Genomic DNA, 144,179 nt, shown 5'->3' on the forward strand with positions numbered 1-144,179 from the left:
TTTGTCAATGAAGTTATTCACATTGTAATGCCACATAGTGTTGCTTTGTCGTGCATTGTGTCGTATTCCGAAGATATGCAATGCCTAACATTCACACAAGTTTCTGTACATTGGCTGTAATTTAAGCACTAGCACACAATTGGTTATTAAGAAGCATGAAAGGATAAACATGTAATTTCAGTTTAGGTCTGATGTACTTAAAGTAAGGCTTTTGACATGACTTTTCATAAGATTTGTTAGTGAACAATCCGACAGGTCCCGATGGTTCAATCTGCCGCTTATTGTCAGACTACCACAGGAAATTAATTGCCTTAATTCATTATTTGGTCGTCCTAAATGTTTAATCCTGTAAAAAAACAATTTACTAATGCAGAAGTTGGAACTCGTTTTGATTGATGATATTCATGACAAGATAAAAGGTCGCCGTGTGAAGAACGGAATTAATTACTCAGTACTGTACATCTGCATCACATGTGTATAAGTCAAGCAATATACACTCCTGGAAATGGAAAAAAGAACACATTGACACCGGTGCGTCAGACCCACCATACTTGCTCCAGACACTGCGAGAGGGCTGTACAAGCAATGATCACACGCACGGCACAGCGGACACACCAGGAACCGCGGTGTTGGCCGTCGAATGGCGCTAGCTGCGCAGCATTTGTGCACCGCCGCCGTCAGTGTCAGCCAGTTTGCCGTGGCATACGGAACTCCATCGCAGTCTTTAACACTGGTAGCATGCCGCGACAGCGTGGACGTGAACCGTATGTGCAGTTGACGGACTTTGAGCGAGGGCGTATAGTGGGCATACGGGAGGCCGGGTGGACGTACCGCCGAATTGCTCAACACGTGGGACGTGAGGTCTCCACAGTACATCGATGTTGTCGCCAGTGGTCGGCGGAAGGGGCACGTGCCCGTCGACCTGGGACCGGACCGCAGCGACGCACGGATGCACGCCAAGACCGTAGGATCCTACGCAGTGCCGTAGGGGACCGCACCGCCACTTCCCAGCAAATTAGGGACACTGTTGCTCCTGGGGTATCGGCGAGGACCATTCGCAACCGTGTCCATGAAGCTGGGCTACGGTCCCGCACACCGTTAGGCCGTCTTCCGCTCACGCCCCAACATCGTGCAGCCTGCCTCCAGTGGTGTCGCGACAGGCGTGAATGGAGGGACGAATGGAGACGTGTCGTCTTCAGCGATGAGAGTCGCTTCTGCCTTGGTGCCAGTGATTGTCGTATGCGTGTTTGGCGCCGTGCAGGTGAGCGCCACAATCAGGACTGCATACGACCGAGGCACACAGGGCCAACACCCGGCATCATGGTGTGGGGAGCGATCTCCTACACTGGCCGTACACCACTGGTGATCGTCGAGGGGACACTGAATAGTGCACGGTACATCCAAACCGTCATCGAACCCATCGTTCTACCATTCGTAGACCGGCAAGGGAACTTGCTGTTCCAACAGGACAATGCACGTCCGCATGTATCCCGTGCCACCCAACGTGCTCTAGAATGTGTAAGTCAACTACCCTGGCCAGCAAGATCTCCGGATCTGTCCCCCATTGAGCATGTTTGGGACTGGATGAAGCGTCGTCTCACGCGGTCTGCACGTCCAGCACGAACGCTGGTCCAACTGAGGCGCCAGGTGGAAATGGCATGGCAAGCCGTTCCACAGGACTACATGCAGCATCTCTGCGATCGTCTCCATGGGAGAATAGCAGCCTGCATTGCTGCGAAAGGTGGATATACACTGTACTAGTGCCGACATTGTGCATGCTCTGTTGCCTGTGTCTATGTGCCTGTGGTTCTGTCAGTGTGATCATGTGATGTATCTGACCCCAGGAATGTGTCAATAAAGTTTCCCCTTCCTGAGACAATGAATTCACGCTGTTCTTATTTCAATTTCCAGGAGTGTAGTTGTATGCATCATTGTGCAACCTCCCTATAGACGCCACCTGTTATGCAAAATGGTAACAGATTCGTGGACAGCAGTGAGAGTATGTATATACTGTAGAAATTTGGTCAACATTACGGAAAAATAAACTACAGTTTCTCTGTCTGAACACGTTCCTGGTCATGCAGCTGCATACTGTCAAAATTCTCAAAAAATTTGAAGTAACGTAACCCAGGTTAGAAACCTCTTTTAATCCATTAAAAACATTGGGGGTCATTAGTTTTCCATCTCACTACACTACACTAAACGTCGTACCAAGCGTAACCATAACTTCCAACTTTTAGTTCTGGTGTACTGTCACACATCCGCAAATATATCGCCTTAGCATTTACCTACTGTTGTGGATTGGCAAGACAGCCAACCCACTATGAGGAAGCCGAAAGGCACGCGTTTAAGCTCACGCAGGCTGGCGTGAGGTCTGGAACAGGACAAGGAAATGAGACTAGCCAAAAAAAGGAGGTAACTGGTAGACTTCTTAACCTTAATCCATAATTGGTGAACATCGCTCTTGACGGTACATGTTTTACAGCATCCATAGTAACTGGTAATGGCGCCTTGCTAGGTCGTAGCAAATGATGTAGCTGAAGGCTAAACTATCGTCTCGGCAAATGAGAGCGTAATTTGTCAGTGAACCATCGCTAGCAAAGTCGGCTTTACAACTGGGGCGAGTGCTAGGAAGTCTCTCTAGACCTTCCGTTTGGCGGCGCTCGGTCTGCAATCACTGATAGTGGCGACACGCGGGTCCGACATATATACTAACGGATCGCGGCCGATTTAAAGGCTACCACCTAGCAAGTGTGGTGTCTGGTGGTAAGACCACATTCCTCCCCCGCAAATCGGCGAACGGAAGTGGCATAAGGCTTCCGCCCGCCGTGGAGAAGACCCCTTGCTGGCGTATGCGACGAAGTGGGGAGCCTAACAACAGGCGAGGCTGTGCCACCCGCACCCTGCCATTCGGTCCAATGGGAGCCAGGAAACGCCTGAAAACCTTCTTCAGGGTGCACGCCAACATACGGTGTATGCGCCCGTAGAGAGACAGGAGGGGCCGAAGGGTCGACCTCCATCGGGCCGGGGCACCCGACGGGCGAAGACGACATATGGTCCGGAGCGGGCAAGAGTTCCATGTCGGTGGACAACTGGTCACGGGAAGCGATCGGCGGCGCGTGACCCAGGGAGGCGCCCGGCGGTTGCAGCGACGCGTCCACTGCGGGCGGCGCCGGCGGGAGAACAGGCGGCGGTGGCGGCGGCGGCGGCGGAGCGTCGCCATGGGGCAAAATGGAAGGCAGCGTCGGTAACACCTTGGGATGAGGCAAGCCAGTAGATGGGTCCCCAGGGCGCTGACCGGACGGCACCGTCGCTGAAAGCAGACGGGGAGTGGCAGATCCCGTGCGACGACAGAGGCGCAGCTGATTGAGATGCCGACGCACCTCACCAGAGGCCCGCAAATCCAGATACATAGCGCGGCCGAGGCAGCGAAGATTGCGCCCTTCGAGCCAACGCCGTGAACCGCGATAGTTGCGATAGTATACAACGTCGCCTGGGGCAAAAGCAGGTGTCTGCTGCTGCACAGGAACCTGATGCGGCGGATGTAGCAAAGACATCAAGGTGCGATGAGGGCGACCGTGAAGCAACTCAGCCGGCGGGCGACCATCTCGAGGCTGAGAGCGATACGAGGACAAAAAGAGCAATAACGCGTCCTCCCGAGAATGTGACTCTTTCAACTTCAACATCTGTGACTTGAAAGTCCTGACCAAACGTTCAGCGGCACCGTTTGACAGTGGCGAAAACGGCGCGGACGTCAGATGTTGAATACCATTGGCCGTGCAGAACGACTGAAATTCTGCGGACATGAATTGTGGGCCATTGTCGGAAACAATAGTCTGTGGAATACCTTCAATGCAAAAGATAGCGGATAACGCTTGGATGGTGGCAGAAGACGTCGTGGAACACCTCCGGACAACAAAAGGAAAATTACTGAATGAATCTACAACAACCAACCATGGAGCATTCCAGAATGGACCAGCAAAATCGATGTGTAAGCGTTGCCAAGGGGAAGTGGCTTTTGGCCATGCAAAGAATTTCCGCAGTGGTGCTGATTGTTGTTCGGCACACAAAATACAAGAAGAGCACATACTCGTAATCGCGGCATCGATTCCGAACCAAGTACAGTGCTGACGAGCAAGTTGTTTCGTTCTCACTATACCCCAATGTCCTTGGTGGAGATGCTTTAAGACAGAGGACTGTAACGAACGTGGGACCACGACCCTGGACTGATCATTATCAGAACGCAACAGCAAAACACCACGTCGTACAAAAAGTCTCTCCTTGTGAACAAAAAACCGGCGAATCATCGGATCCTCGATCCGTGACTTTGACAAGGGCCATTGCGTAGCAACAAAACGCTGAACGGTAGCAAGGACAAAGTCGGCAGCTGTGGCTGTAGCTACACGACGAAAATCAATCGGAAACGGTTCGACCACGTCATCGGTTTCCGAATCAAGGAACAAGCAAGCAAGTTTGGAGGAATCGAATGCTCTATCCTCAGCAACAGGCAAACGGGACAACGCATCGGCGTTTCCGTGCTTAGCAGTGGACCGATGCAAGGTATCGTAGCGGTACTGCGAGAGGAAAATAGACCATCGAATGAATTTCTGCCCTGTACGTGGAGGTACAGGCTTGTTCGGATGAAAAAGCGATTTCAAAGGTTTGTGGCCAGTGATGATGGTAAAGTGACGACCATACAAGAAATCATGAAACTTTGTAACACCAAATAGGAGAGCCAATGCTTCTTTCTCGATCTGTGAATAATTTCGTTGCGCAGACGAGAGCAATTTGGACGCAAAGGCAATAGGGCGATCGCGCGATCCATCTTTGTGCGCAAGCACAGCACCGATCCCGAAATCCGATGCATCCACCATCAACAAAAGGGGCTTCCGGGGATCGAATGGCGTAAGGCAAGTATTGGAAGGCAACGCCGATTTCAACTGGCGAAAGGCGCGTTCGCATTCCGTAGTCCAGACGAACGGAACACCCTTACGGCGTAAGCGATGAAGCGGAGCTCAAATGGAAGAGGCGTGGCGCACATATTTATGGTAATAGTTGATTTTTCCCAGCACATTCCGTAGCTGCTTCAAATTCTACGGCGAAGGCAAGTCTTGTATGGCACGGAGGTGCTCTGGATTGGGATGCATGCCTTGGGCATTGAGTACATGTCCCAGATAGGGTAAGTAACGAGCAAAAAAACACACATTTGTCATTCCGCAAGCAAAGACCATTTTGTCGCAAGATCTGAAATAATGGTCTGAGATTGGCTAAATGTTCTCCTTCCGTCTTTCCGGAGATCACAATATCGTCCAGATAGTTTGCTGCAGTAGGGACCGACGCACAAACAGTTTGTAGATATTGCTGAAACAATGCAGGGGCGGATGCACACCCAAATGGCGGTCGTGTGAATCGATACAAACCAAGATGCGTGTTAACCACCAAAAGGCGCTGGGATTCTTCATCCACCAGTATTTGCAAGTACGCATCTGCCAGGTCCAACTTCGAAAAATATTTACCCGGGCAGATCTTCCGGGTAAAGGAAAAGTTGCAGTCACTAGTTGTGGATTCGCTGTTGCCTTGAAGCCCACACAAATTCTCAATTTTCCGGAAGGTTTTGGCAGAATTACAAAGGGTGATGCCCAGAGTGAAGCCTGCAAATGTTCTATCACACCTTGTGATTCCAAATCGTGTAATGTTTTTGCGACTTCATCACGCGATGCGTGGGGAACATTGCGCGTTTTGAAAAATTTCGGTTGCGCGTTTACTTTCAGTTCCAAATGTGCTTTATAGGTCTTAGCACGACCAAAGCCCGGTGCAAAAATGTCTGCAAATTCTTCACAGAAACGAGAAACACTGTCCGAAGGCACAGTCTGGTTCACTGATAGGACCTGATTGACTAGAGACAAGTTAAACAACTGAAATAAATCGCAACCAAACAAGTTCACTGCAGCAGAAGAACGAAGGACGTAAAATGACACAAGTTTTGTGAGACCCTTGTATGTTGCAAGAAGCCTGCACTGTCCTAACACAGGGATCGCTTGTCCTGAATAACTACTTAACTTAACATTTGCGGCACGCAACGGAGTTGTGCCCAGCTGTTTGTACGTGTCGTGATTGATCAGTGAGACTGCAGCTCCGGTATCGAGCTGGAACGGTATCACTTTGCCGTTAATGTCCAAGTCTACAAAAAGCTTATTGTCCTGCTGACGACAAGAGCGACTGTCTCGTGCATCGTGAAGCGACACCGGTACAAAATCACTTGCGACTTGACGGGATTTCCGGCCATGTCGACGCACACTATATGTGGGACGAACACAGTCACTGTTAGAGAGAGTAGCACTGTGCGGAATGGAATCAACGACATGAATTTCCATAGGCGAGCATGAGTATCCTTGGTTCGATTCCGATTCCGGCACGAAGCAAAGGGCCTGGAAAGGTTGGGAGTGGCCGATCTGAGCTTTTTCTGGCAAACACTCTGAACATGTCCTTTTTTATTACAGAAAAAGCAAATAGCCTGGCGTGATGGGCAATTCTCACGCGAATGTCTAGTAGCACACTGCGGGCATTACTTCACTGCTGAGAGCCAGGCGGCTTTTGCGCGGCCAGGCACGAGGACTGTTTACTGTTCTGTGCAGCCCGCCCGGCGGGCTGGTTAACCTGACACACGGATGGCGAAGTTTCAAATGATTCCTGAGCAAAGTCAAGTGTGTCCTGCCAGTCCAATATGTCGATCACTTGTTGAAGGGAGGGATTGACTAGTTTCAAAATCTGTTCCTGTATACGAACATCAGAAACGTTCTGTGCAATTGCATACACACCATAGTATCTGAATACGGGAGTCCACATTGACACCCAAAAGCACAATCCATAGTAAGGCCTTGCAAGGTGGCAACCCAATCCCGATTAGTCTGACCTGCCGTAAGTCTTGTACGAAAGAACGTATACCGTTTGGCAATTACATTGACTGATTCTTTGAAATATGCATCTAATGCAGACAAAATTTCTTCGTAGGACAGAGTTGCTACATCGCGGCGGGGAAATAATTTTACTATCACACGTTATGTTTGGACGCCGACGGATGCTAACAAAAAAGGCTGCCGCTCGTTACCTTGAATTCTGTAGGCAGCGAGATGGAATCTAAATTGGCGTGACCTCTCCGTCCAGCTTTCCAGTGCTGCATCAAAAGGATGAAAAGGTGGTGCAACTGTGTGTTGTGGCTGCATCAGCGGTGGAGCGGCGGCTGCCGCATCGTTTTGCAGTGCACGTTGACCCTGGACGAGCTGTCCAAAGGCATCCAGTAAGGCCTGCGTCTGCTGGTTCTGTAAGCGATAGAATTCGGACAGTACATCTGGAGATCGTGGCGAAGCCATTACACAAGTAAATCAGGGCAGTATAGGTACGAACGCGGTGTGGCCTCATCGCCAATTGTTGTGGATTAGCAAGACAGCCAACCCACTATAAGGAAGCCGAAAGGCACACGTTTAAGCTCACGCAGGCTGGCGTGAGGTCTGGAACAGGACAAGGAAATGAGACTAGCCAAAAAAGGAGGTAACTGGTAGAATACTTAACTTTAATCCATAATTGGTGAACATCGCTCTTGATGGTACATGTTTTACAGCATCCATAGCAACTGGTAGTAGCGCCTTGCTAGGTCATAGCAAATGATGTAGCTGAAGGTTATGCTAACTATCGTCTCGGCAAATGAGAGCGTAATTTGTCAGTGAACCATCGCTAGCAAAGTCGGATTTACAACTGGGGCGAGTGCTAGGAAGTCTCTCTAGACCGGCCGTGTGGCGGCGCTCGGTCTGCAATCACTGATAGTGGCGACACGCGGGTCCGACGTATACTAACGGACCGCGGCCGATTTAAAGGCTACCACCTAGCAAGTGTGGTGTCTGGCGGTGACACCACACCTACACACCTACGTTTCCTTAGTCTAACACTTCAATCGGTCCTTATGGCTACCCTTCCAATCACAAAGGATTTTCTTCTCCCATTCTACCCTTCTCACATTCGTCCTACTCATCATGACTCCTTCTTCTGCTGCATAAACTAGATGCTAGTTACTCCAATGACATAATCTTGTTCCTTCACGCTGCATGATTTTCCAGCTCAAAGCACTCTTCAACACAATACCTTACAACTCTTAGCTAACTCTCAAGCCATCCACATTTCCACATGTCCAAGCAGGAGGATGGTGTGTATAGTGTATTGAACCAGGCACCCTCAATGGTTCACAATCCCACAACAGGCCACAGCCAATAACCCAGGGGTTCGGCCGCCAGTGGACCTCCCACATGGCAATGTTTTATACCATACCAGACGAATGTAGGCACAAATGTTTGCGTGGTAGAGTAATTATGGTGTACGTGTATGTGGAGACAGTGTTTGCACAGTCATCACCGGGATAGTGTATATGAGGCGGAATAGGGGGAACCCGCCCGAATTCGCAGAGGCAGATGGGGAACCGCCTTAAAAACCACCCAGAGGCAGGCCGGCACTCCAGACCTCAACACTAATCCACCAGGTGGATTCGTGCCGCGGACCAGCACGCCTTCCCGCTAGGGAAACAGCGCGTTAGACGGCGCGGCTAGCCGGGTGAGCTCAGCAAGAGGATAATTACTCTTTTTCTGGATCTGACTTCATTATTTTGTTACATTTTAACAAATCAACGTATTTTCATCTAATGAATTCATTGGCATCACCAGTACAATCAACAAAACAATAAATCATGATCTCACTTGGTTTAGAAAATAAACATTTATTTACTAGAGATATGGGTTGCTATACGAACGAATCCTGCTCCAACGAAAAGGACCTCTAGACAATGTGGCAATTAAGGCTAATCGAAACACAAAAATGTTTTGGGAATGTTGTGAGTGAGTGGTGTGAATATCCCTGACTATATTATGTGATAATTCATGAAAACATAGTGGTAAGTAACTATAGCAAGGATGTAGTGTTATGTACCTTAGTCAGCACTCTACCCTTCAGGTATAGAGAGTGGAGCTCAAAGAGACAGTGCTGCGTAGGCGAGAATGTTGTGGATTGGCAAGAGAGCCAACGCGGTTTTCAGAGGAAGCCGAAAGGCACGCGTTTTAGCTCATGCAGGCTGGCGTGAGGTCTGGAACAGGACAAGGAAATTAGACTAGCAAAAAACGTACGTTGCTACTGGAATACTTAACTTTAATCCATAAATGGTGAACATAGCTCTTGATGGTACATTATTGATAATCTCAATAGTAACTGGCAATGGCGCCTTGCTCGGTCGTAGCAAATGACGTAGCTGAAGGCTATGCTAACTATCGTCTCGGCAAATGAGAGCGTAATTTGTCAGTGAACCATCGCTAGCAAAGTCGGTTGTACCACTGGTGCGAGTGCTAGGAAGTCTCTCTAGACCGGCTGTGTGGCGGCGCTCGGTCTGCAATCACTGATAGTGGCGACACGCGGGTCCAACGTATACTAACGGACCGCGGCCGATTTAAAGGCTACCACCTAGCAAGTGTGGTGTCTGGCAGTGACACCACAAGAATGACGGAGTTATCAGTGGACGTAACATATCATTAATTTCCCACACTACTCATGGATCTATGCCTAGTGCACCGCCCACCATACTGTCCGTCCTCATGTTACCGACTTAGTCCCAATGAGTGCATGTGGACAAGGTGATTCGTAGAAACAGGGGTACTGAGATGTTGCTTGAAGTCCCACAGACCAGCGAGACAATCATGTGATAATCGTCTGTTACAAGACAGTAACTTGTTAAATGTCAGCAACAACGTGATAATTAACCATAACAAGTCCGACTCAACTTATTATACTGAAAATAGTTTAACTTGCTCATGGAAATTCAATATTTTAATTATTCCGAAGATGTATTTTTCCAGAGCGGAATGTTTCTGCAAGGAATGATAATGATTATTCTAACTGTGGATAATTTAAAAACATGACAAGAGTTACTTAGACAGAAGAAAATGGATACAGCGTTAATAACAGAGAGAAAAAGGAATACTTCGTAATTTGTTTTGGAGTCCCGCAGTAAACAAGAACATCATCAGGAGTAGCAGTTTTTACAAACAACATGTGGAAAGAGGGGTAATACTCATGAAAGAATGAGAGGATCGTAAGAATTCGATGTAAGGTGGAAAAAGGATCTTTAAGTTCGTATGTACATACTGACACGAAGATGGAAGAAAGAAGCATTCAGAAAATATCTGTGAGTTCTTGGAATAGACATAAAACACCCCAACTAAATTGACTGTTTCATTCTAGAGTTGGTAACAACCCAGTATTATGTCAAATAAAGAAGAGAATGTGTTAAATACGAATAACAAATTACTAAACAACTTGTCATGATTTAATGACTTCCGTATAGTGAAAATATTTTTTCCGGCTCACCAGAATAACCTTTGCTGAGAGAGGACAACAGTAGAACATAAGACTATTTTTCGGAATTGAATGCAGCCCATTATGGGCTAATGGTGAAACGAGTAGGATTGTGCAACAACAAAGCTTGTCAAAAGTCATTATTAATTTGCTTTACTTTAAGAACAGCACAATTCACCTGAATTTAATATATATAAGCAGTCACGTCTCTTGATAACTGTTAATACACGTTAGCTTCCCAATTACAGCAAAAGTACAGAAACCTGAGTGAACTGTGCACACTGTACAACTTTCCAATCTGACGTAATATAAGACAAAGGCACATTATGTGAAACAACATTATAAAGAATATCTTTAACAGAAAACACGTTCAAAAAAGTACCTACCAGTACATGAACAAATAATGCCCTTAGTGCTTTTAATGAATAATGTTTTCATAACTGCTTGTTAAAAGAACAGTTAGATGATCAAAAGTCGAGCTATCGATTTTACTTTTCATGCTTCTAAAAATATATAAAAAAGTTCTGTGTTATTGCAAGGAGATCGAATGAATTTCTTAGACAAATCAAACTTTCTGTCCTCATCTGAGGACGACTTCTTCGGACGGTGTTGAAGTTTCTATGAAGCTGCTATTCATCCCATGGCCTGATTAATAGGTCAAATAAAATTTCGTTTCTTCACGATCCCTCGATGAGGCGCGATGTCACATAATTTCAAAACTCGAGTGCAATGCATTGAAGTTGTGTGCTATCACCTGTTATTACTATTCGTTAGCCGATGCATCGTAGCCTCTAATCTCTACGTAGCACAGACTTGTGTATGTCTATTCTGAAGAAGACTGATTATTTTGTATGTCGCCCTCTGCTTGCGACACAGCTATCACATCTAAGTATTTGGACTTGTCTTCTTGTAATAAAACTCATTAATGCGACTTGTTTCGTAGTCTGGCGAATCGAGTATGCATGTTTCCTAGACACAACAGTGGAAAACTTAAATTAATCGATTAAACAATGCAGGATCAATTGTAAAGACAATAGACAAGAATAGAAGACGACAGAATACCAAAATTAATGATGAATTATTACCCAGTGGGCAGGGGATTATTGGAAAGAGCGGTGATAAGGTGGCAAGATCAGTAATTTCAACCAAGAGCCCGTAACAGGTAAATGCCTAAGACATGCAGAAAGAGGAATCACATGTCATAAGTCAGTCTTACGTCCACCACGTTATCCAAAGATTGGGTAGTGTCTTCACCAATCAATAACAGCTGAGTTATGTAACCGCTGTAGCAAAACTTCTTCATTTCACTCATTTCGTTTGGGTGCCAAATTTAGTTACTTCCTATTTAATCTTGTGGGTTTTATCAAAAATTCTTTCATTTTTTCGCTTTGTCTCTTTCTCTCAAATTATCTCGCAAAAGTCCATTCTTTCTAAGCAGTTCTTCCTTATTTCTCAAGACACTTGGCTGGTGCAGCCTACCTAAGTTTCTCTCTCTCAAAACTGGCCATACTAGTAAATTTCACATTTTACACCTATAATCGCATTCAGCATCTGACTACTTTCGTTATTGGCTGTAGCCGACATATTCATCTTCACAGATTCAGCAACTGCGTTGATATTTAAGGCAATCCTGATTTATTGTTCCGTATGAGTTGCACATTTTTAATTAGGTTACAAGTTTCTATCACTATGGATCATACAGTATGTACTCTGATACGTGGTTCTGAATAGACAAGACGGGCTACTGACGCAACTACTCAAAGCTGAAGATGATCCTGAGCAATCGAAACGTCTAACATAACTATAAATGTGCAACGGAGACAGAACAATAAATGAATATTTTCGTACACTCAACCTATTATTGTTATCATTATTATTACAATTACGACTTTGGCAGTTACTGTTATAATTATTATTATAAGCTGCAGCGATTCTGTTTGTAGCACTACCAGTATTATCCCTCCTAATATTTAATTATCTGAGGTATTTACACAGTCAGTACACGGCTTCAAATCACTTTTCAATCGATTTTCATTTATATTAATACCATTTAGTTAGTAGTCATCATATGGTGAAGAGATGCTGGGGCTGGACTTCAGTCAAATAGTTTTACTTCGACGTGGTACCACGGTACTATAGGATTTAATTTTAATGTTGACTGTGCCTTACTCTGGCATGTTATAGGAATTTTATGCTTCTGATGAAGGCTAGATTAATTTAGCTGAAACCTGGTAAAGACCGGAAAATTTGCACAACTGAGGCTGACTCTTCAAAATATTAATTTTTTTTCTAGTTATCACAGAATCCACCCTTTACATCCATATTTCAAACTCTTGCAAACAATTTTTTAATACATTTCTTTCTCGTTCTGAGTTAAGGTGGTTGTTCATTAACAAACTGTTCTCACTTCAGAAAGGTTGTTTAGCCACTGCAGCGGGTTTATTGTTCCGTACCTTACTCGGTAAAAACAGAACCCTTACAGGATTACTTTATTGTCCGTCTGTCTGTCTGCCAGTCTGTTCGACCAATAAAGACCACTTTTCTCAGGAATGGATTGACGTAGCAAGTATAAATGTATGTCACAAACTAAGATGTACAGTCCACGTGGCGGTGTAAGCAACTGAAGATCCTACATCGATGCAGTCAAACGATACGGCCACTTATGTCCATACTTTGACACTCGCAAACCCACTTATTGAAACCCACAGGATACTTAACTTGGTCTAGAATCATAAAATTAGGCAAGAAGCAGGGTTTTACAGTACAAGTGAACGGAAAAATCAAAAAATTGGGTTAGATAGAGCAGCAATCAGTCGTGGAATTACGTTCCTTTAATATGACATTTATAGTCACAACGCAGATCAGATTTCGACCTGTGTCAGGTGGACTATAAATGTCATATTAAAGCAACTTAATTCCACGACTGATTGCTGCTCTACCTAACCCAATATAACCACCGTCGTTGCGTGCACCCACACCATGGAGGGCAACCAGATGAATTCCAAAATTGTTAATTTGAAAAACATTTTAATTTTGTTATTTGTTATCTGAAGTCGAATTTTAAATTAAAATATTCTGGAAATATTTGGAAGCCCTGGGATCGATATCTTTCCAGTATCAATGACAATAACAAGATAAGGTGGGTGAACAGATGAACTGTTTATCCACATAATTTTGTATGAAAACCTTAGTGTGCGATACCTAAACCTGGCTGTTTTTTAACGTACATTGTATTCCTGTTGTCACTGTTACCTCTTATGAAAATAAATAAGCACATGGCACCCCGGCAACATTTGTGAGTGTACGTTATGCACAACAATCGCGGGAAAAGCGAACTACATGAGTGTTCGCTCCCGTTGTCTGTTTGTAAACGTGCTCGCCTTACTTGCCACAGTGCTGTGCGCAACTGTGCATATCCACTTGTCCCCAGGGCGCGCAGCTGACGCTGGGACAGGGGGTGAGGGATATCCCGTTTCGGCCCGAAGAGACAGCTGCCCAGCTGCCTGCCGAGGCGCGCCTCGCACCTGTCGCCCCCTCTCCGTCCCCCGCCCCCACAGCGTTGCCGGTCCACTGGCCATGGGCACGCCGGCCACGTGCGAAACGTGAGCGGCGGCCTAATGCGGCGCAAACAAGCTAATATCCCGGGTAATGGCCGCCCGTGTCATTACCGAGCGATACTCGACCGCCCCAAACGACTGCGCCCTGCCGTGGCCCGATAAATCCAACGCGCCACAACGCTCTGCGCTTCCAACACTTGCAGCCACGACCTTCAGCGTCCTCTGTCCTTTCAAGAACAGAATTGCCCTTACCCCGAGGCATCGTTAACGAAAGTTTACCGTATATATCTACCGCACCGTCATATCGTTTTGCAGTCCAACGTTTCATCCATATTATATTCTTATTGGTCTGCTGTGCATTATAAGCCTCTTAAGGACGTTGTATAATAATTACGGCACGGATTTTAATTACCTAAAAAAACAGTGAAATATGCTAACATTTATGACTTAAAACGTACATAAATATTACCTTAAAATTAAAATATGACTTAACAGAAATTTATTTAAAGCATTCTTGTTTGCTTACTTAATTTTTTATTCACAAGAAGTAATACAAAATTCACTTCTCAAAATATTCTAAGTATAGTTCTTTCTTTCTGTAGGGTTTGTGGCTAATTTGCACATATTTTTGAACGTCTCAATGTTTTATTTTTTAAACACAGCATCATCTGTCGAAACAGTAAAACAATGTTTTTATTTCTGCATAGTATTTAAAGCATTTCACATTATTTAATACCGTATGTCAATCTTCAGTATCTGCAAAGTTGCACTGGATCACAAAATGCATTTTCAGGTTTTCCATTGTGAAATATCCAAGGTTGTCAGTGTTGATTGTTTTGTACCTGTAAAAGCTCTTCTCCACTTCACAAGACGTTAACGGAGCGTATTTGAAGGCAGCCAGGTCACTAGAGTTCACCTTTGTTTCAGTATCTTCAGATGTTGCGGCATTCCCTGAAAGACTAATTTTGGACAGTGTAGAATATCCATGATTCCGATAGAGAACACTTTGCTATTTGGTTTTCACTTTGTCAGCCACATGACCACGAGCTCGATCCAACTAACTCTGCAGATGTTGCACAGTACTCAGGGTCTCACATAGCTGAGTGCCAACAGCTTCCAGTCGTTTGATGGCTTTTTATATGACTGAAAAATTGGCGTTGACGTTTCGAGACAATTTATCTGTAAAAACTTTTTTCGCAATTTTGATAGAACTTGGTTCATCGCTGTCAAGCTCACAGAAGATTGTCTTTATTTGGGTGTAGTTGGTGCAGTAATATTCAGCAGCATTAAGCCAAGAACCCCATCGTGTAAGAACAGATTTAGGTGGGAGGGGCATTGAAGGTGCTTGCTCCTTGAATTTCTGCATCCGTAGCGGAGCCTTCACATTCATTTTCTTGCCACAGGGAATTTATTTGTCCACGTCAGGGTAATTTGATCGCACCTCTTCGGCAACTCCGTGCAACGCATGTGCAAGGCAAGTGGCGTACACCACACTGTGGTACAGAATCTCAAGCCCTTTGGCTGCTTTAGCCATATATGGAGCACCATCTGTTACAAGCAGCAAAACTCTTTTCACACCATCCAGCCACAGTAGCTTCAGAGAGTTGTCAAACAAAGTAGCAATCGTCGAATTGTTAACTCTATCGAGAGCTTCACATGTTAGTAAGAACATATCACCTTTTAGAACACCAACAACAACATCTGCAATATACCACCCACTAGTATCCGTAGTTTCATCTATCGACAGCCAGATCTTTTGTTCAGCAATAGTAATTCGTATTCTGTTAAGCACATCATTGTAGCATAAGGATAAATAGTTCTATCTCAGTGTAGATTCATCTAGAACTGGATGTGTTGTGTACTTCTCCGAGAACCGTCTGAAGCGTGGATTCTTCAGCTTTTCCAATGGTATGTTGCAGGACACCATCATCTCACACAAATCCTTGCAGAATGATAGCACAGTTGACGATTGACTTGTCTGTTCAAGCAACAGCGTTTGTCTGCTGTTATTTTCAGCACGTCGTTTCACACAGCTGCTGTGTTTAGCGGTATTACAGTGTTGTTGCACATTAAAGCGCTTTTCTGCACAAACTTTAACTTCACACAGTTTACAAAATACAATTTTCCCATCAGTACTAAAGAATTTCTCTCCAAATTGGCGAACGTATCCTCGCAGCTTCACGCTGTCGGAGCACTTTGCTTTATAGGCATGTTGAACAAGGCAAAGGCTGTATTCGAACTGGTTACTGGCAACACCTGTGCGACTGCGATGATTATTACGGCACAAGACGCCTTTGTTGGCTCTGAGAGCGGATTGTCGACTCTACGCAACAATGTTTTATGTTCGAGAAACGACTGTTGTGGTACACCGATTTTCTGCTACAGTCCTGAGAAATAAAGCTGTGTACTAATTTATTTGTTTATCTTTCATAGTAGCACGTGAAATATTGTCTCGTAAGTAACATATTCATTTTCTTATTCGTGTTCCCGTAAGATACGAGAAAAACGGCATATGCATTTTTGGCAAAAGTTGACGGAAATATGACCTATTATATTAATAGTTAACCGCAGTATGACCTATAACTAAAATTTGTTGAAATATGACTTTATACGCACAATCAAAATACATTTTTCGACATTAAAATGCCTAGATTTGTGTATAAATTGTTCTAAAATTCACCCTATAGTTCAGAAAAACATATGACTTGTCATCAAAATCCGGGACTTAATAATAACACACTGAAAAAGCACATACAAATGGCGGTAGTATCGCGTACACAAGGTATAAAAGGGCAGTACATCGCTGGAGCTCTCATTTATACTCAGGTGAGTCGCGTGAAAAAGTTTCGGACCCGATTATAGGGCCACAACGGGAACCGACAAACTTTCAACGCGGAAATGTACTTGGAGCAAGACGTGTAGGACATCCCATGTCGGAAATCGTTAGGAAATCCTGTATTCCGAGATCCACAGTGTGACAACTGTGTAGAGAATTCTAAATTTCAGGCATTATCTCTTCTCACCACAGACAACGCAGTGGCCGCCGTTCTTCACTTGAGCTGGCCGGGTGGATGAGAAGTTCTAGACGCTAGAGTCTGGAACCGCGAGACCTCTATGGTCGCAGGTTCGAATCCTGCCTGGGGCATGGATGTGTGTGATGTCTTTAGGTTAGTTAGGTTTAAGTAGTTCTAAGTTCTAGGGGACTGATGACCTCAGAGGTTAAGTCCCATAGTGCTCAGAGCCATTTGAACCATTATGAACCTTCACTTGACGGCCGAGAGCAGCGGCTTATGGTTAGAGCTGTCAGCGCTAACAGACAGGCAAGAATTCGTGAAATAACCACACAAATCAAAGTGGGACATATGATCAAACGTATCCTTTAGGACAGAGCGTTGAAATCTGGCTTTAATGAGCAATCGCAGCAGACGACCGACGTGAGGGCCTTTTCTAAGAATACGACGCCAACTGAAGTGCCTCTCCTGGACTCTAGACGACTGGAAAACCGTGGTGTGGTCAGATGAGGTCCGACTTCAGTTGGTAAGAGCTGATGGTAGGGCTCGAGTGTAGCGCAGAGTCCACGACGCCATGGACTCAAGTTGCCAAAAAGGCACTGTGCAAGCTGGTTGAAGCTCCATAATGGTGTGATATGTGTTTCCATACACTGACGTAGGGTGTCTGGTGCAACTACACCGATCACTGACTGGAAACTGATACCGGCTACCTGGGGACTATTTGCACCCGCTCATGCATTGCATGTTTCTACTGGCTTTCTTATGGATGAAAATGCGCCAAGTCATTGTACCATAATTTTTCGCGATGGTTTAAAGAACATTCTGGTCAGTTCGAGGGAGTGAGCTGCTACCCAGATCGTCCGACATGATTTCTATCGAAAATTTATGGAAATTCATTGAGATCTCAGTTTGTGGGCAAACACCTGCACCGGCAACACTTCCGGAATTCTGGACAGCTACAGCGGCAGCATAGCTCAGTATTTCTGGAGGGGACTTGCAACTACATCGAGCTTCTACACAATACTGGGAAAAAGCACGTCCGATACGAAATTAGGAGGTATCCCGTGACTTACGTCACCTCAGTGCAACTCCAGGTACGCTGCTACGTTCGATTGCTTTAAGTTTTACAGTTCTCCTATTTTGGTTGAATTACCATCATCAGTTTATTTGTAACTAATGGTACATAACTATTGTACATCAGTTTCAAATTTATATGCAGTTATTAAATAGATTTCATTTCCATAGATTTTTACACACGTATCACTTTTCTTTGACATCCATGTGATATCGATGGTTTTGTCACTGCCTATTTGCTTCTTAGTTAAGTACCATTGAGGTCAGTGGAGTAACAATGATTGGTCATCACCTTAGCAGACTTATTACTTTATATACTGTAGTTGTCAGATTAGCCCTATAATCTTCATATCAGTGTTTTCGTGACTGCTCTTTGACAGATAATCCAGCGATATTGTATGGTTACAGACAGCTCAGCTCATCGTTGGTGATGTGTGGATGTAGCTACCGTTACACTTCTTCTCTGTATTATATTATAGCTATACATTTTCATTTTTATTACTGTACTTCTTTTTAACTTTTTGTATTATTTACAATTTTTTAGTCATATTTTCTTAGTTACAACATGAATTACTTATTATTTGCGTGGTGAGATGACGTCTATTGAAAATTACCTATAAAATTACAAATAATGTACTTAAATTATGTATCATTATTTACAGATAACCTAATGATGACGATTCAGCCGAAATTAGCCAACCGTAAACATAAAACCAATCAAACTTATATTGTACATGAAATTACAATTATACAATGTTTCATGCATTATTGCTTGTGATCTTTGTCAGGGTGGTTTTACATTCTTATTCGCGATGACGACTGAATCATAATCCTTTGCTTTCCCGGAGGAATTACGGCATGAGGTGAAAGTAAAGCGGGAAACCAATCTTTTGTTCATTGTTTAAAATTTAATACCGAGAGGTTTCGAAAATATAAGAATGTTACCAGTGGAATGTACGGCGTCAATTGCTGCCGCTGTATTCTCAGATTCAGTTTCAGTTTGAGAATAAGAGATTCTTCACGAGACAAGCCCGAAGTCACACTTTATGCTGATTTTCTTGTACAAAGCTTTATCTTAATATACTCACCTTTAAAATTTATATAATTTGGTATATACTCAAATTAGTAATTTTTCCACTCTGATCGTGGTACCTCAATAATATTTTGAAAGGATTCAATATCATCTTTACGGAATGAAAATCACTGCGTAATCATATTTTTGTTTGAATCAAGGGAAAACAAAAAGTCGTTGGGTGATGAATGCGATGAATACCGATAATAATGTGACATTAGTTCGATGTCTTTCTCTCTTAAATAACCGATTATTGTTTAACGTAAGTTCACACAAATGACATTGACATGATAAAGAATAATGTGACGTTTCTCGCAGATTCAACGATAGGTTGGGGCAAACACATTATTGTGTACCAACCAGTATTACCTGTTCCTCGCTCTTTTAAGGTAATGGTCGTCAAGTGTTCCGTATAACCAAACAAACGCAACTGTTCGGGAAACCCCTATATTACATTAATATATCTAATCGTTTATGGTTGCTTTGAACACTGAGGAGCCAAAGAAACTGGTACACCTACCTGTATCGTATAGGGCCCCCGCAAGCATGCCGAAGGGCCGCAACACGACACGGCATGGACCTGACTAACGTCTAAAGTAGTGCTGGAGGGAATTGATACCACAACGTCTGAAGTAGTGCTGGAGGGAATTGATACCATACGCCGTAAGAGTACGGAGGGTATGGAGATCTCTTCTGAATGGCATCTTCTGAGACATTACAGATATGCTCAATAATTTTCATGTCTGGGGAGTTTGGTGGCCACCGGAAGTATTTAAATCCAGAAGAGTGTTCCTGAAGCATTCTCCTGCTGGAATTGCTCAAGATCTTTGGAATGCACAATGCACATGAATGGATACAGGTGATCAGATTGTATCTTACGTACGTTTCACATGTCAGAGTCGTAATTAGACGTACCAGAGGTTCGATATCATTCCAACTTCACACGCCCCACACCATTACTGAATCTCCACCACCTTGAAGAGTTTCTTGCTCATAGGTTCATGGATTCATGAGGTTGTCTCCATACCCCTTCGCGTCCATCCTCTAGATACAATTTGAAAGGAGAATCGTCTGACCAGGCAATGTGTTTCCCGTCATCAGGAGTCCTATGTCGGTGTTGACCGGCCCAGGCCACCGGGCTTTACGCTTTGTGTCGTGCAGTCATCAAGAGCACACGAGTTGGCCTTCGGCTCCGAAAGCCCATATCGATTATGGGCATTAATATTTTCAGCGTCCATTGTTAGTCTTTATACTGCTTGTATTCTGCAGGGGAAAACTTTAGTGAGGTGTGTGAGTGTGTCTCGAGGAACGGCAGTTCGTTCTACAACAGCTGCTGAAATCAGAGAAGGGAGAGATGTTAGACACTAGCGTCTGGAGCGAAACCGACGTTCTGACCCATCCTGAAGATGCTCCATTGTGTTCAGGCCGGGGCTCTTGACGGGTCAGTCCATTTCAGGAACGTTACTTTCCACAAACCATTGCCTCCCAGATGCTGCTTTATGAGTGGATACATTGTCATGCTGATACAATAATCCTCCTCGATCTGTACCTCTGCTGTACTCAGTACACAATGCTGAAAAATGTGTTCATCGTCATCAGCATTTAGCGTTTCCTTACAACAATAAGAGGAACACACTCTAACCCGAAAAAGACTGCCATACCGTTCACCACATCCTCAGTATTTCACTGTTGACACTAAATACTGTGGGAGGCATTCGCCAATTCCAAACATCTCCACCGGATATGACACAGGTCATTGGTCACAACAAAGCACTCGTTCCCAATCATGCACTGTCACGTGACGTCCCTCATGACTCCCCTCTATCTATCTATCTGTCTGTATCCGGATCCCACTCCAGCTACTGCCGGGTCTGGATGCTGTCGAATCCTCTCCATTTGACTCAGTCTTCCCATCACATTTCTTCCTCCATTTGCTGCCACGTTTCACCTCTCCTGTCCACAGATATTCTCACTCCCATTTTCCACCGTGTTCTTGGGTGCCCTCTAGGACTTTTCCCATCCATCTTTCTTCCATAATTTTGGGGAGTCTCTGCCCATGCAACCTCTTAATATGCCCACACAATCTTAATCTCTTTTTTTTTCAATTTCTTCTCTCATACTTTCTTGTTTAAGGTCCTTTCTAATCTCTACATTCCTTACTCTGTTCATTAAAGTTTTTCCCTTAACTGCTCTGAGAAATTTCATTTTCCCTGCTTACAGTCTGCTCCAGTCCCTTTCTGTCATTGTCCATGTTTCTCCACCATAGGTGACAGTAGGGAAGTAATAATTCTTATACATAAAAAGTTTTGCTTTTTCTGAAACATTCATATTCCAAATCAGGTGTTTTATTTTGTGGTAGAAATTGTCTCCCTTCTGTAACCTCCTAGATATTTCACTCGCTAAATAAGAGAAACTTTCTACCACTTTGAGGAGTTCTCCATTCAAGGTAATATTTTCCTTGATCCTTTTCTCTCTTTCAAGTACCATTACTTCACTCTTATCCTTATTTATTTTAAATCCATACCTTTTCATTATTTCCTTCCAAGCATCAAGTTGTAACTGTGCATCTACCTCTTTATCACCCCATATTACCATATCATCTGCAAAAATCATCTTTTTGTCTTTTTATTTTGCTATATCTTTATCTGTCCTTTTCATTCCCTCCACACAACATTAAAAATGGCAGTAAATAGAATACATCCTTCCTTATTGCCTTGTTTTATTTCGAAGTATTCAGAGTTCCCCAATGGTGTGCTACTTCTACAATTATGTCCTCTGTACACTGTCTTTATTACATTAATGTATCCATCTTCTATATCTATCTTCTTCATTTCTTCCCAGAGTCTTTCCCAGTTAACTGAGTCACATGCCTTTCCTATGTCTATGAAAACCATTATCACCCTTTTGTTATACTCCCAACTTTCTTCCATCGGTTGACGTATAGAAAATATGACGTGGCTCGTGCTTCTTCCTTTCCTAAACCCATGCTGTTCATCACTCAGCATCTTTTCTCTCTTTTCACTTATTCGATTTAGTAAAATTCTTTCAAAAATCTTGGCTGTTTAACTCATAAGGGCTATTCCTCTGTAGTTTTTACAAAGTCTTTTATTGCCTTTTTTGAAGATGGGAACAATGTCTCCTGTAACGCGGCTTAATACTGATTACTGAAATGCCTGGACTATGAGATGGCCCTCGACCATCCTGGCTGGATTGCGGGTAGCACTTTCTAACTCACGACTGACCCTCCTCCTGATTTCCTGTAACTTTATATAGCACTTTCCGCAATGTTCTGTTGTCCACGTCCTTAAGTATTTGAGGTCTGTCTGGTCTTGGTTCCTGGTCCACTTCACAATCACATCACCAACAATCGACGTGGGCAACATTAGGCAGGATGTAATGTCCCTTATGGAGTTGTTAGCCAGTTGGTATCCAATGGTTAGTCCCTGTTCGAAGTCACAATTTTCCAATCATCCCATTCTGCATTTGCTGTTTTTTCTACTGACAAAACAGTACTCCCCGCCACCTTTTACACTGGGGGGTCCGGGTTTCGTGATATCTAGTGTTCAGTTCAACATTAGACTGGACAGGCCGGATACTTTTCATCACATAGTGTAAATGATTGAACTCTTCTACAGTGTCCCTGGATGAATTTGTAGTAGGCGATGAGGGCGTTAGTACAGCTCCGACTATGACAGATGAAGATTTGGACTCGTATTCTGGTGGACGACGGCTCAAACACGCATCCGGCCATCCCGATTTAGGTTTTCCGTGATTTCCCGAAATCGCTTCAAGCAAATGCGGGATGGTTCCTCTGAAAGGGCAAGGTCGATTTGCTACCCCATTCTTCCGTAATCCGAGCTTGTGCTCCGTCTCTAATGATCTCTCTGTCGACGTGACGTTAAACACTATCCTCCACCTCCTCTTCCTCCTCCTCCGCCTCCTCCTCCTTGACGATTTAGAGGTAGGTCAGGCGTCGAAAGATCTCATCGATAACGGCGAAGAAGGTGAATTTAGCAATGAATCCAACGTTGCAGTTCCTCTCGCCATGATATTAGTTCCTCGTTAAACAATTTTCACTTCGTAAACAAGATTCTGCCATTAAGACACAAAATTTTTATTGTTTTCTCGGCTTAAGTTTTGGCATAAACATGGCTAATGACACCAGTGTATTAGCAACATTGTAAAACACTATGACCTCTTCAATAAAAATATTTCATCATATTCAGTCATGTGCTGTCTGGAAAAGTAAACAAGACAAAACTGTCTGTGTAGTCTGAAGTTATGAAAAATGTCAGACTGAGGCATGAAATATATCACCAGTTTGCAAGCGTAACATATTCGTCAGACTCAAATGAGCTTGCTTTTCTGAAATTTTTTCGTCTGCAATCCACAGGCATGCTACTGATATACATCTGTTATTTTATTTTGCACGTCTAGTTACACACAGGAATCAGCTTAATTTGTATCTTATGGTAGCTTATTGAGATTGGATGCAACTTTATACTGCACACCTTTCTGTACAAGAGACAAGGAAGTGCGATCCAAATGCATACTGGATTTCCCCCGAGTATTAAATGAATGAAAGCTGCTAATTCTTGGAAATAAGCTGATACTGTTAAGAAGAAACGATACTAAAGAATATATACACTCCCGGAAATTGAAATAAGAACACCATGAATTCATTGTCCCAGGAAGGGGAAACTTTATTGACACATTCCTGGGGTCAGATACATCACATGATCACACTGACAGAACCACAGGCACATAGACACAGGCAACAGAGCATGCACAATGTCGGCACTAGTACAGTGTATATCCACCTTTCGCAGCAATGCAGGCTGCTATTCTCCCATGGAGACGATGGTAGAGATGCTGGATGTAGTCCTGTGGAACGGCTTGCCATGCCATTTCCACCTGGTGCCTCAGTTGGACCAGCGTTCGTTCTGGACGTGCAGACCGCGTGAGACGACGCTTCATCCAGTCCCAAACATGCTCAATGGGGGACAGATCCGGAGATCTTGCTGGCCAGGGTGGTTGACTTACACTTTCTAGACCACGTTGGGTAGCACGGGATACATGCGGACGTGCATTGTCCTGTTGGAACAGCAAGTTCCCTTGCCGGTCTAGGAATGGTAGAACGATGGGTTCGATGACGGTTTGGATGTACCGTGCACTATTCAGTGTCCCCTCAACGATCACCAGTGGTGTACGGCCAGTGTAGGAGATCGCTCCCCACACCATGATGCCGGGTGTTGGCCCTGTGTGCCTCGTTCGTATGCAGTCCTGATTGTGGCGCTCACCTGCACGGCGCCAAACACGCATACGACCATCATTGGCACCAAGGCAGAAGCGACTCTCATCGCTGAAGACGACACGTCTCCATTCGTCCCTCCATTCACGCCTGTCGCGACACCACTGGAGGCGGGCTGCACGATGTTGGGGCGTGAGCGGAAGACGGCCTAACGGTGTGCGGGACCGTAGCCCAGCTTCATGGAGACGGTTGCTAATGGTCCTCGCCGATACCCCAGGAGCAACAGTGTCCCTAATTTGCTGGGAAGTGGCGGTGCGGTCCCCTACGGCACTGCGTAGGATCCTTCGGTCTTGGCGTGCATCCGTGCGTCGCTGCGGTCCGGTCCCAGGTCGACGGGCACGTGCACCTTCCGCCGACCACTGGCGACAACATCGATGTACTGTGGAGACCTCACGCCCCACGTGTTGAGCAATTCGGCGGTACGTCCACCCGGCCTCCCGCATGCCCACTATACGCCCTCGCTCAAAGTCCGTCAACTGCACATACGGTTCACGTCCACGCTGTCGCGGCATGCTACCAGTGTTAAAGACTGCGATGGAGCTCCGTATGCCACGGCAAACTGGCTGACACTGACGGCGGCGGTGCACAAATGCTGCGCAGCTAGCGCCATTCGACGGCCAACACCGCGGTTCCTGGTGTGTCCGCTGTGCATTTCCAGGAGTATATATATATATATATATATATATATATATATATATATATATATATATATATATATATATATATATTGACAGGCCAATTTCAAAAACCTGGACTAATGAACACGGGTCGACAAGACGTTCGCGAACTTATTACCCGAATATCCCGTTTCTGAGCCAAGAATATATTTCGAAAGAGGGAAGAGTTACCCCAAAATACAACACCATACGTCAAAAGCGAATGAAAATAAGTAAAGTAGACAACTTTTCGTTTCGAACCATCACTCACTTCAGGCACAGCTCGAATAGGAAAATTTCAGCATGAGGTCTTTGAATAACATCCTGAACATAGGCTTTCCACGACAGTTCACTATACTCATTCTGCGAAGTTAAAACGTCGGGTTTCGTTGAACTGTGTGTTGGAAACTGTAAAAACTGAGTCTTATTGTGGTTTAGTGATAGTTTACAATCTACAAACTATGTACTTACGTCATGGACTGCACTATTTGAAACAGTGCCGATGTTGCAGACAACGTTCTTTGTTACTAAGTTAGTGTCATCAGCAAACAGAAATATTTTCGAATCAGATGTAATACTAGAGGGCATATCATTTACATAAATAAGGAATAGGAGCGGCCCCAGCACTGATCCCTGCTGAATCCCCCATTTGACCATGCCCCAATCAGACTCCACATAACAGCCATTCTCAGCACTGTGCATAATGACCTTTTGCTGTATGTTGTTAAAAGAGGTGAACCAACTGTGAGCTACTCCCCTATTCCATAATGGTCCTGTTTCTGGAGCAATATTTTGTGATCAACACAATGAAACGCCTTGGTTAAATCAAAAATGATGCCTAACGTTCGAAACCTTTTGTTTAATCCATCCAGTCCCTCACAGAGAAAAGAAAATACAGCATTTTCAGTTTTTAAACCACTTCTAAAATGAACTCTACATTTGACAGCAAATTATGTAAAAGAAATTATCGGTTATCCTTACATACACAGCCTTCTCAGTAACTTTAACAAACTCTGATGGAATAGAAATAGGTCTAAAGTTGTCTACATATCCCTTTCTCCCTTACTATAAAAGCTGCTTTACTACTGAGTACTTTAATGGTTCAGGAAACTGACCATTCTTGAAGGAAAAATTACAAATATGGCTAAGTACTGGCCTTACATATGCAGCACAGTACGTTAATATTCTGCTAGGTACTCCATAATAGCACTCCATCATACCCATGAGAGTCCTTTGTCTTCAGTTATTTCGTTATTGACTCAATCTCCCCCACGTCAATATCGCAGAGGAGTATTTCAGACATCAATCTCGAAAGGAATTTTTGAAGAGAGTTATACGATTTCCTCTGGAAACTAAGTTTTTATTTCGTTCGCCAGCAATACTCAGAAAGTGACTGTTAAATACTGTGCATATGTCTGACTTATCAGAAACAGAACAATTTTTACTACGAACACACTTAACATCGTCCACCTTGAGCTACTGATCAAACACTTTCTTCACGACTGACCATACGGTTTTAATTTATCCTGTGAATCAGCTATTTTATTTGCGTACCACAACCACTTTGCCTTCCTAATAACATTATCAAGCACGTTACTGTACTGCTTCTAGTGGGATAGCGTAGCTTGATTGTCACTACTTCTGACATTTTGATATAATTCCTGCTTTGTTATATGTGCTATCCTTATCCCACTAGTCAGCCACCCAGGCTGCCTTTTACTGCTAGTACCCTGTTTAGAACGTTCTAGTGGAAAACAACTTCCTAAGAGCTTGACAAATGTGTTTGGGAAAGCATGTATTAGTCATTTATGTAATTGGCACTACGAACATTCTGCTACTCTTGTTCCTTAACAAGATTTAAAACACACTCTATTACTGTCAGAATACCTTTTTTACATAGTTTGAAATCATATACAACATTAGTTTCAGTACAAAAAACTCTTAGTGTTAAAATTTGTGCATTATGGATTCAAGGACAATTCATCCTTTTGCTAACAGAATGCCCATTTAGTAATGAAGAATGAATAAAAATATTTCCTATCTGCTACTGTTTTCCTGCACCCTGGCTGGAAAAAACACAGTCTGCATCAGATCAAAAGATTTTATATCTTACTTTTTCTTGCACAGTCACATATAAAATTAATATTGAAGTCACCACATATAACCAATTTTTGGCACTTCCTATAAACTGAACCAAGAACCTTCTCTACCTTGAGCAGAATTGCTCTGAAGTCAGAGTTAAGGGACCCATAAACGACAACAATTAGAAGTTTAGTTCCACTAAATTCAGCTGTTCCAGCACAACATTCAAATACCTGTTCAGTGTTATACCGTGGTACATCTACGGACTCAAATGGAATATTGTTTTTTACATAAACGGCCACTCCCCCAATCCACAAAGAACTCCTCGAGAAACAGCCAGCTAATCTGTATCCTAGTAAACGAAGCTTCTGAGTTGTCAAATTATTTAAGTTGTGCTCTGGTATATCAATAATGTCAGAGTAAACATATATAAGCTGTTCACTAACGTTATCTCTAATGCCTCTTATATTTTGATGAAATATGCTAATTCCTACTCTACTTCGGTCCTGATCTCCTCTGAATTTGATTTCTTTGTTAGAGAGACTTCCTTCAAGCAGGCATGCCTATCAGGTGACTTCAATCTAAAAAATGTCCAGCTCTAACACCAAAGACTACAAGAATTTTTCAATGAATGGTCACACCACCGCCCACTACGCTGTCACATGTAAGCTTTGCCAGGCCACTCTTCCCATACCTATTGAGGGAGAGGCCATGTCTAGTGAAACCCGATCTATTGACAGACTCAGCCGCCAACCATGCAATGTGAACCATGCCCTCCGCTATTAGTGCCCTCTCCAGCCCTATGTTAACATGCCTAACAGCAGCATTAAGGTGAGGTCGATCAAGACGCTGAAACAACTGCACGAATTGCACATTAGTGCCACCAGTTTAATTAGCTATCTTTTCCAGATCACCACCTACATCATACTCCCCGTCCCTATCAAGACCATTCCAGCCTCCACCTACAGTCACAACATGATCCTCTTTCGGAAAATTCCTACATAACTCCCCTACGTGAACATTCACTTGAGCCAACCCAGCACTAGGCTTCACAATGCTGGTGGCCTGGTACTCAATGCCCAACACTCGCTACAACTGCTTGTCCACCCCTCTGCCATGGGAAGTACCTAGCAGCAGAACCCTTTCCTTTCTGTTATAATTTTCACGTTACTTAGGCTCCCTAACAGCTGAGGGCGGTCGCATGTTTCCTGCACCAACAGGTAGAAGAGGGTCCTCTCTACTGAATTGTGACAGTTGGTCAGATCCCTTGGTTTTAAGCAAAGTACAACTATATGAATATCTCCTCCTTCTAGCTGCCTTCTACAAACCACCAATTCCCATTTCCCAGCACCCTTCATCCCCGTCAACCTACCTAATTCCTCCCTTGCGTCTTTTAACTGCACCCTTGAGTTCCTCTATCAACTTATTCTGCTACAAATTCTGAGTTTCCAGTAGAGGATCTCGCTAAAATGCTCACTGTCATCCCCAATGCATTCGCCCCCCCCCCCCCCCCCGCCCCTTAAATAAAGATGAGACTTCTCTCTCATGGTAAAATTTTAACAGTTACTGAAAAAACTAAGCGTCTACGTTACCTAAGTTCAGTTACAACAATAGAACTATGTAAAGAACTAACATAATGATCTAGAATTTAAATCTCTACTAAGAAAGCAACCTCTTTTGTTAATACTTCTAAACCACAATTGATACCAGTACCACAAAAACCTCACACAATTTCTTATATAAATCCAAAATTTCAAGCGACCACTGGAACATCAACGACATTAATTAAACCCAGTGAACGGAAGTTTTACTGAAATATTTTGCTATAAACAATAAGAAACGTCAGCTGAAAACTACCATACTAAGTTGAATAAATAACTTCAACGCATCAGATACTGTAAAAATTGCAGTGGGCGAAGGTTTCCGAAAGTTTATTAAACCGCTTTTCCGTCAGAAACAGAACGAGACTCCGTTGAAAATTACTAAATTTAATGAGTGAATAACAGTGAGCAAACAACTTTGTCAGGAACTAACTTTAGAGCCGCTACTGCTGTAACCGGACGCCGCGAAATTTAAACACACGGCTAATATTTGGCTAAACGGTTGAAAACTACTAAATTTAATATTCGAATAGAGCACATGTGTTATACACACATTTAAGAGTCTTATAAGTTAAAAATGACTATTAGGTTAATTTTACCATTGTTTTCCAATTAATAACGAAGGTTCTTGGCATACAATTGCAGCTTACGTAAATCAGAACCGGTCTTTTTGGCATTTCGCAACGGAAGTGTGTAATTTTTATGCGTTTCATTAATATTTTTTCCTTCCAAATATTTCCGGAAATCGAGCAAGGCTTTGGTGAATGTGAAGCCCCACAGAGAGAAATCTGTGAAATAAGTTTCAGTTGAAATGGAAAAAGGGATGGATCCTCAAACATGTTATGATCGTTAACATCAATACAGCTCTATGTTTGTAGTTCCTCTTTCTCTGAAGCGATTGATACTTTAGAAAAGAACTGAAAGAATGAATATTTGTGAATACTTATTCTGCTAATCTGACTGAGACCTGGTACCAAGGATGTCAGGACGGGGTTACGATTGTGTATGGGGCGGTAATCAGTTGCTGTTGATTAGTTTATTTTTCAGTCACGTACACTTCATTTGGAAACAACAACAAATAAAAGGTGACAGTAAATTAAAAAGAAGGCCTTAATGACAACAAATTGAAAACTATATCTCGGCTGAAGGCCACAACATAGATAATTTAAAACTGTTTCACGGCTAAAGGTCCCGCATCTCGTGGTCGTGCGGTAGCGTTCTCGCTTCCCACGCCCGGGTTCCCGGGTTCGATTCCCGACGGGGTCAGGGATTTTCTCTGCCTCGTGATGGCTGGGTGTTGTGTGCTGTCCTTAGGTTAGTTGGGATTAAGTAGTTCTAAGTTCTAGGGGACTGATGACCATAGATGTAAAGTCCCATAGTGCTCAGAGCCACTTGAACGGCTAAAGGCTTGACTAGCAATCCTTTAAGAACCAGTTAAACATCTACAAACTTGGAATTACAGTTATTAAATTTTTTTTATAAAATACAGTCATTAAATCTGACCAACCAAGGAGCGATGAAGGGGGGGGAGGGGGCTCAGACGTTGCTCCAAGGATAGACCTGGGAATATCCCTCAAAACTTAGCAAGTGATGAGATACGCACCCAACAGTTGCATTCACTTCACGAGATGGTGACTCAGGCTAGTGGCGGTTAAAACGCATGGCCAATAATCATTTGCCAAATCGACCTAACGTCCGACGAACAATGCAACGATGGAATAATACAGCCAAGCCGGAAGGGCGGTCAGCACTACGTCTTCAGTCTCCGGTGTTCACAGTATCCAGTGGCAGAAAGGAACCACTACTACCAGAGAAGAGAAAAAACACACACACATCACCGGGACCACCAATCAAGGAAGCTGTCGAACTACATTCCTTACCGGACAGCAGTGGCAACGTGATGAAATGCCCACTACCGTAACATACAGAAGCTCCAGGGCAGGTAACTGGGGCGTTAGCGGCCACTAGGCGGGATAAATACCACTGGTCGAACTTCACCGATAGTAACGTATAGAATGCAACAATTAATAATAAGAAGTGGAGGAAGGCTAATTAGGTTCGCCTTCTCCAAACGCTCCATTTCTGCTCTTTGTCTCGGCGACACTGCGAGCAGCAACACACAAGTAAATGGCGAGATCTTACAATGGTGGAGGTTTCACTACTTGAACTAAGGTCCACTCAACTTAAATTTCTAGTGTCCGATTGACTACGAGGTCCCGGGGTAGATTCCCGACGGGGTCAGGGATTTTCTCTGCCTCGTGATGACTGGGTGTTGTGTGATGTCCTTGGTTAGTTAGGTTTAAGTAGTTCTAAGTTCTAGGGGACTGATGACCATAGATGTTAAGTCCCATAGTGCTCAGCGCCATTTTTTTTTTTTTTTTTTTTGGGCTAAGAGGTTGTACCCCATGCGACTGCAGTCCTTCCATCTGGCAGTGCACGCATGCCGCCAGTGGTCCCGGGGTGTTCTGGCACTGCACAGTCCTTGCTGCTCATCCGTCCCCAACCGAACTGCCGATTCAGACCACACGGAAACACCACAACGCCGCTCTGAATGTAGTACCACCGTTACTAGATATCGATAACCGCCGCTGCTGCCACTAGCGGCCAGACAACGCTTGCAAATGGAGAGGCGCCAATGAACACAAGAAGAAGAAGAAATCCGTAACTGTACCAACTAAACGATGCCAACACCCCCCCCTCCCTCCCCTGGCCACACTCAAATACACACCCGGGGCAACACAACTAGAAGTCTGGAAAATTTGATTAAGATGGACCGTGTATTGCTTACTGGTATTGCTGCCCTGAATCAGAAGATTGATTGGGCCTTAAACACGCATAATTATACACATACACAGAAAACGGGTAGTGAAGTTACCGAGGTTGCCAACACGCACCTCCCTCCCGGGAAAACTATGTACATACACCTGATATCCCGCCTCACCTCTGAAGGTTCTTCGATTGGAGTTATAACGATCAGCTTGTCTGTTGTGGGCCCTGAGAATATTGCGCTTCGCGTGATTCTAATTTTTCTTGACGGCCTGAGGAGTAATGTACACAGGAATAAGGCGTTGTAGTCCAATTAAAACCCGTGGTCTAGGAGTAGCGTCTTTGATTCATAATGAAAACGTCTTCGGTCCCGGATTCGCTCCCCGCCACTGCCTAAATTTTGATAAATAATCAGCATTGGCGGCCGAAGACTTCCGGCATAAGAAGTCAGCCTCATTCTGCCAGCGGCCTTGTCAAAGAGGGCGGAGGAGCGGATAGAGATTCAGGGCACTCTCTTGTCCTAGGGGTGGGAAATTGCCCCTAAAGGCGGAAGAATCGCAATGATCAACGACATGAGGATGCGGAAGGCAATGGAAACCACTGCATTAAAGACACGTAACGTGTATCCACAGGACATGTGGCCTGTAATTGAAGAAGTGTCATGATGATCTCTCCATTGGCAAAAGATTCCGGAATAGTCCCCCATTCGGATCTCCGGGAGGGGACTGCCAAGGGGGAGGATACCATGAGAAAAAGATTGAATAATCTACGAATGGATAACGTTGTACGAGTCGGGGCGTGGAATGTCAGAAGCTTGAACGTGGTAGGGAAACTAGAAAATCTGAAAAGGGAAATGCAAAGGCTCAATCTAGATATAGTAGGGGTCAGTGGTTCAAATGGTTCTGAGCACTATGGGACTTAACTGCTGTGGTCATCAGTCCCCTAGAACTTAGAACTACTTAAACCTAACTAACCTAAGGACATCACACACATCCATGCCCGAGGCAGGATTCGAAACTGCGACCGTAGCGGTCACGCGGTTCCAGACTGTAGCGCTTAGAAACGCACGGCCACTCCGGCCGGCTATGGGTCAGTGAAGTGAAGTGGAAGGAAGGATTTCTGGTCAGATGAGTATCGGGTAATATCAACAGCAGCAGAAAATGGTATAACAGGTGTAGGATTCGTTATGAATAGGAAGGTAGGGCAGAGGGTGTGTAACTGTGAACAGTTCAGTGACCGGGTTGTTCTAATCAGAATCGACAGCAGACCAACACCGACAACGATAGTTCAGGTATAGATGCCGACGTCGCAAGCTGAAGATGAACAGATTGAGAAAGTGTATGAGGATATTGAAGGGGTAATGCAGTATGTAAAGGGGGACGAAAATCTAATAGTCACGGGCGACTTGAATGCAGTTGTAGGGGAAGGAGTAGAAGAAAAGGTCACAGGAGAATATGGGCTTGGGACAAGGAATGAAAGAGGAGAAAGACTAATTGAGTTCTGTAACATGTTTCAGCTAGTAATAGCGAATAGCCTGTTCAACAATCACAAGAGGAGGAGGTATACTTGGAAAAGGCCGGGAGATACGGGAAGATTTCAATTAGATTACATCATGGTCAGACAGAGATTCCGAAATCAGATACTGGATTGTAAGGCGCAGCAAGGAGCAGACATAGACTCGGATCACAATATAGTAGTGATGAAGAGTAGGCTGAAGTTCAAGACATTAGTCAGGAAGAATCAATACGCAAAGAAGCGGGATACGGAAGTACTAAAGAATGACGAGATACGTTTGAAGTTCTCCAACGCTATAGATACAGCAATAAGGAATAGTAGGCAGTACAGTTGAAGAGGAATGGACATCTCTAAAAAGGGCCATCACAAAAGTTGGGAAGGAAAACATAGGTACAAAGAAGATAGCTGGAAGAAACCATGGGTAACAGAAGAGATACTTCAGTTGATTGATGAAAGGAGGAAGTACAAAAATGTTCCGGGAAAATCAGGAATACAGAAATACAAGTCGCTGAGGAATGAAATAAATAGGAAGTGCAGGGAAGCTACACACGTTGGTGTGTACAATATATGAGTCTGGCGATATACCATCTGACTTTCGGAAAAGCATCATCCACACAATTCCGAAGACGGCAAGAGCTGACAAGTGCGAGAATTATCGCACAATCAGCTTAACAGCTCATGCATCGAAGCTGCTTACAAGAATAATATACAGAAGAATGGAAAAGAAAATTGAGAATGCGCTAGGTGACAATCAGTGTGGCTTTAGGAAAAGTAAAGGGGCGAGAGAGGCAATTCTGACGTTACGTCCAATAATGGAAGCAAGGCTAAAGAGAAATCAAAACACTTTCAAAGGATTTGTCAAGAAAATGGTTCAAATGGCTCTGAGCACTATGGAACTTAACATCTGAGGTAATCAGTCCCCTAGAACTTAGAACTACTTAAACCTAACTAACCTAAGGACATCACACACATCCATGCCCGAGGCAGGATTCGAACCTGCGACCGTAGCAGTCGCGCGGTTCCGGACTGAGCGCCTAGAACCGCACGACCACCGCGGCCGGCTAGGATTTGTCGACCTGAAAAAAGCGTGCAAGCTGTTCGAGATTCTGAAAAAAGTAGGGGTAAGCTATAGGGAGAGACGGGTCATATAGAATATGTACAACAACCAAGAGGGAATAATAAGAGTCGACGATCAAGTACGGAGTGCTCGTATTAAGAAGGGTGTAAGACACGGCTGTAGCCTTTCGCCCCTACTCTTCAATCTGTACATCGAGGAAGCAATGATGGGAATAAAAGAAAGGTTCAGGAGTGGAATTAAAATACAAGATGAAAGGATATCAATGATACGATCCCCTGATGACATTGCTATCCTGAGTGAAAGTGATCTGCTGAACGGAATGAACAGTCTAATGAGTACACAGTATGGTTTGAGAGTAAATCGGAGAAAGACGAAGGTAATGAGAAGTAGTAGAAATGAGAACAGCGAGAAACTTAACATCAGGATTGATGGTCACGAAGTCAATGAAGTTAAGGAATTCTGCTACCTAGGCAGTAAAATAACCTATGAGGGACGGAGCAAGGAGGACATCAAAAGCAGACTCGCTATGGCAAAAAAGGCATTTCTGGCCAAGAGAAGTCTACTAATATCAAATACCGGCCTTAATTTGAGGAAGAAATTTCTGAGGATGTACGTCTGGAGTACAGCATTGTATGGTAGTGAAATATGGACTGTGGGAAAACCGGAACAGAAGAGAATCGAAGCATTTGAGATGTGGTGCTATAGGCGAATGTTGAAAATTAGGTGGACTGATAAGGTAAGGAATGAGGAGGTTCTACGCAAAATCTGAAAGGAATACGTGGAAAACACTGATAAGGAGAAGGGACAGGATGATAGGACATCTGCGAAGACATGAGGGAATGACTTCGATGGTACTAGAGGCAGCTGTAGAGGGCAAAAACTGTAGAGGAAGACAGAGATTGGAATACGTCAAGCAAATAATTGAGGACGTAGGTTGCAAGTGCTACTCTGAGATGAAGAGGTTAGCACAGGAAAGGAATTCGTGGCGGGCCGCATCAAACCAGTCAGTAGGCTGATGAAAAAAAAAAAAAAAAAAAAAAAATAAGTTCGAAAGGAGGACTGAATATGATAAGCAAAGAACTGGAAAGCTGGGATAGCTTTCAAAGCTTCATGGCTGGTGTTATTAAAGGCCAAGCTAAGCCGAGGGAGAATAGAATCCCACTTACTGAGAGACTTCTGATGAAAGACAATCAAATCGGATTTAAGGTTAGCTGGCCGCAGTGGCTGAGCGGTAGCAGGCGCTACACTCTGGAACCGCGCGACCGCTACTGTTGCAGGTTCGAATCCTGCCTCGGGCATGGATGTGTGTGACGTCCTTAGGTTAGTTGGGTTTAAGTAGTTCTAAGTTCTAGGGGACTGATGACCTCAGCAGTAAAGTCCCATAGTGCTCAGAGCCATTTGAACCGTTTAAGGTTACGACTGACCCTTTCCGCGAAGGAGCTCTGCGGACAATACGGAGTGTTAGTCCCGTGCTTCACACTGATTTGAAAACGGAAGACGTTGAAGGGGGCCGAAATAAAGGAAGGTGCATTATCACAAACGATTTTCTTAGTGGGTCCAAAAACACTAATTACGTTAGTAAAATGCGCAATGGTGGTAGCAGCAGTGACATTACGACTCGGAAGAAGCCAGGCAAACCTCGACAACGAGTCAATAATAATTAATATGTACCGATGGTCGGCTTTGGTTCGAGGTAATGGCCCCACATAATCAATTTGGAGCTTGTCCATGGGGCAGGATTCGCTCTAAGAACTCAGGAGCCCCTGTTGAAGAGGATTCATCAGTTTGGCCACATGAGACAACTGAGACCGAGAAACCATATCTCTAGCGTCCCGGTCCATAGACGGTCACGTCAGATGCTCCTCAATCATCTACAATGTCTTATAGGTTCCTAAATGCCCGACAATCAAATAGTTGCGAAAGTATTGGAAAACCGGACGTACTAGGATGGCTAGTAGGCAGATCCTAATATCCCTGGCACGTCCCAACCTTTTTCACAAAATGCCTTTGTTGATAACGTATTCATCCAAACGGTCTTCCGCCGAAAGCCGTTTCTTAACGGGTCCCCAAGTGGGGTCCTGATCCTGATGGTCGGCAGTGTCACTAAGCAAATGAGAAATACCGCCTAACACGACACAACTAAGATTGCCCCCCTGAGCTTCTTGTGCACCCTCACTACATGGATGTTATACCTACGGCTGAGGACGTCCGCGAGCCCATTCTCAGTGCCCCTAATGTGTTTAACCTCGAACTAAAACGGCGAAATGTGCACCGTCCACCTCACGATACGGCCGGTTTTACGTGGTCTGGCTAGCAGCAAGCTTAATGCTTGATTGTCAGTCTCTAGCTGAAATACTCTTTGCTCGAGATAAAACCGGTACTTCTCCAGCGTGAACAAGATGGCCAATGACTCACATTCGTAAACAGAATATTTTAGGTCGGCGTTGGTTAACCGACGAGACGCATACGCTAATGGCTACCTTCTATCATCGAACTATTGGAGGAGGACTGCCGAAAGTCCCTCATTAAATGCGTCGGTTTGGACAATAAATTTCTTATTAAAATCGGGCACTCTCAGAACCGGAGGATTGGCCACAGCTGCCTTAATGTGCTCAAAAGCGGCCTCTTGAGCAGGTCCTCATTCAAAACGCACCCCCTTTCGGCGCACTTCATTTAAAGGAGCCACTAGCTGAGCAAAATTAGGGACAAAACGCCTAAAATAATTCGCCACACCTATAAACGTGGCAATCCCACGTAAATCAGTAGGCAGCGGCAGAGCCCTTCAGTGCCTTAGTCGGCTCCTGGTCAATGCTAATGCTCTCACCTGATACTAGATGACCTAAGAAGGATACCTGCTGTCTGGCTAATGTCACCTTACTCGCTTAAGAGTCAAACCGGCCCCCTGAAACGTAGAACAAACTTGCTGGATATGTTGCTCTTGAAACGAACAACTGTAAATTACCAAATCGTCCAGATAATTGTAAACACAGACTAATTTCTAGTCTCCAAGAATATTATCCAGCAAACGAGAAAGGATGGGTGAGCCAGTAGCCAAACCAAAGGGACCGTGTTAAACTCAAACAGATTCCAGGCACTACAAAATGCCGTAACCTGTTAAAATTCTTCGGCTAAGGGAACCTTAAATTCACGGCATCTATCGTCCGAGTGCGGCAACGGGGATATCGCTACAACAGCGGCACGAAGTTCCTCCCAAATGAACGGACGACCACGAAAAACAAAGTGTGACTTATCCGCTGCTCGCCTCCCCTTCAGAACAATAGAAAGTAACTCCTTTTCTTTCAAGTCAACTAACAAGGAAAACAGGCCGTCCTGACTCTTTCCACATATTGATGAAACTCCTGTTTTCCTTGCTGCATCTGCCAAATATACTGACAGTCGAGCTGCTTTGCGAACTCCCATGGTCAACCTCTCGCTAACTACAAGCTCCCTCAACTGCTGCAAGGAAAACACTTCGGCCATGGCCCTGGATACTAGGGTCCTCAATTCGCCTCTAGTTAGATACAATAAAGACAAAACTACTTGATGCGAAACACCAAACGCATCAGCATGTTGCTCAAAGCGAACCAACAACCATAACAGCCTTCCAATTTGCTCGAGTCGGTCGACAACTAATTCCGTGATGTCTCGAAAGAAATGCACGAGGGGATTAGGCAATTTAGCAAACGCCCCACCTAACCTATCAGGAGACATAAGGGCGTTATTGCTGGGCTCGCTTGCGCACCGCCCGGACGATAACAGATCATGCCCCTCCCGCCTCCCCCCCCCCCCCCCGGTCCTCTTCCCATCAAGTTCTAAGCATGTGACATTAAATTGCAATTTACTAACCAAGGACCCTAATCAAGTTGCTGATTCCTTATCACGATTGTGTAACTTTAATCGCCTTAAATCAGATATCCGGTTGGTCAAATGTATCAACTGCGCCCGTACCCTGTCTAACTGACTGCTACTAGGTTGAGTGCCGTCTAAGAAACCGATGTTATCCTCCAGACTACTAAAGCCTGTAATAGGAAGTCAATATCTGCCTTTGTCTCATGCACAACCTCCGGCATGACGTCAACCAGCTGAAGTGTGGTAGCACGTAATCGGGCTGCTACGACCGTAACACTACCCTCGATAGCCTGACGTCTTATCGCCAGCTCATAAGTAAGGTGGTCCTTCCTCAACAGGCCAATCCCGGGGTACTGCCTGACCACCATTAGAATTGGTCACCTAAAACAGAACACAGTACCAAAGACTAATATCGCATAACACTAGTAGAGCTACATCTCAGACCAACAGTAACTGAAATGGTAGTATTACAATCGTAATCACGCTCTGCTGCCACTTGAGAACTGGTACCAAGGAAGGCAGGATTGGGTTACGATTGTGGACAGGACCGTAATCAGTTGCTGTTGGTTAGTTTATTTTTCAGTGACGTACACTATTTGGAAACAACAACAAATAAAAGGTGACAGTAAATTAAGAAGTGTTCCATGGCTAAAGGCCTTAATTCAAACTTGGAATTACAGTAATTCAATTTTTTTAGAAAAACAAACATCAATTTTGACCAACCAAAAAGAGCGGGGGGGGGGGGGGGGGGGAGGGAGGGAGCGGAGACGTTGCTCCAGACTAGTAGCAGTTTAAGCGCATGACCAATAATCATTTACCAAATTTACCTAACGATGGAATAACACACCCAAGCCGGAACCATCGGTCAGCACTACGTCTTCAGACTCCAGTGTTTAGGGAGTCCAGAAGCAGAGAGGAACCACTACTATCAGAGTAGGGAAAAAACACACACACACACATCACCCAGCCCACCAATCAGGGAATCTGTCGAACTACACGCCTTACCGGGCAGCTGCGGCTAGGCGAGGAAAAGTACAATGCAGTAACGTAAAATAGGTTCCATGGCAGGTAACTGGGGCGTTAGCGGCCACTAGGCGGGAAAATACCACTGGTTGAACTTCACCAATAGTAACATATAGCATGCAACAATTAATAATAAGAAGTGGAGGGTAACTAGTTAGGTTCACCTTCCCCAAACTCTCCATTCACTGCTCTTGGGCTTGGTGACACTGCCAGTAGCAACGATCAAGCGAATGGCGAGATCTCATAATCGTGAAGCTTTCACTATTTAAATTAAGTTCCATTAAATTTATACTTCCTGTGTCAAGTTGACAAGGAGATTGTACCCTTTGTCACTAGAGCCCTTCCATCCTGCAGTTCATGCGTGACACCAGTGGTCCTAGCGTGTTCTAGCGCAGTGCGGACCTGGCTGCTCGCGGGTCCAGAACCGAACTGCCGACTTACACACCACACGGAAACACCACAACGTCGCCCCAAAGATAGTACCACCGTTACTAGATATCGATAACCGCCGCTACTGCCACTAGTGGACAGACAACGCTTGCAAACGGAATCGTGCCAATGAACACAAGAAGCATACGACAACCGTAACTATACCAACTAAACGGTGCCAACCTAACAATGGCATCAACGCGAGCCGCAGCACAGCTCACTGACTGCTTGTGTAAAACAATCACCGAAACATTTAAGTCTCATAGAGGAGCAGAATATGTAGCAGTAGTATCACCGAATTATTCACGAATTTCGTTGAAACCATGACGTATATAAGGTAATGTTTTGCTACCAATAAGCAATTTTACGGTCTATATATATATATATATATATATATATATATATATATATATATATATATATAAATTTTAATTCCGTCGTTAAATTGTAATGTGTCTCACAAGTAGTGTGACAATTACGAGTTTTTATGGGTTAATTTAAGCATGAATACAGTTGGAACTAGATGTTAAATTTTAGCCATTATAATAGTTAGTAACGTTTTTTGAAACTATGTTATTCACGCAAACGACTGCGGACATAAATTTGATAATTAAGCCAGTTTATCTTATATTACTACACCTTTCATTCAAACCTCTTCATGACTCACAATTCGAGGCAAGACTCGGGACTCCAGCCGCGAAGTGACCGCGTGGTTAGAGGTGCGATGTCACGGATTGCGCGGCCCCTCCCGCCGGAGGTTCGAGTCCTCCCTAGGGCAGGGATGTGTGCCTACTTCTTAGAATAAGTTAGTTTAAGATAGTTTGAGTAGCGTGTAAATCTAGGGATCGATGACCTCAGTGGTTTGGTCCCTTAAGAATTCACAACACATTTTTTCAGAACTCTCACACGCAGCTTCAGTATATCTCCTCTACTTTTCAAACTTCACAAATAAGCTACTGCATATTTTGTTGGACCAGCACTTTTACTCAACACATGAGTGTGCTATGTTTTCAAACATCACAAAGCTTAAAACTATGTTGCACCGAGGCTCGATACTGGAATTGCTTTTCTGGAGCTTCAGCCTCGACTTCTCTAAAATCAGTACTGAGTCAATAATAGTGAATATCACTTAATATCTGTCGCTTGAAAAAATCCACGGGAGTCACTATCAGCATTCACTATTGAAGTACATTGACTTCCATCCTTTTCTCGTGTTCTGACGACTTTATCTTTGTATTTAGAGCACAGGCGAGTACATTTTAGCAAAATAATCTGCTGCCCAAGCGTTTTCAGACCCAAGTTCATTGCGTATTTGATAATCAGCGTACTTGTAGCACCCAAGCTGTCTAATACACGGTTAGGTAATTTCCGTCGCCCATATCTCGTTCCCAGTGCAGCAGTGCTGTTAGTGTTCGATGATGTAACAGCTTACCTGTCAAACATTAGCCGCACTGTCAAGCAACGCCCACGCCAGAACAACCTGTATGTACACGCAGCCAAAGGCGTCGTATATGCTTGTTAACTCACAGCTCAATAGGTGAGCCTGGTTCCGATGACTGGTCAACGGTATTCAATGAAACACTATTATTAGATCTCTGTGTTGTGTGCATGTTGACTTAGACAGCATGTGTAGGCGAAATCGCTGTCCAGTAAAGTCACTAGATCTCTGGTTTTCTGGGAGTTTTCTGAGTGACCTGAGATCGATCGCTGGATCTAGAGCCCAGAAAGATACGTGCACTAGGCTGGGAAGAACCAAAACACTATGACCACTTGCTTAATAGCTTTCTGGGCCATCTTTGTAAAGCAATATGACACCGCTTCTGCGTATCATCGATTCTGCAGTTCGTTGGTAGATTTGTGGAGCTATGTGGCACGAGGTGTATAAGCACAAGTCATGTAATTTCCGAAAGTATCTGGCCACTGATTTGTGTATGTGGTGAAGGCTCTCGATAGCGACGAGGTGGGAACCATCGGGTTCACATCAGGCAAATTTCGTGGCCAGGAAATTAATGTGATTTCACTGTCATGCAGCTCCAACTATTGAGCGCGATTCTTTGTTCGAGACACGGAAACTCATACTGCTGAAAGATGACTTCGTCTTCAGGGAGGAAATCAAGTATGAAGGGACGCAGGTGGTCCACAGCTGGTGTCTTTGTTTACTATTAGAAGCCCCATGCTAGCGCAGGATAATGTTTATCATAGCATAACACTGCTCCCACGGGCCTCCGTCTGTGGCGTGGTGCATATTTCGAGCAGCCTGCATGACGGCATTTGTGGAGACGACCTGGTGTAGCAAAAACGAGCCGAGACACTTCAAGTGAACATGGCCCTGTGTCGATGATCAGGAGCCGACTACAACCGTAACTAACATTGTCGTTGGCCCAATATCTGAACACGCAGGGGTCGATTGCTGCGAAACCCCATGTCCAACAATGTGCTCTTAATGGTGCGCTCCGAAACTCATGTGCGTCCACCAATATTATGTTCTTTCGCCAGAGGTGGCACAGATTGCCAGCTGTCCTTTTTTAAAGAGGAGAGAAGCCTCTAAACCGCGCGTTCTCTGAAGAGTCGTGAATCTCCAACGACTCAGCGCGTAGTAGTACACTACTGGACATTAAAATTGCTACACCACGAAGGTGACGTGCTGCAGACGCGAAATTTAACCGACAGGAAGAAGATGCTGTGATATGCAAATGATTAGCTTTTCAGAGCATTCACACAAGGTTGGCACCGGTGGCGACACCTACAACGTGCTGACATGAGGAAAGTTTCCAGCCGATTTCTCACACACAAACAGCAGTCGACCGGCGTTGCCTGGTGAAATGTTGTTGTGATGCCTCGTGTAAGGAGGAGAAATGCGTACCATCACGTTGCCGACTTCGATAAAGGTCGGATTGTGGCCTATCGCGATTGCGGTTTATCGTATCGCGACATTGCTGCTCGCGTTGGTCGAGATCCAATGACTGTTAGCAGAATAAGGAATCGGTGGGTTCAGGAGGGTAATACGGAACGCCGTGCTGGATCCCAACGGCCTCGTATCACCAGCAGTCGAGATGAAGGACATCTTTTCCGCATCGCTGTAACGGATCGTGCAGCCACGTCTCGATCCCTGAGTCAACAGATGGAGACGTTTGTAAGACAACAACCATCAGCACGAACAGTTCGACGAGCATGGACTATCAGCTCCGAGACCATGGCGGCGGTTACCCTTGACGCTGCATCGCAGACAGGACCGCCTGCGAGGGTGTCCTCAACGACGAACCTGGGTGCACGACTGGCAAGACGTCGTTTTTTCGGATGAATCCAGGTTCTGTTTTCAGCATCATGATGGTCGCATCCGTGTTTAGCGACATCGCGGCGAACACATACTGGAAGCGTATAGTAGTCATCGGCATACTGGCGTATCACCCGGCGTGATGGTATGGAGTGACATTGGTTACACGTCTCGGTCACCTCTTGTTCGCATTGACGGCACTTTGAACATTGGACGTTACATTTCAGATGCGTTTACGATCCGTGGCTTTACCCTTCGGTCGATCCCTGCGAAACCCTACATTTCAGCAGGATAATGCACGACCGCATGTTGCAGGTCCTGTACGGGACTTTCTAGATACAGAAAGTGTTCAACTGCTGCCCTGGCCAGCACATTCTCCAGATCTCTCACCAATTGAAAACGTCTGGTCAATGGTGGCCGAGCAACTGGCTCGTCACAATACACCAGTTACTATTATTGATGAACTGTGGTATTGTGTTGAAACTGGATGGGCAGCTTTACCTGTCACGCAATGCAAGCTCTGTTTGACTCAATTCCCAGGTGTATGAAGGCCGTTATTACGGCCAGAGGTGTTTTTTCTGGGTACTGAATTCTGAGGATCTATGCACCCAACTTGCCTGGAAATGTAATCACATGTCAGTTCTAGTATAATATATTTGTCCAATGAATATCCGTTTATAATCTGCATTTCTTCTTGGTGTAGCAATTTTAATGGCCAGTAGCGTAGTTTGACAGCCCTTCTATCACATATCGAAGATGTTCACGACAGTAGTACGTCAATATACGACTAGCTTCTCCTTTTTCGAGATACTCGTTTTCAAGTTCTTCGTAATAATATTTGAACGTGACCGATCTCAGTGGATTTCTCCATTTGCAGCGTATGTCTTCGCTGGGGTAATCCCCCATCCGTCTTTGCTCGACTTACACACTTTCCTTACTGCATCACGTTTCCGTAACGCCATCAGGAAGCACCAAACCAAGCAGTGAGGAGTAGTAATAATGTTTTGGCTTGTCACTGTATATACTACATATGCATCCGAGGAAGGGGCATGAAGCCCCGAAATCGAGCAAGACAATGAAAAGGAACTGAAGATCATTTCTCCAGGCAGTATCAATTTATTCGTATCTGAACTAATGACAAGACTTCATTCCAACGTCCTGGCAATGGTGGAAAGTTTAAATAAATCACCGGTTCTTTTCGTACATCAAATTTGTTGATGTTGATTGACAACTCCCAGTTTTTGCAACAAGTATAGACCAGAATGAAGCTATTATCTGGTGACCCTCCCTTGTCTGCTGAGACGCTGAGGACACTATGAGGCATTGATTGTCTGACAGGTCGTTTATGAATATCATCAACAGTAACGTTTCTATCACACTTACAGACGTATGCCGGACGCTAATATTTACGCTTTTGACGTTCTATATTCCTTCATAATGGTTCAAATGGCTCTGAGCGCTATGCGACTTAACTTCTGAGGCCGTCAGACGCCTATAACTTAGAACTAATTAAACCTAACCAACCTAAAGACTTCACACACATCCATGCCCGAGGCAGGATTCGAACCTGCGACCGTAGCGTCCTTCATAATGCAGTGGCATCAGATTACTTGGAATTCTTCAGACCAACAGCAAACGTCCTCCGGTACACCATAATCTCACATTTTCTATACCAAATGACACAACAGAAACGCACCGTACGCTTTCTGTAAGCCGAAAATCACGACCCCAACCTGGGTACCGTACTCTCCAACGTCTTGGAATCTGTGAGTGAACATTCCACACTGTGTTTCAGACGATTGGTACTAGAGCAACCCGAGTTTATTCCAAAATATGAACTATCACTACATAAGAGCACAAAGTACGTACCATAACTGAATAGTGAAGGATGTGTTGAAGTAGGTATGTTGTTAGACGTATTTATCCTTCAAACATCATCAAAAACAGAATCACTCACGATTTCAGCGAATCCCAACGACTTCAATTGCATCGAACCACAAGACCGTCAAATCGTCAAGTGTGTCCCCATTGAGAGAGGAGATACTGGAAAAGGTGCTGTTACAAGAACAATGGCCATCAGTGAAGAAAAGGTCACAAAGAAATTTATGAAAGAGATTCTTCTTGGGTGAAATGGTAGTATCAACAAACTGATAACATTTAATTTAGACCTGGCAAACGCACTACAGTCATATTTAAAGCTGAAACGGTATAAACCGCAGTCTAAAGAAGTAAATTTTAATGGTGTACTGGCAATCCAAGCAGCATCTACGAACTTTAAAGCGACACAGACACATCACACTACTATGCAACATAGTCACCACCGTATTTGTAAATAGTGGTCGGAACATTCTACCAGTACTTCAAATCCTCGGCGTCAGAAGGCCGCTTCTTGATAACGGAGCTATTCGAGAACCGCTGTGAGAACGTCTTGAGAAAATTCGCTGCCTCCAGATCATCTTTCAGCTTCACGATCGCCTGTAAAGTGTCGCCTATATCTGGAGTATGTGGCTTTCCTTCCAGACCTTCATCACCACCTTCACTGAGGACTTGGTAAACTTTTGGCACTGTTACATTATGGCCACGCACGATAACCTAAGGAAAAAAAGAGAAGATCGGTAAATGCGACGCACATATAAAAATAAGAAAATGATTACAGTTTACGAACAACTGGATGATTTATTCAAGAGATAAAGCTTCAGAAATTGAGAGAGTAACTGACTCGTTGTTCTACCTCTGGGCCTTGTACAGCCATTTACTCATCCTGGCATTTATTGATAGTGTTTGGATGTCTTCCTGAGCGATATCTTGCCAAATTATGTCGAACTGACGTTAGGTCGTCAAAATCCCGGGAAGGCTGTAGCGCCCTGCCCATAATGTTCCAAAGTTCTCCATTCGGGAGACATCCGGCGCCTTTGCTGGCCAAGGTACGATATTGAAAACAGGAAGAGGAATTGTAGAAATTCTCTTTATGTGTGTGGTCATTATCTTGCTGAAATGTAAGCGCAGGATGGCTTTGACACGAAGTGCAACAGATCTGGGCGCAGAGTATCGTCGTTGTACACGTATGCTTTAAGAGTTCTGTGAATGTTTTCCAATAGTATCACTCCTGGTTGTCGGTTCGTACGGCGGGCAACAGGCATGATGGTATCCCATAGCTGTCCGGATTGTCTGAGTAGAGATGTCTTCAGTGTAGAGTCCTGCTTCTAAATGAGCACGATGTCCAGCGAAGGAGACCCGTTATCTTCGTCACACTTACAGTACAGCGCTTCGTCGAAAGTACTCTACGCTCCGTTTTGGTGCTCTTCACGGCAAGCCATCATGGGCTTACCTTTCAGCAGGGTGAAGTCCGCCTTTCTTCTGCGTGTCTTCCCGTTTAGCTAATCCCACCTTGACCAGCAAGGTCTCCGGATGTCTCCGCGGTCGGGAATGTTTGGAACGTTATGGGCTGGGCCCTCCGACCCACACGGGATTTGGCGATCTGACGCGTCAATTGGAAAGAATATGGCGCTGATCAGCCAGAATGACCATCGAACTGCTATCGATACATTCCCGCCCTGGGTGTAGAAGTGTAGGCTGCCGAGGAATGACTGGTAGTCAGACGCACACACATGGTGTATGCAGTATCAGTGATAACGCTATCCATATGTAGAATGGGGAAGGAGCGCGATCTATCTGAGTTTGACAGAGAGCAGATTGTGATGGCGCAGAGGCTTGGCACGAGCATCGTCGATTGTTCGAGGAGTGCTGTGATAAATGTCTTCAACACGTAGTGAAGACAATGTGAAGACACGTCGTGGGGTTCGGCGGCCACCCCTCATTTCAGAACGTAGTAGTCTGGGTCTACTGGTAAAAAAGGACAGTAGGCGAACTGTGGCGGAACCAACATCAGAATTTAATGCTGGACAGTACCAGTGTGTCTGAACAAACAGTGCACCGAAAACTCGTAACAAGGGGCTTCTGCAGCCAACTACCCAAGCATATTCCGTGTTTCACACCACGACATTGGTAATTACAAATGAAATTGGCACGTGACCATCGGCACTGTTCATTGGCACTGTGCCGAACTTTACATAGTCTGATGAATTCCGACACCTTTTTCATAATGCCTATGGGAGGGTGCGAATCCTTCGTCTTCCAGGGGAACAGCCCCTTGACACCTCTACTGCGGGACAGAGCAGGAACATTCATGTGAGCATCCATGGGTCCAGTGAAGCTTGTGCAAGACACCCTGTCGGTCAAGGGGTGTCGTCCACTGGTTGCAGACAACCCCTTCATGACGATCATGTTTCCAGATGGCAGTGGCATTTTTCAGCAAGATAATGCGCTTCATCACAAGGCTAGGAGTGATGGAGTGATTCGAGGAGCACAGTGGCGAGTTCCAGTTGATATGCTGGCCCCCTAAATAGCTAGGTCTGAACCTGACCGAACACATCTGGCTTGTGGTTCAACGTGGCCTCAGAGCTCATCGCCTCATCCCCGAAATTTACGGGAATTTGGTGACTGTGTGCAGATGAGTTGTCAACTCCTACTCCAGTGACCTACCAAGGTATCATTGCTTCCATGCCACGACCCGTCGCCTCTGTTATCCTTGCCAGATATGGACATACTGGTTATTAGGGAGTTCTGGGTGAGCAGTGTACATCCGCCGGCCACGGAGGCCTCGCGGTCCTACGCGCTTCAGTCCGGAACAGCGCGACTGCTGCGATCGCAGGTTCGAATCCTGTCTCAGGCTCAGATGTGAGTGATGTACTTAGGTTAGTTAGGTTTAAGTAGTTCTAAGTCCTAGGGAACTGAAGACCTTAGATGTTAAGTCCCATAGTACTCAGAGCCATTTGAACCATTTTCAACTGTATATCCCCCCCCCCCCCCCCCCCTCCGAGGAGGATATCAGTCCATACCAGGGTGAATAACTGCTTGCAGCAGGGCCAGAGGCAGATCAAGGCGTTATTGACTTCCTCATTTCGTATAGTCGCTTCTCATGAATAAAGCGCCCATTTTTTTCTGAAATTGTAATCATTTGTTTGTCTATACATGCACGTCAGATCTACCTGTCTCCGTCCCATTCCGATGATTCGCTTATGGTGCGCGTTTTTATATGTCTTGGAATGTATACCAACATCTGTTCCGCGAGCCACCGTATGGTGTGTGACGGAGGGTAGCTTTGATGCACGTACCTCCAAGATTTCTTGGTGGATCGATGTGCTGTTAAGATGATTTGCCCACAAGAATGAGAATGACGTGCCATTTCACTGTCACATTGTGATGCAACTGTACCCCAGCAGAACTGGGACTGCAAGAAACACGGAACATGCTCTCTCCTCTCAAAATGCGCTATCCTTTTTCCACAATGGTGTTAGCATGGGACGACATGTGTAACCTACTTTCTGAAGTCTCTACGTACATATGAAGGAAAATAATAAAATATAGCAATTTCCAAACAGTGTTTATTGGTACCCCTTGGAGAATATTGCGAACTCAGAGAAGGCTACACTTCCGCTATATAAGATAGTGCAATTAAAGTAATAGAGCAAATCTTACAGGAACTTGTGCATTCGTGACAAGGACCACACGAGAATCTTAGAGAAGCTTCAACAGTCAGGTCCTGGTGAAAGATCTTTCAGAAAATCTGAGGAATTTCTGGTCATACGTGACATCAATGACAGGATCGAAACCATCGAATCAATATCGTGTGGATTCGTCTGATTTTGAAATAACAGACAAGCAGCAGGCGAAAAGAAGAAATGTTAAAATTCACATTATAAATGTTACTGTGTGGAGACAAAGGTACTGAAGATTAACTGCGGCATACTTTCGCATGTGAGACATGATATTAGCTCCTTCTATATCGAAACAGCAATTAACGCTGTTTAAAATGAACTACGCCTCGAGCTTTGACAAAATAGATGTTGTGTTCTGCATTTAATATGCCCCGGAAATTATTCCTTTTTAAATCATAGTTAGAGCAGAAAGAGAGTCTCATGATACTGCAAAAGAGTGCAGGTTATCCATGTTTACAAGGAAAAAGGTAAAATATCGGATCCACAAAAGTACAAGACAGTATCGTCTGTTACAGCATTCTAAGGGGTAAGTCTAGTTCGAGCATTATGAACATCTAGGAGGACATCATGCTTTTCTCGAAGAAAAGCGTGGGTTCATGAAAAACATTTCGTATGAAACACAAGCTTGATTTATAGTCATACACTACTTTTCACACAAATCTGGTTGATGTGTAGAGATATAATCCAACTTTCCAGATTTAGGAAAAACGTTTGACACTGTACCACATCATTCTGCAGTTGACAAAGATAAAATCATACGCAGTGTCTTCAAATTTTGTGTTTGGTTTGATGGCTAATAGGGTCGTGCATCTCACATTGGCATCGAATGTTTCTCTGAAAATACAGTATCATCGGCCATGCCCTAAAGAAGAACTCCTATGATTTCAGCATACATAAACTGTTTCTCAGACATGACAGATGCGTGAGAAGATTGTCCGCTGACGCTTCTGTGGGCTACACGAAAGTATTGTACTTGTATGCATATAATAAATATTAAGGAATCAATAATTTAGTAGACCAATCTTTTGAGCCAAAAGTTGGTCAGAAAACAGCGAATAATTTTTCGTTATCTCTGCCAAGAACTTTTCCATTATAATAAAACAAATGCTATGGAAACATTACTAGAACACTCTCTCTGAAGACAAAGACACTCCTAGTATAATAACAATATATTGCTTTTACTGGACAAACTTTCATCTGCAGTTGCAAAAGCTGTATGTCTTAATCTGAAGTAAAACTGAAAAGCATCAGGCTACGTCAGCATGTCAACGGTAACTTAAAGACAAATTGACAGCAAGTAAAAGTAAATTGCAAAACCAATCATATAATTTACACAACTTAGTAAAAATATGATACATAGATCTTTTGTTTTTATTGCCTGTTTCTGCTGAGTGTGGCGTGACCACAATTTTTGTTTCTGTCTGAAGGATGGAACCACTAGGGACACTTCAAAATCATAAAAATTAATCTGAACGTGAACCAAACCTGAAATGGGGCTTTATCCTTTTATACCCCTCATTTTTCGTGCTTCACTTGCGTGAGACTGGGGAACGTGGAGGGGGGTGGGGAACAGGGTGCGCAACATAACACACACGTGAATATTAAACGTCAAAGTGTCCCTGCACGATCCCCCAGTTCAGCAACTCCCTCGGTGCTAGCCACATCCAATTGTTTGGCGTTTTGAAATGATCACCATCCGTAGATTCCCTGGCGCTGGCAGGATAACTAATCCTTTAGACACTAGCGCCTGCTGGTCAATTGCGAAATCTGAAAGACGATAGTAGTGTGGGTGTGTGTGTGTGGGGAGGGGGGGGGTTCTTAGAGGGACACGTTGACATTGTATTCATGTGCGTCAATGTCGGACCCCCACCGTGACACTCCATAGGTGGGTGCGGTAAAGGAGGAATAAAATGATTAATCACCAGAATAATTGCTGGTGCTGTAATCAGAATAATTGCTGGAGCTCATACAAGATCATCCTGCAGACACATACGTAAAGAGCTAGAAATCTTCACTGTAGCCTCACAATATTTATATTCACCTATAAAATTTGTTTTTAACAATCCGAACGAATTCAAAAGTAATAGCAGTGTACATGGCTACAACACTAGGAGAAAGGATCATCTTCAATACTCAAGGTTAAATCTAACTTTGGCTCATAAGGGGATAAATTATGCTGCCACAAAAGTCTTTGGTCACCTACCTAATTGCATTTGAAAGGAAATTAACAGAATTTCTTAATGGCATCTCCTTCTACTCATTAGATGAATTTTTTGATATATTAAGTGTGTAATTTTCCAACCTCCACACACACAAAAAAAATAATAATTATTGAGTGTCATGTAATATTTTGTCTAATGTAGTATCTTGTATAGACACCTTTTATTAACCTGACACGTTCCACGTCATTACGAAGTGTCGTATTCATGATTTATGGAACAAGTACTAATCTAATCTAATCTACCATTTTCTGTTTAGGACCAGGTTCAGTTTTCGTCGAATGGTTGGGTTCCGTTTTGGATATCAGAGTAAAGGTTGGGGTCACGCTACACTCCAAATGGGTTAGACCACGTTGAAACGGGTTGCAGCCCCACAATTTACTTAGAGAAGGGTTAAATAGTGTGGGGAGCTGTCAAGGGTTGTCGAGAACGTTATCTTGTTACATATCCCACTGCAAATTTTCATTTTCAGCAGCGAAATGTGTGAAATGAATGACCCAACGAAAAGGGCTGGTTTCACTCATTCACTTTAATACACGTCCCGATTCCTTTTAAAGTCGATTATGAGCAGCAGCAAGTTCTAAACCTTTTTATCACTCATCGGTAGGAAAGTCTCGAAATTTCCGTAATGTCACGGGTCTGACTCCATCAGATAGGCGACGAGAGGTTTGAGATGTATCTAAGAGGGAGTGTGACGATATCCCATAGAGTGGAACGTCCTCATTCACGTTGTTGAGAACTGCAGAAGAATGTGGTGCCACTGTGACGCCATCAACCCCCTTACACCTCATACGAAAGAACTCTTCTTTTTTTCACATGTCGACATGTTTCTCTTCGAAGGGTTTTCGAGTCTGAGGGTGTCGACACAGGGTCATGATTTTCTACCACGAAATTGGAAGGCTTTTAGGCACCTTCGATCCTATTTCCAAACTCCTTTGTCTCAGTAGGCGGAAATGACGGGGTTGTAAACAAGTGATGCATTAATTTTGTCGTACTGTATACAAAAGCATAGAGTAAGATACATAGTCGATTCAAGCTAGGCTGCATCCTTGCTGACCAAGAAGAACTGAGGAGAAACATAACAGTTTAAGTCATGCAGGAAACATGCGACGAATTTGTAACCGTCCTGACTGTCCCACTGTATTTGCTTCTGTCTGAAGTTTAGCCCAACTTTACCTCACACTCTATTAAAAGTCTACGTATTACCAAAAGTGTTATCCAGCTTAAGCTCGTATGCTAACTTTTCACTGAACAGAAATTAATTTGATTTGAACTGTAATTATTCTTAATACAACTTGCCTTTATATAGAATGCGCAACTAAATTAAAACAACTGTCTGACCGTAACCAAAATTTCCACTTACCTCACGTCTTGACAACATTGTTGGAGATTTCTCGAAAGCACAACAGCAAACAGCAAGCAGGCAGCGGCTAAGCTGGATTTCTGTTTCTAAATAGATTTCTAAGTCTTGCATACCACATGTGGGAAAGTGTAATGGTAAACAGTGGAGTGGGGAGAGTTAACTATTCCTGTGAAACGATATTCAAAGACAACGATCTTAGTATGAATTATGTATTAAAAAAGGCGGACTAAAACTGCGCTTGTCGTCATACATAACTCAGCTTTGAACAGTACTATACAGTACAAAGTGGACAATGATTTAAAGATGGTACAGTGTTAACAGACAATTTCTATAGAAACCCAAGCTAAGTTAGTTAATGTGTTAACCCATGACTCAGGGAAGTGGGATGGACTTTCTCTCATCTATGAGCACGTGAAGAATATTAACTAGCTTCTGATAATCATTTCTAAAAATGAGATGCGCACTGCTGCAGTCTTACCTCAAACTTCTTCTCTACAAATAATAATAACGTTATTCAAAATTTATATTCTCTTTGCTTTCTGATATATGCATCTTATTCATCCTTGTTGTCTTTTACAATCAATCTTTCTTCAACTAAGAGTATATCAGAGTACGCAGAGGCAAGGACTATGCCACAACAAGACCAAAGATTGTTTAAAAGTAACGTAATGTGATCTCACTCTGAAATACATATCGATAAAATACAAAAATCAATATGACATGAGCACCTTGTATATCCTCCTCCCTCCACGAGTAGGTTTTTGTACAAGTGTCATTTCAGATAGGAATGGGACGAGGACCAAGTTCTAAACATTATGATATGTATATTACAATACAGAGTTAAAGATTAATATTTGTATAGTTTACCTCATTCCTTTAAATGGCACAAAATGCATGTACAATATTCATAAATTTATTTATTCCTATTTAAGAATTCATCTATGGTATAGAAGGAGTTGTCAAGGATATATGATTTAAATTTATTTTTTAAGCTATTATTGCTGTCTGTCAGACACCTTATTTCATCTGGTAATATCCCGAAAATTCTTATAGCAACATATTTTACCCTTTTCTGTGCCAAAGATAGGTTGAGCAAAGGATAGTGTAAATCTTTCTTCTTTCTGGTATCATGATCATGAACATCACTGTTGCCTTTAAACTGGACCATGTTGTTGAAAACGAATTTCATTAGTGAGTAGATGTATTGTGAGGCTGTTGTAAGAATTCCCAATCTTTTAAAAAGATGCCTACAAGAAGTGCGACTATGAACCCCACACATTATTTGAACCACTTTCTTATGAGCAGTGAATAGTTTTGGTCTAAATGTTGAGTTACCCCAGAATATTATTCTGTATGACATCAGAGAGTGAAAGTATGCAATGTATGTTAGCTTACAAATTTCTATACCCTCAAAATTCGCAATTATTCTGATCGCAAAAGTTGCTGAACCTAATCGCTTTAGGAGATCCAAAATATGAATTTTCCAATTAAGATTCTCATCTATACATACATCCAAAAACTTAGTATGCTCTACCCTGTCTACTGACTTCTGTTGATGTGATATATTTATTGAAGGAACTGTACTTTTTGCAGCAGAAAATTGGCTGTACTGTGTTTTTTCAAAGTTTAGAGCAAGCCCATTTGCAGAGAACCAATTAATGACTTTTCCAAATACCTTATTTGTATCATTTTCAATTGGACTTTCCTTAACTGGATTAATAATGATGCTCGTACCAACAGCAAACAGTGTCAGTTCAGCTTCCTGTTTCAGATGGAAGGGAGGTCGTTCAAATATGTCAAGAACAGAAAAGGACCAATGATTGAACCCTGTGGAACACCTAATGTAATTTGAACCCAGTTAGATGAAGTGGCAAACTTATTTAATTCACTTGACCCATATAAGGAAACTTTTTGCTTCCTGTTCTGTAGGTATGATTTAAACCACTCATATGCTATTTGATTTATACCATAGAATTGTAATTTCTGTAACATAATGTCATGGTTCACACAATCAAATGCTTTGGACAAGTCACAGAAAATTCCTATTGGTGAAATTTTACTATTTACAAACTCTATTACGTGGACAGTGAAATTGTATATTGCTGTCACAGTGGAACAGCATTTTTGAAATCCGAACTGTGATTTACTAATTATCCCATTAGTGTTGAGATGACTAACCACTCTTGAGTACTTCACTTTCTCAAAGATTTTTGAGAATGCTATAAGCAAGGATACTGGCTGATAATTATTGACATCTGTGGCGTTCGCGTTTTTGTAGAGAGGCCTGGCAATGGCATATTTTAACCTGTCTGGGAAAATACCTTGAGTTAGTGATTCATTACATATGTGACTCAGAACATCAGCTGTAATAGCTCCACATTGTTTTAATATCTTATTAGAGACGTCATCTACTTCTACAGAACATTTATTTCCCAGAGATTTAACAATTTTATGGATTTCACAAGAGGTTGTTTGGTGAAACTTATTGTGACTATTTTTTTCTTCAAAACAGAATCTTCCATGTACTACCTACCTCTTTCTTTTGAACTGTCCTCAACAATTTTTTCTCCTACACTTAAGAAATGGTTGTTAAATGCATTAGCTACTTGTGTACTGTTGGTTAGGATGGTCTCTCTTTCTTTAACAGTAACACTACCTACCCCAATTATTACTATTCCTGTCTCCCTTCTAACAATTTTCCATAATGATGTTATTTTATTGCCAGAGCTGTTAATTTCTTCTCTAACACACATATTTCTTAATTTCCCTACAAATTTTCTCAGTATGTTACAATAATTTTTATAGTGTAAAACTACTTCTCGATCTTTAGTAGTTCGTGCTGTCTCATACAGTTTTCTTTTTCTTTCTGAAGACATTTTAATATCTCCAGTAATCCAAGGTTCCTTTGAAAAGTGTGTGGTGTTACACTTAGTAATTTTCTTTTGGAAACAATGTTCAAAGAGGGATATAAATTTATCAAGAAATACTTTGCAGTTATCCCTAGCATTTGGCTCATTATATACATCTCCGCAATTAACATTTCTTAAGCTTTCTCTGAAGTGCTGTATAGATACCGGGTTGAGCGACCTCAAATATTTACTTAATGGTTTCTGCACTGTACACCCTGTTAGGTTTTGTAAGTTAATCAGTTGTGCATCATGGTCTGACAATCCATTTACCACAAGGAAAGCAAGTGTTTGTTTTACATCCTCTTTCTGTACTAATACATTATCCATTAGCATGCTACTCTCCTGAGCTATATGTGTAGGGAAATTCTAAGTTATATGTTGTTAATAACATTTCTAGTTCACTTTTCCTATCAGAATTACTTACAAAGTTTACATTGAAATCACCACAGATTAATAACTTCTTCTTTTTGTCTGGCAGACAGCATAATAGTCAAACTTTTTTATAAACAACGCCCAGTCTCCTAATGGGGACTTGTACAATGTTGCTAATATCAATACTACATTATGTAGCTGAAGTTCACATGCACAAATCTCAAAGTGTTGCATACTTCTACAGTTTTGCTTTTATACCCTTGTTTTATGAAAATGGCAACTCCTCCTTTATCCATCCTAGATCTGCAAGTGTAAGATGCTAAATTATACCCACCTATATTGACACTATCCATGTCCACAGTTACATGGTGTTCAAAGAGACAGATTATATCAATCTCATTCTTAATTTTGAGATCATCTCAGCACACTGATAGCTCATCTACCTTATTTTTTATTCCCCTGATATTTTGTTGAAGTATGTTGATACTGCTTTACCCCAATTAACTGTACATGAAGTCTTTTACTGTATTTATCATAATTGTCACCTGTCTGGACTTTGGCTTTAAACTTAAAAACCTGTCTGCCTGGTCCCATTAACCACAGGAATCACGCCTTGTGTGATATGGGACACCCTTACAGCTTCTGCTAATAGAGAAGCTAACTTACTTTTCCCCATCCTATTCAGGTGCAGGCTATGTGTAGTGTATTCCCACCTACCAATAGCATTTACAGGAACAACATTTATGTGAGATTTTTCCGGTGCCTGGAGCATCCCATTCAGCTCATTGTTAAGATCCCTTACAGCAGCGTTACCCATCGCTGGACATGGTGCTGAAAGACCTCCAGCTTGCAGCTTGTATCAGTGAAGTATTCCAACATTCGTCAGAGAATATTCCAGTATACTATTAGTAGACATATTTCTTCTGCCCTGGCATTTCTCAAGCATTTGTGGTGAATGGCCAATTAATTACAATTTGCAACATACAATTACCTACACTATTACATGGATAAGATGACCTTATTACTATATCTACAAAAAAGTAATATAGAATACCATCATAGTTGTACAACAATGAATTACAGGAACATCAGACAAGTAAATCACGTGAAACAATTCATTGTAATAGGCATGATAAGAAACAATTGTGATATGTACAAAATGACCTACAGAGGATTCTAAATTTATTCAAACAAACATGTATTCCTGTAAAAGTAGTGAAAACACACACAAGAAATAAACAGGTTAGGGTACTGGTCATACACACATGTAAGGAGAAATGAAATATGTAATTAGGAGAAACGTGGATTAGGCAGTAACGGAATTTCACATCAAAGAATACTTTATGCAGTCAGTTAAACATCAGTCTGTTATTACACCTAATAAGGTCAGTCTAATACACCTAATATGGTCTAGCTATATTTCATCCTTTGTGCACCTATAATTAATTTTTCTCATAATTTCCACAAACGTCCATAAAATACCTCTGTTTCTTTAGCTGTTTGTTTCTTTCTGTCATATATTTCATGCGTTCTCGTAAGTGCATATTATTTATCTCAACTTCCCTACATAACCATATGCTACCTGTGCTCTATCTAACCAACTGTCATCTTTGCCCTATCTAAGCATCTCTCGTATTTGTAACACCCGTATCATATTTCATCTGATATTAACCCTATCTAATCGCGTCATCTCAAATACGTCTTTGAAAACTTTTCTTTACACATATACATACTGCACAACTTCCGTTCCTACCCTTTTCTTTTTTATGCCTACTTACACACCTTTCATGACTTCTTAGACATACTTGGTGGCTTATGGGTGCTCGTTGCAGTACTATACTTAACATAATTACTATAATAATGGGGTTGCATCCTATAGTAACAATTTATTCACAAAATATGGGTTATAAAGAAACTAAATGCATGATATAAGTGTAAGAGGCAAATTCAACTTGAAGATTCCTTAAGCTAAGGCAGTGCACGTCTGTTTAGCGTACGCGTCGTGGCAGCAAATCGCTCGAATTGTCGCATTATAAATGAAGTTTGTGGCACCATGATGGTCCCCCGATTATTGCGAAAAATTGCCTGAAACGCAACGGGGGTCATTCTGGCATACGGTACAATAGCATTGTTTATCGCTAACTGTTGCTCTGCGATGTAGTGAAAGAAATATTTTCGAATAGGCGCTATGTGGTTCTATCGTCTGGGTACAACTGCAGCCAACAGGATTATTCTACATATGATATGATATGCTTTTGCAAGAAAAAGAATGAGATTTAACAAGAATTTTCTGTCCAACTCTTAGATTTTTTATTTTTACTTATCCCTGTTGAGATTCTTTATTCTTTATATACCCTTTTTGATGTAGTTTTCTGCTATACCTACTACTTCCTTACGACGTAACTTTTTCGAAGTTTAAAATGATATTAACTTCCTGATACGATCTGGAGATTGTTGATTTTGGAGTACACGTAATGGAGATTACGGTGTATAGTCGATTGGTAACTCATTGACGATCTCTTGGAATATGTGAATGTGTTTGTCCTAAGTCTGGTGTTGATGATGGCAATACATTCTTGTATATTTCTCACATATCGCGTTCTGAACGTCTGGATTGAGGCGAATAGAACGAAATAAAAACAGATCTTATTTTGTGACGCCTTAAAGTGCTCAAGCAATTATTTGAGCGAAATTGTGGACTGTTGTCGAAAATGACTTCATCAATGCTTCTCGTAGATAATTACTGACTAAGGCTTTGGATAGTTTTGGTAGTAGCTTTACGTAAAGGTGTAAATTAAACGAATTTTGGAGTTCATACCAAAGCAATAAAAATGTATGATAATAAATTGAGTGACCTGACAAGAGGTCCTAACACGTCTTCTACAGCCAACTGCTTCAGTTTAGAAGGAATTATAGGACATAATGGTGGCCGATGTATCATGGTTGACGGTTTGGCCTTCTGACACAATTTGCATATTGCTAATACTCTCTGCATTCTTTGCTGCATATTATTAAAGTAAAAAGTTGTTCGAAGTTTGTGAAAGCATTTTCTTGGACCAAAGTGAGCATAGCTAAGATGTATTTACCCATTAAGCGCATTTACAAAATCATCAGGTATCCACACAACCAAAAGTGAGCCACGTACTGTACATTTTTCAAAAGAATGTTATTACATGCAAAATATAATTGTCTTACTGCACTGTTTGTTTTGTCATACCATTCATTTTTCACATCTTTTCAGGTAGGGTCCTCATCCTCTTCATGCACTACGTCTCGTAAAGGAGAGGAGGAAAAGTTTTCAGAGGCTGCTTTTCGTATATGCAACTAGTTGAAGTTTTTCTCCAAATCCTTTTCAGAAGTGTTCTTGACAAAACTATTAGGTGCACGTGATAAAGTATCCCCTACATCATTTTGATTGGCAGAATGTGAACAACATTAATGTTAAACTATTGTAAATACAAAGCCATCCTTTTGCAGCTATCATGGTTTACTTTAGATATCATTAAAAATTGAATTCCTCGACGATCAGTGTACAGCTTAGTATGTTTCCCAGAAAAAAAAAAATGTAAATGCCTTGTAGCTAGAGCCTCCCGTCGGGTAGACCGTTCGCCTGGTGCAGGTCTTTCGAGTTGACGCTACTTCAGCGACTTGCGTGTCGATGGGGATGAAATGATCATGATTAGAACAAAACAACACCCAGTCTCTGAGCGGAGAAAATCTCCCACCCAGCTTGCAATCGATCCCGGGCCATTATGTATGACATTCCGTCGCGCTGACCACTCAGCTACCAGGGGCAGACGTTTCCCACATAAGAAATGTGTTCAAATGCATTTGAGTTCCTAACAAACCAACTGCTTAGGTCATCGGTCTCTAGACTTACACACTGCATAAATTAATCTATGCGAAGAACAACACACACACACCCGTGCCCGAGGGTAGAATGAGAACCTCGGGAGGGAGGGGCGCGCAATCCGTGACATGGCGCCTCAAACCAAGAGGCCACCCAGCGAGGCTCCAAATAAGAAGAACCGAAATAAAGAAAATGACAAAGTAATTCCCAATGCTTCCAAAGTGTTTACAAAATAATTTCTTTCAGCTTTAGACAAGATACGACTGGCAAAGGCTATACTTCTCTGCACTGTTATACCGGTCTCTTCAAATTATTGGAACACCTGAGAGCCAAGCCTAGCGTACCCGTTGATAAACAAAAGTCTCGTAATAAATCAGGATGAACAAGTATCGGAGCATTAAGAAATTCATCTTTCATACGAACTCTAACCATAGTGTTTACTCCAGTGCCACATGCTGCTTTTCCAGTAAGTGAACATAATTTAGGGGTAGCAGGAATTTTCATATTTAAAAAATGACGATAAAAATTTGCTAAGGGAAGGAAACTTCGAAATAGATGGTTTGTGGAAGGTGAGTGGATTGCCCCAGTTGCCTCAGGTTTCTCTGAGTCTTGTTTAGTACCTTCTGATGGAATTAAATGACTAAGAAATTCTACTCATGTTTTTCCCAACTATGACTTTTTTAAATTGACAGTGATTCCCGAATCTTCAGAAATATCCAATAAGCTTGTCAAAATATGGTTACGCTGTGACCAAGATTTTTCTGCTATAAGTATATCATCAACATAGGATGTTATGTGTGTTTTCAAGTAGATAGGTAAAGTAACGTTCAAACCTTGAAGAAAGGCAGAAGTCGAGATGTCGAAGCCATTAAGTAATTTGAGAAACTGCTAGCACAAGCCAAAACGTTGGAAAGCAATATATATTCTACAACCTAGGTGGAACTCTATTTACCAAAAACTTAGCCGAGGTCTAGAGAAGACAAAATTTTCATACCATACAAATTTTGCAAAAGGTCTTCTAATGTTTCTGGTCTATCTGTTTCTGCCCAGAATCTAAAGCAAGTCTAATCGAGCGATCTCCCTTTTTCGCAATATGTAATGGGTCGTTATAAGAACTGACTGCAGGTTCTAATAATCCCTGTTCTGGCATCGATTGAATTTCTGCCTTGATTTTTTCTCTATAGCAAACTGGAAGGATGTATGACTTAACGTAATACTTATTTTGCTCTTTGACGTTGAGTATTCAGCACAAATTCCAGGTCAAAGAGCACAATACGTTTTGCGTTAAATCATTATATTGAAACCCATTAATAGTTCCTACACAATACCTAAAAACAATGCAATGTGTGCGCAGAATGTAGAGAAGATCCTTTCTGTACATTGGTCTACTCTACCCACCTTTCCCTGCATGAGACTCAGTATATTGATTTCATCGTAAAAGGTATATGCACAACTTGTGTCATTGCAAAAGTACTCGGATGGAGTTTGCGATGCATTATCTATTAAAAAAACCTATCAGTTTATTTCTTCTTATTGTATCGAGAGTGAGTCTTGCAATGTTAATGAACGAACTCAGACCAGTGTTTATCGTTACGCAGTACCGTATCTGGCACGCAGCGGTTCGAAATTTTATTTAGAAATATAAATCTAGCTTATCTCCTGACTGCTTGCTGTTGTGCTTTCGACAGATCTGCAACAGTGTTGTCAAGACGCGAGGCAAGTGTAAATTCTGATTAAGGCCATATAATTGTGTTACTGAAATTGGGCATTTAATATAAAGGCAAGTTGTATTGAGACCAGCTACAGTTTAGTTCAAATTAGGTTGTCTTCAGTCAAAAGTTAGCATACGAGTTTAAGTTGAATGACAATTCTGTTTATACGTAAACTTTGTTAGAGAGAGATATAGTTCGGCTAAATTTCAGACAGAAAGAAATATAATTAGGAGTTTACAAATTAATAAACGCAATCATAGTTCTAGAGTTGCTACAAATCCGGTCCTCCATAAAAGCACTGAATTGTTCAGACTAATCTGATTACAGATTTGTTAATCATGATAGTACACACGCATGAGGTGACATACTGAACGCAGGAATACTGAAAGTTGACTTCCTTATTCAGATGATATACTGAATAGTGAAACACTAACTCTGGATTTTGCTAATTTGCTTCAGCGGAATAAATAACAACCTTAGACCATTGCACGAATGCGGAAATGACAAAATAGGACTAATAGTAGGTCGGCCGGGGTGGCCTAGCGGTTCTAGGCGCTACAGTCTGGAACCGCGCGACCGCTACGGCCACAGGTTCGAATCCTGCCTCGGGCATGGATGTCTGTGATGTCTTTAGGTTAGTTAGGTTTAAATATTTCTAAATTCTAGGGGACTGATGACCTCAGAAGTTAAGCCAGTGCTCAGAGCCATTTGAACCAATTTTTGGCTGATAGTATACGGAACTTAAAACAACTGACGTATGCCTAAGTATAGGTCACTTGACCTAGTTTGTATTCCTTACAAGTGTAGATATGTTTCAGCAACTGTGTATCGTTGGTCATGCCCCTATAAACTGCATGACGGAGGGGATTTCGTACTGTTGTAGGTGATTTTGTTTCCTTTTCCATTCGCGCTCTCAAATGGGGAGAAATGGCTCTCTAAATGCTTCGGTAAGGTCACTAATTTTATGTTATTCTTACGATCCCCGCTAATGGTACGCTACGGTAACAGCAGAATGTTCGCACTGTCTTCTTCGAATAAAGGTTCCCTAAATTTACTCAACATGGTTCCACGAGAACTAAGTCATTTCTCTTCCAAGAATTCCCATGTAAGTTCCCTCATCACTGATATTTGACTGTTACATGGAGTAACACGTACGGTTACGATCGTAGCAACGGCTTCTCTGAATTCATTTATGCTCCGATTTCGCTGGATAAGGAATAGAAACACTGAAAAAAATACTCTACAATTGGGTACTCTGACACGTGCGCCAGTTCTTTTACTGATGCACTGCACTTCCACGGAGATGTTCTAAATACCGATTTTGCGTAATGATACCTATTAATATCGCTTCTTAGTACTATCCGCTAATATTTTTTCCCTGTGTCGTGGTAACGATAATCACTATTATTCCCGTAATCGGAACTCCAGAGTTCCTTTTCTTTTTATAATCAGAATCACAAAATGTTGTGTACGGTACTCGTATTACTTTAAGTTAGATTCAGTAGTGTTTCAGCCTAAGGACCAATGACCTCAGCAGTTTGGAAATTACAACAAAAAATAAATAAATAAACACATAAGACAACAAAAAATAAAGCATCACAGATGAAGGGATGCAGACGGTCCGCAGTAATATTCACGTAGTCCACTGCCATAATAGGGCTTTTGATTACTACCACAGGACCCACGGGCGCCCAGATGAATCTTCTCCAACAGCTTCGGTCCGTGACATGGAGGGTGTTTTCAGCAGCCGTTCGCATCTATGTGCCATATTTGGACAAGATCACGGACCTGATGTAACAAAAGCACAAATAAACTGACCGAGCTACTAATTTTCATTGACACACAGTCCACTGTACTCGTAACTGAAGACCTGGTGGGGCAAACATGGAAGCACTGCGACTGCATCTAACGATAACTGTTAAGTAGTTACTCTTCTTGTACAGCATTCCATACGAGCAAACCAGTAGCTTCTTTTCCTTCAGTTACTCGTACTGTCGGTACTTGGGCTATGCACAGCTCTGTTTAAAAAGAAAAATAACTCGATGTAGTTACAGGGTCGAGCTGCGCACGTCTGCCTTCGTGCCCCACATCTAATTCACTGCAGATAATAAACTGTAGCTGTGATCCTGCTGTAAAATAGTCTTCGCATGGGCTAGAATTGTAAAGTAATAAAATACACAGAAATAGAAAATAAAATTTAAACGAAGAATTGAACAACAAGGGTTCTGTCTAACGTTTGTAATTGGTGTAGACGACAGTGAACTAAGTTGAATAATGGTTATTCAAGAAAGGACATCTCCAATAAACGGAAAGTGTGAGCTATGTGTGGCTTGTGTTGGTGCTGTTGGTAGGTTGGCATTGTGTAATAGGGATAGTGGCGTCTTGTTTTCTTCTTCTGTTTACTGGTGCTACTACGTTTGCTAGCGTTGTCTGTCCGCGAGTTGCAGCAGCAGCGTTTATCGATATCTAGTACCCGTACTATCTTTCAAAGGACATGAAGTGTTTTCCGGGTCGGGTGTGTCGGTAGTTCGTTTGGGACGGAGCAGCAGAGAGGCGCGGCAGTTTGGGGACATGCCGTGACCGCTGGTGGCACGAAGTTCTTCCCAGGTGAAGGGACGACCATGAAAAAGAAAGTGCAACTTATCAACCGCTCGTATTCCCCCCAGGACACTAGAAACCAACTCCCGTTCTGACAAGTCGACTAGCAAGGTCAAGCAGGCCGTCTTGCCTCTGTCCACATATTGATGTAACTCCTCCTTAATTTGCTGCATCTGCCATACACAGGTGAGTCACCTAACGTTATCGCTGGATATAATTCGTAAACCACATCAAATACTGAGAACCGATTTCTCAGACCGAATGTGAGGAGAGGGGCTAGTGTAATTGTTTAATACAAACAATACAAAAATGCACCGAAGTATGTTTTTTAACACAAACCTACGTTTTTTTTTAAATGTAATCACGTTAGTTTTGTTAGCACATCTGAACATATAAAAAGGTACGTAATCAGTGCCGTTTGTTGCATTGTAAAATGTAAAATGTTAATTACATCCGGAGATATTGTAACCTAAAGTTGACGCTTGAAAGATTGTCCTCACTTCATTGCAGGGGCATAAACAGCTGCAACATACATTGCGTTTCTACAGAATGTTCTGACAACGTTGCTCGAAAATGTCCCACTGGAAACGCGTCGACGTATGTGGTATCAGCATGATGGTGCACCTGCACATTCCACAATTAACACTAGGCTGACCCTTGACAGGATGTTCGACGGGCGTTTCATAGGACGTGGAGGACGCATAAATTGGCCAGCCCGTTCTCCTGATCTTACACCTCTGGACTTCTTTCTGTGGGGTACGTTAAAGGAGAATGTGTACCGTGATGTGCCTACAGCCCGAGAGAATATGAAACAACGTATTGTGGCAGCCTGCGGCGGCATTACACCAGATGTACTGCGGCGTGTACGACATTCATTACGCCAGAGATTGCAATTAGTGCAGCAAATGATGGCCACCACATTGAACATCTATTGGCCTGACATCTCGGGACACACTCTATTCCACTACGTAATTGAAAACAGAAATCACGTGTGTACGTGTACCTCACCCCTCATGGTAATGTACATGTGCGTCAGTGAAACAGACCAACAAAAAGGTGTTAGCATGTGGACGTAATGTGCTGTTCCAGTCTCTTCTGTACCTAAGGTCCATCACCGTTCCCTTTGGATCCCTACGTAATTCGGTGCTCTCCGATACACAGGATCGAACAGTGGAGGAGTGGTACTCAAGCGTCAACTTTAGGTTACAATATCTCCGGATGTAATTAACATTTTACAAACAACAAACGGCACTGATTACGTATTTGTTTTTATGTTCCGATGTGCTAACAAAACTAACGGGGTTCCATTTAAAAAACGTAGGTTTGTGTTAAAAAACATACTTCAGTGTTTTTTTATGGTTTGTATTAACCAATTACACTAGCCCCTCTCCTCGCGTTCGGTCTGTGGAATCGATTCGTCAGTATTTGATGTGGTTTACGAAATATATCCAGCTGTAATGTTAGGTGACTCACCCTGTATGGTGACACTGGAGCTGTTTGCCAACTCCCACGGTCAATCTTTTGTTAATTACAAGCTCCCACTACCGCCACAAGGAAAACCCCTCTGCCTGGCTCTGGATATGCGGGTCCTCAATTCCCCTCTAGCTAACAGATACAATAGCGATGAAAGTACTTGATGCGAAACGCCAAAGGCATCAGCGTGTTGCTCAAGGCGAACCAACAATCATAATAACCTTTCAATTTGCTCGAGTCGGTCTATCACTACTTCTGTGATATCCCAAAAGAGATGCACCAGAGGATTAGGCAATTTAGCAAACGCTGCATGTAATCTCTCGGGAGACGTAAGTGCATCATCTCCGGACTGGCTCGCGTGCCCACCTAAAGACAGCAAGTACTGCTCCCAAGTTCTCTCCCCATCAAGCTCTAAACATCTGATAACTGCAAATCATTAATCAAGGACCCCCATTCAGCGGTTGATTCCTTGTAACGATCCTCTAATTTTAATGTCCTTAACTCAGCTATCTGGTTGGTTAAATGTACTAACTGTGCCTGCACCCTGTCTAACTGTCACTAGGTCGAGTGCCTTCCAAAAACCTAATGGTGTCCTCAGGGCCGCTAATAGCCTTACACAAAATCTCAATGCTGCTATCGTCTCATCCACAACATCCGGCGTGATGTCAACCGGCTGAAGAACGGTAGCACGCAAACGGGCGGCGAAGTGCGTGACACTACTGTCAATAGGCTGGCGCCTTATCGTCAGCTGATAAATGAGGTGGTCTACATCTACATCTACATCTACATGACTTCTCTGCAATTAAGTGCTTGGCAGAGGGTTCATCGAACCACAATCATACTATATCTCTACCATTCCACTCCCGAACAGCGCGCGGGAAAAACGAACACCTAAACCTTTCTGTTCGAGCTCTGATTTCTCTTATTTTATTTTGATGATCATTCCTACCTATGTAGGTTGGCCTCAACAAAATTCTTTCGCATTCGGAAGAGAAAGTTGGTGACTGAAATTTCGTAAATAGATCTCGCCGCAACGAAAAACGTCTTTGCTTTAATGACTTCCATCCAACTCGCGTATCATATCTGCCACACTCTCTCCCCTATTACGTGATGATACAAAACGAACTGCCGTCTGGCGTGAGGTCAGTCGTTTGACGGCGCGTTTCGGAGCGGGCCCGCCCGCTGCCAGCGCGCCGTAGGGCACGGAAGCTCGCACTGGGGCGTATCGCTTTCCAGTCGGGTGTGCCGCGGCAGTCCTGACAGGGGAAGTGAAGCGTCTCTCATAGCCTCTCCTTCCCAAGTGGCTCTTTCCGCCTTCCCGTGGTGCCAGATGTTAAGCTTGGCGTTCTGCCTCGCGACAAAAGGGAGAGCTGCGACCCAACCGATGCGAAAGCGAAGGGTGCGTGGCAGAGGGGGAGCTGTGTCAAGGGACCGAACACCAGTCCCTTTCTGTTCGCAGGGCACAGTCCAGCAGGTGCTCTGCATGCCGGCGACTTCGTTTGTCGCCGTGGGATCACGGCGCGAGTCGGCAAGGGTGCTTCGCGGCGCCCCAGGGTAACCGGGGCGTGTTCTGCCAAACCCAGGAGGTGGTGACATCGCCTGGGCCAGGTTAGATGGGTCCAGACCGCCGAACGACTGGGGGACCGACCCACCACCTGAGTAGGAGTGGGTCCTTGGCCTTCAGGTGGAATCTCGGGCTAGTACGCGGCGAAGGGCGAGGGGTGCATCCGCCTCTCCGGAGTGCGGGGTGCACTTGCCGAGGAGCGTCGTGTGAAATCGTCGACGACGAGGCCTTCGACGGGGACCAGGGCGCTGGCAACGGCGCGCTGAACCCAGCAGCTCCAGCGTGCCCTTGACCTGGGGGCGAGGTTGGTGGGCGAGCTGCAAGAAGTCCCCCCCCCCCCCCCCCCCCCATGCCAGAGGAGCCGGTCCGGGGTAAGAGACGGGCTCCCACCTTATTTTTCACTCGTCAATCAATATGGCTACACCTGAGACGAGTGAATCGAGTGCGCTCAAGCGAGCATCTGTGATGCTTGATCCCTCTCCTCAAGATGAGACGGGACTAGCAGAAGATGAAACAGTGACGCAAAGACATGCACGTATCACGCTGCTCTTGGAGCAGAATATCAAAAATGGTAAGATAAGTCAGGCGGCATTGTCCATTATTAAGAATGAGCTGGCTGCATGGGCCATCGCCCACGCCAAGCTCGAAGGCCGCGTAGAGGAGTTGGAAAAAGAAAATGACCGTTTAGAGAAAGCAACCAACAAAAACCTGGGCTGGGGTGGTCGCGCAAGCGCCGCCAAAGCCAACCACGAAACAAACGATCGCCAAGGTGACCAAGCGGTCAGACACGGCGGTCTTTCTAAGAACTCTACCGGGACAAGACACAAGCGTTAAAAAGATACAAGAACTGTTGACTAAAAGTATTGACCCGGCAAAAGACAAAATCAGAATAAATAAAGTAAAACCCAGTAGAAATTCAGTGATAGTGGAGGTGGCTACAGAGGAAGACAAGGAGAAATTGTTAAAGAATCCCAAACTGAACTCGGTGGTCAAGTGTGAACCACCGAGAAAAAGAAACCCACTAGTCATATTATACGATGTACCATCAACAATGACGAACGAAGAATTGTACAAAAGCATAAAAGGCCAGAATTTTGATCAAATGACTGAAAACGAATTTAAGGACTCTTTCAAGTTAAGATTTAAAACGGGACCTCGTGATCGTGATGTTGTCCATCACGTCGCAGAGGTAACAGCACCAATGTGGAAGCAAATCATGACAATGGGCAGACTATACATTGGCTTCCATGCCATCAATATTAGGGACTACCTAGTGGTACCTCGTTGCCACTATTGTGGAGACCTGGACCATATTCTAAGGCATTGTACCAGGGGGTCGGCTTGCTCCATGTGCGGTGAAGATGGTTACACACATAAAGAATGCAAAGCTGCAAGCGTATGCATTCCTTGCAAAAGACGAGAGAAGAAAAGCTGCGGAGCCTCAGGACGAAATTGCCCTACATATCGCATGTTAGAGCAAAGACTCATATCTAGAACTGATAATGGCTGAGTACGTAAAACAGAACAGGATGCCAAAGAGGAAATCCCCTAGCAAAAGGAGGAGGGATGCCATTAGGGCAAGTAGATTCAAAGAATTTATAAAATCTCTCTTGAGGGACCCGATACCTGAAACAGTTGATAAAAGCATCCAAACAGATCCACCTGAAACAGTTGATAAAAGCATCCAAACAGATCCACCAAAAATAGATAAATGTATTCAGACAGAAACTATTCCCATGGCTACTCCCTCCTCTCTCAGCAGGGAAGTGAAGCCGATTAAACATCTGCAACGGCAAAGGCATCCTGGGCCTGAGGTCTCAGCAAATGACAGTAATCAGAAAATAGAAAAGCCTGTTCAAGAGAGCACAATAACAAGCTCTCTAGAAACCCCAGTGGTTAGACTACCACCAATAGATCCGGTTCGGATATATCCTAACTTAGAGTTCACCATGCAATTGGCGAGATTGGAGCAGCCGGCTACCTTGACCACTGCCTTACGACATGTGGTCCGTGTAGGGCACGAATATGGAAGAAGAGTCACCTTCTCGGTAATGGAGGCTGTAGATAGAATACAGCTTAAGTCAGTGAATCTCCCCACTGACTTCGGAGCCCTGCGAGACTTACTAAAGAAAGTTTTCGAGAGACGTGGAGAAAAGTTTGACTTAAACGACATTTACGAACAGTCAGTTCTGGGTAATGGATGTATCACGTATGACTGGAACAAGACTTGGCCGGACGATCACATACATACATACTTTCCATAGATGACGAAAATCACCATTGGCCAACTTAACACACACAACAGTCGACTTGTAATGCAGGAGCTGCGAAGGGAAGTGGAGGAGAGGAGACTGGATGTGCTCTGTCTACGGGAGCCGTACTCCCTGGACGGAAAGATTACATTTACAGCCGCCACGTGGCAGGTAATCAGCCAAGGAGACAATCCGAAAGCGACAATAATTATTACAAACAAAGCCCTGAAAGTGACTACGTTATCACAGTACACCAATAGTCACTGCAACGTCGTGGAGCTGCTATCTCCCCGTGAATCGATCGTATTGATCAACATGTACTTTCAGTACGGAGACAACATTGAAACGCATCTCGACCATCTGACAACAGTAACCACGGCGTTGCGGGGACGAAGGATGATAATTACGGCTGACATAAACGCAAAATCCCCCCTGTGGCACAGCGGCACAAGGGACACCAATGGAGAGAAAGTAGAGGACTTTATTATGGCATCACAGCTAGTAATAGCCAATAAACCTGGTAATCCTCCAACCTATGCGGCGGGAGGAGGACCGGGTACGAATATTGATATAACCTTAGCCACCCCCAATGCAATTAATACAATACAAGAGTGGAAAGTGGAAGAAAACGCCACTACAAGCGATCATAATTTAATTACGTTCATTGTAGGTGGAAGGGGGTCTTGCTGGGCCACGGGGTGGGAGATGCAGTTTAATTACAGAAGGGCTGATTGGGAACGACTAGCCAGGGAGTGCGTCATTCCTGCCTTGCCAGAGGGTGAAGCAGACTTTGACATTGACGTAAACGACCGAGCAGAAGAACTGACTAATGCTATAACCAGCGCGGTGAAAGCTGCCGTACCAACCAGGAGGAAGGCCATTGCAGCCTCTCCATCACCATGGTCGCCCGAATTAGAGAATATGCGCCGGTCTGTTAGAAGGCTGAGAAGGTATTACCAGCGCAGTGTCGTCTGGCCAGAACGGCAGAGATGGCTGATGCAGTATCAGGAAGCTAAACTTCGTTTTCAGAAAGAACTCCAGGCTGTTAGGATACAAAGCTGGGAAATTTTCGTCCAGAGCCAATTGGCATTGGACCCCTGGGGTACACCGTATAAATTAGTACGAGAAAAGATCCGCTCTCCACTGGAATTAACAACAGTCAGGCATGGGGACAGGATGACGGAATCTTGGCAGGAAACTGCTGAGGTCCTCCTCCGGTCCCTGCTGCCTGACGATAGCGCGGATGGAGAATCTGTACAGCAACAACAACTAAGACGAGACAATCTAAATGAATACATTAACAATACGGCAGTCTACCCTTTCTCGGAGGAAGAGATGGCTGCCCACATAAAATCACTTAAAAGAGGCAAAGCTCCCGGGCCAGACGGCATTGTAGCTGAGGTGGTGCAGTTCCTAGCTCCCCAGCTAACTGCACCACTCACTCACTTATATAATGAGTGTCTGATACAGCAAAAAATTCCAAGGGTGTGGAAGTCCGCAAACGTGGTCATCATTCGGAAAGGACCAGATAAAGATCCTACAAACGTAAAATCCTATAGACCAATCTGTCTAATCAACATACTAGGGAAAATATTAGAAAAGCTACTTGCTGACAGACTGGCTGCACATAGAATGCTGCGTCGGGTGAGCGACAGACAATTCCGCTTCAGGCCTGGGCGATCAACATCTGATGCGATCGCCCTGGCTGCTGAGGTCTGTGGCTCTACCCCACACAAGTACGTGGTGGGCATTATGGTTGACATCAGTGGCGCCTTCGACAACTTGTGGTGGCCTTCGCTCTTCTCCTGCCTGCGGGAGAAGGAGTGTCCAGGGCCGCTATATGGTTGTCTGAGGAGCTATTGTGAGGAACGGGAGGTCTGGCTATCATCCTCTAGCAAGAGAATTGGAAAAGTTATAACTAAAGGATGTCCTCAGGGTTCCGTGCTAGGGCCCCTATTTTGGGACATCCGTATGGAGCCTTTATTAGACACACTACAACAAAGTGAAGAAGTGCTAGAGGTGATAGCCTATGCGGATGACCTCCTCCTGCTGGTCGGCGGCCGTAGCCGCGAAGACATCAAACCTAAAATAGAGAGTGCTTTAAACAAGCTACAACTATGGTGCCAAAACACCAAAATGACGGTGTCACCAAGCAAGTCCACCTACTTACTATTGAAGGGACAACTAATCCGCAACCCAACTGTACGAATCAACCGCTCGCCGGTTCTTCGGAGACGTGACGCACGATATTTGGGCATCATCATTGATGAGAAGTGGAACTTTGGAAAGCACATTGAAACCGTAACCCAGAAAGCACTACAAACGCTGAATAACCTCATATCAATAGGACACAGAAGATTTCACCTTCCATCACATCTGATAAAACTCTATCATAACAGCATATTAACATCGATAGTGCGTTACGGTTCGGGGATCTGGGCACACAGGCTCACGAGGGTGGTGCCCGCCATGACAGTGAGAAGGGTTCAAAGGAGCATGATTCTGAGATCGGTAGGTGCTTATAGAACAACACCAGGGGGAGCACTACTAGTCATAATGGGGCTTTGCCCCCTGGACATTAAAATTAGGAGCAAGCTGCATGGTTCTGGATCAAAAAGGAAAATATAACAAAAATAGAGGAGATCTTAGGTATTAGGGCAAGGGACAAGGGAGAAATTCGGCAAAGAGGAGTACAATTATGGCAAGAACTTTGGGATGCGGATGAAACAGGGCGAAGGACACATGAGTTGATACCAAGTATTAGGGAACGGCTAAAAATGAAGCACTTTGAACCCACCAGGGGGCTAATCCATTTTCTCACTGGACATGGACCCTACCCGGCATACCTATGCCGGTTTGGGAAAAGGGCCACACCTGCGTGTGAATGTGGTGAACCGGAGGGCACTCCCGATCATGTGATTTACGAGTGCCCCCTCTTCAATGATGTTGCCTCTACATTACGGGACCAACTACCTAATCATGACACCTATAACATAATAAGACAAGAAGACACCTTCCATATAATAAATAAACTTGCCAACGAGGTATCACAGAAGGTGTTAAGGGAATACATGAGGGAACAAGACTAAATAGCACCGATTATGACCAATGCTCCCTACTCCCATTCCGCCTGCGCGGGGATAGGCCGACCCTTAGTCTGGCATCCGCCACGCGCGGGATTAGGTGGGGTGGGGAATATGACTAACCCGAAATTGACAATACACTGGAGATGACGTAGATTTAGAATTAGTAGGAATTAGATTAGAAATTTAGATTTTAGAATCCTGCAGCGATTTACAACCTGGCCAGCCCAGTGTCAGGGGCACGCCCATCGGAATTAGCTCGATGGGCAAGGCAATACAGTAGGTTTGTACACTGCTGACACACTTGTGAAGCTGCAGGAAGTAGAATGTAGGTTAGCCAAAAACTTAGAGATTAGAATAAACTATATAACTGCCCATTCAAACTAACTTATAGCTGTAGCTCACAACTAAATATAAAATAGAATTAGCTGCTAATTGTAACTAACAGTAGCAAGTAAGACCCACTAATCAAATAAGGAGGTGGGTTGTATGTATAATTATTATTTGATGGTTAATAAAGAATTTTTTTTAAAAAAAAAAAAAAAAACGAACTGCCCTTTTTTGCAGCCTCTCGATGTCCTCCGTCAATCCCACCTGGTAAGGATCCCACACCGCGAAGCAATATTGTAACAGAGGACGAAAGAGTGTAGTCTAAGGTGTCTCTTTAGTGGACTTGTTGCATCTTCTAAGTGTCCTGCCAATGAAACGCAATCTTTGGCTAGTCTTCTCCACAATATTATCTATGTGGTCTTTCCAACTGAAGTTGTTCGTGGTTTTGACACCCACGTACTTAGTTGAATTGACAGCCTTGAGAATTGTACTATTTATCGAGTAATCGCATTCCAACGGATTTCTTTTGGAACTCATGTGGATCACCTTACACCTTTCGTTATTTAGCGTCAACCGCCACCTGCCACACCACACAGCAATCTTTTCTAAATCGCTTTGCAACTGATACTGGTCTTCGGATGACCTTACTAGACGGTAAATTACAGCATCATCTGCGAGCAGCCTAAGAGAACTGCCCAGATTGTCACCCAGGTCATTTATATAGATCAGGAACAGCAGAGTTCCGAGGACGCTTCCCTGGGGAACACCTGATATCATTTCAGTTTTACTCGATGATTTGCCGTCTATTACTAGGGACTGCGACCTTCCTGACAGGAAATCGCGAATCCAGTCGCACAACTGAGACGATACCCCATAGGCCCGCAGCTTGATTAGAACTCGCTTGTGAGGAACTGTGTCAAAAGCTTTCCGGAAATCCAGAAATATGGAATCAACCTGAGATCCCCTGCCGAATAAAGAGCTAGCTGCGTTGAACAAGAACGATGTTTTCTGAAACCATGCTGATTACGTATCAATAGATCGTTGCCTTCGACGTGATTCACAACGTTTGAATACAGTTGTTGTTGTTGTGGCCTTCAGTCCTGAGACTGGTTTGATGCAGCTCTCCATGCTGTTCTATCCTGTGCAAGATTCTTCATCTCCCAGTACCTACTGCAGCCTATATCCTTCTGAATCTGCTTAGTGTATTCATCTCTTAGTCTCCCTCTACGATATTTACCCTCCACGCTGTCCTCCAATACTAAATTGGTGATCCCTCGATGTCTCAGAACATGTCCTACTAACCAATCCCTTCTTCTAGTCAAGTTGTGCCACAAGCTGTTCTTCTCCCCAATTCTATTTAATACCTCCTCATTAGTTATGTGATCTACCCATCTAATCTTCAGCATTCTTCTGTAGCACCACATTTCGAAAGCTTCTATTGTTTTCTTGTCAAACTATTTATCGTCCACGTTTCACTTCGATACATGGCTACACTTCATACAATTACTTTCAGAAACGACTTTCTGACGTTTAAATGTATACTCGATGTTAACAAATTTTTTTTCCTCAGAAACGATTTCCTTGCCATTGTCAGTCTACAATTTATATCCTCTCTTCTTCGACCATCATCAGTTATTTTGCTCCCCAACTAGCAAAACTCCTTTACTACTTTAAGTGTCTCATTTCCTAATCTAATTCCCTCAGCATCACCCGATTTAATACGACTACATTCCATTATCGTCGTTTTGCTTTTGTTGATGTTCATCTTATACCCTCCTTTCAAGACACTGTCAATTCCGTTCAACTGCTCTTCCAAGTCCTTTGCTGTCTCCGACAGAATTACAATGTCATCGGAGATACTCAAAGTTTTAATTTCTTCTCCATTGACTTTAATACCTACTCCAAACTTTTCTTTTGTTTCCTTTATTGCTTGCTCAATATACAGATTGAATAACATCGGGGATAGGCTACATCCCTGTCTCACTCTCTTCCCAACCACAGCTTCCCTTTCATACCCCTCAACTCTTATAACTGCCACCTGCTTTCTGTACAAATTGTGAATAGCCTTTCGCTCCCTGTATTTTACCCCTGCCACCTTCAGAATTTGTAAGATAATATTCCAATCAACATTGTCAAAAGCTTTCTCTAAGTCTACAAATGCTATAAACGTAGGTTTGCCTTTTCTTAATCTTTCTTCTAAGATAAATCGTAGGGTCAGTATTGCCTCACGTGTTCCAACATTTCTATGAAATCCAAACTGATCTTCCCCGAGGTCGGCTTCTACCAGTATTTCCATTCGTCTGTAAGGAATTCGCGTTAGTATTTTGCAGCTGTGACTTATTAAACTACTAGTTCGGTAATTTTCACATCTGTCAACGCCTGCTTTCTTTGGGATTATAATTTTTATATTCTTCTTGAAGTCTGAGGGAATTTCGCCTGTCTCATACATCTAGCTCACCAGATTATAGAGTTTTATCAGGACTGGCTCTCCCAAGGCTGTCAGTAGTTCTAATGAAATGTTGTCTACTCCGGGGGCCTTGTTTCGACTCAGGTCTTTCAGTGCTCTGTCAGACTCTTCACGCAATATCATATCTCCCATTTCATCTTCATCTACATCCTCTTCCATTTCCATAATATTTTCCTCAAATACATCGCCCTTGTATAAACCCTCTATATACTCCCTCCACCTTTCTGCTTTCCCTTCTTTGCTTAGAACTGGGTTTCCATCAAAGCTCTTGATATTCATGCAAGTGGTTCCCCTTTCTCCAAAGTTGAATACAGTATATGCTCCAAAACCCTACTGCAAACCGACGATGATATAGGTCTGTAGTTCGATGGATTACTCCTACTACACTTCTTAAACACTGGTGCGACCTGCGCAATTTTCCAATCTGTAGGTACAGAACTATCGGTGAGCGAGCGGTTGTATATGATTGCTAAGTAGGAAGCTATTGTATCAGCGTAATCTGAAAGGAACCTAATCGGTATAGAATCTGGACCTGAAGACTTGCCCGTATCAGGCGATTTGAGTTGCTTCGCAACCCCTAAGCTATCTACTTCTAAGAAACTCATGCTAGCAGCTGTTCGTGTTTCAAATTCTGGAATATTCCATTCGTCTTCCCTGGTGAAGGAATTTCGGAGAACTGCGTTCAATAACTCGGCTTTAGCGGCACAGTCGTCAGTAACAGTACCATCGGCACTGCGCAGCGAAGGTATTGACTGCGTCCTGCCGCTTGTGTACTTTACATACGACCAGAATTTCTTCGGATTTTCCACCAAATTTCGAGACAATGTTTCGTTGTGGAACCTATTAAAGGCATCTCGCATTGAAGTCCGTGCCAAATTTCGCGCGTCTGTAAATTTTAGCCAATCTTCGGGATTTCGCGTTCTTCTGAACTTCGCTTGCTTTTTCCGTTGCTTCTGCATCAGCGTTCGGACCTGTTCTGTGTACCATGGTCCTTCCTCAACAGGCTGATCCCGGGGCACTGCCTGACCACCATTACAACTGGTCACCTGAAACAACCAAATAGGAAACACTGTCAGATTTACATTTCGAACCAACAGTAACTGTAAGGGCAATATTACAATTGTAACCACGCTCTGCTATCACTGATACGTGGGACTAAGGGAAAGCAGGAAAAGGTGTGGACGGGGCCTAATCAGTTACCGCTGGTTGCACAGTAAACACGTACACTGCATTTAAGCAAATAATTTTGTCAAAACAATCATTTAAAAAAAATTGACTGTAACACAAGCTACACTGACGGCAGAAGGCCTCATTAAGAAAGAATTCACAATTATTTGTCGGCTGAAGGCCACAAGCCATATTTCAGAACAATTAGCGGCTGAAGGCCTGTATTACTAGTGAGGAAGACAACTACACGCTAAAAATACCAAAATAGTATTTAAAACAATCATTTAAAAAATGTTGACTGAAACACAAGCTACAATGACGGTTGAAGTCCTTACTAAGAAAGAATTCAAATTATTGTTGGCTGAGGACCACGAGCAATACTTCAGAATAACGACTGACGGCCTGAATTATAAATGAGGAAGATAGTTACACCTTAAAAATACTAAAGTAATTTTTAAAAAATCATTAAAAAGGCTACACTGATGGCTGAATGCCTTATTAAGAAGAATTCAAATTAATTGTCGGCTGAAGGCTACAAGCAATAGGACTAATTTAAACATAATTCTATATTTTAAACAATTACATAATCAAGCCAAATAATGAAGGGAGTGATCCACAGACAGTGCTCCAAGGATCGACCTAGAGCTGCGTAAGCGGTGAGACAGCCAGCCAAGCGTTATGCTCACGTAACAGGATGACAACCCAAACTAGGGACAGTTTAAATCCCGACCATCCCTCTTACCAAATCCACCTAACATCTGATAACCATTATAGCCATGAAATAATTTAGGAGATGGTGAAGTGACAGACAGCACTGCGTCTGCAGAATCCCGCTTTTAAACACCGAAAGTCAGAAGGAACCACTCCACAAATGCAGTACTCCGACAGCTTTAAAACAACTGCTTATTCAAACACTAAATACACACAGACTCTCGAAAACAATTCCACCAACAACTCAAACAATGCTAAAACCAGTCAGTGTGGGACAACCAGCTGGAACCACAAGTCGGCACAAACACAGAGGGCCAAGTAGTGGTCTTAAGACAAAATACCATTCGTCCGATCAGACGACCGACCGAACGACCAACCAACGGTCGTCCCCGCTCAAGTCAAGCAAGAGAAAGGTATCAGCGTAAATCGTCGACTGACAGCTTATCGCCATGAAATCACTTCCTCGGACGGACACGCACACGCAAGTGAAGGTTGCACTACTCGAATATAACGATCCATTCAACTTAAACTCGCTGAATCCGGACCTCGACGTGGTCGTGCACCCTCGCGACCACATCCTTCCATCGGGCAGTGCATATATCGCCAGCTGTCCCGGCGAGTATTCGGCTTTGTGCGAACCTCACTGCTCCTCCTGCCTTCCCTAAGTACCAAGTTTCAAAGTGATCTTATAATAAAGAGTTAAAATACAGGCAGAAAATACCTTTATCAAATGTGATAGAGTTACGTCGAGAGCTTTATGAGACTGGTAGCAAAATCCCGAAACTAAACAGTCATCAAAGACTCGCGGAAGATAATGCGATTTCTTGATCACAGTATGCGAAATATTCATCAGCTCAAAACAGTTCAGAGTTCAGCAGGATGATTCACAAATTAACATAAGCTAGACAAAGAATAGTAACTCAGACACCGTCTGTTCTCGGCTCCGAAATACACTCCTGGAAATGGAAAAAAGAACACATTGACACTGGTGTGTCAGACCCACCATACTTGCTCCGGACACTGCGAGAGGGCTGTACAAGCAATGATCACACGCACGGCACAGCGGACACACCAGGAACCGCGGTGTTGGCCGTCGAATGGCGCTAGCTGCGCAGCATTTGTGCACCGCCGCCGTCAGTGTCAGCCAGTTTGCCGTGGCATACGGAGCTCCATCGCAGTCTTTAACACTGGTAGCATGCCGCGACAGCGTGGACGTGAACCGTATGTGCAGTTGACGGACTTTGAGCGAGGGCGTATAGTGGGCATGCGGGAGGCCGGGTGGACGTACCGCCGAATTGCTCAACACGTGGGGCGTGAGGTCTCCACAGTACATCGATGTTGTCGCCAGTGGTCGGCGGAAGGTGCACGTGCCCGTCGACCTGGGACCGGACCGCAGCGACGCACGGATGCACGCCAAGACCGTAGGATCCTACGCAGTGCCGTAGGGGACCGCATTGCCACTTCCCAGCAAATTAGGGACACTGTTGCTCCTGGGGTATCGGCGAGGACCATTCGCAACCGTCTCCATGAAGCTGGGCTACGGTCCCGCACACCGTTAGGCCGTCTTCCGCTCACGCCCCAACATCGTGCAGCTCGCCTCCAGTGGTGTCGCGACAGGCGTGAATGGAGGGACGAATGGAGACGTGTCGTCTTCAGCGATGAGAGTCGCTTCTGCCTTGGTGCCAATGATGGTCGTATGCGTGTTTGGCGCCGTGCAGGTGAGCGCCACAGTCAGGACTGTATACGACCGAGGCACACAGGGCCAACACCCGGCATCATGGTGTGGTGAGCGATCTCCTACACTGGCCGTACACCACTGGTGATCGTCGAGGGGACACTGAATAGTGCACGGTACATCCAAACCGTCATCGAACCCATCGTTCTACCATTCCTAGACCGGCAAGGGAACTTGCTGTTCCAACAGGACAATGCACGTCCGCATGTATCCCGTGCCACCCAACGTGCTCTAGAAGGTGTAAGTCAACTACCCTGGCCAGCAAGATCTCCGGATCTGTCCCCCATTGAGCATGTTTGGGACTGGATGAAGCGTCGTCTCACGCGGTCTGCGCGTCCAGCACGAACGCTGGTCCAGCTGAGGCGCCAGGTGGAAATGGCATGGCAAGCCGTTCCACAGGACTACATCCAGCATCTCTACGATCGTCTCCATGGGAGAATAGCAGCCTGCATTGCTGCGAAAGGTGGATATACACTGTACTAGTGCCGACATTGTGCATGCTCTGTTGCCTGTGTCTATGTGCCTGTGGTTCTGTCAGTGTGATCATGTGATGTATCTGACCCCTGGAATGTGTCAATAAAGTTTCCCCTTCCTGGGACAATGAATTCACGGTGTTCTTATTTCAATTTCCAGGAGTGTATTAGCGGAACACATTCATACCTCTCGTGAGTTAGAGTCCTTTCAATGGGTACAGTATCGTAGCGGCCGTTCACTGCCCAGAATCAATCATCTACATCGCTGAATTACGTGCGTTACCACAGGCACTTTCCCTTCGTCCAGCGCTCGATACAATGTGTCCCAGTCACTCATTTGAACTCTCGCGAAGTCCCCATCTTCACTTGACTCCAGCAGTGTTCCACCACCGTACAACTATCACTGGCTGAAAGTTATCCACGCCAAAAATATTTCATGCGCTTCAGACATGATTTGACTCAAATGTTACAAACACTCTGTCACATTCAGCCATTTGCAATAAATTAGCCAGTATTGTTGCACAAGTGCGTACACATTAAATGGCAACGAATTTTCGTTAAATGTAGTTTAAACAATGATCTAGGTCTGTTTGTCGGAAGTGTCTTTTGGCTTTCTTTAACAAAGGCAGTGTCCGCTAACACAGGCCAGTGGCCATTTTAAATTGGCACAGTTGTTTAACAACACTTGCAATCAACATTTAAATAAAGTTACTGGCGCAATAGTAGACTATTCTTTAAATAAAAACACAAGTATAACAAAATATCAGGTATTCATGCTGCATTCATCGGCTGTGTAAATGTGGAGGATACGATGTTCTGAAAAATTTATTTGCTTAATGAGAAATATGTCAAAGACATTGTAAATCAATAACTGAAATAGATACAGATATGTAGCTTTCAGGTGTGATAGCTATCATCTGGGATACGAGTTTGCTTAAATCGCATGAAGCGATTAAAAATTGTAAATCCAGAGGCTGTGAAAGATGAGCTTCTGCAGCTTTAAAGATATTGAGATACTGTTGGGTCTTTGGATGTGTCTCATTTTCCGGAGAACATAGACATATTCAGATTTGCGCTAATATCTGACTGAGTTAACGTGAATATGAAAGAGCTGTAACTTAGCCATCTTTAAGTTTTTCTGACACTCCGCCATTTCTTGGAGAATCTCCTTCACAAAGGACACTCGATAACAGCTGACGAAACTCCCAACTTGGTGATTTTCCCCACATCCCATCCTTTGATAACTCGTGGCCGTGGCGGCCTACCCGGCAGAGTCGTTTTGTCGGCCCTGGCCCCCCATAGTTTCGCAAACAAATCCGCCTTACCTTGCACTAGTTCTAGGTGGTCGATTAGCTCACCTACGTACGTGCAACGTTAAAACACTGTTGCTGAGTCCACGTCCACCATTATGAGCAGAACAACGTGCTCCAAAACATTTGTGCCTGCCACAGCATGTACTCTGTCGCCATATCTGGCTTTCCAGACTGGGCAAGCCTCCGATTTCCACTTTCAGCGACGAGGCGTAGACGTCCAATGCCTTGTCGCCTACTTGTGGTTTCAGCGTTCCTCAACCAGATTCCGTAGAAACTGATGACAGCAGCACCCGAACAGCCGAGCAGCTTCGTGATTTCCCAGTTGCTCGTTCTTTGGTTCCGGGCCATATCAGACCGCCCGTTATTGGTGTTGCTTATGTCAGTGGTTGCCCCATCTGCGGCTCATATAACCACCTGAATGATTCCGCCTTCGTCGCCGCTGCGCTTCTACACTTTCGTTAGCGAGCCACGTGCCTGCTAAATCATCAAGTCCCGTTCAGTTGAACAGTGGGCAGGGGTCTTAATGTTTTGCCTCGTGAGTGTATCTAATTTTCGGTACATATGCTCAGTACTGAGTTACTCTGCAGCGAAACTTGTCGATCGATGATAATTGTTTGCTAACTGGGACTAGAGCGCGAAACGTTGACTTTTGCGTGCAATATCTGATCATACACGACCCTCGAACTGCCCTTACAGCATTTTTAGATCCGCCGTGATCTTTCTTGTATTTCCAAACTCCGTCCAAGTTCTCCTGCATATTTTTCTGACGAGCACACTCCGAAGAATGAGATTTCGGAGAAATACACTGAGGCGCCAAAGAAATTCGTAATGGCAAGCGTATTCAAATACAGAGATATTTAAAGAAGCAGAATAGGGCGCTGCGGTCGGAAACGCCTACGTAAGACAACAAGTGTCTGGCGCATTTGTTAGATCGGTGATATAAGTGATTTTGAACGCTGTTTTATAGTCGGCGCTCGAGTGATCGGAAACAATATCTTCGGGATAGCGATGAAATGGGGATTTTCCCGTGCGACTATTTCAAGAGTGTGCCATGAATATCAGAAATCCGGTAAAACTTCAAATCTCCGTCATAGCTGCGGTCGGGAAAAGATCCTGCAAGAACGAGGCCAACAACGATTGAAGATAATCCTTCAGCGTGACAGAAGCGTAACCCTTCCGCAAATTGCTGCAGATTTCAATGCTGGGACTTAAACGAGTCAGCGCTGAACTATTGAACGAAACATCATCGATATGGGCTTTAGGGGACGAAGGCCCATTCGTGTACCCTAGATGATTGCTCGACACAAAGCTTTACGCCTCACCTGGGCCCATCAACCCCGACGTTGAACTGTTGATGGCTGAAAACAGTTGCCTTGTAGAATGAGTCTTGTTTCAAATTATATCGAGCGGATGGACGTGTACGGCTGTGGAGACAACTTCTTGAATCCATGGATTCTACATGTCAGCTGGGGAGTTTTCAAGCTGGTGGAGACTGTGTAATGGTGTCTGGCGTGTGCAGTTCGAATGATATGGGACCCGTGATACGTCTGGATGCGACTCTGACAGGCGACACTTACGCTAGCACCCTGTCTGATCACCTGCATCCACTCATGCCGATTGTGCATTCCGACGGACTTGGGAAACTCCAGAAGGACAGTGCGACACCCTTCATGTCCATAATTGCTACAGAGTAGGTCCAGGAACACTATTCTGAGTTTAAACACTTCGGCTGACGACCAAACTCTCCAGACACGAACGTTATTGAGCATTTAGGGAGTTCTTACAACGTTCTGTTCAGAAGAGTTCTCCACCCTCTCACACTCTTACGGATTTACGGGCAGCCCTGCACGAATTATGTTATCAATTCCCTCCAGCACTACTTCAGACATTAGTCGATACCATGCAACGTCATGTTGCGGCACTTCTACGTGCTCGCGGTGGCCCTGCATGATAGGTGTACCAATTTCTTTGGCTCTTCTGTAAAACTTCAACTCTGCGGAATGTGCACTGCTGAAGTAGGCAGGTGGAATGTCTTGCAGCCAGTGTCTGCAGAGGGATTCGCTTATTAGCCATTTATATGCATCACAAATTAGGTACTGATACTTCTAATTTGCATTATGTCCTATGAACTACGTTGTTCTCTCCAGCTGTGATTATAACGATTACTGAAATGTTACATCACCTCTTTACGTTCTCTTAGACGTTTCAGTAATTAGGAGTTTCACAACGTGAAGCAGTTATAAAGGCCCTCACTGTTAACAAGTGTATTTCCGTGTCCTCTCTCGCACAGCTTTCTGCTGAGCGACATATAAAGATACGGGGACTGGAAGCTATTTTCACAGCAAACAGACCGGGAGTTAGAGGAGTTCGTGACGGTGTGCGGCTGCGAGCGGTTAGAAAGTGTTTTCCGATAACGATAACAGGGGGCGATGCCGAGAATGCTGCACGCGAGAGCAAGAGACAACGTTAATATTTCCTCACAGTGCCGTTATACATCCGTTCTCGCTTTGAAAAAAAATAAATCTACCTCAGTAATTAAATCTTACTGACATTGTATTACTGTTTATGAAATTGTTCTACTAAGGAAAAAATATTCACTGAAAGTACTAAGGGTAAATAGACCTCCTCATTCAACGTTCAAGAAGCAGCCTAATGAATATTAGAGTAATATTGGATATTTAACAAATTCTGTTTACTCACGAAGCACGCTAGCTTTTGTTTAATGAAGTACGCAGTTACCTTGTCCTATGTTATGTATTCTGAATGGCCGATTAATTTTCTTCCGTTATCCCTCTTTTTTTGCATCCTGTGACTTTCCTGGACGCTACCAATGCTAATGCCTTGCGCAGTGCCATGGACTGCTGCTTTCGTTGTTGTTTTCCAGCTTAATTGCTGTTTTGTTGTCATTTTTGCTAATAAAAGGATATCATTAATACATGACATGTCTCCTCCCATGTTAACGGATTCGGAATACTGTTATTGCGCCTTCTAACGGCGTAACGTGTGCCTCAGCTGTATGTCACTATTCACTTACGCTTTCTTTTATCCTAGATCGAGTCCATTTTCGCCCATACGTCGGTCGACGTACACGTCACGATTTCGTAAATATTCAGTCTGTCGTTGTAACAAGGTGGAAGCTACATGCCTCTAAACGTGAGTATAAATGGCGCAGCTATTTCTGAATTTATGAATGTAATATGTAAAAGGACGGTGATAACTGCGCACACCAGTTTTCTGTTCATTCCCATTGATACTACGTAGTTCAGATATACTTGTAGCTGCCGTTTATAAAAGTAAATAATGTGATTTGTGTGACTAGAATCTGTGACACACAATTTAAGGGTTGGTGTGGTATATTTCCCTTTAATATATAAAGCTCAGTTGAGTTGTTTTTGTAGAGGTCTTTGGAAACATTCGTTTGCGACTACTCAGATACGAGGATCATCAGTGAAAATAGTTGAAATACATGGCACCTAGACTATGAAAATAAACATCTCTTTAAGCAGGACCGATGGGAAGCAAGACAGGAAGGAAGTCAATCCCAACGATCGAGTTTCTTTGCATGTCGACGGGTGAACATTGTGAATGTGTTGTAGACTACATCTGGCTTTTAACGGAGAATACTATCTTGATCTTAAGATTCACTTCCCCGCAATATTACCTTGCGCGAATGGCGTCATTTACATTCCAGGAAAAATTTACATGTTTATGAGGTTATCCAGCAATCGATTCTTTACTACACTTAGCCTCCCCTTTTTACTTTTTCTCCTTTTTATTACCTCCTTGAACAAATGTGACAGCGTTCGTTCCTTAAATAACAGAGTTGAGTCCCGTTGAAAGAAGAAATTGTCCTCAACAGAATGTTGCTTTTAGGAAAAAAGATGCAGAGTCGTGAACCCAAAAGTGATAAAATTCTACAAAAACCACATTGTTTAAACTTCAATTCCACGAATAGTGTCTTGTAAATAGACACCATTTTGATTGGCGATGATAATTTTTGGATTAAGTGTTACAGTCAGCAGTCTCCTTCTATAAGAAATGAGTGTGCTGTGATTCTACAGGATCAGTCATCCCTCTCCCTTCTTTCCACATAAACAGTCATCCAAGGCAATACAAAATCCACCCAGTCTGAAATATTGTGCATTTGTCGTGTTTGCTAGGGTACTGACAAAAATGTATTTCGATAATCACACATTTGAAGTATCGTCATTCAGAATATATGAAACAGTCTACAACGTTATTGCCTACAATTGGTTGTGCTGTTCACAGGATGATAATTTCGAACCAGCGGAGTGTGCGTTCTTCTTAAGATACTTGGAAGATTAAAACTGTGCTCTGGGTTGATTTTTTAACCTGGAATATCGCCTTCCGCGAGCAGTGTTACCAACTGAGCTATCCAAGCACAATATACGACCACTCCTAAGAGCATCAATTCTGCCAGTACCTCACTGCATTTGGGTATACCCTGCAGACTTTCCTACATACCACTCTAGATTAACACTCTTAGAAGAAAGAATTTTATATCAGGAGGATTCTAGACCACATACACTATCTGATCAGAAGAATCTGGGCACCTGTTACTGACATTAATATACAGGGTGTTACAAAAAGGTACGGCCAAACTTCCAGGAAACATTCCTCACACACAAATAAAGGAAAGATGTTATGTGAACATGTGTCTGGAAACGCTTAATTTCCATGTTAGAGCTCATTTTAGTTTCGTCAGTATGTACTGTACTTCCTCGATTGACCGCCATGATTTCATACGGGATACTCTACCTGTGCTGCTAGAACATGTGCCTTTACAAGTACGACACAACATGTGGTTCATGCACGATGGAGCTCCTGCACATTTCAGTCGAAGTGTTCGTAGGCTTCTCAACAACGGATTCGGTGACCGATGGATTGGTAGAGGCTGACCCATTCCATGGCCTCCACGCTCTCCTGACCTCAACCCTCTTGACTTTCATTTATGGGGGCTTTTGGAAGCTCTTGTCTACGCGACCTCGGTACCAAATGTAGAGACTCTTCGTGCTCGTATTGTGGACGGCTGTGATACAACACGCTATTCTCCAGGGCTGCATCAGCGCATGTGGGATTCCATGCGACGGAGGGTGGATGCATGTATCCTTGCTAACGGAGGACATTTTGAACATTTCCTGTAACAAAGTGTTTGAAGTCACGCTGGTACGTTCTGTTGCTGTGTGTTTCCATTCCATGATTAATGTGATTTGAAGAGAAGTAATAAAATGAGCTCTAACGTGGAAAGTAAGCGTTTCTGGACACATGTCCACATAACATATTTTCTTTCTTTGTGTGTGAGGAATGTTTCCTGAAAGTTTGACCGTACCCTTTTGTAACACCATGTATATACTGCCAACCGTTCGCCATTTTTGCGGTTTGAACTCTGCAGGGGACACTTTGGATCAGGTGTCTGAATGTCTGTGGAGGAATGGCAGCCCATTCTTGCCATAGTATTTACCCTAGGTAGTGATGATGGACACTGGGTTCTAGAAAAGAAATCGACACTCTAGCTCATCCCACAGGTGTTACACTGGGTTCAGGTCGTGACAGTGAGCATTCCAGCACACTTCAGGAATGTTATTGTCCATAAACCATTGTTTCACAAATGCTGCCTTATATCAGGTTGCATTGTCATGCTGGCAGGACATTTTCTCTCAAACAGCTCCTCTACTGTATGCAGTACACAGCTCTATAATACGTGTTCATACACTTCCACTTATAGCGTTATATTTAAGTGCAATAGCGGGACCTCACCTTATTTCATAAAAACATCCCCATACTTCAACACCATCTCCTCTGTCCTTCACTTTTGGCACAACACATGACGGCAAGTGACATTCTCCAGGTATTCGCCAAACCCAACCTCTGCCATTGGATTGCCACAGAGTAGAGCGCGATTTATCACGCCAAAGCATCCCAGTCAACACAATCCTATTGACGTCGCTTTTCACGTCACCCCAAGGATCGCATGGCATTGGCTATAGAAGTTTGTGCTTCATGACGAGTTTCTCGATCACTGCACCCTACCCTTTTTAACTCCTTTCGCACCGTGACAATGCCGGAAGAGTTGATAGTAGCGCTTTGCAAACTACGAGTGATTCCATTTCCTAATTTCTTGCAATTTCTTACAAACACCTTTTGCAATTCTCGACTGTCTCTGTCCATCCGTACATTAGGCCGGCCTGATCTCAGTTTAGCAATGATTGTCCAACGCGTTTTCAAAATCACATCACCAACAGTCGAAATGAGTAGTCTCAGAATGGTTCAGATGTCCCCATTGGGGTTAGTCTCTCTTCAGATACTCTCGTACAATCACTAGTCCTTGTTCAAAGTCATTGAGGACATCTGACCGACCCTCTCTATTGTTAAAACTCCTCTACTGACAAGACAATATTTCTCGCCTCATCATATACTGACTGTTCCACCTTTCGTAGTGCTCAGTTCCGCGTTACACATGGGCGTGTGGATACTTCTGATCATACAGCGTATACGCCACAGTAGAGAGAACGATCACAGAATCAGTTTCTTGGCTCGAGGCCAGCAAACTTGTCGCAGTGATAATACCGGTTTCCGTCAGATCACCCAAGCTAAGCTCAGTCAGATTTACCATATGCTCCTCCATATCAACATCCAGAAATTCATGTCGGCTGAGGATGACACAGCGGTCTGTCGATACCGTTGGGCCCTCTGAAGCCTGTTTGGACGAAGTTGTTTCCTCCAGAATGAGTTTTCATTGTGCCGTAGTGTAAACCGATCTGAAATTTCCTGGAAGTTTAAAACTGTGCCGTAAATGAGACTCGATCCTGAGAACTTATCCTTTTGTGGGTGACTGTTGTACCTATTGAGTTATCGAAGCACGACTTACGACCGGACTTCGTAGCTTCCCTTCCAACAGTATCTCATCTCCTAGCTTCCAAATTTCACGAAACTTCTTCTGTGGGATTAGCAATTATGGAATAAAGGGCACTGCAATGATATGCCTTAGTTACAGTCTGGGGGGATGGTCTCCAGAATAAATTTCACTCTGTATCGGACTTAGCTCATCACTGGTGAGTTCAATCTGAGTTGTTTCGATTTTTCTGTTTTCTTAAAGGATGTGGCGGGACATTTTATTCTGTTGCATGTAGCGAGGAAAAGCATACTTAACTGTATGTGATAATATATAGAGTAGTAAATATTCTCTCTTTTTATGTAAACATATATAAATAAACTTACCCGAATATAATAGGTGAAAATTAAATCGTTAATTCACGGAATTTTGCGGGTTTGAAATAATAAATATACTTTCTCATTGTTTCTTGATGATCTTGAGCAATTATTTAAATCATTTAGTCAATTTATTTCACAGACGAGATATTCATTATCTACTTGCCAAGTGAATGTCGTTTGTTTCACTGGAAGGAGATGTAATAGCAGATAGTTTAGCACATCTGCTATGAAGTGGATTTTTTTTTTTTGGTTTGTAGTCTAATGAAGTTATTTGCGTAAAAGTTTCTTGCACACTTTATTTCCTAATTGAGAAATATACTTTCTAAATTTGGCCTCAGATTTTTGTTTCAAAAGAGACTGTTATGGATTTTTGTGCTATTCACTTAAATATTTTACATGACGCAGCAGTCGAAATTATTTATGGACTATCAGAAACATATTTCCAATCAATTACAAAAATCTGAAGGCAGTAACTGACTAAGGGAGACGACTATAATTGCTTTTCATATAAACGTACTGAAAGCCACAAACCAATGCTGGCGGTTACAGATAGCACTGGAGCCTGTTTGACGATATTTTTGGTTAAAAATACTTTTATTTATTAGTACAAAATACGTCGTCTGAGTGGAACTGCTGTAGATCTCCGGAGAACAAGAAGTTAGGTTGAGAATTTTTCATAGTCCTCGAGTAACATATTAATATGTGCAGCACAAATGAAATCCAGTAATTTAATCAACAGGCTGCAACTTCATGAAACTGTGGTTACCGGCTTAAATTAGAGAATTGAAACGGGAAAACTGTATTTCTAACTCTAGCGAACTAATTACACAAACGTATTATTAACAAAGTTGCTTCCGCTACTTTCCTCACCAAGACTGAGATTATCTGTGACCGTTGTATGTTACCAAAGCGTCTCCGTGCGGGAGATGGAGGTTAGGTACCAGGCATGTGAAAAAAAACGCACTCTTTTCAGCCACTGCACAGAAGAACTGTTCTACAAATTAGAATGTTATAGTGTAGAGATATGTTTTACTTGTGATTTTGTCATCACCGAACTCAAAAATGAAGTTTCAATTTATTGGAAGAGTCACGTTCATCTCACAGAAGAAAATACACTGTAAGGAAGAAACAAAACGACACACCACGAAGGAGTTACACAAATTGCTCACAATATGATGCAAAATGGTAAAATGCCGTGCGTTGCAGAGCCGTTCCAGCGTGCAGCTGCCAAGGATCGTAAACAGAGGACATGATCGATAATGGGGCACGCAGTCTTTGCGAATTTCATTCTGTGTACTTGGTTGGACATTATCTGTGCCTCTCAGACAGCCGCGTCAACAATAAATGGAGGAATCGGCTAATCTATCGAGGTTGAACAGAAGCGAGACCACTATTTGAAGATGTTGGCAGGTATGGGTGAACCATGGCCGAACATTGCGTCAAGAAGGAAGCAGTCGACTTACAGAGACGACAGAAAGTTTGTGCCCACCAACCGAGAGAAAGCCACTCAGAGCCCCAGATTCATCATTATCATAGATCCGAAGTGAAACAGGATCTTCAGTGACCCCAATGACAGTTAAAACGCGGCTCACGGATGAGGCTAAGTTCACGGCGTCTCTTGCGCCACCGTTTGTATATGTACACACAAGCCCCTCTGCAGACGTGTTAGGCACATTCATCCTGGAAACTCACTGACTGGAGTCGCGCCGTCTTCAGCATGAGCGCCGTTTCGTATTGAGTCCCGATGACAACGAAGGCGTTGTAACGTCCCCTTTGAAAAGTTATGAATGACTGTGCTAATAAACCTCTTACGTTATTTGATTTTCAAACAGCTGAGCAAAACTGAACGTACTCAGACATTTCTCCCTTTACTTATTCTGATCATCATCCAAATGACACACAATAGTTTTTTTTTTATCGCAACGCAATCTGATTTTGAATAATCCCTACAAAAGAATGGCCCTGACTATCAATAACCCGTACCTTTCATGAATCACTTACCTCACAAAAATCTTCGTTACTTGAACTACTGCAAAACAGCGAGCACCAATATCGCCAGCTAAATGAAAGATTCTAACTATTCAAGGCACTAACTGCTGATAGGAATAGCTAGCAAATGAAAGATTTTGATAGAGAACAAACAATTTATTTACCTTAGCAATGTTCAAAGGATGACATCTATCTTTACAATTTTTTTTTCTGGCGGACACACGTCCAGACCGTGCTCACATAGTAATCTCTCAAAACTCTGGCATTTCTCTCTCCACATCCGCCACTGCTGCCGGCTCACCTCCAACTGCACAACGCTACGCGCTGTTCACATCAAACTGCCCAACACTACACAAGCGAATATTCCAACAATGAGTCCAACCAGCCACAGACTGCACACAGCACAGTCAGTGATTTTCATACAGAGCGCCACGTGGTGGTACCAACATTAAAAACCTAAACAGCCCACTTACAACGTATCTTGAGTAGCTCCGGACAATGGTGGGGTAACAATCTGTCGCCCGCCCTACGGCCCTTGCAACGAGGAGTACAGCGAGTAGTAACACATTTGGTTGTCATCCACGGCATCCTTACATCAGAGCGGTACGTCGACTATATTATACGCCCCGTTTTGTTGTCCTTCATGGCTATCCATCCTGCGCTTAAATTTCTGCAACGTGATAGTCGCCCGCACACGAGGAGAGATTCTACTACTTGTCTAATACTATTCCAAACTCTATTTTCACCAGCAAGGTCGACAGATTTCATGCCAAATGAGAACGTTTGAAGCGTTATGAGATCGACCATCAAAACAAATGGACGTTTTGTCGACCTGAAGTGTCATTTGGGTAGAATATCGCACGACATGACTCAGAAGGACATCCAACAACTTTTTCACTCAGTGCCAATCCGAATAACTGCTCGGATACAAATCATTGACTTGCTCATTTCGTGAAACAATTTTTCTTGAATAAATTATCAATTTTTTTCTGAAATGTTGACAATTTGTTTGTCTGATGGCGATAGTGTCCTGTACACAAGGTACGAAAAGGCAATATGTTGGCGGAACAGTGATTTCTACTCAGGTAATTTATGTGATGAAATGTCCAGTGTAATTATGTTCGCATGACATTAATTAACAGACTTTGAATGCGTAATGGTAGTTACAGTCAAATGCATGGCGCATCCCAATTCGATATTCCTCAGAAAACACAGTACTCCAAGATGCACAGTGTCAAGAGTGAGCCGAAAATTCCACATTACAGACATTACGTCTCACCATGAATGACACAGTGGCCCACTGCCTTCACTTAACGACCGAGAGCAGCGTTGTCAGTGCTAACATACAAGCAACACTGGGTGAAATAAGCGCTAAAATCAAAGTGTTACGTACGACCAACGTATCCGTTAGGACTGTGGGATGAAATGTAGCATTAATGGTCTATGGCAGCAGATGACAGACGAGACTGACTCAGCTAATTAGACGGCATCGCATGCAGCGCCTCTCCTGGTCTCGTGACCGTATCACTTGGAAACATAAATCCTTTTTTTTTTTTTTTTTTTTTTTTTGAGCCGTCACTCTTTTGGTTGGTTTCATGCACTTCGCCAAAAATTACTCATCTGTGCCAACCTCTTCATCTCAAGTAGCAACCTACGTCCTCAATTATTTGGTGGATGTATGACAATTTCTGTCATCCTCTACCGTATTTATCGTCTACTGCTCCTTCTAGTACCATGGAAGTTATTACCTGATGTCTTTACAGATATTATCCTGTCCCTTCTTCGTGTCAGTGTTTTGAGTATCTTCTTTTCCTCTCCGTTTCTGCACAGAACTTTCTCATTCCTTACCTTATCAGTCCACCTAATTTCCCAGTTTCTTCTGATGTACCACATCTCAAATGATTTTCCGGTTTTCCAACAATCTATTTATCACACCATACAATGCTGTGTTCCAAATGTATATTCTCATAAATTTCTTCTTCGAATTAAGGCCTATGTTTGATACTAGTATACTTTTCTTGGCCAGGAATCCTTTTCTTACCACTGATTGTCTGCTCTCGGTGTCCTCCTTGCTCCGTCCGTCATTGTCTATTTTGCTGCCTAGGTAGGAGACTTTCTCATCTTCAGCCACTTGGTGACCATCAATCCTGATGTTAAGTATTTCGCCGTTATCATTTCTGCTACTTCTCATTACCTTCGTCTTTCTTCTGTTTACACTCAATCCATGTTCATTACTCATTAGACAGTTCAGTCCATTCTGCAGACCTTCTATCTCTTCTTCACTTTCACTAAGGATAACAACGTCATCAGCGAATTTTTTCATTGATACCCTTTCACCTTGAATTTTAATTTCACTCATGAGCCCTTCGTTTATTCCCATCGTTGCTTCTTCGATGTACAGATTGAACACTAGGGCGAAATACTACATTCCGGTCTTATATAGTTTCTAAACCTAGTACTTCATTCTTGGTCTTCCGCTTTATTATTCCCCATTGGCTCTTATACATGCTGTATATTACCCGTATATCCGTATAGCTTACCCCTATATTCCCCAGAATTTCGATTTCGAACTCCATATTTCATTGTGGAACGCATTTTGCACATCAACAAAGCACATGAAAGTGTCGTGATTTTTCTTCGGTCTTGCTTGTATTATCAACTGCAACGTCAGATCTCCCTGTCTGGTGTCTTTACATTTTCCAACCAAATGTTCCTCTTTTCTTAGAGTACTTAGCTGGTGCAGTCTCCTTAAATTTCCTTTCCCCAGGACTTGCTATATCACAATATATGTACCTTGCGCACCTATAAATCCAGTGTTGTTATTGTCATCATTGTCATTATTAATATTAATATTAATATTTATTGTCATAATCAGTAACAGAGCTGCAGTAATGCCAGCTGCCCTCACGTGCAGTATTACAAGTACTGCTTGCATTAACTTTATGAATTTCGACATATCCATCCTTGTTAAACACGAAGACAGTACCACAGCCCAAACGAGTATTACGGTAGCGTTGAAAATTATAATACTAAGTTTATTAGTTCGTAGTCAGTATTATTGGCTCACACTGCCACTTCCGAGACTGAAATCATTTTAATACTGTTTTTCATATCAAAATTGTTATCGTTTTAGGAAACCATGATGCAAGAGAAGGCCTGGTAGCCCCAATTAGATGAGGTTAAATAAATACAAAATAAAGAAAAGTGTCTCTGTGTTACTCTTGACCGTACATTGTTGTTAAGAAAAGGTGCAGTTGACAATATTTTGAGGAAGCTCACATCTGCCACCTGGAAAGTTGGTCCTCACGTCCTGAGATATTTTGCTCTCGTATTGTATGTCAGCTGCAGAGTACGCCTCACCTATGTGGACTGCAACAGCTCACATCAAGTGGGTTGACACTGCAGTGGATGAGACTGTCCAAATTTTGCGGGAATGTATGAAGATACATCCTGCTCCCACTGTCAGAAGGACGGTCGCTGCTCATGCGGAGTGGACGAAGTAGACAAATGGTCACCGTCATCCAATGCTTGATAATATAGCTTTAGTCTTGAAATCTAGAAAAAGATTCATTGGTAGGACTCACTCACTGGATTGAACTCCGGAGTCTGACCTCATCACCAGTAGCTGACGCTGGATATCCTTGCAAAGGAACAGCTAGTCCTAGGGAGACTACTCATTCGTCTTTTGATGGGCGTCCCCTGTTGTAAAACCAATACACAGACGTCGGGCGTCCTTCCAACCGGTAGAGACGTGTCTCTGCGGTCCCTGAGTCTGCGGAAGAGCATAGTATCCAGGTCATTTTCTCATGTGCCGTGTACTGGAACCACCTTGCGCAGGCGAATACCCGATCGAGGCCAACGCAGTTACTGCATCCTGAAAATACTGCGTGAACATGGAAATGAATAAATAATGCCAATGTCCAGAGTTAAATGGAACTAGAGCTTCTAGAATTTATTTTCACACTGCAACGGTACTTGCGTCGTTTTGAAACTTTCTGGCAGATTGAAACTATATGCCTGTTCGGGGTAACAGCCTGGGACCTTTGCCATTTGTGTGCAAGTACTCCAACATCTGAGCTGTCAAAGGACGACTCACAAACCTGCCATCACAGCATCACTTCCAGCAGCACCTCTTCTTTCTTCTAAACTCGATAGAAATTCTCCCGCATGCCTTGTCAGACTGGCGCTCTCACAAGGGAGGATATCGCTGAGAAGTAACTTAGCTACAACCTAACGAAATGTCTGTGGCATTAATTATCACTCCGTGGCTGGAAGATCGAAGATCGGAAACATCGTGGCTAGTTAAAATTTTGTATCGCACTGCGAGCCAAACCTGGGACCATACTCTTCCCGACCAAGTTGTCCACCCTGTGAGCTATCCATGCATTACCCACAACCAGCCCACACAGCTTCGTTTCTGCCAGCACCTCCCTCCTTCCTTATCAATGCAGAAGATCCATGTTTCGACACCCGATCCGGCATATTTAATACGTCAGGAAGATTCAAATTAGCGCACACTGCGCTGATAATGAAAATTCATTCAGGAAACCATACCTTAGCTATAGGTAATCAATTTTTCCACAGTATCCTTTCTCCGATATGTTCTACTCCTGCAAGGTATACCAGAGAACTGTGAAGTACAAGGTAATCGTGCATGTACAGCCATGAGAGAAGGTAGTTTGACGTTCTTCTGTAGCTCAGACAGTAGACCACAAGGCCGCGAAAGGCAAAGTTGCCAGGTGTGGGTGATTCTTGTGCCTATCGTGGACCTTTAGCTGAACGGCCTCCTTGAGACCAACTGGCTTCACTGTTTCCCTTCCTTCATAACCGTACTCACTCGTAACGCGACAAGCGCTGCACCCTACTGCACAGGCACTGGTCACATCCATTCAGTCTCAATGCTAGCCCACTATGGAGTGTTGTTGCGCCCCCAGTTCGATTACGGCGCGATCCGTTGTCACAGTGATATCGAGTTAGCACCCACCAAATTAAACAAAAATCATTACCGTTGAGTTATAATATACATCGGAAGGAAGCCTTTAACGCCTACCAATGTTCTGCTGTTGTAAACAGCGGTAATGACACTACGTACGAAGTGCGCCTAGAAAAAAACCGGACAGATGCTGGAAAAAACATTTATTTACAATTTCATGTTATCTCCTTCAATGTACTCTCCTCCTCGGTCTCTAAACCGCTCCATACGAATTTTCCACTGTTCATAGCAATGCTGCAGGTCATTTTCGGTAAGTCCATACATTACTTCCGTCGCTTTTTCTTTTACTGCTTCAACAGTCTCAAATCTAGTTCCTTTCAAAGCTGACTTGACTTTAGGGAAAAGAAAAAAGTCACAGGGGGCCAAATCAGGTGAGTAGGGTGGATGTTCTAAGATGGGAATGTTGTGTTTTGCCAAAAACGTCTTCACTGACAACGCACGGTGAGCTGGGGCATTGTCTTGGTGAAGGATCCATGACTTTTTTCTCCACAAATCGTTCCGTTTTCTCCGTACTCGCTCACGTAGGGTAGCCAGGACGCTAATGTAGTAATGCTGATTCACTGTTTGTCCCTCTGGTACCCAATCAATGTGCACAATCCCTTTGATGTCAAAAAAAAAAAAAAAACAATCATCATTGCCTTGAATTTCGATTTTGACATTCGTGCTTTTTTGTTGTTGTGGAGAACCAGGAGTTTTCCAATGCATCGATTGGCGTTTAGTTTCGGGATCGTAAGTAAAAAACCACGATTCATCGCAAGTAATAACATTTTGTAAGAAGGTGGGATCACTTTCAATGTTTTCCAGGATGTCAGAACAAATCATTCTTCGGCGTTCCTTCTGTTCAATTGTGAGACACTTTGGAACCATTTTTGAACACACTTTGTTCATGTTGAAACTTTCATAAAGAATCTGCCTAACACTTTCCTTGTCAACTCCTGTTAACTCACATACTGCTCTGATTGTTAAACGGCGATCTTGTCGAACAAGTTTACCGATTTTTTCAATGTTTGCATCAGTTTTTGCTGACAATGGTCTGCCAGTGCGAGTGTCATCACTGGTGTCTTCGCGGCCATCTTTAAATCGTTTAAACCACTCAAACACTTGTGTTCGCGATAAACCATCATCGCCGTACACTTGTTGTAACATTACAAACGTTTCACTTGCAGATTTTCCAAGTTTGTAACAAAATTTGATGTTAACACGCTGTTCTTTCTGTACACTCAACATTTTGCGACGCACAGACAAAACGTCAACTACTTAGACGCCACGGGCAGACTGAGTGCAGGAGGCAGATGAAACTCGAGCAGTAGGCGGAGCGAGAGTCAATTCACAGGACACGCGACTTTCAGCCTTATTGCATTCGTTTTATTGTTTCACCAGTACTAGTCCGGTTTTTTTTTAGCCACACCTCGTATTAGGAACCAGTTCTTAGAGGAAAAATTTTGGTTCCTGAGAACCTATTTGTATGCAAAGTAGCATACCTCCTGTAGTCATGCGTGAAAAGTAAGTATCTTCTAGTGACAGACAAGCGAGTTGCTGAAAAATAGTAGCTATTTAAGGAGAACACCTTCTCACTGTTCTATTCAGTGGTTTAATTAGGACTTCAAAACTCCTTTTTCTTAATTAAACGCTAACAACATGTAGACAACAACAGCGCAGATGCAGCGAGCAGAAGCTATTGCAGTATTCCGTGGTCCATCAAAATTAACAGATCAATCATATGTGAATGTCGCCTTCTTTAGCACGGTTCTGCAAAGCAGAGTATATTCCTTGTCTTAGAAAACATCGAAATTCTTCCTAGGATCAGTGAGCACTAGCGACGTTTTCATTTGGTCAGGTCTCTTGTACTAAACAACACCATGTGTGACCGTTATATCATCGATTGCTACACCACAATAGTAGTAGAAGCCGCAACGTTCATGTTAAGAACACCACGCATTAGGTGACTGAGCAGCGGTGGTATTAATATTCTGCGGTCCCTTTCTGGATACCGAAGCGCAAGGCCTCCCATAACACGAGTACGTGGACGTCCTCGCAGAGGTTAAGCACACAACAGGTAGTATTAATGTAGATTCAATATATCTGCGCGGTTACCGTCGTTGAAGTGAAGTGCAACTTTGATACATGAACTGCAAACAATCTGCTATTCTGTGATATTTTCCTTTGTATTCGTACCAATGCAACCTGAGCTTATACCTACCTCCATTCTATGACAGTTGGTGGTGGTGGTGGTGGTTAGTGTTTAACGTCCCGTCGACAACGAGGTCATTAGAGACGGAGCGCAACCTCGGGTTAAGGAAGGATTGGGAAGGAAATCGGCCGCGCCCTTTCAAAGGAACCATCCCGGCATTTTCCTGAAACGATTTAGGGAAATCATGGAAAACCTAAATCAGGATGGCTGGAGACGGGATTGAACCGTCGTCCTCCCGAATGCGAGTCCAGTGTGCTAACCACTGCGCCACCTCGCTCGGTCTATGACAGTTCCTATACGCATCTCAGCCTCTTATTGTATGCTGGTGTTCTTGGTGCAATGGTTTCAAATGACAGCAAAGGCAATAATTTAATTATATATTTATTGCTACTACAAGGGACCTGAAACATTGTACCTTTAACCAACACATTCAGTACAAAGAGGGGTAACATTTGCTGTATCATGTCCACCGTCGGTAGCTGAGTGGTCAGCGCGACAGAATGCCAATCCTCCGAGCCCGGGTTCGATTCTCGGCTGCGTCGAAGGTTTTCTCCGCTCAGGGACTGGGTGTTATGTTGTCCTACTCATCATCCAAAACGACGCGCACGTCGCTGAAGTGGCGCCAAATCGAAAGCCTTGCACCCGGCGAACGGTCTACCCTACGGGAGGCCCTAGTCACGCGCCATTTATTTATTTTTTTTTTTGCTATACCATGATCATACTTACGCTACTATTGATTTCTGTTCTACAGGAGCTTTATTCATTCTTCCTGCAGTGTTTTGCCTCATATTCCAGGCGGGGTTCTACACAATCTGCTTTAAATAAGAGAAAGGTTTGGGGATCTGGTTCTATCAATGTGAAAATGTGTTTCCTTGTAATGATCTACATTTATTCTCTTAAAATAATGCTTTCAATATGAGGTAGTAAATACAGCATAGTTTTTTGGCACGATGAATATAGTTCAGTTAATAACGACAGTTAACAATTTTACCTTATTTACAAAACGAACTTGAGTCACACATTAAGAGACGGGCCTGTCTTAAAATGTGACTGAAGTTCCTATTGAATTATCTTCATTGTCGTTCAACGTGGCAGCACTCGAGAAACATTCATACATGAACACAAAGGCTCCAGGAAAAGGGGGTGAGCATGGTTGGTATTCCGATTAAATGCGCCAACTTACACTGTCGGAAAGCGAATCAAAAAGGAGATTGCTGAGGGGCGTTGAATGACTCCACACTGACGAAGACGCAAATTATGTTGTACATTATCGGGATAGCCACTGATACCCTTTTAGAAAAAGAAGCCGTGGTGGAGCGGTTCAACCAATGGGATTTAGGGCGAAGTTTTAAATTTGGTATAAATTAATGAATATAACTTTGATGGGCTAATACTCCACATCAAGGTATTGAAATATACGGCGTACACAGATATAGGGTAGCGAACATTCAATGGCGGAAATGATCACATGTCATCAAATAATACAGAATAGATACTTTGTATCTATGCTGTACAAATTCAGTTTCGATATAGCTAATATACTGTTGTAAGTATTTTGAGCCTTTGAGATTAGCGCAGGGCTAAATGCGAAAGACAGAATAAAATTAATAAATACAGTAGTAAATACAGTAGTAAATACAGTAGTAAATACAGTAGTGAACATTAACATCAGTTTTCAGTGCATTAATAGACGGCTGCATCATTTCACAAGCAATTAATGCATTTTGCTGATGAATACAGTGATATAATTATTGTTAATGTTGAGGTTGAAACTGTTCGGCAAAGAATCCGAGAAATGTGCCAGAGGCAGCGGTGAAAACGCCGCCAACGAGAGCTCTCATGCGAGACGCAATAGTTACATGCAGCAACACAGACCTAAGCTAGTTAGATAAAACCCAATTTCCTACACGACGTAGATACAGGGTCAGCTACCATTTTTGTATAGGGAACTACGGCATATGCTAGCTTATGGTGCATCAGATGGAGCTTAGGAAAACTGCCGGGTGGTTATAATCAAACCTTCCCTGTTTAACACGTTGTAACACGGAAAATAATTACCGTACGAGTACCACACTCAATAGTATTATTGTCCTTAGTATGGAGTGCATGATTTCCATGCGCCACAGTGCCAGCGTCCAGTTCCAACTATGGCCAACAGGTGCCACGATCAGGTATTCATAGTGTCACACACATGGCAAGTGGCAGTGCACTTGTTGGCGTGTCAAAATGAAAGTGGACAAAAGGAACAGGGCGTTATTGGTGAAGCTCTATTATCAAAACAACAGTAATACTGCAGCTGCACTCTGAAAATATCGCCGGTAGAAAGGATTACGGAAATGTCCTCTTTCTCCACCTTCTGTGCGGAGCATGATGAAGTAGTTCGAATCAACTGGAGAACTGGGCGTCGATCCGAGAAGAGGCCGACGACCGGTTGTACCACCGGTGGTCGTTGAAATCGCTGTTGCAATGGCAGATAACGCTGCGGGCATACCCGGTCGACAGGCAGTGTGCCGTACTGTGTCACGACAATTGATTATCCCGTGATTCACTGTGAGGGAGGTGCTTCGAACCATTATGAAATGGTATCCATATCGTACAGCAGCTTGCACCACAGGACTTACAACGACATGTTGACTTTACACTCCACTTTCTCGCCATGACAAATAGACGAGGGCTGGCCCTCGACTGTCTTTTGGACGTTCGAAGCTCATTTTTCTGCAAGATGTAGCCCCAGCGCACTTCGCTCGAGAAGTTCAGCTGCTTCTCGAAACACATTTGGAAACGATCGAATTATCAGCCTATCGTTTCCAAATGCTTGGCCGTCAAGATCACTTGATCTCATTCTTAGTGATTTCTGGTTGTGGGGCTACCTCAAGGACTGAGTTTACCAGGGCAACATTCATACATATGTTGATCTGCAGCGCAGCATGTCAAAAGTGTACCCAGCATACCTACGTATGCTATGCACAGTGCAATCCTGCGCTTTCAGGCTATGCTCCTCTTGTAGCAGTAATGGTACCGATATGTAGCACATTAAGTGTTCCAGTTGAACAGATTCTGCATTAATTCTCTTCCAATGCACTTGAAATTAATGCTGTCAAGTTTGGTACTAGTACGAGAATTAGTTTTCGTGTTCTAGTATCTTTAATTGAGCAAATTTAATTACAACCAACCGGTATTTCCTGGATTTTGTGGGAACAATTACAGTTACGTGCGGCAGTTTTCCTTTTAAACCCTCCCCTTTGCTGTTTCCTTGTCAAATCCGAAACAGAAACGGTCGATTATTCGTACTTTATCATTGTAATAAACTCTAGTCAAGGGAACAAGTAAACTACTGTATTAGCTTCCTTAGCTTTGGAAAAAAAAAAAAATATCCGCGTTTTTGATAGACACGCCTGAAAGATTATTAAAGCAAAGCACTTGCTGTCAGACAAATGTGTCTATAAATACTAATATAAACTGTAATTAGACGAAATATAATATAAGTAAACAAATAATTTACTGAAAAGACTGACGAAGTCTCACACGCGACATAAACCCTAGTCTTAACGAAACGTAGTTTTTTACCATATTCAAGTATCTGCCAATATTGTTTACCGTCGACTAAAAGCTACAGTTACGATCGCCATTCAAGAGCTAGATGAACAGATGTACGTTAATAGGATGATATAACGATGTATGCTTTGGCGATTCAGCGTTGAGTATTGTCTGGTATAGAAAGGGCTTCATGACAAACGGCACCTTTCAGTGCTCCTCATAGATATAAATCAAGAGGAGCCAGATCAAGAGACCTGGCCAGCCACTGTACGTCGTGTCCACTGTCAGGAATGTTTCATTCGACATTTGTGTAGCAACACGGGAAGAGTGAGCTGGAACTACAATATACACGTCACTTATCGAGTAGTACATCCGATAGAACAACAAATAGAATGCCCGTAAGAAAGTGTGCATACGTATTTCCATTTAACATCTATGGGCTGAAGTAAGGTCAGAAAAGTGTATTTTCGTAGCCCACGCCCCATAGGTTCACTCTTTACAGTGGTTGTTCCTGTAACTGACGAAGCCACCATGGAGATTCAGCTGCTCCGCAAAGCGTATTATGTATATTTACGTAACCGTGGTTAGTAAACGTTGCTTTGTCGGCAAATAGCACACGCTGGAAAAACGTTGGTATCGTCTCCCAAGCGATGAAGAATAAACCAACAAAATTCTACGCGACTTTCTAACTCATGCTACTATTGACCGTAAAAAAAAAAGTCTCATTAGTGTAAATGTCTGCAAGCAAGGAATGTTTCGGTAGAAACTACGTACCGTCAGAGGACACCTTGTTATTTATGCAGTGTGGCTAAGTAAACAGTAGAATGGCTTGATACAATGATGTAGCCTGGCATACGCGTAGTTACAGTAAAACGCAGTAGGTGATACTGGGCGACTTTCCTTTCAATTTTGCAATATTTACCCGGTATTTTTTTTTTTTTTTTTTTTTTTTTTTGCTATGAGTTTCATCCTCAACATTAACGTGATTTACATCACTGTACACTTATTTTCAAGCGCTCTCGGATGCCATTAAAGAAGCACATTTCACTATTTCAAAAACTTATACTTGCTTCAGTATCTCGGCAGATACAAGAGTTAATATGTTTTATCACATCCCCAAGCAGATGCTTATTAGCGTGCTATCATTTGCCAAAAACCTCGTTCCGATACCTGGAACCGTTTAAGGAACAAAGTGGTTGTTACATTTTATGTGACTCAGCCTGTATACACTGTGAGCAATTAAGGTCCTATCACGGTTCCCCGCAATATTCTTTGAACTGCCTTTAGACATCTCGATGTTGTTCCGTTAAGGGTGACGTTATGAATTGTACCAGCCACGAAGTCGCCGGTCCACTTACATATCTGGTCCTATATTGGTAAGCTCGTATTTAGTTCACTAAACCACTGTGAGAACTGTACGAACTGCCTACATGAAGACAAGGATCACGGCATCACCCCGAGTTCCGACGTCTACGGTGCTCTTGCTCTGATGGACAAACAAAGAGAGCCGACATTCACTACCTCTCTGTTTATCAAATCACATTGATTTTTATAGAGGAGACCTTTTCTCTCTACAATCTTCTTAATACGTGAAAATAAAACATGTTCCATAACTCTCAGACTCATTGTAGTCATCGATATAGGTCTTTATTTACAGGGTGGATATTATAGAACTATATGTAATAAAATCGTCATAAAGTCTGAACGTCTGAACGTTCAAACTGCACAGTTGGCCGCGGGGTAAGATGGGAATTAGTATTGTTTGGTTTTGGGGGCTGAGAATCCTATTTCGCTATCCACATATATATTCTCCCTCAATGGGTGACTGTGTGGTGGGCAGTGTCCCGTCACGGAATAATCGGTGCGATATTCCTTTATGGCACCGTAACTACCGACGGTACGTGAAGATTTTGTGAGATGATTTCATCCGCGTCATCTCAAGTGACACTGATTTCGACAGCATGTGGTTTATGAAGGAGCTCGACGCCATGGAAGCAGGGGAGTTTTTGATGTCCTGGAGGAGCACTTTGGTCTCTGGAGTAACCAGAGGTAAACGGCATGACCCTTGATTGGCCACCATATTCTCCGGATCTGAACACGTGCGACCCCTTTCTGTTTCGCTATATTAAAGACAAGATGGACAACAATAACCTAAAAAACACTGTTGAGCTGAAAACAGATATTCAGGAGATCATTGATATCAGTGGTGTTCCGACACTCCGGCGGGGCATGCAGAGTTTCGCGCCACATCATCGCCAATGATGGCGAGCGTATCGAACATGTCATAACGTATAACCGCATATCTGTAGTGACGTTTCCATGTTGCGTAAAGCGGGTCCACGCCAAAGTTTGTAACTAACTAACTTTTTTTTTCATGTAGTCCAATAATTCTCACCTTGTATGTACAACTGTCCTAACACTCTGCGCGTTTACCAGTCGCTAGGTTCCCCTCTTGTTCCAGTGACCTACGATAATCTGCTGCTAATAAGAATCAATTCGTTTCGCATAATTTGTTGAATCTCGAAGGTACTCGTACGGTTTAAATACCTTTTCACTATTAAGCGATTGTTCTTGCTTTTCTATTCTACGATCACTTATTTCAGTGTCTCCAATTTCAACGTTCGTGCGAAAGGGTGAAACGAATTTTAGTTTCTTAATAGTAAATTCAGATTTTTACTCTTCTCTCTGTCATCCTCCATTTCGGTGTAGGTGTGATCACATTTTCCGAGAGACTGGACTATTTGAAACAGCAACTGACCACTAGTATTATCACTATTGTCGCTTCACAAGACGCAGCACTTTAAAGAAATTGCTTAAACTATTTAATGGATTGACGCCTGTACTTATGCTTGAATGGCTATTCCTTCAGAAAGTATAGACTGCTAGGTAACGGTGTAATATCTACACGTTGTTTATTGTTTAAGTGAACGAAAGCGTCATATACACTACTGGCCATAAAAAAATTGCTAAACCAAGAAGAAATGCAGATGATGGTTCAAATGGCTCTGAGCACTATGGGACTTAACATCTATGGTCATCAGTACCCTAGAACTTAGAACTACTTAAACCTAACTAACCTAAGGACATCACACAACACCCAGTCATCACGAGGCAGAGAAAATCCCTGATCCCGCCGGGAATCGAACCCGGAAGTCGGGCGCGGGAAGCGAGAAATACAGATGATAAACGGGTATTCATGGGACAAATATATTATATTAGAACTGACATGTGATTACATTTTCACGCAATTTGGGTACATAGATCCTGAGAAAGCAGTACCCAGAACAACTACCTGTGGCCGTAATAACGGCCTCGATACGCCTGGGCATTGAGTCAGACAGAGCTTGGATGGCGTGTACAGGCACAGCTGCCCATGCAGCTTCAACACGATACAACAGTTCGTCAAGAGTGGTGACTGGCGTTTTGTGACGAGCCAGTTGCTAGGCCACCATTGACCAGACGGTTTCAGTTGGTGAGAGATCTGGAGAATGTGCTGGCCAGGGCAGCAGTCGAACAACTTCTGTATCCAGAAAAACCCGTACAGGACGTGCAACATGCGGTCGTGCATTATCCTGCTGAAATGTAGCGTTTCGCAGGATCGAATGAAGGGTAGAGCCACGAGTCGTAAAACATCTCAAACGTAACGTCCACTGATCAAAGTGCCGTCAGTGCCAACAGGAGGTGACCGAGACGTGCAACCAATGGCACCCTATACCATCAAGCCGGATGATACGCCAGTATGGCGATAACGAATCACGCTTCCAATGTGCGTTCGCCGCGATGTCACCAAAAACGGATGCAACCATCATGATGCTGTAAATAGAACCTGGATTCATCCGAAAAAATTAAGTTTTTCCATTCGTGCAGCCAGGTTCGTCGTTGAGTACACCATGCAGCGTCAAGGGTAACCGCAGCCATGGTCTCCGAGCTGATAGTCCATGCTGCTGCAAACGTCGTCGAACTGTTAGAGCAGATGGTTGTTGTCTTGCAAACGTCCCAATCTGTTGACTCAGGGATCGAGACGTGGCTGCACGATCCGTTACAGCCATGGGGATAAGATGCCTGTCATCTCGACTGCTAGAGATACGAGGCCGTTGGGATCCACCACGGCGTTCCGTATTACCCTCCTGAACCCCCGATACTATAGTCTGCTAACAGTCAATGGATCTTGACCAATGGGAGCAGCAATGTCACGATACGATAAACCGCAATCGCGATAGGCTGCAATCCGACCTTTATCAAAGTCGAAAACGTGATAGTACGCATTTCTCCTCCTTACACGAAGCATCACAACAACGTTTCACCAGAAAACGCCGGTCAACTGCTATTTCTGTATGAGAAATCGGTTGGAAACTTTCCTCATGTGAGCTCGTTGTAGGTGTCGCCACCGGCGCCAACCTTATGTGAACGCTCTTAAAAGCTTTTCATTTGCATATCACAGCATCTTCTCCCTGTCGGTTAACTTTCGTGTTTGTAGCACGTCATCTTCGTGGTGTAGCAATTTTAATGGCCAGTAGTGTAATAAAAAGGTTACACAGCAATTTCACTTTGAAATAAACTAAGTTATCTACAAGAGCACCGGCCAAACACTTTCTAACTCACCGGAGAAATCGACAATCCAACTCTAGACTTGGTGAAGCTCTATATTAGGCGAGGAGTAGTAACTATTCGAACTATTCAGTAACGGTGTGTGGAACATCATCGGAATACTCGGCTGTTCCAGCCTGAGAAGTCTGCAGTGGTGGAGCACTGCCTTAACGAAGGACATAGGATGATGTATGACAAGACACAATTGATCTCTCCTGCTTCTCGCTATTGGGTATGTGTTCTTAAAGAATCCATTGAAATTGGATTATCAAGTATTATTATTAACGGGGATAAAGGTTTTCCTCTAAGTAAGATATGGAATCCGATTTTGTCCGACATTAAACAACAACGGTCTTCTTTTCGACCGTTGGATTCTTGTAACTAGTGCTGTTGCAAATTTTCGTTTCTACCGTCCTCTCCCACCAGCACGGTGAGTGTCTACTTGCCTCCAGGAGGCGCTACTCAACATATCGCGCACACGCAGTGCTCTGTCCGTGGTGTATAAAAGTTTTCGTCGTTGTGGCTGGTATTCCCCTCTCTGGTTCTATAAAACTCTCCAAATACTCGAACGCAATGCGCTCCCCCTCGCCTTCCGCATCCGCCTTCCGTCTCCCACGCGCATCCTCTACGACCTCATCCCCTTCCCCCACCTTCTCCTTATCCTTGAAAACATATGCACACTATATATTGTCTGCCGCCTTGATCCCCCTCAACTCCTGGTATCTCCCTTTCTCTCCACCTCCAAACCATTGCTGCGCCTTTACCGCTGTGTCCCACCCTCTCTCCATCTCTACAACCTCCGCCTCCTTTCCCAATGGCACTTCCACCGTATACCCCTCTCAGATGATGAGCTTCACCCTGACATCTACCCTTCCTACCAACTCTAACCACACCTTCCTGCCTCCTTCTCAGGGCTCCCTTTCCTCCTCCTTTCTTTTCCTGAGCGGCTTCCCCCTCCTACTCCCCACCCCGTCTCTTGTGCTCCCTCTCAGTGTCTCTGCACTCCCTCCTGCTTTGTCATCCCTCTTCATCTCCTGCCCCACCAGTCTCCTGCCTCTTCGTGTACCTGCCGACACCCCTACTGTCTTCATCCTACTGCCTCCCTTGCTGCCCCTTGCTCCCCCCTCCTTTTCCATCCTCTCTGACCTCGCCCTCAGCAGGTCCCACCTGGCAGTTTTATCCTTCACCATGTGTGCTCCAAGTGGGTTTTAAGTGTGTTGTTCTGGCGTGTTTTTAATACTGTGGCTGACTTTTAACCTGTGCATGTGCATTCAGTGTCTTCTTTGTGTTTTAAGACTCGCCAAGTATGTTTTTAACTTTATGGTGACCCCCTATGAATGTCTCCTTGTCAGTGTATTTTTACCTCCATTATCTCCTGTTACTCCGTTTTACTTTCCCCTTTTTTTATCGCCTTATATATGTAGCATTTTATTCTTGTTTCAGTTGTCATGTCACTCGGCTGGAGATTGGCGGATTGTGCCGCTGACAGTCCTCCCCTGCCCAGATGGGGCAGGGGAATGAAATCACGTTAAAGAAAATAAATCGCTGGAATTCAGTTCTGGCGAGGCACTGCACGTGCATTAACTCACCCGAAGATGGCCAAAATATTGTGTCTTGATGATGACATAATCTGGTTGCAAACCTGTGAAGGATATCTACCTGTCTCATAACAATTATATACATTCTGTATTAAGAACTGTCTTGGTTTCATCCTTTTTGGGCACCATCAGATTGTCTACAAAAGATAGAGATCAATCAGTTAGAAATCAATAGAGAAAGGGGATAGGCCTGTCCTCTACGACTATATAGACAAAATGAACTAAAAATTATAGAAAATTCCGCAAAAGTAACGGGATATGTAACCAGTACACCACAAAACCAAAGGAAATGGATGCAAATGTAACAGTCAAAAGAAGATATTAAATGCAAAGCTGACCTATTTAAAAGAAATGAAAACAACCAGGAAAGAAAATCGCCTCTTTGTTATCAAGAAGGTACAAGAAGGTGGTGGAACGATTTCAATGACTATCATACGTTACCTTGAGCATACCAGCTGACTATCCAGTAGCATTGCAAAATGTGGTCACACTTACAGAATAAGAGTTGTATGAGCCACGCACAACACAATGTCCATTTGATGGGCACAGAAATAGTACTGTGACAGATGAAGATGCTAACACCATGTATAGTGCGATAAGAGATGCCTGTGTGGTGGGCATGACTGGCGTAAGGCACAATTACGAATCACAAAAACTTCGTAAACGTCATAAACTGATATGCATATACGTAAATCACTACAGTCCGAAAGTATATTAAGGAGAAAAGCAGAGGAACAGAAAAAGTAGGTAAATTCCTGACATGAGAAGTAGCGTCAAAGTATGCCACTAAAACCATCATATGGAGTAAAACATCTAAATTTAACAGGGCATGAACAGCATATGCATCAAAATCAACAATCCAAACACCAAGGCATCAGGTTCAGAGGTAGTTATACGCATAGTGTAACCGAAGAAGAGGGGAAGGCGAGGGCGGATCCATTTAATTAAAGTCAAACATTAGTGGTCCATTGTAAGCATAGTGCAATGTGCCGAAAAAGAAAAGGTAATAGGGAAAGAGGGCAGAAGAATTGAGGGGGGGGGGAGAGGGAGGATGGGATGGGAGTTGAAAACCAAACCAACAATGGGGATCACGGTGAAATAACAATCAAGTATTAGCCTATACATTAATTAAGAGGTAAATACACTTATATTATCTGTACAATTACTGGTTGTGATTGGGGGGTGGGGGGGGGGAGGCAGAAGGACGAGAGAAGCCATAAACAAAATTATAGATTGAGTCACTGCATCAATACAACAAAGGCTAGAACAAATATAAAGAAATATAAGTAAAAAGTTAGGAAGCTAAGAGAATCGGCTGGGGATGACGTAGAAAAGCGGACGGAAACCAGCCATGGGAGAAAGTGGAAATATAAAGAAAGGAAGCAACATGGAAATAAGAAGAAGAAACTGTGCTAACAAATCATATGACGATAGCCAATAGCTTACATAAGTAATTAAAAATAAATTTTAATGAAATTATCAAGAAATTTGTAGTAGTAGATATGCAGATATTGGCAAGATAGGAAGATATTATACGCTGTCATATACTCAATCTCACACCTAGTTATGAGAACTGAGAGCAAGCTAAATAATCCGGACGGTTCTTCTTGCTATGACTTTACTGAAGCCAAAGTTCTATCTCTTTATCCGATCAGCTGTGAAGTGTGGATCATTTATCTGTATATTATGAATGACTTGCTTAACTTTCTGACATTTGGTTTCTGCAATTTATTAGCATTTGGTGTACGCAAAATTAAGTAAGAACCTTGTGACTTACGTCCTGCATCCGATGATAAAAATTTTTTTAAAAACATACAAAGCATGAAACAGCTGCTAACAGATCATAATAACACTTTATGTTAACTGGTAAAAAGTTGAATTCTTTTAGAGTCTTTAGAAATAACTGTAATAATATTATGGAAAAAATAATCTCCCTGGTGAGTTTCGAGCGCTGTGAACGGTGCAAAAAAGGCATCTAATGACCTAGTTCAACTGAATGTACACTAGATAGCAAAAAAAGTGGGTCACTGCCGAATGCAACCAACATAACGCAGCTGTGTTGCAGGTCCTCTACACACTAAAATCCATGGGGTACAGACATTTGACTACACACAATGGTTACCGCAAGAGACTACTAAGAGACCAAAGGTCTTTATGGCAGTCAGTCTAAGCGTCAACTAATATCGCCATACAAAATATATTAGAAAACACGTTCTTAGCGATGAGAAACCCCATAACACTCATAAACTAACTTTAATTACAACAAGTGACATTCCAAAAGTTCTGAGAAAACGGATTATTTTACATATATCGTACAGTAATCCTTAGTAAAAAAAAATATTTGAGACGATATATGGCGTTACAAAGCTGTACGGCAATTATCAAAAAGTTTTTCACTCTCTAAAAGGTATTCCATACACGAGCTGAAGGTCGCTCGAAGGCGAGTGGCTCTGGAAACTGAATATTGGAAGAACCAGTAGAAAAACGCGATTAACGGCAACAAGCACTCTAAGGAAATCTCAACATTAACAGTGACTCACCATTAATATCACTGTTCTCGTAACACATCAACAGCTACGTGTACACAAATTTGAACTTTAAATGACATGACCAACGTCGTCGTTATGGACCTGGATTCAAACCCAGCACCTATAGCCATTGACACCTAAGCTAAGCTTTGTTTGTGCCTTATTGAGGCCGGATCACTAGGCACAAAGAGACGTGAAGTGTAGACGTTTGCACCAGTACCAGTTATCAATTAATATCCTGAAAATAGAAGACGAAAATGTTTGTACTTAACCGGGAATCCTGTCATAACAGTTACCGTCCTGGGAACTACCCCCAACGACGTTCAATATGGTGTCATTGACAACGAACAAGGTATGCTCATGTTTAAAATTGAAATGACACCATATAAAGCTTGTGACAGGGATACGAACCAGCACATAATCGGATTGTTAACGAAGTACAGTTATGCTCAAAAGTATCCGAACGACCTGGTCTGCATCTCGCCTGATTCCCATGCAACCCACATAATACGGCTGTCTAGCAGGTCCTCTAATCGCTCCCTGATACAGTCGTTTCACTATTGAAAATGGTTCCAACAAGTCACCACTAGAAAACACTGCTCTTTATCGCAATAACTCAGGATGTAAAGTAATACCACGATACTAAAAATATCAGGGAACACCTCATCACGGATAAGACTGCCCTTAAGGCTTGTAAGCTCGCATTTATTGCAATAACTGACATACCTGAAATGTCAGCACTCTCATTATTACGTCAGATAGGTAATGCACGTAGTAAGTTCGTATTCATGATTTCCTCTTCAAAGTATCATACCATACTTGTTATTTAACACAAAATGTCAAAAAAATTTACGTGATTTACGAGCAGCTAGTTGAGAATATGTATGAACTTCAAATGACACGACGAACAGACTCGTTCTGCATATGGATTCAAACCCAGGTCATGCAAACTAAAATTTCGTGACTGACGGAAATTAAGTCATTCGTGACCAGGCATAGAGAGAGAGTGATATACTTCGATTTTAGACAGTATCAGTTAACAAAAATCAACTTTAAATTACATAATGTAAACATTTTTAACGGACGCGAATTCCTACCCAATACCTATTGCCCCTGTTAACGAACTACGAGAGATGTTAAATACTGCTTCTTCACAAGTAACTTACTTGAAATGCAGTGAGGTAAAGCTTTGTGTTGGACAGGTATTCGAACCCAGAATCTAATCGGACTGTTATCGAAGCACAATCAACTTTGACATATCGGATTTTCTCGGCAGTAGCTAGATGTATTAAATGAAATGACAAGACGAAACATTAATTTTTCCTTTCCAGGACTCCAACACGGCACATATCGCTGTTATATTCCAGAGAAAAGGAACGTTGAGAATGGGTTTGTTACACCAGCAGCGACATGTGAGCATGTTTGAACTAGAAATAATATGACGAAGTGCTCAGTGCTGACTGAGAATCGAATCCCCAAACATATCGTGGTTGACTACACACAAAGAGACGACACTTAGCGAATTTTTATCCACCAGCAGCTTGGAATAACATCCCTGAACTTACAGTGATGTCGCAAATAGTTATGCGTCTCACTAGGAGTTAAAAACGTCAGATATCGTTAGTGTTGACAACGAATGAAAATGCATTAAAAATAAAAATTATTATCCACCAGCAGATAGGTGTTCTCGTGCTAGAGCTTGAAAATACATAGTGAAAAGTTTAGTGCTGGGCCACGATTCCAACCCATTGATGCGCAATATGTGGGGATGTTGAGAAATCCGCAGTTTTGAACAAACAACAAATTGTAGTCGAGCTGTATTGTCACGAAGCGATCAAATTCCGCGTTAAGGGCGGTTTGAGTTGCACTCCCAGTTCAGAACCAATTTTATCGACATACTGAAGCTCAAATAAAAGACGGAATAAGTGTCCTGTGACCACACACAGGGTTTGTTTCGTCACTAGAAATAAATAACTAGTATAAGAAAAGTTACTGGTGATAGAGTATCTACATGTCGCCACTCGTTACTTTATTGTGGATCCACCTAACGTCTAATTGGTAGGGGAGGAATATCAAGTATAATGTGGTTTTCAGACCACAATGCCATTATACCTTCTTCACTTGGCGTAGCCAGAAGAGAATAGAATCTACCGCTCCCTATCAAAAAACATCGGCAGAAGTTGGAATCGAACCGGGAGCAATAGCGTATGACACTATCATCAGACCACCACACTCACTTCTCTACGGCTCATTTCTTTATCTTTCCACCGTTGCGGTACACAAGATGAGAATTCCGACACACAGGCTCCCTGTAGTTGTTTGTAGGATGTTCAGTACATTCAATTACTTAGTTGACCGAATCGCCATGAACTAGCTGCCTTGGGTACCCAGTGCATACATTCGAATCTATTTTGTAATGACCGAAACAAAATAACGTAACTGACACCTACACAGAACTGCCAACAGTGTAGAATGCAGAAATTTAAATAGGAAGTGTTCCTTTCCATTTGAGCTACTCTATTGCGCTATCTGTTTGTTGAAACCATCGTGCAGTGCAAAAGAAATGCTGTAACTGTCTGTCTCTCAGAAGTCTATATCCGGCCATATGCATTATCTCACAGCACTGTGGAATGCCGAAGTTCTGTAGGAACTGTTGTTCACTTCCAGAGGTGCTGTACTTACGTCACAGCTAGTAGCGTAACGGTAAGCGTCGTGCACTGTTGATAAGACATCGCGTGTTCTATTACATTCGCTACTAGATTTTTTTAAACGCAATTCTCCTGTCTGATAAAATTATCAATTTAATGGAACTTTGAACATAATTCTCTTCACTTCTCAACCCAAAATAGTCGCATGTGGAAAAAAGGCTAACTTCTGCGTCATTTTGTTCTTTTCAGGTTTAATAGGCCTCCAGGCAGCAGATGCGCTCGAAGCTTTTGTATTATCTATGAGGAGAATGCATCGTGCCCAAATAGTCAGAAAAGTATTTTCTACATTAGATGTCGTCTGGTAGTGGCATTTTATTCTTCTTCAAACCTTGTTTGAGTGCTTTAACTCAGAACAAGTTTACTACATTCATGTATTGTTTTCAAAACACTAAAAGAAACCGTACGAAAACTGTGGACAGTATTGTAAGAAATGAAATTAAACTACCCACGATAACCTTACGACGAAAGTCTGTTTTAACAAAACTGAGTATCTGTACACAAGCGTGCCTCTATCTGCACGAATTAGTAAATCACTATTCACTTAGATTTCGATTGGGTCTGTGTTTAAACGGTATGCTGTGTCATACTCAACAGATATGCAGACGTGGCATATCATAAATAAAGTTACGTATTCCTAGAAACCCAAAATTTGCTTGTCCGCAAAGGAAAGAGGCGTTACCTGTTGTGCAGCATTGTAAGTTTTTCACCATTGCACTATGAGCTGAAAGTATTTTCTTACGATTTGCTTATCGATGTTTGATCTGATTGCTTGCAGCTCTTACACAGAAGGGATAAAAACTTTACATTCAGCGAGGCTGGAACCGCGAATCATGACAGTCGGTTTCCACAGGTCAGCACGTCAACACACAGCTAACGGATAGATATGGTTTGCGCCATCCTCTTAGGTCAATAGTGGTTATAACTCGTTATTTGCTATTTACAGGACGAGATTAGTTGCGATTGCCACGTTCAATGACTTTGCAGGGCTGAAAACCGTAAATTTACAATCTTCTGTTACACCTCAAGCGATAACAACTCAGTTTATTCAATGGAAATGACACGAGAAATCAAGTGAACTTTGATGCTTAATTCCGTGCACACCAGGAAGTAACTCGTCGATCACACAGTTGCCGAATATACCTTGCGTTGTTGCCAAATCTCAGTTACATTTTCAGCAGGAAGAAGACGAACCGATGTGATCCTACAGCGGGCTGGGAAGTGACCATAGCTGGCGCCTCAAAGACGCGGCTGCTACGGCCTGGAATACGTAATGCGTCTGATTCGCGTTTCTGTAAGTAGGTTTAGGGACTGGAGATTATTTGCTAATAATACTCAGAACTGACTGCTACTAAGCATCATAAATCAGTAACTCTCATAGTTGTATTTACACTCCTGGAAATGGAAAAAAGAACACATTGACACCGGTGTGTCAGACCCACCATACTTGCTCCGGACACTGCGAGAGGGCTGTACAAGCAATGATCACACGCACGGCACAGCGGACACACCAGGAACCGCGGTGTTGGCCGTCGAATGGCGCTAGCTGCGCAGCATTTGTGCACCGCCGCCGTCAGTGTCAGCCAGTTTGCCGTGGCATACGGAGCTCCATCGCAGTCTTTAACACTGGTAGCATGCCGCGACAGCGTGGACGTGAACCGTATGTGCAGTTGACGGACTTTGAGCGAGGGCGTATAGTGGGCATGCGGGAGGCCGGGTGGACGTAACGCCGAATTGCTCAACACGTGGGGCGTGAGGTCTCCACAGTACGTCGATGTTGTCGCCAGTGGTCGGCGGAAGGTGCACGTGCCCGTCGACCTGGGACCGGACCGCAGCGACGCACGGATGCACGCCAAGACCGTAGGATCCTACGCAGTGCCGTAGGGGACCGCACCGCCACTTCCCAGCAAATTAGGGACACTGTTGCTCCTGGGGTATCGGCGAGGACCATTCGTAACCGTCTCCATTAAGCTGGGCTACGGTCCCGCACACCGTTAGGCCGTCTTCTGCTCACGCCCCAACATCGTGCATCCCGCCTCCAGTGGTGTCGCGACAGGCGTGAATGGAGGGACGAATGGAGACGTGTCGTCTTCAGCGATGAGAGTCGCTTCTGCCTTGGTGCCAATGATGGTCGTATGCGAGTTTGGCGCCGTGCAGGTGAGCGCCACAATCAGGACTGCATACGACCGAGGCACACAGGGCCAACACCCGGCATCATGGTGTGGGGAGCGATCTCCTACACTGGCCGTACACCACTGCTGATCGTCGAGGGGACACTGAATAGTGCACGGTACATCCAAACCGTCATCGAACCCATCGTTCTACCATTCCTAGACCGGCAAGGGAACTTGCTGTTCCAACAGGACAATGCACGTCCGCATGTATCCCGTGCCACCCAACGTCCTCTAGAAGCAAGATCTCCGGATCTGTCCCCCATTGAGCATGTTTGGGACTGGATGAAGCGTCGTCTCACGCGGTCTGCACGTCCAGCATGAACGCTGGTCCAACTGAGGCGCCAGGTGGAAATGGCATGGCAAGCCGTTCCACAGGACTACATCCAGCATCTCTACGATCGTCTCCATGGGAGAATAGCAGCCTGCATTGCTGCGAAAGGTGGATATACACTGTACTAGTGCCGACATTGTGCATGCTCTGTTGCCTGTGTCTATGTGCCTGTGGTTCTGTCAGTGTGATCATGTGATGTATCTGACCCCAGGAATGTGTCAATAAAGTTTCCCCTTCCTGGGACAATGAATTCACGGTGTTCTTATTTCAATTTCCAGGAGTGTATATTTCTTTCGTAACTGTACTCCAAACTAAGAAATTCATTCACGAACGTTTCCGTGACTCGCCGATAGTCGAGCACAACAAACAAATAAAAATAAAAAGAGAATGTGTGTGTGTGTGTGTGTGTGTGTGTGTGTGTGTGTGTGAGAGAGAGAGAGAGAGAGAGAGAGAGAGAGAGAGAGAGACAGACAGACAGAGAGGGAGAGAGAGAGAAAGAGAGAGAGAGAGAGAGAGAGAGAGAGAGAAAGAGAGAGAGAGAGAGAAAAAGAGAGAGAGGGTAAAAAGTGTTGTAAAGAAATTGAACACTGGTATGTAAAGAAATCTTTCATTAAAATATCTCGTTCCACATCATTACGAAATGTCGCATTCATGATCTATGGAACAAGTATTAATCTAATCTAATCATATCATATTGCTGACTATCCATGATGAGTCATGAAGTACCGAAATTTTCGCCTATATCAGTAACCAAATCTAAACTTGAAAATAAAAGACGACAGTTTTTGTAATAAACTGGGACTCCTATCAAGACCCTTTCATCCCTGTTAACTAGCCATGAAAGATGTCTCATATACCTCAATTCAGAAGTAACGAAGTGTGTATGAATTTAAAGATGAAGCGCATGATGTGAAGTTCTGCGACGCAGATACGAACCCAAGACGTAATCGGATTGTTAAGTAAGTAAAATCAAATGTTACGTATCGGTTTTTCTTCCTAGCTACTAGGTGTTTAATCTAAAATAAGGACACAAATTTTTGTGCCTGAGCGACAATCGAACCGCACTCCTCTCGTTCTTCTTTATTGTCCACGAATATTGCTTAAGTATCAATTGCTTACTCACCAACAGTAAGATGCGTGCGTGTTTGTACAGAAATTGTTGGCAACATGAACAGACATTAAAAATGCACGTTAATTTTCACTAGCAGGCGGGTGTGCACATGGTAGGGCTTGAAATGAAATTATGAATACTTTTGTACTGGATCAGGATTCGGACCCACATATCTACCTTTGGAGGAGACCTAGAGAAGACTACAGTCTTGGGAAAAGGATTGAAATGATTGAACTACACTGTTCCGAGAGATTCAGATCCTCGAAAGAGGAGATACGAATTCGAATCACAGTCCAGCACCAAATTTTTCAGTGTCTCTAGTTCAATGAAGTAGAAGTAAAATAAGAGCCCTGTGTCCTTTAGGTGGCTATCAGTTCATTAAATAAAATAAAATTTTGTAATAAAAGTAAGCTTACTGGTGACAGTATTTCTGTTTACCCTGACCTCCACCTATGTCATTTTCCAACGTAAACCGGCTCTGCCCAGTTTGGAATGAATGAACGTGATGTTTAATGCGGATTCTGGATTATAACAGCTTTCTCTTGAGGTTACCATTGGTAAAGTAAACCTGTTTGTGACTCTTAAAAGTAAATGCCTGAACCCACGCATTGCACTTGTGATAGTTCGTTCCACCAGACCATTGTGGCCGCATTTCCCAGTCCCAGGAGTGTGCTGTAATTAATGATGCGCTTAGCTTACTAAACTAGTCACGGTGGAAAAAAGGCGAGTCTATTAAATGGTTAAGTGGAAACACGCTTCTGACGTGGAGATTATGCTATTCTCATGTCAGCAGGATGTAAAGACTCTTCTAGGAGTCATAGCCTCGATTTGAAGCCATTTTGAAATTTTCACTAATTCAGGAAATTTCTTAATTCCAGAAAATCCACTGTGAAGTGTGAAGTTACCGGATAATTCGATTATCACTGTAATTATTACTATCATTTTCTTCATACCGCTGCTGGAACACATGTGCTTGAAGATCATTTAAGTCCTTTTGGTCATTATAGAAGTAGTTGCCCAAGAGCAAGTTCTTTCGCAGTCTACGGAATCCTTTTCATGATGATATCAAACATCAGCAATTACTCGTAGATCACATTAAAACTAAAGTAATTGATGAAGATCTTACTTGATAACGAAAACGCGCTGCCTTTCTTCATGTACTTGCGACTAGAAATGGCTGGCAGCAATGTGTCAGTAACCCCGTGGTACCGCCCATGTCTCGTGTTCCACCGGTTAAGTAAATCGTCAGTTCCAACCGTGGTAGGGGCAGAGCGTGCGAGTTTTTTTTGTGTATTATTTCATGGAGTTGCGAATTCCCAGACAAATTTCTGCAACAAAATCAGAAGAAAACCTTTACACGTCAAATCCTCTTGGCAGCTCGACTCAGTAAGTTGTGTTAATGGTCGTACATCTCGGCTTTCTGACTGCCAACCTGCTATACAATACAAGCGTCTCTGAAGAAATTCGAATCGACAGTCAATAATATGAAATTCAATAATGTTCTTCACTTAAGACTCCCATGCCAGGGTGATAAGTATGAAGGAAATAAATTGATTAGCAAATCGTCAGAAAATACTTTCAGCTCATAGTGCAATGGTGAAAAACTTACAATGCTGCACAACAGGTAACACCTCCTTCCGCTACTGACAAGCAAATTTAATGGTTTCTAGGAATACGTAACTTTATTTATGAAATGCCACGTCTGCATATCTGTTGAGTATGACACAGCATACCGTTTAAACACAGACCCAACCGAAATCTAAGTGAATAGTGTTTTACTAATTCGTGCAGATAGAGGCACGCTTGTGTACAGATACTCTGTTTTGTTAAAACAGACTTTCGTCGTAAGGTTAGCGTGGGTAGTTTTATTTCATCTCTTACAATACAGTCCACAGTTTTCGTACGGCTTCTTTTACTGTTGTTAAAACAATGCTAAACATGAGAGAGAAATTAATCCTCAAAGATATATGCGAATTCTCTGATGTTATCTATAACAGTCTGACAATGCACATGCAGTTTATTGATTACATGCATGAAGAAAACTTGTTCTGAGTTAAAGCTGTCAAACAAGATTTGAAGAAGAATAAAACGCCACTACCAGACGACAGCTAATGTAGAAAATACTCTTCTAACTATTTTGGCACGATGCGCTCTCCCCATACATAATACAAAAGCTTCCAGCGCATCTGCTGCATGGACGCCTATTAAACCTGAAAAGAAGAAAATGACGCAGAAGTTAGCCTTTTTTCCACATGCGACTATTTTGGGTTGAGATGTGAAGAGAATTATGTTCGAAGTTCCATTAAATTGATAACTTTAGCAGACAGGAGAATTGCGTTTAAAAAAAATCTAGTAGCGAATGTAATAGAACACGCGATGTCTTATCAACAGTGCACGACGCTTACCGTTACGCTACTAGCTGTGACATAAGTACAGCACCTCTGGAAGTGAACCACAGTTCCCCCAGAACTTCGGCACTCCACAGTGCTGTGAGATAATGCATATGGCCGGATATAGACTTCTGAGAGACAGACAGTTACAGCATTTCTTTTGCACTGCACGATGGTTTCAACAAACAGATAGCGCAATAGAGTAGCTCAAATCGAAAAGAACACTTCCTATTTAAATTTCTGCATCCTACGCTGTTGACAGTTCTATGCAGGTGGCAGGTACGATATTTTATTTCGGTGATTACAAAATAGAGTCGATTGTATGCACTGGGTAGCCAAGGCAGCTAGTTCATAGCGATTCGGTCAACCAAGTAAATGAATGTACTGAACATCCAGCAAACCACTACATTGAGCCTGTGTGTCGGAATTCTCATCTTGTGTGCCGCAACGGTGTTATGATAAATAAATGAGCCGTAGAGAAGTGAGTGTGGTGGTCTATTGGACTGATGATTGTGTCATACGCTATTGGTCTCGGATCTCTTGTAACTTTTCCCGATGTTTTTTGATAGTGAGCGGTAGATTCTATTCTCTTCTGGCTACACCAAGTGAAGAAGGTATAATGGCATTGTGGTCTGAAAATCACATTATACATGATATTCCTCCTCTTCCAACTAGACGTTAGGTGGAACCACAATAAAGTAACGAGTGGCGACATGTAGATACTCTATCACCAGTAACTTTTCTTATACTAGTTATATATTTCTAGTGACGAAACAAACCCTGTGTGTGGTCACAGGACACTTATTCCGTCTTTTATTTGAGCTTCTGTATGTCGATAAAATTGGTTCTGAACTGGGAGTGCAACTCAAACCGCCCTTAACGCGGAATTTGATCGCTTCGTGACAATACAGCTCGACTACAACTTGTTTGTTCAAAACTGCGGATTCCTCAACATCTCCACATATTGCGCATGAATGGGTTGGAATTGTGGCCCAGCACTAAACTTTTCACTATGTATTCTCAAGCTCTAACATGAGAAGACCTATCTGCTAGTGGATACTAATTTTTATTTTTAATGCATTTTCATTCGTTGTCAACACTAACGATATCTGACGTTTTTGACTCCCAGTGAGACGCATAACTATTTGCGACATCACTGTAAGTTCAGGGACGTTATTCCGAGCTGCTGGTGGATAAAAATTCGGTAAGTGTCGTCTCTTTGTGTGTAGTCAACAACGATATGTTTGGGGATTCGATTCTCAGTCAGCACTGAACACTTCGTCATATTATTTCTAGTTCAAACATGCTCACATGTCGCTGCTGGTGTAACAAACCCATTTTTAACGTTCCTTTTCTCTGGAATATAACAGCGATATGTGCCGTGTTGGATTCCTGGAAAGGAAAAATTAATGTTACGTCTCGTCATTTCATTAAATACATCTAGCTACTGCCGAGAAAATCCGATATGTCAAAGTTGATTGTGCTTCGATAACAATCCGATTAGATTCTGCGTTCGAATCCTTGTCCAACACAAAGATTTAGCTCACTGCATTTCAAGTAAGTTACTTGTGAAATAGCAATATTTAACATCTTTCGTAATTCGTTAACAGGGACAATTGATGCTGGGTAGGAGTTCGCGTCCATTAAAAATGTTACATTATGTAATTTAATGTTTATATTTGCTAACTGATGCTGTCCAAAATGAGGTATTTCACTCTCTTTATGCCTAGTCAGGAATGACTGTTAATTTCCGTCAGCCACGAAATGTTAGCCTGCATGATTGGTTTAAATGGCTCTGATCACTATGGGACTCAACATCTGAGGTCACCAGTCCCCTAGAAACTAGAACTACTTAAACCTAACTAACCTAAGTACATCACACACATCCATGCCCCAGGCAGGATTCGAACCTGCGACCGTAGCAGTCACGCGGTTCCGGATGAAATGCCTAGCACCGCACTACCACCACGGCCTAGCCTGCATGATCTGGATTTGAATCCATATGCAGAGCGAGGCGGTTCGTCGCGTCATTTGAAGTTCATACATATTCTCAACTAGCTGCTCGTGAATAACGTAAATTTTTAATGACATTTTGTGTTAAATAACAAGTGTGGTATGTTACTTTGAAGAGGAAATCATGAATACGACGAACTTACTACAAGCGTTTCCTATCTGACGTAATAATAAGAGTGCTAACATTTCAGGTATGTCAGTTATTGCAATAAATGCGAGCTTACAAGCCTTAAGGACAGTCTTATCCGTGATGAGGTGTTCCCTGATATTTTTAGTATCGTGGTATTACTTTACATCCTGAGTTATTGCGATACAGAGCAGTGTTTTCTAGTGGTGACTTGTTGGAACCATTTTCAATAGTCAAACGACTGTACCAAGGAGCGGTTAGAGGACCTGCTAGACAGCTGCATTATGTAGGTCGCATGGGAATCAGGTGAAATGCAATTCAGGTCGTTCGGATACTTTTGAGCACGACTGTACATCAAATCAGAAGTTAAATATCAAATGTTTTCACCAACAGCGAAATGCTGGAACCATAATTGACGATAGAATTGTTTTTGCCTGACTGTGATTCGAACCCAGCATCTAGCACCGTCATTTTCTAGCCAGAAACAGACGATAAATAGCTATTGTTGGTTCACCAGTAGCGAGATGGGCGCATGTTTAGCTAGACATCAGCCGGCGAAAAGTTCTGTGCTGAATGGAATTCAAATCCCGCACACGTGGTCATGAAGAAACTTTAACTATCAAATTCTTTTCCAATAATAGCTAGGAATGGCATGTTTGTACTTTCAATGATGTGATGGAAAATACTGTGCTGGCTAGAAGTTGAATCCACAACATGTCGTCGTTGGTGATCACAACGAATACAACGTCAAACCCAAATCCGTTTTCACCAGTAGGGTGTAAGGAAACGTTTGATCTTGTAATGTTGTGATAAAACGCTCATCATGTTGCTGTGAGTTACAGCTGACAACGCACGAAGAAACATTGAAAATGCAAGTATTTTTCACCAGTACTTCGGAGTGCACATGCTAGGGCTTGAAATGAAATAATGAATATTTTGTGCTGATCAGGATTCGAAACCAGATAGGTGCCATTCGAGGACGCCTAGAAGAGTTTGCAATCTTCGGGAACATAGTGAAATCGAATTCTAATCCCAGTCCAGCACCACAATTTTCAACGTCTCAGTTTCAAATAAAGTAAGACCCTTGTGAACTTACAAGGCCTTTGGTTCTTTAAAATGAAATACGTTTTCTAGTTTACGACGGCTTGCTAGTGACGGAGTCACTGCCTTATGGGGTTGCTCCATCTGTCACAGCTCAAACGAATGCCCAGTCGGCAGCGAAGGGACGTTATCTTTACTGCGGATATTGAACTACGGAGCTTACAGGCGTTCTGCACTTCGCGTTACTAGGGGTGAAGGAGAGCTACTTGTGTGTGTTAAAAATCTACGCCCGACGTGAGATGTGAACCTACACGTTTTACACATCAATACAAGATTAACCCCTGCCAAGCACATAATTATGAATTGCAGAGTATTCATTTTGATGTAGATGCAGATGTCAAGGGACGCGTAACAGGAAGGATGGCGGGATCTGGGAATGGATAGAAGTGCAGAAGTGCAAAATATAAGTGTGAAATGCTTGCAAAGTATTGCTTACTTAGACGTGTGCCACAGTTCGTTTTATCTTAGGACCGAGGGATAGGGAAGGACTGTTCTCAGAACGAAGAAAGGGTTATAGGGAAGGGGGGATCAACGAATACGGTTTCATAGGTGGTGAGAGGAATGACGGACAGTAAAGACAGCAGCAATTAAAAGAGAAAATGTAGCGTCATTGGAAACAGCTAGATTTGTTTACAAAGTTTTGGGGGAGTGTAATAGAAGGGCACTTGCGGCGATAGTGTCAGAGAGAGAGTATGTGGGAGAGAATAGAAGAGATATTAACAACGAGTCAACATAAATGTTTATATGTGTGTGAAATATTATGGGACTTAACTGCTAAGGTCATCAGTCCCTAATCTTACACACTACTTAACCTAAATTATCCTAACGACCAACATACACACCCATGCCCGAGGGAGGTCTCGAACCTCCGTCGGGACCAGCCTCACAGTCCATTACTGCAGCGCCTCAGACCGCTCGGCTTATCCCACGCGGCGAGTAAACATAATATGAAATCGCTGGCGTATTGTGTGGAGGACGGATGGTGTACTCATGGATGGAGGGGAAGAGAGAGACGTATCTGAAATAACAAAAACTGCTGTGACAGAGTCCATCTACGCTGATTAGTTTGTAAGTATGTAGACGTGGTGTAAATGAAATCAAAATAGAATACTTAACAAACTGTATATTCAAACGAAACCCACTTGAATTAAAAGGGTAACTCAAAGGAAAGCTAACCCATGTTGTATCTTTTCTGTTGCCACGCGATCTTCCAGTAGCTTCCAAAGAGGAAAAATGACGAAAAATAAGACATAACAAAACATTTTAAGAACTGTAATTTTTTATCCGGAATCCTTCATTATTTTGTACTTCTGTCACGTGTCTTGGCATAGAATGTATAAGCCGTCGGACGTAACAGCCTGAAGAAGCAACTTCCTCCCAGGCTTCCAGGACGTAGTCCCAAAGAGCGTCCGCAGTAGTTGGTTGGTTTCGTGGCCAGTTCTATCTTAATGTTCTGGCGACCTCAGCCCACATGTTTTCCATGGAGTTCATATCAGCCGCCCGTGGCGGCCAGTCCATGACGTTGACGCCAATCGTGGAGAACCGCTGCTGAACAAATGCAGACTTGTGAATGGGAGAATGGTCCTCTTCCAATGTGACGTCCCCTTCCGCGTGCAGCATTCGCACTGACGGAAGCATCACATTTTCCAATATGTGGGCATACAGCGAGCTGTCCTGATTTCCTTCTATCCTGTGAAGAATTCCTGCCCCTCTCGAAGGATTCCAAACCCAGAAGGTAACAGATAGCCGGCCACTTCTTCTCCTCGTGGTTACATATTCGCGTCGATGGCGAGTCCCTTGCGGCCTGTAAGCGATTCGTGGACCGTCGTTATTGGTGTAAAACACCTTCTCATCAGTAAAAATGACGCTGTCCCATGACGCCCTCAGCTGGAGCTCCGCAAATGCTAGCCGGTATAAAACGTTGTCTTCGCTGAGCTCTTGATTCATAGCGAATCGTCGTGCATGCAGTCCAGCGTTCCCTCAGCTTTCGGCGAATCGTGTCACTAGAGCCGGGGAAGTTGGTCTCCGGCCGCAGCTGTTTCGCGTTCAGAAAGGGATTTTCTCTGCTCCTAGACACTAGGTCCTTGCCTTCCTGCTGTGAGATCACTCTCTTCCTGCCTGAGCCAGGCGCCCCGTTGGTGGTGCCCCTTTCAAGGCAGATCCTCCACCATCTCGTTGCAGTGGTATGTGGTACGCCATACCTCCTGCGAGCTTCTCTGATGGAACATCCACCTTCCTCAATAATAGCGACGACTCTACCTCGGCCGGCTGGAGTGGCCGAGCGGTTCTAGGCGCTTCAGTCTAGAACCGCGCGACCGGTGCAGTCGCAGGTTCGAATCCTGCCTCGGGCGTGGATGTGTGTGATGTCCTTAGGTTAGTTAGGTTTACGTAGTTCTAGGTTCTAGGGGACTGATGACCTCAGATGTTAAGTCCCATAGTGCTCAGAGCCATTTGAACAATTTATTGACTCTACCTCGAATAGACCTCTCCCAGTGAGCCATTACGGCAGACAGCCTGATGTCTATTTCTGCTTGCCGCTCTTATATGATTCCAGGAGAGGAGGTAAACATATTTACATCAAACGGAGCGGCAGAGGCAGAGGCATGCGGTGCAGCCGTGCTGGCTCGTCCCGGGCTGTTGGCCCACCAAAGCCACCGCCAGCTCTCTCACTTGCGTCCCGCCTCGGCCAGCCTGGCTGGCCCGTAGCTCGCGAGCCGCGGCTAGTACAGACCCTGGTCGCATGGCCACGATCACCCCCTTGAAGGATCAAAAGTTTTACCTAACCAACCCAAGCCTGTAGTACAAACTAACGCAGCTACAGCTATTTTGCTATAACATGTGCAGGCACACCTACAGTTGACGATTTATTCAAATATTTGACGAACAATACCTTCAAAAATACATTCATTTTAAACATAACTACTACAAAATATTTCACCTAGCTAGCAATAGCATGACGCAGGAAACTATATTTTCTTGTAAGCGCTGTGCATTAGATGTAGCCTTAAGAAAACCTGTATACAACCACGGCAACTGAGCAGAATGTAAACGTAAACACGTTTGGCGGCAGCTTCTCCAAATAATAGTATATACATACTATATACATAGTATAAGTATGGAAAAATTAAAAGAGTTGATAGATTCAAATACCTGGGGGAGTGGATCCAGGCCAATGGACTGGATAACACAACAAATAAAGAAAGAATAAAAAAGTTGGAATTTGCATATAAATTAACACAAAACTACTACAATAAGAAATCAATATCCATACAAGCAAAGATTAAACATTATTATTCAGTTATTAGGACACAAGCAACATATGGATCAGAGTGCCTAACATTGAATAAGAAAGGCGAATTAAGAGAACTAGAAAAAAGAGAGAGAAAAATATTAAGAAAAATTCTAGGTCCTGAGGAAAACAAGGAAAACAGGTGGATTAAAAGGAGAAATGAAGACCTATACAAAAATACAGAAAAGATCACAGATACAATGAGGAAGAGGCGGCTAAAATTTTGTGGACATTTAAAAAGAATGGAAGAAACACGAATTACAAAGAAAATTTTTAATTACGTTAGTAAGCTGAAAAACACCGTAGGATGGATAGAAGCAATAAAGAAAGACGCCAACAAAATAGGTGCTACAGAAGAAATAATACGTGACAGGAATAAGTTTAGGCTACTTATAGAAAACGCAAACTATGAAGAAGATGCGCCAAAACCTCGACCCAAGAGAGTGTGGACAGATGAGCAGAGACGAGCAGTTGGCGAAAAAATGAAGAAGTACTGGGAAGAACGGAAGAAAAAGAAACACCATAAGTCTTAAGTTGTATGCGGTCCATAGCTGGCCAAATTCATAATTAAAAAAAAAAAGTATATAATACACGTTTTGTGCACTTATAACATGTTCTCAGTGTCTCCGAAATAATACGTGCTGCACGACGGAAATTACTTTCTGCTGAGGCACTTCTCAATGATACACGACTACTAGAGAACATTGCTCTTTACGGTAGTCAATCCACTTGTAAATTAACATCATGATATCGCAGACATTAGGCAACACGTTACTAGGGATGAGTAAGGCCTTAAGGTTTGCAACTAAACATGCTACTCGTAGCTACTACTGAATATGAAGTTGATTATTAACGTGTCTTCATAACCATGTGTGCGGCGTTCGACTCTCAGTCAGCATAGACATTTTCGTCAGCTTATCTCTAGTTAAACGTGTGCACATCTGGCTGATGGTGAACCAACATTGGACATTTCTCGTCTGTTCCTGGTTAGACAACGACGGCGGTAGGCGCCGTTTTCGAACCCTGGTCATTTAAGGTTCCAACCCCACTACTGGTGACAAACTGTGATATCTACATTCTGATTTTACGTACTTATTCAACAATCCGATTAGGTGCTGGGTTCGCATCCTTCTCCCGAGCATTACATAATGGCATTTCAATTTTAAACATGTGCATCCTTTATTCCTTGACAATGCAACATTATACAACGTCTTTCGAGGTTAATTATCAAGAAGGTAATTGTCATGTTAGGATTCCTGCTTTCGTACAAACATGATCGTCATTTACGTTCAACTTGAGAATTGATAACTGATACTGTTGCAAACGTCAATATTTGACGTCTCTTTCTGCCTAGTGATCGAGTCTCGATAAGGCACAAAGCTTTGCTTGGTTAACAATGGCTTTACGTTCTCGGTTTGCATCCAGATCCAGAACGAAGACGTTGGTCATGTCATTTAAAGTACAACTTCATGTACAAGTAACTGTTAATGAGTAATGTGAACAATGATATTACTTGTGATTCACTGTTAATGTTGGGATTTCCGTAGAGTGGTTGCCGCCGTTAATCACATTTTCTTTTAACTGTTTTGTATGACATAAAGTTGATGCGAAACCACTCCCCGTTGAACGTTGAACGACATTCAGCATGTGTTGGGTAAACCTTTCAGACAGCAAAGAACTTGTTTCCAATTGCCATATAACTTTATAAATCCATATACTGTCTCAAATATTTAATTGTGCGTAAGGATTACTGAACGATTTATGTGACAAAACTAGTTGTCCCATAACATTTGAAATGTCACTTATTGTAATTAAGTTTATTTTACAAACGTTAAGGACTGTCTGATCTCTTCTGTACTATCGTGGTTTTACTTTACATCTGGATGGACTGTCATTAAGACTTGTGTTTTCTAGTAGTCTCTAGCGGTACCCATTGTGTATCTTACAATGACTGTACTGTGGAGGGTTGCGACTATGTGCAACACAGATATGCTATGTTGGTTGCATACATTCAGGTGCAGCCTACACGTTGGAATTCAGGGGTGATCCACTTTTTTGCTGTCGAGTGTACATTAATCATTATAAATTTTTACTAATCATTTTGGTCAGTTTCGCCTTCGCTGTTTCTATTTATTTTGTGTGTTTAATGGTTCAAATGGCTCTGAGCACTATAGGACTCAACTGTTGTGGTCATCAGTCCCCTAGAACTTACAACTACTTGAACCTAATTATTCTAAGGACATCACACACACCCATGCCCGAGGCAGGATTCGAACCTGCTACCGTAGCAGCAGTGCGGCTCCGGACTGGAGCGCCTAGAACCGCACGGGCACCGCGGCCGGCTGTGTGTTTAATTTTATGATATATTTCACAGTAGCAAGTTGTTTTCTTTCTACCAAAGACAACATTGTACTTCATTGTTTGTAAGGGAAAAACCTTCACTTGTAATTATATGGTGTTATCTTTAACATGGCATCACCTTTACATGTTTGCTATGTACTGCTTGATCTATTTTGGATTGTTAGCTTCTTATTCTATGTGAATAACCGTTCTACCGACAACGCTCTGTACAATTACTAGACTGCTGATAATTTTACTGCTCTGAAACAACAACTTATAAGCGTTTAGATCGTAAACCTGCCTGTAAGTGCGATGTTTATAGCTTTATACTAACTTAACAAATTGGGTGACCTGCAACGTTTTATATTTCCTCGTTTAGGGTAAGCTAGAAAATGTTTTATGAGCTAAACCAATAGCACTATGCAAAATAAGTGATAGTTGAACGTTTTCACCATGAATTTGAACGATTATGTAGCAGCTGATTTTCCTCTTCTATACGCACACAGGAACTTCAATCTTAGTTTAAAACACTAAATTATAGCTTCTAGTGGTTCTGTCAGTTCAATTGTGGGATGCACCCTCAACCATGTCTCCTTCTCATGATCCAGTGTTATCGACCTCCTTGTGCCTTCTGCACTCGCCGATTCCTATCTCATTGTCCTGAAGACGATCCACAACGCAACCACTGCCCACCTGCAATACCAAGAACAGCCCCCGCGACCCGTTGGAACGATAATACGGCCTCGCTACGATCAATGTCAACGGCATTACTTGTGCTGTCACAACCTGTATGCTGCAATATACATTACGAGCTGAGGAACTGGATGTCGTTTTCCTCCTCCGTTCAGGACTTTAAAATGGTTCAAATGGCACTGAGCCTGGTTCAGGACTTTGTCTTCATATTTACGGATATGAGGCCTACGCCATGCCTTCAGATGTGGGCGGGGAACGTACGGCTATACTGCTCAGTGAAGGGATTATGGGAATTTGTGTACACTATTTACTGTTGGCCCGTAGGGTCAGATTCACGGTTGGTACCGTTCGTCTGGTGAACCTGTATGCTCCTTCCTAAACCGACGGAAGGAGAGTGCCTCACACCTTTTATGCCGAAGTCATAGCAATGCTCTTCCAGGGCAATGCCGACCACTTGGTAATAGGCGGAGATTTCAATAGCGTGCTCAGACCATCCGATCAGATGCCGCGCTATAGTACCTGCCCATAACTTCAGACGCTCATAAATGGCTTTGCTTTGTTGGACTCATGGGTCAGACAACATGGCGATTGAAAGGCATACACCTACTTTACTTGTCATTCAGCGATCCGTTTGTATCGCGTTTCCGTCATACGCGACCTGCGATCGACAGTTGCCGACGCTGAGATGTGGCCGGCAGCGTTCACGGGCCACCTAGCTTATGTGTGTACTCTCACCCTCTCCCGCCGTCTCGTCCGTCGAAGTAGGGGTCCTTGGTGCCTAAATGTGTCTCTTCCTGATGAGGTAAATTGCAGACGAGGAGTTGACGTGGAGCAGATGCCAACAGCGATTATCGCCCATGGTTACACACTTCAGTGGTGGTTACAGTGTGTCAAGTCCGCTTTGTGGCAAACATTACCCGGTAATGGACAAGATAAAGCACGCTGGTGTACCGCGACCACTGATTCCTACTACACTGCGCTCCGTGAACTGCCGCCGTCTCCAGAACGACAACCAGCAGAACTCTACGTCAAAGAACAATTGCTGCGTATCACCGCGGTATGTCTTGCGGGTGTGAGGGTCCAGGAGAGGACAACTCATGATGTAAGTGGAGAACAACCTTCCCTTCAAGACATGAGCAGACGCAAGAGGCATCTTATTACTGAGGTCGAGACGGAGTATGGACGGCGAGCTGAAACGGAAGTGATCTTCCGAGCATTCACACAGTAAAATACACTTTTTCCCGAGCGAGAGTACAACATTGATACAGGAGTCAGGAAAGTGCTATCCGAACTACCTGTCTGTCGGAACCCACAAGATGATACTACGCTCTTGTCAGAGGTCATGTCACGCGGTGCTCCCAAAAACACCCCACGCCCTGACGGACTCCGTGTTCAATTTTACAAAACGTTTTTTGATGTTATGTGCCCAAAGTGGACCAGGACGTACAGAGAACTCCTGAACCCCGATTTTCAAGTACCATTTGAATTCACTGAGGGCCTCTTGATTCCGGTGCCCAAACCTGTAGGAGGCTACCACCCACTTGATTTTCGACCATTGATAGTGCTAAACACCGACTACAAACAGTTGACAAGCATCCTCCGTGAGAGGTGGCGAATGACACTGACCAAACCTGGTTCGGAGGCAACAGTATTGCGTTTACAACTCCGAGTGTGGTGGCGCTAATGCAAACGTGCCGTCTCCACGCTGTATTTTGACCATGCTTTCGATCACGTCGAACATGGTTTCCTGATTGCTGTTCTGGAACATATCGGTATCTCGAGCGTGACAACATCTGTTGGGCTTCGTTTGACCCATGGGGCGATTACGAGGATTGTGGTAAACGGCTATCGGTCCGCCTCCGCCCGTGCCAACAGGTCCGTCAGACAGGGCTGTCCTCTTTTGCCATGTTATTCGCCATCGCCTTCGAGCCCGCTCTTCATGGACTGCGGTGTCTCTTGGAAGGTGTTATCCTCCGCTCCGTAACCTTTCGTTGTAGCGCGTACGCCGATGATATGATGTTCTTAGCACGGTCTGGTGAGGAAATACGAACGGCGCTTTCCTGGCTCCAACAACAGAGCGGGACGTTGACAGGAAGTCTAATCAACCCACAGAAATCACGTTACATGGAGGTGGGACGCGGAATGCCTGCGGAACTGGATGTACCCCTGACAAAGATCCCAATGCTAAAATATTTAGAGAAATCGTTCCATCGACAAATACAACGTACGACGGCCTTTACGAATCTTGAGGTCTTACGACTCCGCACACAGACTCGCCTCAACAAATTTTGATAGTTGGACGTTTTGCTACGAAGTAAATACGTCAATGTGTACGTGGCTTCTCAACATTGTGCCCACATATTACCGATTACAGATATGATGGCTTTCAGGATACAGGCAATGTTCGGACACGTGGTGCACAGTGGTGCAGCTTTCAACATCCGTTTTGTTACTCTTACTTTACCGTTCCACAAAGAAGATCCTGGACATACTCGACTCTGGCTTTCACCAACAGATAGTCTTCCTGGCATCCTGATAGCAGAGATGGCCCCACACACGCTGTGCCCACCGGTACCTGTCGGACGTTTGTCGTCCTCGTTACCGCATATTAGTTTGTCGTAGAACACAGTTATATACTGGGACTTATACCGGATACACCGAATTCGACAGCAAAGATTTATTATACCGTTCTCCAACGTTCGTATCCGGCTAACGACATTGCACGACACCCCCCACGATCAACTGGACGACGGTCTGGTGAGCCATTCACGCGCCTTTCCTGTCCACGCGGTCGATATTGTCACTAGCGAGAAATTTCCTACCCGACGAAGGCTACATGCCATTCACCTAGTTGACGATCCCAAGTGCCCTCGTTGCGCAATGATAGAGACGGACGAACAAAGACTGAACTGTGACCTGGCACGTGAGTGCTGGAAACTGATCCGCCAGATACTGCCTTTGCTCCTATGCTGCACTTCTGTTTCGATTGTGGCCCTAGACTTCTTTTTATACCGACGCCGTCTATTTCCCGATAACCGAGATGAATACGGTCAGCTGGGTAAAAGAAATGTCGATTCATTACATGTAACCTGACGGCAAAAAGGAAGTCTTCGATTTAAGGCCATACATGTAAATGTATGGCCTTAAATGTGACTTACGGCCTCCCGTCCCGTAGACCGGTCGCCGGGTGCAAGTCTTTCGATTTGACGCCACTTATGCGACTTGCGCGTCTGTGGGGATGAAATGACCATGAATAGGACAACACAACACCCAGTCCCTGAGCGGAGAAAATCTCCGACCCACTCAAAAATCGAACCCGGGCATTCTGTTGCGCTGCCCATTCAGCTTCCGGCGGCCGACGGCCGTACATGGTAGACTAGTGCATGGTCTTAACGAACAGAACGCAGAACCGCCACATTTTTGCTAACTATTTGGTGTCGTCATTCATGCTCCCACCGCCCAGCCTAGGTTGACTTGGAGACGTGATGTTACCACGATCCCCATACTGTAACAGCTGACTGTGTGCGGCTTACTGGGCGCCCACTTCGGTAAGATGATCCCAGCGGCCAACGTGGCACGTTTTAGTTCACATTATAGTCATAATTTTTGGCGTATGGCTCCCATATATTTTTTGATTTAAAAACAAAAAACGAAACTTGAGACAGCGCACTACGGTGATTGGAGGAGGAGGAGGAGGGGGCGTGATCACGGGCAGGCCTCGGATTTCGACCCCTGCCCGACTTGCCTCCTTCAGCCTGTCGTTGGTCATTAAAAATAAAAAAATAAATAAAAGAAAATTATAATTAAATAAATAAACTTGGCAGCCTGCGACGCTCGTGGCGTGTCGACGCCGCATGTGGCGAATTCTGGAAGTGTTTATAAAAAATCGAAAAAATTAAGTGGTAGATTGCTCGCCTGCACCGTGGGCGGCCGGGATTCGATTCTCGGCTGATGCGTTTGTTTTTATTTTACTGTTCTGGTTTCGTATACAAGAAGCAAAATAATGGCAGTTATCATTTCTGTCACGAAACAAACAAAACATGTTTTTCTCATTTACTGCTCATGGAATTACAGAGATTTTGCTTCAAGTTTTTTGCCAAATCACTTCTTTCGGGCAAAAATTATAAAAGAAATTAATAAATAAACAAAATAAAAATAGAAAAATACAGAAAAATTGTGGACAGAGCATCTACCTGGTAAAAAATAGGTCGGTAGAACACTCTCCCACTAAAACGTGGCGTAATCTGGTAACTAGTATGCGACTAGGTGGTGTGAACGTTTGGTTTGTGCCTGGGATATTCATTTTATTTTTGTTCATTACTCCGTCAATTCATTTAGTCAATGGAAAACAAAGAATTAATAGAATGAACAGTTAACGGTTCTTATTAAAATACTTTCGGCTCTCAAAAGGGCACATCATAGGTACTTCTTTACCACTTCATAAAAAAAGGAAATAATAAGAAAAGCTGTTAAGGCGATCTCTTATGTATAGTCCGTAATCCGGTTTCGAGTGCCGGTCTAGCAAAAATTTTTATTGTCATCATTACAGTATAGAGTCGAAGGTGGTTCACATTCGCAACTGTGAATACATATCCCCAGCTGAGTGACCTCGCTGCTCTCCGATTCCTTGCCCAGGCTGCTCCAGCTCGACAATTGTGCTCACTCTCCCTCTCTCTTTCCTTCAGGCCGCTGAATTTTCCTTTCTGTCGACTTTTTTATTGGTGGGCTCAGTTTTTAATGTCACTCAACGAAAGATCAGTGCTGGCTAAACACACTTGCTACTCTTTACGCTGTGTGACAACTCTCTTAATCTTGCGAGTCGAAAACTTCCTGCGCCAAGACTGGTGTTTAACATGGCAACTCCTTTGTCATTCTCATGCTTGCTCCTGCGTTAGTGCTTCCCATTATGCCGACTGCTTTCTAGTACTTTAAACAACATTTTTTCCTTGCGAAAATCGCTGGGAATAACTTCAGATGCTTCACTGCGATGCTGAATTGTGAAGCAAGCTGCAGTCCTACAAAAGGCCAAAGCACTTGTAGCAGGAATGCCTGTAAGAATTAGGTCGAATACCTTGGGCATTTAGAGCTCAGCTAGGCCCCTCTGCTGTCAGTCAGTTTTTAAAAGCAATAATTTCGATAACGTCTAGAATATCTACTTCCTTTTCTCTCTTGTATATTTCAGTAATTTACTTCATTGTGTACAGGCATGTATCGATTTTAATTTGTTTGAAGGCAACAGGACTCAGTAACACTGTAAAAGCAATCGCTGTCATTTTTCTTGAAAAATGACCTTTTTTCGCTATGGAGACAAACATTGACCACACAAGAGGACCATTTTCTAAATCTCACAGTTGTCTCTGCAATGCTTCACAAAACAGAATTCCTAAATGTTTATGGCATTCTAAGGAGCTCAGAAGAGTATCGAAATAAAAGAACGTTCTGCGAATACTCTAATGCCAGACACGACAGGGGATCCCGTTTATTTTGTCGTTGGTGGTCCTAAGATGCCAGCTGACAGTTGACGTTGCTCTATCAACTGAAACCTACTCCTACAACCAATGTCGTAAAAGAAAAAAGTGAAGCTGCTGTGCATGTGTATCACTGGCTAACTGTCTTAAGGAATAGTAATGTTATCAAAGTGCATCACATAATGAAATACATCCACCTTGAGTTCATCGTTAGCTACTAATTTTGTCTGCATTGTAAAATGGACAGTCATTACACGAATTTGAGCGTGGCATCCCTCCCAATGAAATTGGGCCCGTTGGTTTTCCTGCCACGGTAATTCCAGCACGGATGACAAGACAACGAAAATATTGCCGCTTTAAAAATATCAGGACTCAGTGGAAAGAGGGATAAAAAGACTCTATGTCTCCGGAGGTAGGACCAGAACCTGCAGCAGAACATCGAGTCAGCGACAGAGAGAATACTGAGGAACAACGTCACCAGCCAGAGATTACAGACCTAAAGAAGAGGAGGCGAAAATGCTGTTTGTGAACGATTTTGAACACCTTCAGACACAAGTATTTTGGAAGTACAGAATCACATCCTTTAGAAACTATAAAATACGGGATCACGGTGATCGTATTTTGTGAATTTAAAATTTTGAATAGTTTTGAGCCCATTAATGGCTTCAAAAACTAAATTTGATGTAAGACATGCTATAACACAAAGTAAAAATGCCAGTATTCTGACAAAAAACAACTACTCAGTGTAGGAAAATTTACCTCAGCTTGGGGCCAGTTAATGGGTAATGCCAGCTTAAAAAAGAGTACATCATTTGATAAACGGCAATTTATCAATATTACATATGGTGGGTTTGTTTTCTAAAAGTGTCAAACAGTGGTAATAAAGTAAAACTATAAAGCGCAATAACTCAGAACATCTATTTTCCATCACCGATATTCAACTCTGCCAAAACCCACTTAAAATTAGAGAGTGATATCTACTTTTCTCCTTTTTTACGAGGCGTTCAGAGTTTAGTGCTGAACTTAAAAATTACAAAAGTTCAAAATCAAGAATTTCCAGTAAAAGGTCCCTTGTCTCTTTCCGTCTCACATATTTAGATATTGCTTAAGTAGATTACTTTTCTCCTGAACATCTGACTGCGGAGAACTGCAACGTGCGTTTGACGGAACCCCAAAACGTGGCCTGATGAGGATGCTTCTTTGTCTAATTCCACCTACACGTAGGCACACTTTGAACCAACCGACAACTGTTGATGTCACGCACCTAGCGTGTGATTCTATGTAAAGGTCACCATAACAATAGAATGAAAACCGTCGTTGGGTGTTAATAAACTGATAATTCAGTGAAAGAAAACTTTTGCAAGTATCGGAAGAACTAAAGATTGTACAAGACTGTCAATAATTTGATTTTGGAAAAGAAAATTCATGGAAATAACGTCTTTCTTGCAGCTTGCCGTTCCCAAAATGATACGTTTGGTGAGACACAGTTTGGTGAGGGAGACGTGAGGGTGCAACCATACCAAACATTTCAGAACTCTGGAGGAAAATATAGTTTAGAACACTTGTTGTGAGGTCAGTGTGTCACCATCCATTGCGAGGCCAGACAAAACTGGTTGCGCACCTACGCAGTGATTATCGGGCCTTCCTGGTATATGTTCTGTCCAGTTGCACTGAGCTACAGCAGTAGTTGCTGCTCGGCTTCTGCGAGCTCACTTTACCTCCGTCGGGCAATTTGACACAGTGAATCATTCCACCACTAACAGACCATCTGCTACTGTTATATTTTTCTCGTGGTCATAACTTACAGTTTAGAAAGTGACTTTTCTTCTAGATACATACACGCATAAAAACAAATGCATCACCTCGGTTCCGAGAGTTCCGGAACCTCTACAAAAAATTGGAATAGAGATCAACATGAACATCATTTCCGCCTTTTTCATTGCTCATGAAAACCACACACTGCATGCTGTAACACCATACAATCAGACCTTCAGAGGTGGTGGTCCAGATTGCTGTACACACCGCTACCTCTAATATCCAATACCGCGTCATCTTGCATTGATGCATGCCTGTATTAGTCGTGGCATACTATCCACAAGTTCATTAAGGCACTGTTGGTCCACATTCTCCCACTACTCAACGGTTACTTGGCGTAGATCCCTCAGAGTGGTTGGTGTGTCACAACGCCAAAAAATAGCGCTTTTCAATCCACGTCAGGCATGTTCGATAGGGTTCATGTCTGGAGAACATACTGGCAACTCTAAACGAGCGATGTCGTTACCCTGAAGGAAGTCATTCACAAGATGCGCACTATGGGGGCGCGAATTGTCATCCATGAAGTCGAATGCCTCTCCAATATGCTGCCCATATGGTTGCACTATCGGTCGGAGGATGGCATTCACGTATCGTACAGCCGTTACGGCGCCTTCCATGACCACCAGCGACGTACGTTAGACCAACGTAATGCCACCCCAAAACAGCAGAGAAACTCCACCTTGCTACACTCGCTGGAGAGTGTGTCTAAGGGGTTCAGCATGACCGGGTTGCCTCCAAACATGTTTCCGACGATTGTCTGGTTGAAGGCATATGCGACACTCATCGGTGAATACAGAATGATGCCAATCCTGAGCGGTCCATTCGGCATGTTGTTGTGGCCCTCTGTACCGCGCTGCATGGAGTCGTGGTTGCAAAGGTGGACCTCGCCATGGACGTCTGTAGTGAAGTTGCCAATCATGCAGCCTATTGCGCACAGTTTGAGTCGTAACACGGCGTCCTGTGGCTGCACGAAAAGCACTATTCAACATGGTGGTGTTGCTATCAGGGTTCCTCCGAGCCATAATCCGTAGGTAGCGGTCATCCAGTGCAGTAGTAGCCCTTGGGCGGCCTGAGGGAGGCATGTCATCGACAGTTCCTGCCTCTCTGTATCTCCTCGATGTTCGAACAACATCAGTTTGGTTCACTCCCAGTCGCTTGGACACTTAACTTGTTGAGAGCCCTTCTCGCACAAAGTAACAATGCGTAAACGCTCGAACAGTGGTACTGACCATATGCGGACGCTATCCATCCGCGGTATTATCCGCCTATGCATGGTTGAACTACAGACAACACGAGCCGTGTATCTCCTTCCTGGTTGAATGACTGGAACTGATCAGCTGTCGGACCGCCTCCATCTAATAGGCGCTTCTCATGGATGGTTGTTTACATCTTTGGGCGGGTTTAGTGCAATCTCTGAACAGTCAAAGGGACTGTGTCTGTTATACAGTATCCACAGTCAACGTCTAGCATCAGGAGTTTTGGGAAATGGTGTGATGCCAAACTTTTTTTGATGTGTGTATATTAGATGGAAAGAAAATGAATCAGACTGAGTCCTGAAAGTATAATGGCAAACAATCTAACGAAGATTAAAAAACTATTTTGTGGTTGTAATACGATTATAATAACATCTGTTTACATTCCTGACGTCGGAGTTACAAGCCTCTCGTTTATTGTTAACTGAAAATTGTTCCAGAATGTAGCTATAAAAATTTACCTCTAGATAAAATGGCGGAGATCGTGTTCAACCAGCTGTCACCATATAAGATTGCACCCACAGTTAACATGTAGAAATTTAGCACTGCCAGGTATGCAGCATAATCGCTATGCTAACACTCGACGGAGAACTAACAAAATATGTTAAAAGATTTTAAGGAAGGACAGAAGTTCATCAACTTTTTAAATCCCACTGATTGTTTATTATCCTTGCATATCCGTATTTCTGCCATAAATAGTTATCTTCAGTGAGTTTCAATGAGAATTAATCTAACAAACTTCCAGCAGTTCATATCACCATATGTCTTTGCTGACGTACAGTCAGTATACCAGGAAAGCCATATGGTGACATGTACTGCTACGAATTTGTTAGATTACAACAAACTCAAATGCACTGAAGATTGCTGTTTATAGAAGAAATATTGATATGCAAGAGTAATAAACAACCAGCGGGATTGCGACTGATTACTGAACTTCTATTATTCCTTGTTATAATATCCAGTCGCCATGCACAGCATTTCCGTATCGAATCAAAGTTGGTTAACAGTTTCTTGCTCTGCAGGAATAATGCTAACAAATTCCAAATATATTAGTGATCTACTGCAGCGCTAGTGAAACTGTGTTGCGTGAAATACTGGAGTTCCATGGGGATTATTGAAGGATTACGTAAAATTTACGTGTCTTTTTTCTTAATATTCAAGAAATTAATAAACCGAAAAATATCTTAAAAAAAAGAATAACAACCAATCATCACTTCCACTTAAAATTTGGGGAGTCGGTACGAATGCGACACTGACAGCGTATTAGGCTGCATTTATCGATTTGTCGAGGACAAGACGTAACTTTGCAGATAGCGAATTCATGAATAAGGGACAATGACTGTGGCACGTCTTTCACGCCTGCACAGTTAGACGTTCTACGGTGCTACAGCATCTGCTGCCTATCATCTGGAGGAGGAGCCACATTAAGCTTTGTAATGTCAATTTATACGGAAAAAGAATGTGTGTTTCTTATAGAAACCCATAGTTTTATTCTAAGCTTCTTAGATTTTTGTACACTAGAGCCTAAATGAAAGTGGAGAGTAACTGTTCGCATGAAATTTCGGAATTCCCACCAATCGACCTTTTCATGTTATCAACGTAAGTAATAATTAAGAAAGGTAGCTGTGCGTCTTCTTTGTCTTAAAATAGTTTTCGATATTTGGTAGTATAATGAAGATGTGGCTTGAAAAAGTTGCACTGAAGCATTTACTGCGAAACCAGACATTTTAGTTTAGGACTAGTTTGCTATAGATAACTGTGTTAGCAGTGAGAGTGATACGAATGAAACCATCTCAAGTTGGGCCAGTTAATGTTTCTACAAGTAAATGTAGGAGGTATGACGAGCCAGATAACACTTTAGGATACTTGAGCAACAATGCTAATGCGCTGCATGTTGGATGCAACGAAGTCCTCCAAAAATCACTCTGGATCCACCTAAAGTACGTCGTTAGGAATCTGGTCATGACGAGATAAAGGGAAACATAGTTGAACTAGAGGGAGACCAAGAGAAGCAAATTCAGAAGGATGTAGGCTGCAGTACGTACTGGGAGATGAAACACCTTGCACAGGATACAGTATCATGGAGAGCTGCATCAAACCAGTCTCAGGACTGAAGACCATAACAACAACAACAACAACAATTGAATTAGTCTCTTGAAAGCATGGCGATAGCTAAAACGAAAAATAAATATGCTTCAAACAACAAAAAGGTCGATTAAATTTCAACTGAGGGTTTTTCTCAGATGTCAGACAGCTCAAGCTGACTCCTACTCGTTCAAAATCTTATTATACATTCCGCTAAGGAGGCGGTACAATACACGACAGGTGAAAAATTATCAAGAGATATAGCTAAGATCTCACTTTCGAATAACACGGTATCTTAGTGTATCAGATATTTATTAACCTGTCTTAAAGGATTTACTTTTCGTCACATACCATACAAATTTCCATAACTAAAGAGTGAATATAACGACGTAGCTTCAGTCACAAAATCAATTATTATAATGAAATATCATTACGAAAACGCATTAACGGAAGATCTTTCATGCGAATCTCTACCAACACGTACGAAATATGTGTTTTCCTAAAATATGTGTTCTCCCAAATTCTTAACCTAAAGAGAATGAAATGTCATAGAACACCTGCTTTGCCCATTACCATCCGTACCGACGGAGCATAGGTCATATGTGACATAATAAATAGGGCTCACCAGCTTTTGAAACAAACCCGTCAAATACTGATACGCATTTCATGAGACATACAGAGGTACCTACTGTAAAAATTTATCCCATAGTTATAAGAACTCTCTTCAACAGCTCATCAAAATAATTGCCATAAAATCCTGGCCTCTAAGCAATAGCTTATATGAAACTCTATGTGAGGGCATGGGAAGTGAACATACTACTCTTCTTCTACTTACTGAGATAAGATAATTATGTCGGTTAAAGGTACTTGCCTATAATCTCTAGCTAAGGGATGAATTACGTGCTTTATTTTTGGAACACAATTTAGAATTGTAATTGTGATTGTTTGACAGAAATTGTCTGATTTCAATTGTCTACTTCAACGACATTTTTTGCGGATAGCAGTGAACAGAACTCGGCTTGTCAAGGCATACAAGTAAATGTATTCACTGCAGACGAAAAACTTCCTGCTACCAAGAAAAAGTAAGAACGTTAAAAAATTTCATGTGCTCAATGGAGTTTGCGTGCTGCACCCAAAAAGAAGGCTTCTTAGAAGACGAATGGGTTGAAACAAGGTAAACTTTACGGAAGAAACTGTTCAGTTCCTGAAAGATTTGAATGAAGCAATTGATCAGCGTTTTCCAAATGAACATCAGATTAAGTATCAAAATAATGTACCGATTAATAACCCATTTATTGTCAAGACGGTAGAAGAACACGAATCTTTTACTGAACTTACGTCTGACTCCTCGCCGGACGAAAAATTTAAATTAATGCGTTATTGGAAACGTGGTGCAGTTTAAAAAGTGAGTATCCTCAATTCTTTCAAAAGCTTTTGTTGATATTTTTACCATTTGGAACTACATATATGTGTGTGAAACAAGGTTCTCAGCTAATGTGTCAAAAAAAAAAAAAAAAATTGAACATACTTGATGCAGGAACTGTTATGAAAATTACCTGATTGCAAAATTAAGTTACTTCAAAGACTTTTTGTTTTTGAAGCATATTGATTTTATTTAAAGTAACTTTCATTTTTGTTGCAAATAGAACGTTGAAAGAAGGGGAGTTTGAACACCCTATTCCGACAATGTTAAATTTAATGACTTGGCTTCCGTGTATTTCAGGAAGCACTGTAGCCATTGACATGAAACTTTTACAGAACATTAAAACGTATAATGTGCGTCTACTGAACTACAATAACTGCATTTAAGCCACTGATTTTGGAAACACAATTTTTTAAGTACTCAGTTAATATTTTGTGTACTTTTTTGCGAGCTACCCTAAATAATTTGAATTATACATAACATTATGTTCTTCTTTTAGCTCAGTAGACTCAGAATATGTATGTTACTACTCGCTGACAATTTGAGTGCTCTACTCGAAGTGATTTCTGAACTTTAGGGAAAAATGCAACAGAATATGTCAATTTTCAGGAACGGCTTCTTAAGTTTCAAAAGACTGTAACTCACTTAATATATGCTTAATTTTTTATCTTTAGTCACTCAGAAGCATCCTGCACCAACCTGTACATCATCCTCTTAATCTTTTCCAAGTTTCTTCTTCTTTCTGGACTCCTTAGCGACCAACAGTGCTGCATACTCGGCTTTATTGGTGCGAACCTTGTCCATCCGTTAAAGTCCTCTGATGCAGTTTGCGCCAGGGTTAATTCCTAAATGCTGTAGCACTTTCACCCTACCAATGTTGCCATCATTATAGAAATAACAGCATCACTGACCCACCACTTTAACTTCTTCATAATAACAAAAATATTTTTTTGTAAGCGAGTCCATATCAGATTATTGAACGACTAATTGGGATTTTGAGTGTGATCATGTAGATACTTCTTCAGTAATTCAAAATTTGCCAGGTCTCTGTAAATAGGTTTTATGATATCCATGACTGCTGCTGGGATAGAATGTTTATGGCTGTATGAACTGTTTGAGTACTGGGCATTGCGGTAATTGCACCACGAATCAGGTCCAGGAGGGTAAAGGTGGTGTACTGGTTTTTCATCAGTTGAAAGTTTGTGGAAGAATGTAGCCCATACTGCCTGCTTCATTTTCAAGAAATTCTCAGTATTATTTCTAATTGCCATCGCATGATACTGCTGTAGTTCATCAATCATTTTGTCTGTCAGCCTGCCTCTTATGGTTTTGCCATTAGAAAGTTTCTCGTTTCTCAAACTTTGTTTCAACTTCATCAACCTGGTTCTGGACATGACCAACAAATTCCAGTTTTGTGAAACTCTTCTCACCATATAGGTGAGCAGCTACTACACTGTTATTTTCTTTTGAGTTTCCATCACCTAAGAACTAAGTGTAACACACTTCCCTTTCGTTCACAGATCGACTAAAAATTTCGATAGCTGCAGAGTCCTCCAGACCACCACTTGTTCCTTCATAATTTCTGTCACAGATATTCCCTTCTTCTTTCCCTTATAACAATGTTTGGTTAAAATCTGGAAATCTATTACCTTTCCAGTATACACATTGGTCACCATAGCAATAGAATTCTTAGAATTGTAGCCACGCTTCTGACAAGTGTCATCAAAAGCCATTGGTATGTCAGTCATACCTTCATTTATTTCAACAGCTTCGTTTACAGACCCTTCATTGACTCACATGCAACAGATTCCACTGCAGCTCCAATAACTGCATACTTCTCTATTTTACAAGATGTACGTTCCATATTCATCACAGCAGACGTTGTTTCTGCTGCAGTGTGTCCTTTGCCAATTGACTTACATGCAAAAGATTTCACAGCAGCTTCAATAAATCCTGCATATGTGTCTATTTTACAACCTGGGCGCGGCATATTTATCACGGCACACATTGTTTCTGCTGCAGTGTGTCCTTTGCCAAAAGCCCTCAATCCATAAAACCACCTAAAATTTACATCAAAAAATTATCTTTACACATATCAGAATTCCTAAATGAATGAGTACATTTACAACTAGCACAATTAATGACAAGTTTCCTGACTAGTCCTTTTGATACCCCATTGTCTTAATGTGAACTAACGGGCCCTCCACATATTTTACAACTCACGCATTCGGCTAACACTCTTCCTAGGATATGTGAGTCTATCAGAATACCACCTAAACTACCATTTACATCACTTTCGTTTTCAGAAAACTGTGTATGACAACGTTTTATTTTACTCTTCGAAACACTAATGGGTGTTTCTCTAGATAACGACGAGTTTGCCTGTCCTTCATTGTCTGTAATTTCAGATGCCACATGTTGAACAGAGTGTTTCCCTTTATTCGATAATTTGTTACCATGAAACACACGTTTCTTAAAAGCACTTCGTTTTGGAGTCATACTTTACTTTTTTGAGATATTAACAATTTAATTCGTCACTTTTCCGCAGAAAAATGTTAGACTTCGACATACAACGCGTGGTTATGCTGTGAAAAGATACGTTACTTTTCTTGACAGTGCTACCAATACAAACACGTAATTTAACCAGTATAACGCACCAATCCACAGCCTTCTACTCAAAAAACAATCGATTTTGTTAGCTCTTGAAGTAATGCAAGTAAAAAATTTTAAATTTTTAACTTGTGTAGATTATATTTAAATAAATTAAATAAAACTCTTTCCACGTGAGTTTATAAGTGATGTATACATAAGTTTATTCGGAAAATTTCAAATTTTATAATGAGATGCAGGAACTGTTTTGACAATCATGTAATTCAAAATTAAGTTACTTTAAAGACTTTTTGTTTACTTTTGAAATTACATTTGAAGCAAACTAATTTTATTTAAAATAACTTCCTTTTTGTTGTAAATAAAACGTTGCTAGGGTACTGCATATTGCGTTTCAACTATTTCAATTAAAGTAATATTGATTTGCAATCGAGTCATGCTTTCAGTAACATCTAATGTACACTTGGCACTGCTCTAAATGAGAGAAGAGGTGTGTGTCTGTTTCATTTCATTTTCTTATCTGTGTGTGCACTTCAAAACATTTTTCTTGCAGTATCCACATTCGATAATTTAACTATGTTTAAACATCTGCGTGTTTTTGTTTGCGTGAATGAACTTTCTGCTAGTGAGATTGGTTCCAGGGAAGATAGAACATGTGAAGCTGGAAGTTTACTAGGTTGTCACTCTGCCAATTGGTAAAAGAAAGCAAAGACTTCGGTAGTGAGGCTACGTCAGCCGCAGTTTACAAAACTGGTTAGGCGGACCTCGCCTCTATTGTCCGAAAGTGGAAGGAACTTGCAGTTACCAGCACTGCGAAACGGTGTCTGCTGGAGACGCTGGTGGTAAGGCAGATAACGCATCCCTTCTTTAGTTCTATGAAATGAGGAGCCGTCTACAACACTGTGAGCATGTGAAGTATTTAAGTTGGAATACTACTCAAAACATACATTTCTTGCAGATAATATCGATCCACGTCCGACAGAGACCACATGGACTGTTACAGATGTGCTTTACGATACCAAGAACCAGTTAAAATCTCCCTCTGCAGAAAAACTTAGGAGACTGTTCCACTCCAATGATATGAGTTTAACACCACTGGACCCAACTCATCACACGCCACACAGCCATACACCCATAGATATAATAGCAACAAAGCGACCAGATAAAATAATTCGCGCCAATCAGACATCCGGTCCAGGACTCTCTGCTCATGACGTGATTTTCTTAAATTACTCAGTACATACTACCAAAGAAAAATCTCACCTGGTAACCTACAGAAACCTAAAAAATGTTAACCATGACGCTCTTCAAAAGGATTGCTCAGACATCCCTTGGCATGATATAAGCAATGAACCGACTTTAGACGGAAAAATTCGGGAATTATGTCGCAAAATTATTGCATTGTATGATAAACATGCTCCTCAACGCACTGTCAAGGTAAAGAGAGCTCCCGCTCCGTGGCTCACCACTGCATTACGCCAGTTAATGAATGAACGTGATGCTGCACATAGGGCCTTCAAGCGTAACCCAACTCCCGACGCGTACGAAGCTTATAGGAAACTCCGAAATAGAACCAAGCAAAGCGTGAGGAATGCCAAAATCAGACATGCCCGCTCTGTCGTATGCGGCATATCAAAACCTGCTGCACTGTGGAAAAAGCTGCGCAGTTTCGGTATAGGGAAGCGAAGATCTGACGCTGTTTATCAAGCGTCTGCAGAAGAATTAAACGATTTCTTCTCAACAGCCGTAAACTGCCACGCAGCGACAAATTACCAGCCCCAAGATATCAATCTCTCGAGAGACAAGTTTTTCCTAAAACATGTCACTACCGGCACAGTACACAAGGCAATTATGAGAATCTCTTCCGAGGCAGTAGGAAATGATGGAGTGAGCATTGGCATGATTAAGAACGTCGTAAACACTATTACTCCAGTTATCACAGACATCTTCAACCTGTCTATTGTCAGTAGTACATATCCTACTGAGTGGAAGCAAAGCTTAATTCAACCTATACCCAAGACTGACAACCCTAAGTCGCCAGGTGACTACAGGCCGATCAGCATACTACCTGCAATATCTAAAGCCCTAGAATACATCGTCCATGAACAGCTGACGGATTACCTCAAAACTCATAACATCCACGACAAATATCAGTCAGGCTTTCGAAAGCACCATAGTACAGCAACTGCATTAATCAAAGTAACTGATGACATTAAACATGCCATGGACAGACGTGAAGCTACCATCCTAACACTGCTTGACTTTAGCAAGGCTTTTGATACAGTTGACTTTGATATATTACTAATTAAAATGAAGCAGCTGAATTTCTCAAACAGCGCAATACACTGGTTCGACAGCTACCTCAAAAACAGAAATCAACAAGTCATTTGTGGGTCGGAAAAGTCATCATGGAAAAACGTGCGCTCTGGAGTTCCCCAAGGCTCCGTCCTTGGTCCATTACTCTTCTCACTGTACATTAATGATATTTCTTCAGTGATTCACTCCTGCAACTACCATCTATATGCCGACGACATCCAACTGTACATAAGTGCAAGCCCCAAGAACATTGCTGACACAGTAGCGAGTATGAACGCAGATCTTTGCTCTGTTTCTCGGTGGGCACAGAAACTAGGTCTGAAACTAAACCCCAAGAAATCCCAGGTCATACTTATATCTCATCCAAAATTAATCAGTCGGTACTTTCGCGAAACAGTCCCCCAAATACTCCTCAATGGTACCCAACTACCATACCAAAAAACAGTAAA

This window comes from Schistocerca piceifrons, chromosome 6, assembly GCF_021461385.2.
Source record: "Schistocerca piceifrons isolate TAMUIC-IGC-003096 chromosome 6, iqSchPice1.1, whole genome shotgun sequence".
NCBI classification, from domain to species: Eukaryota; Metazoa; Arthropoda; class Insecta; order Orthoptera; family Acrididae; genus Schistocerca; species Schistocerca piceifrons.